This window comes from Melanerpes formicivorus, unplaced genomic scaffold (genome assembly GCF_026170545.1).
Source record: "Melanerpes formicivorus ecotype bairdi unplaced genomic scaffold, bMelFor1.0.p_v2 SCAF_5, whole genome shotgun sequence".
Classification (NCBI taxonomy): domain Eukaryota; kingdom Metazoa; phylum Chordata; class Aves; order Piciformes; family Picidae; genus Melanerpes; species Melanerpes formicivorus.
Genome location: NW_027142357.1, coordinates 9,777,726 through 9,899,621, shown reverse-complemented (window position 1 = coordinate 9,899,621; position 121,896 = coordinate 9,777,726). Strand labels below are relative to the sequence as shown.

The 121,896-nt window shown below is 43.9% G+C and overlaps 3 protein-coding genes across 6 annotated transcripts; all 3 read right to left on the bottom strand.

The window, feature by feature from the left end:
• Window positions 1–1,417: 1,417 nt before the first annotated feature.
• UBE2F (ubiquitin conjugating enzyme E2 F (putative)) lies at window positions 1,418–89,239 on the bottom strand. Of its 4 annotated transcripts, none has more exons than XM_068138020.1 (10): window positions 89,121–89,239; window positions 86,395–86,528; window positions 77,716–77,745; window positions 75,312–75,377; window positions 68,307–68,374; window positions 57,393–57,463; window positions 48,831–48,888; window positions 35,691–35,723; window positions 32,663–32,725; window positions 1,418–1,970 (listed from the first exon to the last, which is right to left on the bottom strand). In XM_068138020.1, exons 2-10 carry the CDS (start codon window positions 86,510–86,512, stop codon window positions 1,920–1,922), a joined length of 558 nt encoding a protein of 185 aa, XP_067994121.1. In that variant the 5' UTR covers window positions 86,513–86,528; window positions 89,121–89,239; the 3' UTR covers window positions 1,418–1,919. The 4 variants fall into 4 exon arrangements, with proteins under 4 accessions (XP_067994121.1, XP_067994120.1, XP_067994123.1 ...); XM_068138019.1 differs by having other exon boundaries at window positions 89,125–89,239; XM_068138022.1 differs by lacking the exon at window positions 77,716–77,745 and having other exon boundaries at window positions 89,125–89,239.
• Window positions 89,240–105,038: 15,799 nt separating this feature from the next.
• On the bottom strand, window positions 105,039–106,963 carry LOC137440987 (interferon lambda-3-like). The gene is made up of 5 exons (XM_068137774.1): window positions 106,536–106,963; window positions 106,186–106,272; window positions 105,868–106,011; window positions 105,676–105,756; window positions 105,039–105,586 (listed from the first exon to the last, which is right to left on the bottom strand). Exons 1-5 carry the CDS (start codon window positions 106,695–106,697, stop codon window positions 105,491–105,493), a joined length of 570 nt encoding a protein of 189 aa, XP_067993875.1. The 5' UTR covers window positions 106,698–106,963; the 3' UTR covers window positions 105,039–105,490.
• Window positions 106,964–113,322: 6,359 nt separating this feature from the next.
• LOC137441127 (putative methyltransferase DDB_G0268948) lies at window positions 113,323–118,511 on the bottom strand. Its single transcript, XM_068138018.1, has 7 exons — window positions 118,404–118,511; window positions 117,474–117,599; window positions 117,026–117,186; window positions 116,326–116,539; window positions 115,181–115,281; window positions 114,302–114,439; window positions 113,323–113,736 (listed from the first exon to the last, which is right to left on the bottom strand). Exons 2-7 carry the CDS (start codon window positions 117,582–117,584, stop codon window positions 113,646–113,648), a joined length of 816 nt encoding a protein of 271 aa, XP_067994119.1. The 5' UTR covers window positions 117,585–117,599; window positions 118,404–118,511; the 3' UTR covers window positions 113,323–113,645.
• Between the last annotated feature and the right edge of the window lie 3,385 nt (window positions 118,512–121,896).

The following is a 121,896-nucleotide window of genomic DNA, read 5'->3' as shown; positions in this document are numbered from 1 at the left end:
GTGGGCATAAAAGAGACATACCTCCCACTGTTCCCATTTTTGTTTTATTCCTCACCTTCTCTGACATTACTGTTTTGGCAGCAGAGACCTGGCACCAGAGTTGCCTGCTTAATACAAGGTGCTCCATTGTCACTGTACATAGGTACAGTGGTGATGCTGCCCAAAGCTGAAGCTTATGACAAGGCTCTCCTGGCTGCATTTGGTCTCCCTGCTTTCCCAGACCTCCAGGACTGTCAACAGGAGTCTATGAAGCTGTCAGGGAAGACTAAAGCTCAGTGCAGCCTTGCTTGTTAAAAATTACAACCCAACCCTGCCCTGCTAATAATGGGGATAATTTTGACTTGCTGCAGTGCCTGCAGAGGAACAGCAGGAAAGAACGAAGCTTAGCCACTTGGCGGGGATGAAAAGCCAAGAGCCCCCGCCGAGCGTTACACATACACTTACTGCGTATGAAACCACACCAACATTTATTTCTATGGTTCATCTATTTATAAAAGCTTGAATCAGTTCCATGACACCTCCTCTGTGTGATCCCACAAGCACAATGTGTTTCGGTCTCCAAGGCTACGCTGATGCCCCGGCTGGGCAGCTCCAGGCATCGCCAGGGTCGGCAGGCGAGCAGCGGAGGGAGCTCTGGAAGGAGCTCTGGAACACGGCAGGCAGCAGACGACTTCTCACGGCATTGACGCTGAAGTGATTCCTGAGGTACATGCTACTCTTTTCTGAGGGATCTCTGCTTGCACAGGCTACGTGTTTGATACACAGCTACTTACAGAAAAGGCAATTACAGCATCATACCCTTCCAAGCTGCCAAAAAAGCCAGGCAGGCCGAGTGGCTAGCAGAGGGTGCCGAACAGCCTTGCTGTTCTCAGCTGCGCTATTAGTCATTCGCTTTCAGTGCAGGAGTTTGAAGAACACAATAAGGGTGGTCTCCAGCTAATGGTGCTTGAATTTACTTCCATCAGATCAAACAGCATCTGATGCTCCCTCACCACATCCAGATCAGAAAGCTAAAGGCAGATTTCTTACCATAAAAAGAAGAAAGAAAAAAAAAATCTCCCTTTCATTAGATCTTCACAGAAATATATAATATTTTTATATATATATATATATAATTTTACTAATACTACACATTTACTTAAGTTACAGATTAGCCTGCAGCTCTTTTACCTACTTCACACAGCGAATAGGAACGGGGCAAAAAGAAAAATACTGCAGCTCAAACAGGAGCTGAAAATAACAAGGTAAAAACTAAAAAAGAAAAAAGAAGTACTTACATCAAATGTTGGCCAGAATGTCAATAGCAGAAGTAGAACTTGACTTAGCAAGGTGCCTCCTGGCAAGCTCTGCACCTTAGCTGATGACTCTTGGGCAAAGCTTGTACTGTCTCTGCTCATCAAAGGCAACAGTTTTGTCATTTGGTTCACAGGAGACCATTTTATTGCCAAACTTGAAGTGCTCCAAAACCACACCACCTCTTCCCTTTGGGGGTTACGTTGTTGGGGTTGTTGTTGGTGGTGGTGTTTTGTTTTTCCTTCCTCCTGTCCACCCCCCCCGCCCCCCACTTCCAAACTAGGCAAGAGTTTAAAAAAAAAATAAAAAATAAATGGTGTAATTACAATTTCACTAGGGATTTGTTTTACCTTCTCAAGCATCTCTCATCAACAGGATATACAGTACAGTTCAGAAGAGTAAACATTTTTAAATGTAAGCAAACAACTTTTCAACCAACATACACAATTTCTTGCTGTATTTATGCTGAACTCTCCTTTTAACATGGACAAGTTATGAAGTTAGTTTTCTTCTTCAGTACAACATGGACACAGGACTAGTACAATCCGGGCTGGTTTTGTTGTTGTTGTTGAAGTTAAGGACAGCTCTAGTGTGGAAGCCATGGTCCTGCCATCCATCTCCCTTCATCATCTCGCATAGCGCTTAATGTAATCTTCAACTTTATTCCGAAAGTCCTCCTAGAAGAAAGCAGAGGCAGAATTACCCTAAGCAGGTCAGAGAGGGGCTCAGGTAGCACTGCAGCAGTGGTGGAACCCCACATGAGCATGGGTAGGGTCAAATTCCCATCAAGCAAAACACCTGGTGCTCTTCCTGAGGTTCCCAAGGTGGCAAGAGCTCGAGTCTGTGCAGGGATGTCTATGCTCTGCTGGGGATCTCCTCTGGGGAGATAACAACTGAACACCTCTGTGTGCCATCACCAGCTACCAGTGCAGCTACAAACAAGACTCTGTATGCTGGGCTGCTGGTAACAGGTGGCCAGGTCTCAGCATGGCAAAGACGCGCCCTTTGGACGAGGAAGGGAAGCTGGCTTTACTGGATAAACAAAAGCAGGCTGTGGCAGGATCTGCTGCAAAAGCTGCAAGCTCTGAGGCAGCTCTGTCCCAAACACTGATCCTGCCGTCGTCGTCCCCTGCACCGGGTAGCTGCATGCCATTGCCGCTAGCACAAAGTTAAGACATCATCAACCACAGAATGGTCGGTGCTGGAAGGGACCCTGGAGATCATCTAAGCCCACCCCCCTTGCTAAAGCAGGGTCACCTAGAGTGGGTTGCACAGCATGGCAAAGTCCAGGCAGGTTTTGTCGTTTATTACAGTCCAGAGGACCAGAAGTTCGTTATCCAGGTCGCTCATTTGTTGAAATGGTTCAGAGGGAACAGGCTTCTACACCTGCAGCATTCCACAGAAAACCTACAGGACTGCTGCCTAACCTCTGCAGCTATGGAAAAAGCACACTTTCCTGCAGTTTATCTTTAGAAAGCACAGAGATGCTGAGTGAGAGAAATTCTGACACACTTTCCTCATTTGATTCTTGTCCAAGCCAGGATGTCAGACAGATGCTACTTTCCTCCAATGTTACTCCAAGTCTGAACCTTGCCTTGTGTGCTTACAGCCTGGTATTAAATATAGAATCATAGAATCATTCAGGCTGGAAAAGACCTTTAACACTGAGACCAACCATTAACCTAATACTGTCAAGTCCACTGCTAAACCATGTCCCTAAGCACTACATCTACACATCTTTTAAATACCTCCAGGGATGGTGATTCAACCAGGCAGCCTGTTCCAGTACTTGACAACCCTTTCAGTGAAGAAATTTTTCTAATGTCCAATCTAAACCTCCTGTGGCACAACTCAAGGCTGTTTCCTCTTGTCCTGTCGCTTGTTACTGGGAAAAACCAACCAAACTCCACTTCGCTACAATCTCCTTTCGGGTAGTTCTAGAGAGAAAGGTCTCCCCTCAGCCTCTGTTTCTCCAGTCTAAATGACCCCAGCTCTCTCAGCTGCTCTTCACAGGACTTTTTCTCTAGACCCGTCACCAGCTTTATTTGCCTTCTCTGGACCTGTTGTACTATGTTCAGCACTAACAGATTAAGTGGCTCATGCTCCAGATTCAAGTAGGGGGGTGACAGTAAAGTGCTTCTTGGTTTCCAGCTCCCAGTCTTCTGCACTGGCTAGAATATAAAAATACCAACACAGACACTCCAGATGAAGAGGTTTTGAAACAGCAGAGCTTCCTGGAGAGCAGGGCCCATGGAAGAACTGAAATCCTCTGCTTACCAAGCCAAGGGTCTGCTTTGATTAGGAAGGGCACAAAGTCAGTCTGCCATGGTCTGGGGGCTGTCAGCAGGGCACACTCAGCTCCAGGTTTGCTGATACATAAAGCAATGCTCTTTAAATGCACACCGAGTGTCTTAGTCCACTCAGCAAAGGGCTAAGTTAAATTAAGATACAGAGCAGCAGGTCCTGCCCCCTGTAAACAATGACTGCTTATTGTTCAAGGACTTCAATACTGGGTCTTTTTGACTTTTTTTGTCAACAGTAGGTAAGAGGTGAGCACTGCAATATTCACCATGCCCATGTGCTAATACTGCTAAGAAGTTCTGAGGGGAAGTGAGGAGTAGCTTTGAACTGTGAAGCTTCTTTTAAAAATGGGGGAAGGGGCAGGGGGAAACTGTCCTCCCTTGCAGGGGCAGGCAAAAACCCACCCTGAAATCTGAAATATATGGCAAGACATTTAAAATGAAAACAGAAATCAAAGCTAAGTCTGTCCCCTCAGTTAAATGTGCCCATTCCTATCTTGTCTACACCAGTTCTGCACTTCCCTTAGTAAAAAACCTTTGGATTTCCCCCCTGTTCTGATCAGTCTTTAGCTACACACTGCCACTAAAAACTTCTGCTAGACATCACAGGAAAAGCAGCAATAGATCCTTTTTGCTATCGCTAGCCTTGCAATACCCCACGTGTCCTTGGCCTCAACAGTATGCTTCAGGCAAACACTTCCTCATCAGCTACCTTTACACATTGGCTTCTTCCAACAGAGAAAATACAAAGGTTATCTCATGGTTAAAGCCTCAAATCAAAGGAAGAAAAAAGAAGCATCAAAGAAGAACTATGAACCCTCAGAAGCACTGTCTTTGCTTTTATTGTCCAGCTCATCAGGTGCATCACAGAGATGTCCCTGAACTATATGTACAGTGCTCTGAATCTCGAAGTTTAAAACACAATTTATGGCCAGGAATAACATAGCTGTGGAAATAAAAATCTAACTGCACTTTAGGGAAAAAAACACCCACCACCAAAGGCTCTTCTTGAAAGAAGTACAGACCTGTGCTTTGGAAGAAATAACAGCAGAGAGCAAAAAATTACAAGCACCCCTTACAGGAAATCATTGCAAGATGCCTGACATCTTGGCATCAGTCAGTAGGAGATCAGGTGCAGAGAGCAGTCCTGCAAAGATGAACAGAAACCAGTTCTTCAGGGCTGCAGAAATCCTTTTCCTCCTTAGAGACAGCCTGCTTGTGGTTCTGAGGAGGAAGGAGCAGCTATTTTGGTACACCATGGCATCTGCTAAACGCAGTATTCTGTGTAGTGACTTTTTAACTCTGCTGCAAGCACACCCATCTCCACACTCACACAGCCATACATGAAATGTGCTAAGAAGCTAGTACTACAGAGCTAATGCCATCTTCATTTTAAATAAGATTTCAGATACCAGGCAGCTTCAATCCACAGATGAAAGTTATGACTGCCGAGTGTCACATTAAAGTGTTAACTGGGAACCACATCTGTCAGAGTAGTTCCCAGATTGCAGGCTGCTTCAGGTAAGAAGAACCTCTAGGTACCCTGAGTCTGTTAAAATACCAGACAGACAAAAGAAAAGTGACCTTTTGAATTTGTTTTCAGCTCTGACACATTGCGGACTAGGTTGATATAAACTGGAATAATTACTCATAATGGCAACCCTACGCTGGAAGCCTCTCACTTAGTGGTTGAGGTGGATGTTCTCAGAGTTAGGGACTGTTGGCTCGCAGCAGCAACACTCACTGTCAGCCTGTTCTGGGACACTACAACATCGGAGCACGTGGGTCACAGCCTTGCACCTGAGAAGTTAAGCCCTTTAGACTCATCATGTTACTGGGTATAGAGGTACATAAGAGGCAGGTAGCTCCACGAAGTCAGGAAGACCCACCTCAGCAATACCGTCCATCTTTTAGAATGACCAAACTGGTGACACTTCCCAGTAGTTTCTTTCTGGATTTGCAACCACTCAAGGTCAACCAAATGACTTAACCAAAGGCTTGACTGTGTGTTATTTCCTACTCTTATTTCTCTGAGGGATGAGTCACTAAAAGAAATTGGGCTCAGAAATACCACTGTACATGCAGTAGGGCTATCTGCATCTTCACTGAGAGCAGCACAGTATGGACAGCTAAGAGCATCCTCCACTTTTTCACCTGTACTTTTACAAGGTTTTCAAATGGGGAGATGGGCTCTCAGCAGTGACTTAACAGAAGCAAGACCTCTGTAAAGAAGGAAAGATCCAGAAACCCCCACTGTCACTTAGGGTGAGGTGCCTGATGAAGGAACTGAGAGCGTTGCCAGGAATTTATTAACGTGGTACTCGCTGCGTGTGAACCTGGCTGCTGAACAGGAGGTTCTCCTCCCATAGCTGAAATGCTCCATCTTCACAGGCCATATGGCTTAACAGCTCCTGATTAACAGGGGGCACTTTTCTATGTGCACATCTGTTTATGTGCAGTACTGGATAATCAGAAGTAAAAACAATTAATCAGAGCAGCACGTATTCTGCATTATAAAGAGGCACATTCAAAACCCTGCTAGGAATGCTAAGGGAAAGAAGAGGAACTCATTTCATGGGGAGTGGAGCTGAGACATGGTCACTGTGTGGAAGCAGCTGTCACCAAGCAGCAGAGGCCTGCCCTACCACTCTCTGTGATGCAAAGTGGTGCATTTTGCCCTCTCTAACTTCCTATCAAGAGAAGATGCTATGAGCCAAGACTACCAGAGAGATGAGCAAGGTGGCATCTTGTGACAAACACCTATAGTTTTTCATGAGACTCAAAGCTACCCACTCAAATGGAGCTTCTTCTCCGAGCCTTTCTGTGGGTGATTCTGAGGAACTGTACCCAGCCCTGAGACTGTATGAGTGTCCTGAGCCCCAGCCATTGCCAAGACAGACATCAATGAGGAAAAGCACACCAACTCCTGTGGCATTGATGCTGAGAAGAGGGAAGGGTAGGGCGGGGTTTGCTGCTGGAAATTCCCCACCAAAGCAGTTCGTGCCAATGACCATTTATGCTCCTACCAGAACACTAATCTAGCTGATGGGTGTTGGCTGTGTTGCCCTGTGGGGTTCCTGTCATGTCTCTCTGGACCTGGATCACAACCTACTGCTGTCTTGACCAGAGGCACAGCTGCCTGTCTCTACTCTGAAGTAATTTCCTATGTCAAGCCCAAGACTGATGAAGGTTGACTGTTACCGTGACGTTTTACTACTGATCATATAACACACGAAAAACTACATCAGGATCAGCTCAGTCACAGCCTTTAAGCCCTGAAAGGCCTAAGTGAGTGCTGGAAATACCACCTGGAAGAGCTTTTCAGAGGGAAAATCCAATCTTAAACTACTATCATTGGCCTGTCACCAATCCCATGGTGCAGTATTTCACAGATTTCAAGACAAAAGACAGGTGGACTAAGAGACTGGTAAAGCTGATCTTGGCTTCTCTGGAGATGTGCTGGGTGGTGGGAAGGCTTGGATTTGGTTTCTATCTGGGAGTGGCATCTGCAATCTTGCTGAGTTAAGGGAGAGATCTGTGCCTGGTGCTAATCCAGGAGAGAGACCTTCTCCATGCACAACAGTGACAAGATTCAGGGACCTCAGTGAGGTACTGGCCTCACAGGCAGTGTGGGAAACCGAAGTTCAGACGGTGCCAGTGTTCCCTTAGCACAAAGGCCACAGTGCTGCACAGCAACAGGACTGACAGTGCAACTCTCAGATCATACCATTCAACAGATGCCTTCCCCACACCTTCTGAAAAATAAAAATTTGAATTATGAACAAATAAAAATGCAAACACAACAAACCATAACTCTAAGCATACACCAGGAAAAGCACAGAAGGTCCTCTCACAGCTCCAGCTGGAGGCTAAGAGGCACAAACAAGCACAGATAGAGCTCCACAGGCACTGAGGGCCTAACCGTCCAGCCCCACATGCCACTCCTATAGCTCCCAGGCACTGGGTTGCACCTGTGCTATCCCAGTCCTCACCCTTAGTAAGTGAGGCTCTTGTGTAACTCCAGCTTTGAAGGTTGTCAGTTCTCAAATCCATGTGTGACAAAAAGCCATCAAACACAGGAGAGTTCTGGAGCAGACCCAGAGCAGCTTTGCCTGGATCTGCCAGGAGGTGAGAGGGAGGGAAGAGCAATACATGAGTAGCCCTGGGGGAAGCATTTGCTGGATGAGAAATGCTGGTCAAATCACTGCTTCATTCAATGAAAATCATAGGGAGACAATCAATTGAAAGGAAATTCAAAATCCACCAGGGGATGAAGAGTATGGAGTACAAGCCATGGAGTATTTCACAACATCATCACCTGAAAACTGAGTCACAGCACACACCATAAAGTTAAACCTACATCCCACTGAACAACTTCTGGGTGTATTTTTGTACTAAAACAAGTAAGTTCAACAAATAACCTTAAAGTAGCTAAATATATATGTAGATAGATATGCTTTCATAAAAAATCTGACCAGAGATACCAAACAACTAATTTCATGCTTTTCATTTGTACTGCATGTTCCTACCAAACAGCATGATGCATGCAATGATTTGCATGAAGAAAATATTACTAAGCAAATCCTTATCTAATTAGCTTTAGATTAAAACAAAACAAAACCTGACTGATATAATATTAAAACAATTCAGTCTCAACTTGTGAGCTGCTTGTCTTAAAAACATGCCACTCTGAAATGAGGTGAAAAAAGTATGGCAAATCATAAGAAGTTGTTACTACAAGATATTTCACAAGGCAGGCATGTGAAACAGCCCCAGCACCTGGCTGAAGTGGGAATTTATCACAAATTCTCTGTCTTCGAGGAGCACTTGGGAGAGGAACTACAGACAATTATGGAAACCAAAGGAAAAGAGCTGCCCCAAAGCTCCAGAAGAGAATCATGGTCTGCAATTTGTTAGAACATACTGAGGCATGCACTCAAGAACTAGGAACCTTGCTGAAAACTGTTTGACCTCATCTGACTTCTGAAAGAGAAGACTCTTTTCCCAACCATTTATACTGTACTGAGCTGTACTAATGAACTGCTTGTTTATTATATTAAGCTTTTAACTTGAAAAAGAAAGGTCAGCTCAGTTATCCAAAGCAAACACCATACTTCTCTATGACAGCTACCAGAAAACTTTGGAAAAGTTGTAATGGAAACTCTACCTCAGGAATCTTTTTTCTTTCTTCATTTAAAACCAATGTACACATAACAGTTGAAAAACAAAACAAAGCAGATTCAGCTCATTGTTGTTAACATAATCACTGATGGTACAACTTCACATACTACAGTATTTGGCAAGATTTTTCTTCTTCCTACTCAAAATACTGGCTTCAGTTTCTGTCCTCAAATACAGTAGAGACCAGAGACTATTCCCCCCATTCTAGGGGGCTGTGCTTACAAGGCTGAAGGCCACACCAGGCAGTCCCTACATGAAAACGCACAGTGTATCTGTCCCTTGATCATGACTACATCTACCTGATACTGTGACCTCTGTGATCCCAAACTGCACATTGTTCAGATTTACAATTCCATAGAATTCAAATGGAGACAAAAAAAGATCACAAAAATACTCACTTGTTCCTCTGCCCTTCCCTTCATGTTAAAGTGAAATAATAGTAGTAGTAGTAATAATAGTAATAATAGCAACAATTTTAAACCCACTATTTTATCAGAACACTATTTGAATCCAAAGTTTATCACCAAGATAAAATTCCAAACAATTTCTGTTAGGCCCTTACTTGCAGTTTTACTTAAAACATGGTTTAATAAAGGGGTCGTCTGAGTTCCAGGAACATGACATCACTCAGCTCCAGCCAAAGCTTCAGGAGAAGGTTGTAATAATCAGGCAGATTTACCCATTAGCCCTAGGAAATGTATGTAAAGCAACCTTTTCTTTCTCTTCCATCTTGCAGGAAATAAACAGCATTCATGCCCATCAACCCCCACATTCCCACTCCCACTTTAGAAGGAGCTGAATGAAACCTTTGAGTAATACAAAAATCTGAAGGATGAGGTGTTTTTCCAAGTCATGTTCCTGCCTTGCTATAATTTCCCAGGCATTGTTTTATTTAGCTTGGCCTCTACATCACCTGAACAACTTTCCAAGCTCTGTAATTAAATTTGAGTTCTATGGAGAGTGGGGGAGATCTCTCTCACAGGTTCCTGTGCCTACGAGGTGCAGTTGAAACTGCGTCGATTTTTGTGGCCTATGTTCCCTACTTCAGATTTTAAACACCGTTTCTAGACATCAAGCAATTCTGATGTTGCAGAATGATGAGAAGATGTCTTTGGTTGCTAAGCCCTAAGGGGAAAAAAATGATGATTTTTACTGCAGGGAAAAAAATAAAACCAGAAAAGAACAGAAAACAAACCAACCTAGAAACACCACTGCTGCTTTTACTATAACCACTTGGGAAAAAAACCCAACATTGTGGGGAAGAGAAACACTACATATTGCACCTCTATTTGAAAACTATCTGTGCATAAAGGTATGGTTACAGATCTGATGTGAAAAGTGACCTGCTGCCAGGACACTGCTCTGGGGAGAAGTTGAAGATGTGTTGCAAAGACAGAACGAAGCATTAGCACACTGAACACGAAGGAGCTCATCCACTAGCTTGAGATTCTCAGATCTTAAGTAGGAACCATTTCCTTCATGCTTCCAAGAACTTTCTGTTGCTTCCCAGTGAAGCAAAGATAAAGGAAAAAACAAAAAGTCTTAAGTTATCAGAAAACGACAGGGCTATGGATCAGGTGACAGGGTATGAAAGCTGTTGGGGTAGCCAGGGATAACTACATCTAAATCCAGAACACCAAGCCAGCTGTAGAGGGCAATGCAGCTTCCTAAAGAAAGTAATTCCCTGGATCAACTGTAATGTGGTCCTGACACTCTTGCCATACCTGTCCGTTGCCTTCTGGAACAGCTTGGCTGGAGGCAGATGATGGAGGCTTTTGCTCATTACCATTTAGGATTTCACCTAGGTGGCTGAAACACAGAAAATCTCCTGGGATTTCACACAAGGAGCACAGAGACTTCTCCCCAGAGACTGCTGGGGTCAGCCTGAGGCTGGCGCCAGGCACATTGGCCCTCTTGTTGATACAGCTGTTGGCAAGGCTCATAGAGACAGCCCTTCAAAAAAAATTACCTGAATCATCCCAATTACAGTGATGTGAACCGCCTCTGTGCTGCAAACACACTTCCACCCATGAGGACAATGCTCATTCCCAAGAGAGGATACATCCTCGAGATCTGAGAGCTTAATGGATAAATTACAAGTGCAGAGGAAATGTGAGGCCAGGGTCTGGCAAGAGGCTTTCTGCCAGCCATACTCAAGTCCAAACAAACCTGGCCGAGCAGGTGAGGCACATAGGAAACTCAGCTCAAAGTGGTCAGATTCCTTCTTTGCATTGAACAACCCTCCAGTGTGTTTCCATTTTAAAGCTGTGCATTTTTCCACAGAATGCAGAGCAAAAGCTCTCTGCTTTCCTTGTAAGCCACTTATTTGCCTAGAGCAAGTAAAACAAAGGCTTTCAAACATCTGCATTTCTTCCACATTTCTCTCATTACCTCAGCAAGTCAAACCATCTGCAAAAGCTTAATCAACTTTGCTGAACCTGAAAGAGGCTCCATCCATAATCAAAGTGTTATGAAAGATGGCTAATGGTTTCTATAAATACTTTTAGGATTAGAAAAGTAATGTTTTCCTTATTTACAGCTGTTAGCACAATTAGCAGCTGTTCTGCTGCTCATTTGCACACACTGCTTAATGCACTTTATGCTCACTGGGGAAAGGCTTCAAAGCCTGTGACACAGAACATGAAATGGGGAGGCTATCCAAGAAAAACCCCAGTGCAGTTCTCTAAATGGCAGAACTACTGCAGAAAAACAACTCCTGTGGCTGCCGCAATTTCAGTGAGAACAACAAAGACCAAAGAGGGTGGTTGGGTGTGCGAAGGAAGCGAAGGATTTACTGCAATAAATACAGAGATAAATAAATGTAATGACTCACAGGGAGAATTCTTATGCAAAGATGTTTTTGGACTAGCACAGTACTGTTGTTCTTAACAGGACAATTAAGATGTAATTAAGGAGTAACAAAAACCCCACAGCAAACATTAAGCAGCTTCCTAAAAAAACACATCAAGACTGAAAGCCTTTTGGGGCTGAATTCTTTTCCAGTATGGTAGAACATTGAAAAGCTAAGGTTAGCCTTGACACAGAGAGGTTCTTTGCTTGAGAAGCTACTTCTGCTGCTTACTGACTGGAAATACGGTCTCCACAGGCACTTGTATTGACTGGAGAGACAGGATCTAAAACAAACAGCTTGAAGGGAATTTCAGGACAGTGAAGATGCACACACTGACTGTAAGCAATTGACCTGCCAGTGTCTTCAGGTGTCACAGTGACACATGCACATCCCCACCATGAGCACGAAATCAGATGGGTGCCTGGAGCAGCTGACGTCTGAGCAGCAGCAGTTATATCAGGAAAGTGAGGGTGCAAGGTCTGGATCAGTTATGAGCACTCTGGATTCATTACAAACATGGGGGAAAAGAGTTTGCTTACACAAGAGATGAAAAGCTTGTCTGGCCAAAGGTGAATATATACTTCAATCCCTTAGCTGCACTCTGCTGATGCATTTAATTAGAACAATTCTTCAGTGCTTTGTAACACCTTTTTGAAGAAATCAGGAAATAGACACTTGATTCAGTATCTAAGAATAAATGCAAGTTTCTTATTTTGAAGAAGGTTAAAAAAAAACCCTCACACTTTCATCATGTCACAGTTCTGTAGTGTAAGATATAACAATCAGTGTTCTTGAAGATGTTCAGAACTAGCTGCTTCCTATTAGGAAGAGAGATTTCAGAATGTCAAGGGCTGGTGCATGGCTATTAATTTAAGCAAGGGAACGAGGTTAAGTAGAAAACTAGACAACAAAGACAGATGTCAGTCCAGAGAAGCTCAAATGCAAATAAAACTCACAGAAAAGGTGAGACTACACTAATTTAGCAACACACAGGCTCAAATATTCTACAATGCAAACAATTTAAAAAATGGAGGGCCTGATAGCTAGGCTTGAAGTGAACAATGACAGCAAGATCTGGGAATGCCTCCCCTTGTCAGCTCTAATGATATCCCTGCCTTGACAAGTACTGCTAAAAAGCCTGAGTTGTTGACCAAGTCCAGCAATGAACAAGTTGAAGATGAACACACTGTACTTTGCATCCCAAATTCTCAGACTCAGAAGACAAATCAAAAGCTTGGGGGAGTTCCTGGAGGCCTAGAACCATCCTGGTAGTGCTGAGTCTCTCTGAAGGAGCAGTGGGAAAAAAAAATGCAGAGCGGGCCAAAGGAATGGAGGGATCTGTCCTGGGTGGAGAAACCTGCTGCTTGTTTGCAGTACAAAAGATAGCACTGAAAAGAAAGGTGAGGTCAGCACTCCAGTTTGCAACACTCTAAAGTCTTAGAGAGACCATTTGTAACAAGGACCTTGCAAAGCAATTACTCTTAGGTATGATGTATCAGTGTTACAAGCTCTGGGGCAATCAGCTGAGATCCCTGGTAAAATAAACAGAAGAAACAAAACAAGAAGAACAGGAGTGAAGAGGTCAAATTAATTTATAGCTTACCCACACCCTTATGCGTTTCTTTCGCAGATTAATTGGATAATCCCATAGAAAGAACTGTCTGGAGAGTTGTCATGAAATTTCCAGACATATCTCAACTGGAGATGAAGCACCAGGATACCCAGCAAAGCCCAAGGGGTTCCCAGAGTACAGTAGCAATCACCACATTTGGCAAGACATTTCTTATACTAAACGGTTTTTAAAACAATACCTTCTTACCCTTTCTATGGGCACAGAAGTAGCTGTATCACCTCAAACTCCCTTTGCCATAGCCCTGGATCCTACAGCAAATACTTGGGAACTTTCTTTTTCATTATAATTTCTTGCCAAGACAGACTGTGACCTCACAAACTTCACATCAGAGTGATTCCAAGATCACGTGGAAGAATGAAAGTAAAGGAGGAGAAATCCAGTTTACAGACAAATTGAAAACAACTAAAACCACTCAGAGGTAATCCAGTAAGATGCTGAGATGTTATGAAAAGGGTGGCAGAATGCATGCAAGCACAACAGGTAGTATGACATGGTACACAATTTTACAAGGGGTTTTACAGTGCCACTCTTTCTGTAAACCCTGAGAATTAATCATGCGAGATGAAGAAGCAGTAGCTTCCAAGTCTTGACCTCAATTTCTTCTTAACCAATCCTAGTAGTATGTATCTTCCCATTGTTGGGGCAAGAGCTATCAGTATGAAAATGAAAAACTAGTTATGCAAAAATCCACCAAAAAGGAATGTTTATGATAATCTGATTACTAATGGCTGCATATATGGCTAGGCACAGGAAAAGCAAAGACAAACATAAGTAAAAATATGCAGACCTCATGATCAGTGTGAAGTAATGGAACGCCCTTCAGCATCTGAATAGCGTGCAGGTAGCTCTTTACCAGAATAAAGCCTCACTTAGCCTGTAACGGTCTATTTGCAGCCCACACGTTTTCACCCCCACAGCTAGGGAATATCTAGCACAATCAAGAAAGGGCTTTAAGAGACACTTTCAGCAAGCAAAGACTGCAAAATCTGCCTGCTTACAGATTTGCAGACTATCATTACAACTCCCCTCCCTCTCCACACTATAGCTCTTTCTTGATCCTCTTTACCACCTCCTCTCTCCCAGCAAGAACAGCAGTTCCCTCACCCTCCTGCAGCCTTTCTGGGTTGTACCAATGTCTCCTCACCATCAGCTGAGGGAGGGAAAAGCACTTGGTGTGATCTGAGCCAGGCCCAACTGCAGTCCATCTGAAGCAGATCCTGGCTGAGTTTGCATGGCAGGCTTGGATCACAGCCACTCTGGATGGTGCTTTGAGCAACCTGATCTAGTAGAAGATGTCCCTGCTCATGGCAGGGCAGTTGGATCTTTAAGGTCCTTCCTAACTTAAACCATTCTATGAGTATATGACTTTCCTGGTGGCTCACCCCTAGAACATCTTCTCTTTGCTGCTGTTGCTGCCAGTTTTTGTGATCATTATGGCAACTGGATGCAAGGATTCTACTGCTCCATTAAAAATTGATGTGTGTGTTTAAAAGCCACAGGGGCTGAAGGGGAGACTGGAGTGAGGAAGGGCGCCTTATGTCTCCATAAAGAAAGAGCAAAGCAATGGCTAAATCATAGAATCATTTTGGTTGGGAGAGATCATCAAGTCCAAGTGTTATCTTAGCACTGCCAAGACATCACTAAACCATGTCCCTCTACCACATCTACACAATTTTTTAAATACCTCTGGGGATGATGACAGTGACAGGGTGAGAGGGCAAGGGAACAAACTGAAACACAGTAAATTTCTTCTGACCATTAGAAATTGGTGTTTTCACTGTAAAGGTGATGGAACATGGGAACAGGTTGCCCAGAGAGCTTGTGGAGTCTCTGTCCTTGGAGATACACAAAAACTTACTGTACAGAGTCCTGGGCAAGCTGCTTCAGCTGACTCTACCCTAAGCACAGAGGCTGAACTTGAAGATGCCCAGAAATCCCTGCCAGCCTGAGCCACTTTGTGATTTTGTGAAGTACCTTCTGAAAAAGTCTCAAGGATGAAGTGCTGGAAATCCTGGTTACAGAACAAACAGCCCTCCTAATGCAATTCAGAATCACTTTACTTGGTTACACTGGGCATAATCAAGAAAGAACAAATAAATATTTCTATCAAGAAATTTGACCTGCAGCAACATTAAAAATGCAAGCTTCTTTTAGTGCAACCTGCCAGCTGCCTAGAAACATCTTCCATTGTGTCCTTACTCAATTTCACCTTTATCCATTATTTTGTATGTCTTCAAATTAGTCTGCTGCTGTTACAAGGATCTTAGACTGACAGACTCCAAAACAATGTCCAACTTTTATCAGAGAAGTGAAAGGATAGAAAACAGAAATCCTTCAAAACCAATAGTGCCACTGAAGTTGACACATCTACCTGTATCAGTGATGCACCAAACATAGCAACATTTTGTTAGAAGTATAAATTCTAGTCTTAAGATGAGAGGAGGAAATGTTGGGCTTACCAGCTCAGCAATTCCTTTACTCTCAGCTCCACAGAAACTCTTTTGTTCTACAACTAATTACTGTTATCTCATATTCCAATATGTTCAAGACCAGATTGTTTAACTTATAACATATGGATGGATTCCCCTCCTCCCACTACCCACTTACAGTTTTACAGTCAATGCAAGTTTAATAAAAAAATTACTTTCAACCTGAAGCACCCTGCAGTTCTGTCTCTCTCCCCACTTACAATCATTTAATCATATTACACTGATTGCGATTAGTGATCAAGACAAATAAAATTCTTTTCCCTTCCACCTGTTTTAGTAGCTATCTGCGCTGTAGCCTTGTCCAGAAAATAATCACCCTGATGGCAGCCTTTATTTTTATTTTTAAAAAGATGGCTGCAGACTTGAATCACAAATTATAGATGGGACTGCGTGTAGACTACAGTAATTACATCACAGATGAGTAAACACTCATCATAAGGATGAGTAAATGCTGTGGAGCCACTGCCAAACCATTAAGAGCAAAGCCCCTCTTGGCAGCAGAAGCAGAATGGTTCAAAAAGCCCAGGTGAAACCTCTTTTGGTCAGTGTTAAGCAGTGCCAAATAGGGTGTCAAGGGAGAATGTCTATCAGAACCAATTCAGACCTGAGAGCTAATTACAGTTAGGGACTCAGTCTTAAGACTTGCTCTGATTTCACTGCCAAATGTTCTTCACTCTGTTTATTACAAACAGGGGCTGATTGTAGGGTTGAAGTTTCAAAGACGTAAGAAAGAAACCCTGTAGGACAAGAGCCTCAGCTGTGATTGCAGTCAGGGCAGCACAGAGCTGATTTAAACCACAGTCCAATTTCAGTTCTGAAAACCAGAAGAAGGATTTATTTTGCCCGCAGATTAAAAAAAAAGTAGAATGTCGAGCTTTGATTACAAAATTGGTTTCTTCTCCCTTTGTGCATTTTAGCTTTTCTGTGTAATGGGAACCTTTGGCATCTACAAGGAAGAAGGGCAGCAGAGCACAGAAAAGTGGTCTGTCTTTATTCCTTCAAACTGAACTTGTCAGAGCAGAGATAAAATAGTTGAGAAAGGTTGTCTGTGTAGGAACATTACAGCAAGACTGAGACACATTCAAGTCAAAATTAAGGAAAGGATAAGAAACAGAATGCAATCTAAATGCCAGGGTATTAATCCAGAACTAAGAGGATCCAAATGAATGTCCAGACTCCCACTGCTTTATCAACCTACACAGGGTGAATCACTTCTGTCTCTTCATCATGATGTTCCCACCAGCAAAACAGCAAAAAAACACGGTGAGCTCTCCATCACCGTGTTCTGTTTCCATTGATGAAATGCCCTAAATAAAGAGCTAGGCAGTAGATCTCAAATTTAACTGAAGAGTTAACTGACTTCAACTGACTTAGTGAGCAGAGAATACCTGAGTACCTATAGCCCTTGCTATTTCAGTAATGACAGGAAATAACTGCATCCTCTTACTATGATTAACATGTCCTCCCCTGCTTCAGCACTCTGGTAATTTGCATAACTAAGTCCCATCCATAAGAAACTTATGCTCAAAATTGCAGTGCTAGATGATCAGACTCGGACATCTGATATCATTCTATTCTCACCAGAATAAGCTATCTATAAATTCTACTGTAAACTGATATTAACCAGCTTCATGAATGTAAAAAAAAAAACCCAACCTATTTTTCTTTAAATCCATTTCTTCATTTTATAATTAAAGGTATGAAACTGAAATCACATACAATCACCACTAATCATTTTAAGAAAAAAAGATTAGGTGAAAAGCTTGACTTGACTGCAGCCAGTGGAGAAAAAGAACTAACCCAATAAACATGTCTGCAGTAGTGAAACAAGCTTCACTACTGATGAAGGAAATCAGAATCTTAAATCAAAGGACCGTCTTTGTTGCTGCCTGTAAAATCTTTCAGGCTTATTCAAGCTTTGCAGACAGACCTCTGTGAATTTTCAGAAAACATGAAATAAACAGAATATTCAAAATATGTCCAAACCTCTTCCTGCTATTAAATGAAACTCCATGTTTCAAGAGGGATTTCAGCTTGCAGGTTCATATGCTCAATGACACTGAAGAATCAAAAGCAGCTGTTGTTTTCTACAACAAGCATTCTAAGTACTTTGGAAGTTCTAAAAGGACTTATTTTTAGTTGAGTGATATGCTAATACCCCAGCAGTGCAAGATCAGTGCTTTACTGCAAGAAGCTTAGCTACCTACAGCAGACATCAGGTACTGCTGCTGCATACGTACTCCAGCAGGTTCTTTAGCCAGCAGCACTATTAGGAGTTGCTTCTGTTGCTGCAGCCAAATAAAATGCACTAAAAGCAATTCCCCAGTCCTCTGGGATAAATATTCATAATCTAAGCACAAAATTAGAGTGTCTGGCCATACACTGAGATTGTAGAAAGTATGACCTAATCAGAGAAGAAGTCATATAATAACCACCATCCTTATGATATCCTCAGATGAGGAAACCCAGTGGGATGCTTGAAAAGGGCTGTGGATAGACATGGCTGTTAAATTGTTCCTATGAAACTCACAAAAAACCTGCTTTTTTCCCCAGTGCTAAAATCAAGTGGAAAATCTGCTGAAATTAATGTCAATACTAATAACTGCTGACTCCAACAGACAGGGCTAGCCACACGTGTGATCAGGAATGGCAGCTATGGTCAATCCATACATTCAACAGAAGGCCATGGGCTCAAAAGTAGTAACCTACTCGTAGCCTCTGCTGAGTAATTAAATATATTGCATGGAAAGGAATTTGCAGGTTACCTGGTGTATGTTTTACTCCTCAAATAAATATCTTCTAGGACAACAGACCAAAAAAATAAAATCTGACTTCAGAGATTTTGTTACTGAATATTCACAATACTGACAAGGTACTCACTATGTGATGACAAGCTGAAGTTTCCAGAATGCTTCCTTCTAAGTCTGCCAACCCAGGGCTCAATTCCACAGAAAAGACCCAGTTCACTGACAACACTTCATCTGGCAGCTGCAACCTACCCACTTCTCTCCATTTATTTTGCCAAAATAAACTATAGGCTAAACAAGGTAACATCTGAAGTTAGTACTGGCATAGTGCTGGAAAGAGATTCCAGAAAAATCTGTTTATTGCAGATCTACCACTATCTTATGCCATGCTCATCAAATGAAATTTCAGGCTATTTTGACAAATGTTCCCTTGACTGACGTATATGCAGATGTAGTTTCATAGATAAGAATACAAACAAGCAAGATGCTGTCAGACATTATCCCTTCGTACTGTGACAAGCATGCCACCAACCACAACACCCAAGAGCGCTGGCAAAGGCTCATACTCTGGATGCAGAAGAGTGTGACTAAGGAATCACTGCCTTGAAACGTGAAACGGCCAGCACCACCAGATACTCTGCACAAGGCAGATGTGCCTTGCTTCCATTTGGACGAATTCATACCAAAATTCTCCTGAGTTGCTTCTGCACAACAGGTGTACCTGCACCTGTTTCTCCTTGAGTCATTTTAGAACTGGAAGCTCCTCTATCTAAAAGAATTACAAAATAAATTGGATGAAGGCAAAAATTCAAGCAGTTAAAACAAAGTTGTCAGACATGAATTTGAGATTACTGACAAGCATGCAGCAGAAAACAGGTCGGTAACATGACATGCCAGATTTCATAACTCTACACAATTAGCAAACTGTCAGTCTACCTACATCACATTGGAGCTGGATATTATATTACATCCTCCCAGTAACAGCAAAGTTACATTCTGGTTTTATCTCCATTCATTTATGCAAGATTGCATCAAGGTATGTTAACCCAGCACATCACTAACAGCTTGTGACCCCTCTCCCTGCTGTCATCAGCCTTTGTTCTTGCATACAGGAGACTGAAGCAAGTGGCAGATAATCTGTATTCACACTTCATTACACCCTTGGGTCTTGCAGGAGTAGTTAATACATTTTCATGTGCTGTGCTGAAATGGAGGAAGGACAGTTAGCTAATGCTCATTTGTGGAGCAGTTGCTACAAGATCGACGCAAACCTAAAGACTCATCCTTAAAAACTCTGAGCCACCTCAATTCTTTTTTAACTGAAAGAGAAACTGAGGGCAGCCAGCACTTTGCAGAGGTTTAGATGCACAGCATGACTTACAGAGTGTTTTCCAAACTACCACTGAGTGTCACACTCCAGTCTGATCCCTCTGCCCCGCCAATAACTGATAAAGATGCTTTCCCAGTATTCTGAAGTGACTGTCAAATAATGCTTTTATCATCTACATTCTCTATACAAGTTGGCTCAACAGATGAAAGCAGGGGGTTTATTGTGAAAACCTCTTGAGCTTTCAGTTTGTTATACCATTATGTTATTGGACAAGGTTTAGGGAATGAACTTTGGCTATTATACAGCAATGTGCCCAGTTTTCACTTCCTTAAAAATAATCTAGCAAAACTTCAAAGCATTTAACAGGTTGTTTTCAGTGAGGAAGTACAGGGCAGAGCCTGGCATTCAACTAAGTGAAAGACAAGAAAGAACCATCTTGAAAGATGGACTCTAAAGCATTGTGACCTGCATAGGTAAAGTTGTAAAGCTGGGGGAAGGGAAAACCACAAAACCGTGATGACCTTTTAAATCTCCACTTATGTTCCACAGGCAGAAAAAAACCTGCACTGTACTAAAAGAGACAGTTTTGAATTCTGAACTCACAGAGCCCTCCACTGTAGTGGTGATTTCTAGACTAGACACAGGATCATTGCAAATGATTTCTTCAGAGTACCTAACTAGATGGTTACACAGCACCTAGTGAATTTTGGTAGGGCCACCTATGCAGGAAATTTTAGTGACTAACCAGTGAGAGCAACACAAAATAGAAGAGCTACCAAGAAACGCGATTGTCTCTTTAGCCAAATTGCAAACTCAAAACTTTCCACTTTAATAAAAAACATTTTCACCCAACAAAGCTGTCAAGGTTATTACAATGAAGTGCAAAAGATAATTTTGTGTGAAGGCTCTTCAGTAAAATCTGGTAGAAGAGACTGAAGAGCCTCCCACATCAAACAGAAAGAAAAGCTGTGATATCTAGTTAGATCCATTGCTTCTCTGTGGCAACTCTTCCAGTTGCTGCAGCGGGAGAATAGTACTTCTGACACTGGGGAAGCTTGGACTCTGAGGAGCAACTCTTCTTCCCATCACTTGAAGCTTCAGGAAAGTGGCAAAGAAAAACCAGCCAGATTTCAGCATGCAATCTTAGAAAGAGGCAAAGCAAAGGTTTTCCCTCTGTAATAATGATAATGCAAGTCACTTTGACATGCTCTATCACTTCCTCCCACTATGTCCCCCTGCAGTTAAACAAGCAGGGCACAGAGGAGAAACTGCTCTGCATCACTTATGAGCATCTGAGCACAACCAACCTCACGCATAGTTGCTCCAACTCAAACACATTATTAATGATACTGTTGTTTTTTTTAAGAAGTCCACTTGAAATGAACTTCCAAGTTCATGTTCTCAAAATGATGTCTCTGTTCGAAGGCTAATTTTCCAGCTCTCTTGAGCCATCACTAAACTTTAGGCATCAGAGCTTAAAAGAAGAAAAAACAGTAATGATCAGAATGCTTCCAATATCATTAGCACTGTTTACATGCAGAATTTCATAGGGTTACATCTGGGAAACTGGGGATAAAAAAAACAACACAGTATGGCTATGATGGAAAACTTCTGGCAATGGTAATGAGTTTGATGAAGATAATTGGGGTAAAAAACAATGCAGTAATTAATTAAATGAGCACTGGTTTAAAAAAAATCCTTAGAGAAGGCATTAGAAAATACAGTTTGCCATTAAAAACCTTTGGAGTATACTGTCTGGATACAAACCAATAGAGAAACAAGTACTCAGGTAGAAGAAACAGGATGTAAACTCAGGTAATACAGAGCTGGTTTTTGACTTCTGATGCCTTTGTCTACTTTGCAAAATAAAACCATTTCAACTCCTTTCAGTTTCTTTGAGGAATACTGCCCCCCATCACAGCCACACAGCTATTTCACGTAATTCATCATCACCTAGAAAATACAATGCTTGTTTAGAGTTATTTCTAGTTCTTTTGACCACAAATAATATCCCCTCTGAAATGTACAGTGACAAGATGCATCTGTGGACCATGAAATTTTATTTAGTGTATTTTAGATACCATAAATGTTTTGTAAAGGGATGTCTTTCACAGAATCCTGGACAATCCTGGTGAGTAGAATCCATGCAAACTATTTTGCACCCAAAGTTAGCAAGTTAGGACAGACCAGTGGATAATATTTCTAATTATCAGATAAATTTACTTCAATTAGTTTTAAGTGTCAACAATTGAATCTAGCAAGCAGAAAACACAGCAAAAAACATCCAAAGAAAAGCTTTTTTCTTCCAGCCACACAAACCAAAGCTGGAAAAAAATGCTCTCAACAAGTCATTTGCTCCTCATTTACAGAGGAGAACCAAGCCAAATTCTTCAAGCAAGAAATGTCAATGCACTAAATGATCCATTCTCTACAACAGTCATGGTACCTCTGTTCTCAAGCTCTGCAGTTTGTCTCAAAGCACTAAGCAATTCTGTCCTTGAGTTTTACATGAAGCCAAAGGTAAAACTCTAAAAAGCAGAGTCTAGGTAGTTCTCAGGTAAGGGGAAAATAAAGAAAAGCCTCCTCCCACAGATGCTTCATTCATTTCCAACACAGATGTCAGCTAGTGTCACAAGTGAAGGGCAACAGTTCTCATTGCTCAGTTGTTTCAATATGCAAAGGTGTTGCTCAGCACTGAAGTCACCAGTTTGTAAAGGAGCCTATGCTGGGTGGCAGCCGCTGCCAGCTGTTCCTTCTATTTCTGCAAAGTTTGGGATGGTGCAGAAGAAGCTGCAAGGGAAAAGAGCTAATCTGTTCTGAACAGGAAGAATCACTGCAGGAGCTATGGGAGCTAATGACCTTGATACTGAAATGATAATCAAAAAAGAGCAGGTATGGCAGAGAAAGAGATAAGTTGGCAGTAAGACCGGTTAAATGAATTACTTCTGCAGGTCTTCTTGTTTAAGACATACGGATAATGAATATTTTTTCCCCTACAGTTTCAAGTTTTAATTTTATTTTGCATTACTATTTGTTTTTAGAGTATTCAACACACCTGTGACATGCCAGCATTTATACCATGCTTTTCATTCACATGCATCACAGCACATTTCAAACAGGCTTTCTGATGTATGAAATTACATTAGTAGAAGAAAACTAACTTCAAAATGCTCAATGAGAAGACATCAAGAAGAATCCCAATTTGAAGACACTATTCAGTTTCAAATGCATTTTGTCAGTTACACAGTAATATGGATTTTTCAAGGCAGACTTCAATCTAAATGTAATTATGCCTTTATTATGCATAAGCACAGAAACAAAACGCCAGGAGGATAAAAGTACAGCTGGCCACAATATTGTTTTGGAAGAATCTTTAGAAGGATCCAATCTGAAATTATACACAAGCAGTGAACTCTGGGACTCTTGAAGTGCCTCAAAGCATTACCGGTCTGAGGACAAAGTTACTCTACAATTCAGCAGAGATGAAAGATCCCAAATCTGCCAACTTCTGTGCTTAGCACCTCACAGGGAGGCTTAGAAAGGAAAGTGCAAGGCTTTGGGTCTGTGTGGCAGACTGGCTTACGGTGTTTGATAAAACCTGAGCTGAGACAGAACTGTAATTCCTTTCCACTTGGAGAGCGGGATTCACAAATTTCTGATGTGAAAGAAGAAAACAAACCACAAGCAAAGAAAAAAGAAAAACTGAAACAACAAAACCGCCCAACCAATCAAAAAAACCCCAAACAACAACAACCACCCCCCCACACACACACAAAACCACCAACCAACCAAAACAACAACCAACCAAAACAATGCTCCTGGTGAAAGAGACATTTTACAGCTTCAAACTGTTGCTGGTTCTTGGTGGTTCCAGAACTAAAGAGGATATGCTGGGCAAAAGATTTTGATGCAGAGGGACAATTTAGGGGGAAATTCAACCTACTATATTTCATAAGAGATGCCTAAGTATCTTGTTACAGACATGTCTGTATTTCTTATTTATGATTGTTAACTTACAGGCAGACATCCTGCAGACAACTTTAGCTTTCAATAACTCCCCTGTTTTCAGAAGATACTTTAATACCCTCTCCAGGATCTGGCCCAGGAATTTTGTCAGGTGCTGCTGGTTCTTGCCCAGCTGCCCAAGGAAGGGTTTGAGAAATTATGATTATCCTATAAAAATCCTAAACTGTTTTCTGTTTAAGGACTTGAAAAACTACATACAATTATGGAAGGTTATAAAAGCTCTTCAGTGAAATATGTAGTCGGCAACTGTTCGCAATTATCAATGGAATTTCTAATGGAATTAGATTAATACTCTCACTTGTAAAGACAAAATGACAGTCCTCAACTAATTCAAGGAAAGTGTTCATCCCAGAAGACTCATTAGAACAACCTCCAAAGACTGGAATGAATTGAGAGGAGAGACTTTTTCTTTTTTTTGAAGCCTAGCTTCCTCAGGAACTGAAGCTATGCAGGGCAATTAAAATTCTAAGAGGAAACTTTAAAGAGGCAGCTTCAGACTCCATTACAGCATTAACATTGTAAATACATCTCCACAGAAACCTGAAATAAAAACCTTATTTTATTACCAAGAAAAGCCTTTAATAATAAAAAGAAAACAGCAAAAAGCCAAGCAGTTATGTGTTTTCTAGAATTTAAAAACAGAAAAAAGATTCAGTAGCTGTCACAGCACCAAGCAAGTGGCACAAGGAGAAGTCTGCCCCAACACCCCTCCTCCCCAACAGCTTCTGGCTTCATATATCACTGGTGCCAACACTGACTGTGTGATTCATCTGAGGACACAGATAAGGAAAATACAGCATTATAACCCAGGTGAAATGAGGCTGGCAAAACTGTTGTTGGTATCTTCTGGAGGGTTTTTGCTAGTGTGCTAGCATTGCTGTGGTGAGGAACCAGAGTGGCATGATTTGAGCAGGACTAGAAATTTCACCTCTAAGGATGATCTATTAAAAACTAAAGACCACAAGAATTACAAAGGCTACACTCATAATCACATCAGGAAAGCTGGGATTTGTATGTAATTAATGAATTTTCTTCTCAGGAATCTTAGAAATGTTCAACCTCCCCTCCCTCACAATAAAAACACATCTACACGTCAAAACAGTGTATAAAGCTGCCTGAAGACTGATGGAATAGAAACACAATTAGTGACAACTAGAGCTGCTGAAGTTCAGCAGCTGTAGTTAAATTCCACACTTTATAAAACCTGGGCCCAGAACCAAACTCCTCCACACAAACCTATGCAAAATAATTAATCACTCAAGTATGAACACAACAGCTACAAGCTTTGCTACTTATTAGCCATGGAAAAGGCATGGAAACAAAACTCCCTTTGCTGACAGCAGTAGGAGATAGCCAGGGGAAAAAAGGCAAAGCCAAGAATCCTTTTACATAGGGATGTTACGCTGCATGTTCTTTAAAAGCTGACAGAAAACTGGAAATACAACAATGCAGGCACAGGTCAGAAGGATCAATTCCTGCAGTGGAAGCATTCTGATCCCTTTGCATCCAAAAGCAACTGGGTGTTTCCAGCAGTAATTACACTGAATCTGACAACATCCCTCATTCCTCCGGCTGAGGCAAGCAGAGAGACCACAGAAATGTGGTATTAATCTTCTTTTCATGTCATCAACAGAGAGGTGACAGCACTCCTGCTCAGTATTGGAAATATACATTGCCGCTTTCCAAAGAAGATGTAAATTGGAATCATAGAATGTTAGAGGTTGGAAGGGATCCCTGGAGATCATCTAGTCCAACCTCACTGCCAAAGCAGGATCACCTAGGGCAGGCCACACAGGAATGCATTCAGGTGGGTTTAGAAAGTCTCCAGAGAAGGAGACTCCACAACCTCTCTGGGCAGCCTGCTGCAGGGCTCTGTCACCTACACTATAAAGAAGTTTCTCCTTACGTTGAGGCAGAATCTCCTGCATTCCAGTTTATACCCGTTGCTCCTTGTCATATTACTGGGCACCACTGAAAAGAGACTGGTGTCTCATCTTGATACACACCCCTGAGATATTTACAGACATGAGTAAGATACTCCCTCTGCCTTCTCTTCTCTAGGCTAAATAGCCCCAGTTCTCTCAGTCCTTCTTCATAGGAGAGATGTTGACCTCCCACAGTCATAGGTTGGACTCGATGATCCTCGAGGTCCTTTCCAACCTAAGTTATACTGTGATACTGTTATCCTTGTAGCTCTCTGTTGGACTCTCATCCCTGCCTCTCTTGAACTGGGGAGCCCCAAACAGGATACAGTACTGTAGGTGTGGTCTCACTAGGGCAGACTAGAGGGGGAGGAGAACCTCCCTAGTCCTCATGGTTGGCATTTAAGATGGATCCTTGGAAAACACTTATTCTGGTAAGATTTCTCAGCTTCAGTACTTCAGAGCCACTGGCAAAAGTCCCATGAAAAAAGACATGCTAGATTTTAATAAGGGGGTAAAACCTCCCTCTCAGAGTGCTGTCTGTCTCACTCTTGCACAACGACACAGCAGGAAGCATTTCCCTACACTGAATACTGACAGATGAGTTTCACTGAGAAGATGGAAAGACTGTGCAGGAAAATAACACAGGGTGATGTTACTCAGCTGCTCCTATTAAAACAGCTCACAACAGCATGGATGAGCAAGTAAATGAGTGTTTGCTAATCTGCAGGATGACAGAAGTTGCTTTTAAACCGCACCAAATACATCAGGCAAATGCAATTAGCATTAGCATTCTCGATATGGCAGGCCTGGGTAAGGAAGAAAGCTAAGAAATATTTGGAAAAGCATTTCTACCTTGAGCCACATGACCAGCGTAAGGAACTTTTCTGTTGTGTATTGCATGCACAGCTTTGGAATGTTCTTTGGCAAAGAACATTTAAGAGCTTCTAAGGGACCCAGCAAATTGCGATGTCCTGAACTACTATCTCAAAGTGACCATGACAGATGAGACATAGGGAGAGAGGCTGAGGGAGCTGGGATTGTTTAGCCTGAAGAACAGGAGGCTCAGGGAGACCTTATTGCTCTCTACAACTACCTAAAGGGAGGTTGTAGCCAGGAGGGCGTTGGTCTCTTCTCCCAAGCAACCAGAACAAGAGGACACAGTCTCAAGCTGCACATGGGGAAGTTTAGGCTGGAGGTGAGGAGAAAGTTTTTCACTGGGAGAGTCATTTGTCATTGGAATGGGCTGCCCAGGGGGGTGGTGGAGTCCCTGGAGGTGTTCAAGGGGGGACTGGACGTGGCACTTGGTGCCATGGTTTAGTCATGAGGTCTGTGGTGATGAGTTGGACTTGATCTTTGAGGTCTCTTCCAACCTTGGTGATTCTGTGACTTTCTAGATTTCAGCTAACAAATAGCAAACAGCACCAATAGTACCTTTGGCTGAGGAACACAGAAGTCCTGAACTACTAAGCTGTTTCAGTGTTGTATCACCAAATTATATCCCTGTTATCTCAGCATTCAGCCTACTTGGCTGCCACAGAGAGCAAATCAATAGAGCTCTATTTGTGCAAATCAGCAAATCCTTCGATTTTTAGCACACAATTTTTAAGTGAGCAGTCATTAAAATGTATGTTTAGGAACCTGTGGAATCAATTTGACTAACAATTAATGGCTCTGGTCATCCACACAATTACTGACAGGTTGACTTTTCCACTAAAGCCAAAGCAGTCCCAGCTAATCAGCTACGACATGGTTCTTTAAATTCAACAAGAAAACTCATGCTACCAAACTGATGAGACTGTATCAGTGTGAGAAGACTGAATGGCTGGAAATACCTTTTGTTTACATAGACACATTTAGATTTATGGAGTGCTGAACCAAGAGAGAATGGTTACTTATCTTCCAGCGATTTGGATCTAACTGCAATGCGATGTAGGCATCAGGAACGTTCCAAAAAGTAACACTACTACAATGAACAAATGAATCTTTCCTTAAGCTGGAAACAATTATGAGCTAAATGAAGGCAAGAAGGATGGGAAAGCACAACTGTATCTGAATGCTTTATTAGATGGTGAAAGCCACAGTCAACACATGTACAAGAAGGTTTGTTTCAATGTAGCAACTAGCAAAGTGTGGAAATTAGCACCAGATTTACAGAAATACAACCACTAAAGATCCAGCAAATATGCTGGAAGGCAACCCACCCTCCAGAGGGACCTGCGTAGGCCTTGGGAGACCCAGCAAAGCCAGTATGAAGCTCAGTTGCTGGGACACACTCAGCCCCTGCACAGGGACAGTCCCAGATGCTGGACTGGGGACAGCACTGATGGGAAAGCTTCAGGGTGAGGAAGGACTGAGGGAATCTTTCCATGGAGAAAGACCTTGGAGTCCCAGTGGACAGCAAGTTATTCATGGGTCAGCAAGGTACTCTTGTGGCCAAGAGGGCTGATGGCATTGCAGGGTACATCAAGGAAAGTGTATCCAGCAGGACTAGGGAGGTTCTACTCTGCCTTAGTGAGACCATGCCTGGAATACTGTGTCCAGTTTAGGGCTCCCCAGTTCAAGAGAGACAGGGATCTGCTGGAAAGAGTCCAACAAAAAGCCACAAGGATGACTGGGGGACTTGAACATCTCTCCTATGAAGAAATACTGAGAGAACTGGGGCTATTTAGCCTTGAACAGGCTGAGAGGGGACCTTATAAACATGTACAAATATCCAACGGGTGAGTGTCAAGATGAAGGTGACAGTCTCTTTTCAGTGGTGCCTAGTGATAGGACAAGGAACAATGGATATAAGCTGGAACACAGGAAGTTCCACCTCAACATGAGAACAAACTTCTTTATGGTGAAGGTGATGGAGCACTGGAGAGGTAGAGTCTCCTTCTCTGGAGTTTGTCTAAATGTGCCTGGATGTATTCCTGTGTGACCTGCCCTAGGTGATCCTGCTCTGGCAGGGAAGTGGGACTGGATGATCTCTAGGGGTCCCTTCCAACCTCTAACATTCTGTGAACAGAGCTTGTCGGTGGAGATGAGGTGGCCTTGGAAGGACCTAAAAGCTGCCCCCCAAATACTGACAAGGAGGTTATTGACTACAGAGGCTTTTTGGAGGTGCACAACAAGAGAACATGAGATTGAGCTCATAAGCTGAAAAGGTGACCACGTGACCATGTATATGATTACCATGTGGATAACTAAGCTTTGGAGCATCCAACATCACTTAACAGTGCTAAGATAAACTCAAAATTGGGAAAACTGAAGTCTTACAAAGCTGACTGCAGTGATGAGGAAATCACTTGAACAGTAACATTTCATGCAGACAAACACAGGAGGTCCTGTCTCTGCAAAATTAGAAGTCGCACAAAGTGGCAGACAGCATCCTCTGTCACTGAAAAGGACTTTTAATGAATATAACCAATTTCAACACAGGCTCTAGAGCACTTGTCAGGTTTTGGTTATGTTAGTAGAGGGCTACCAAGTCTGAACATCGAGATAATTTCTTTTTCTAGCATTTGTGAAAACATGTAGTGACATCTCTGCCCATCTCTGCCCAATCGTTTGCACAGCCTTCCAAAAAGTTGCTGTCATCTCCCAAAGTGCAAAAGCAATCGTATGTGATCTAAAAAAGTCATTCATGTAAAATGATCACTGGCTGAAGGAAAGTGGAAAGGAAGAAAATCAGTAACCAACAGATCCTTCCTGGAGCTGAAGGAGGCCCTTGAGGGCTGAAAGATGAAGATGCATGAACGCAGACCTGAAATAAACCAGCTTTTTAAAAGGAGTCAATTGAACAATGTGAGCTCTGAATTTTGTATCATTTTTACATCTTAGAACAAGGCTGCTCTCCCAATGGCCACACCTACGTGCTCAGGTATAAGTCATAATGCAAAAATGAAGAGGTTTCTTATGCAGGAAGAGATTAGAACTGTCCCTTCCAGCCTGACCTGTAACACAAACATTCACAGCACAACTGTTTTCCAAGAATCAGTAATAAGGATTTGATAACTATAATGTGACCTCTTCCAGCATCTGCAAGGCAGCAGTCATTTCTGATGACTTATTACCAGCCTGTCTAACTGAACAAACTCCAATCTCTCATTTTCAATAACCAGAGGCAGGCTTCAGATAAGCTGTTAACCTCTTGGACAGCCACGCTTAGCCTGGAATGTCAGCAAAGGGGATCCTAGGATTTCAAATCTGAAATGACATCAGTGAAATACTGAGTCATTTTCTGGAGAATCACAGAAGACAGCTGGAGGGACATTTGTTTTGGCTGTTACAAGCTGCATACTCCCACATTGTCAAATGACCAAAGGCATTCTCTTACAGTATCTGTTAGACACAGATGTTTGCATACACAACTGAATATATAGATACATTTGCACATCTGTTTGTATGCAGATTGTGCATATGGGCATAAATATTACAGATAAATTATATTATACACAAAAACATCTCAGGGAAAATTCAATGGCATTTCCATACTAACCATATCATGTACTGCAAGTACTTTCTTAAGAGATGGGGCAGGCCCACAGCAGTTTGACTTTACAGTGAAGTGCTTATATGCTACGTGACATCTGTGTCTGCAAGAAACAAAACCAAACTCACTCTGCCATTGCATCTTTTGAGGCTAACTGTAAAAGCAGCAATTTCTCTCCCTTGAACAATTTATTCTCTCCAGACAGACCTCGTTAGTTTTGTCTTGATGTTGCTGTATGATATGCCACAGAAAGTCCAGCGGTACCTGGAGCTGTCACTATCAATTACTTCTGTAAGCTAAAGTCAGATGAACTCAAAAAATCCTACAGTTATCATGGCAGATTATTAATTTTACAGATGCCTGTGAAGAGACTATGCAGCTTACTACATAAAAAGTTTGTTCCAAAAGTATTTTTCATTTTAGAAGACTGTCAAAAAACCACTCAATTTCCCTTTCACTTCTTCCACAGTTGCTGTAATCTGAAGACACCCAAACCCTTCCATGCTATTAGTGCAGCAGGTTGTATTTTGAATGCTCACCTCTTGATCTTAGAGAGGGGTATGTTTTTAAAAGCAGGTAACATCCTTCCTTCCTGTGGATTCATAGGATTTCCCATTTCTGAACGAGGTAGAGACTTTATCGTTTTTTTGGGAAGAGGACATAACTCTCTGGCTGGTCTGAGGTCTAACAATTTACTTGAAGCACTGGTGAGGTTTGTCTATCACAGTCTCAGCACATCCAACACAAAACTGTAACAGTAAATACTTTGGGAGCACTTCTCCTTACAAAAACCTACCCAGACACACTACTTTTCCTCTGGCAACAAGTGCCAAATTTGACACTCAGCCACAGTTGTGTAATCCCACCATTGCCACAGAGCTACAAATTTCCCTGGCAAGGTATTTGAGAATAATTCAGTCTAACAGTGCAAACAAAGAAAAATATTCAGTCTGCTACCTTCACGACACTGGTTTTGTTCTTGGGCTGTGTTCCCACTATAACAACTTCCAGTGTTTAATGGCTTGGAAGGCTTCCTGGCATTCTTTGTCAAAAAATGTTCCAAAGTAGGTGTCTATTACATTTTTCTCACCTCAGGCTTGAAGTCTTATCCCAGCCATGCAAACACTGACAAAATACTACAATTTGACAAGATCTCATTAAACAAGATAACAGCTGAAAGGATGAACTTGCAATCCTGATGCTTCCTCTTGAAAAAATGAGATAAATTAGGTGCACTGCTTGACTTTGCATTTTCAATGAACTCTTCAAATCAGCACTTACTTGGAAACTTTCTTCAGTCTTTAAGGTTAACACAACAAAAGTATCAAAAGAGCTTAATTAAAACAAGAGATCTTAGGCATATAAAAGTTACACTTGGCCTGTTTGAGATATGCATCTACAAAACAATGTGACACAACTTCTGAGACCCATACTATGGAGAGGTTAGCACTTTTGTTCACCTCTACCTCCATGTTCAATCTCAGTTGAGAAGTACACAGATGTTCCTGAGGCCACTAATCAATACACTGTTTTGCTTTTCCTAGTCCATAATACACAGATCAAATAGGATCAGTAAAATGAAGATAGAGTTTCCACTCCTATCTTTCAAACAGAGAAGGCTCTGAAGAGACCTTATAGCAACATTTCAAAATCTGAAGGGGACCTACAAGAGGGCTGAGAAAGGATTGTTTAGAGGGGCTTATAGCAATAGCACAAGGGGCAGTCGTTTTGAAGTGGAACAAGGTAGATTTAGGCTGGACATAAGGAGGAAGTTCTTTATAATGAGAGTGGTGAACTACTGGAACAGGCTGTCCAGGGATGTGGGTGAAGCCCCATCCCTGGAGACCTTCAAGGTGAGATGTGATGTGGCCCTGATCTAACTTGAGGTGTCGCTGCTGACTGCAGGGAGATTGGACAAGGCGACCTTTGAGGGTCCTTTCCAACCCCATGCAATCTGTGAATCTGTGGCTTAAAAATAACCACGCCAACATGTAAGAGTTGTGAAGAAAAAGTTACATTTTGAAAGAGACAAAGAAGGATAAAATCTTTTTGTGGGGCTTCTAAGGTAAAGGCTACTCCCAGCACTGCACCAAACCAGTTCGCTGTCACACAGAGAACACGTACAACTTCAGGGAAAAATCTCAGAAACGTGAAAGAAAATATCATCTATTTTAGGGTTGTGACTACGTTATGGTCAACAACTCTGGCATATGGTGAATAACACTGCTGTGGCAAGTTTACTTTCCCAGACAAAGTACATTTTGTTTGAAGAACTGGTAGCTGATACAGTGAGTCACTCGACTGCCTGAAGTAGCAGCTTGCACGCTTTAAAAGGACTGCCTGGGAATCGCCAAGGACCCTGCGTGCATCTGTTTGGGAACAGCGTGCTTTAAATAAACTGCTGACTCACCTTGTCACGCAAATGATGCTCTGCAGCCTCAATATTCAAAGGATCGTCAAAATTCAAAAGATCCTGGAAAAGAAACAGACAACATTGTGAGGCTCCCACTCATTGCATCACACCAGGAAGGCAAATAAGGAAACCAAGCAAACAAGACCAGCAAGCGTAGTGCCATTTCCTTACAACCTTCATAGGCATCCCGGCCAAAGGCAGATGCAAATGAGTTTGATGATTGCAAACCAAATCACAAGTCAATTAAAGGCATTCGATCCTATCTAGTGGCGTGCCAGGCACAGCTCTGGCACACATCTCTCTGACAGGGATGCATTTCTATTTGAAATCTAATGCAGTTTTAAATCTAATTTTGAAGGAACACTCAAAGTTTCAGAAGGCACAGTTCCCATTAATTTTTGTTCAAAGGTAAACTCGGCTCTTAAATCCTCCCCCGTACAAACAGCCTGGTGATAAAGCAGGAAGAGTTTCCTTAACATCATCTATGTAGCAAAGCAATTTAATTTCTTCTGTGGAGCAACTATACAACCTGGAGCCTGACAGGAAAGTTTTAGTGCAATGGGGAAAACAGGACTGAGAGGAACAGGAGTGCAAACACCCCATGTGCTAAGGGGCCAGAAAGCAAATATAATCTTGGGTCTGCCAATTCAATCTCAATAAATATTAACTTCAGAAGGAGAAAGGGTTTAGGGTTAAAAACCAAGAAACAATGGAGAACAAGATGCTGGTTGGAAAAGACCTCTAAGATCATTGAGCCCAACCACTGACCCAACAGTACCATGGTCACTAAACCATGTCCCAAAGTGCCACGGCTACATGCTCTTGAACACCTCCATTTTCCAGAGCTGTGGGTTTCCTCACTTGCATGCTATAGTCTGTAGTTCAATATGATGCACCTAAAGAAAGCCTGGTGTGTCTATGCTATCAGCTATCTCCTTGTTCCCTCACAGCTCCCAGTTGTGCAGTCCTCTGTCCTAGCTGACATGACCTTCATGTCAGTCCTGGGAAATGCCCTGACCCAGCAGCATGCATGCTGCACTCTCCCAGTTCCTGCCTTGGGCTGTTTGGCAGTGTTTCAGCATGGCTTCTCCTTCCACGCCTACTCTGTCACCATGGTCATTTGCATGCGTACGCCCATGTGCACCATTTCTCAGCAGCCTTTGCCCCTTGGCACATCAACAGCCAGGCTGGTGCTGTCACAAAGACCTGAGCTAGCCATGGTCAGAACACCTGGAATGACCACAGATGTTAAAAGAGATGAGTGATGGTTGTTGGGCTCACGCTCTCCAGGAGCTGAAGGACTTCTGCATCTTCAGTACATTCTGTGGCATCAGCAGTGCGGTGCTGTGGTCTCCAGCTGGCCATCAGGCCACACACTGAAGAGGAGTGGAACAGCCGGCCCAAGAAAATCATGATACTGCTCCCTAAGAGGTGGGAGGCATCTGCTGCTGCGGACTTCTCAGCTCCAGCAAAGCTGTCCACTGTTTTGCCCAGTGTCTCAGGGGAGCATGAGATTAGCCAGGGTGATCAGCCGCTTCTACAGAAGACCTGGCAGAGGGGACTTTTCTCTCACCTGTGGGGCTGGAAGAAGCACTGGATAGCAAAAGCAGTCCCTGATGGACCCAGTGGCACCAATGGTGAAGAGACCCCAGGTGAAGAAAATATCTCCAGAGAACCTGTTTGCTCCACCTTTGATTTGTTTTGTGTTTCTAGTTTTTGAGTGTTTCAAATTTAGCCTTTCCTTTTAATGAATAGACAAAAGTGCCTTTTAGACACCTGGGGGAAGCCAAAGCGTCTCATATCATGACACAGTGGGTTCCCTCTATTTGGTGACTTAGATGTGAAAGAGACACCAGCACCAGGGTGCTGAGTGGGCATGTCCCAGAGCTATGCACATCTCAGTCGAAAAGGTCCTGGACTGGACAAAGTGCCTTCAATGTGTCAGGACACAGACAGATTTCTCCACTCAGTTTGTTCAGAGGGAGACTACTGAGAGGCAATTTCATGACTAGATGTCACTATCTTCCTCCCGTGCACTTTCTTCAAGAAAAACCCAAAAGAATCTGCCAGGCCAGTACAATTCAGTGCCAGCTGCTCAAAGCCTTACTATTCATAAGAAGCTGGATGTGAAGGAAATACAAGTGGCAAGCTGGGAAGCACAGCTCTGACTGCCCATGACAAATCCCCATGGTCTCCAATGCCTGACCAATGCTCTTTGGCAGCTGCTTGCCCAAAAGATTATTTTTACCTGCAGCTCTGCCTCCAAGAGCACTTTTTTGTACCTCCAGTGGATGTAGCTTTCTTCCACTTACTTAGCATGCAGTGGGAAACTGTGAAATGCAATTACTCCTTGTTGCAAAGGCAAATGCTCTCCAATCTTCTAAATCAATTTACCAAAGAAGCTGTTGAAACAAATCAAGTCTTTGGACGCCAGGAAAGCTTAAGAGACTGTAGGTAGTCAGTGGCTTGGTTTTTGCTAGAGGTTTTACAATCACACCATGATCCTGGTGATGGTGCTGAGAACGAAATCACTGCTCTGCCCTTCCTCCTGCAGATAGCAGCAGAAGGAATTTCTCTCTTCTAAAACAGGCTGGGGCTAGCAAAGCCACAGTCTAAACAATCTAGAAATCCTAACCATCACTTTAAATTCCTAACTATAATTTTTAAAAAGCAACACAATTCCTTCTCAGACCGATAGGAATTTCTGTTTCCTGCAAACCAGCAGAAAGAATTTCATACTATGTGGAAGATCCCAGGTGACTTGTTACCAAAATACCCCATAATGGATTTGTAATCCCAAGTAGGAATAATGTACATAAAAGTTGGCATTTCAGACCACCCATGTGAGTCTTGCAGTCCTACAAACAAAAGCACAAACTGATTTCATACTTGTACAACACCCTCTGAGGCCAAAGGAAATAACCTTAAGTTTAAGAGGTCACAGGTAGGGGACCTATTGGGTGATGCTGAAACCCTAACAAGCACAATAAAGGAAAGTGGATATACAAAATATTCATTTACTTACAGTAAATAAAGAGTTTAACCCCCAGACAACATCCTGCAAAGGAAAAGCACAGTCAGTGAGGTATGAATTTCAGGTGTTTTGAACACATTCACATAGTTTGTTTTTCTACTAATCCATGACATTACTAGAAATTCCATCTAGATTAAGGGTGATATTTTACTAACTTAAATCAAAACATTGACAAATATTTCTCATTCCATGAGTGCTTGATATCTGTAAGTCACCAAAACCCAAATACTGCATATTCAAGCACAAGTTCAGATGTTTCTTTGTATATAGGAGCCATATTCCTGTTTTTCTTCTGCTCAAGAAGATGAATTACTATCTCAGCATATATATGCCACCAACTGAAAACCGCACTGCTTATTTCAAAGGGCAGGTAATAAAACTTAACAGAGCAATCCATTCTTAAAGAATTGAAATGGCGTCAGACAAACATTTGAAGCTGCATCAAAATACCAAAGAGACTGAGGTGTAGTATGAGCATGGAGAAATACTGTTCTTATACAAATATATCTCAAGTAATTTTATAGACTTTTAAGTATCAATTTAAACACAGCTTAATAAAGAGGGTTTGCAATTCCCTCAAACCAGAAGCTTCAAGGGGAATCTGCCAAATGGCATCATCAAACACCGATTATTTTGAGGTGGGTATCTCCAAAAAGGTTCTATCAGCACTGACCTCGGAGTCTACATCCTCCATTTGCAAATTTCAAAGACTAAGATAATAGACAAAATCCAATTATTACAGAAAGAAACCTAGAAGGATCACCTACCACCAATTCCAAGGCTAAGTTCTACCTATAGAAAAGATTCTTTTCTTCAGTAGCAGCATAACTAAGCTACCCTACTTCAAAGTCCCACTGAAAGATGGGCACTGGAGCTCCTACCTGAGCTCAGCTCAGTCCAGCTCCTACCACTGCCCACCTATCAGATAATTAAGACCAGCACTGCATCTCCTGCTCTTACAGTCTGCTAGCACATGACATGAAAATATTATTTCCAGTAGCAGGACTGGAACACTGCACATTAATTGTTTCACAGGTAAAATACACCTTTCACAATAAAGCCTTAAAGTAAAAACTTCCTTTCCACAGCAAAGAACTTCAACAGATGAGCAAATCTGAGCTTGTTTCCTGCTGAGTAGAGGACAACAGAAATCCATATCCCTTAAGAATGCTATCCAATTATGCCCTAATGAAGAAACACTATGTCAGCATTATCTGGACAACAGCCTCTCAGAATCCAATTTTCCTTTGCTCTTGCAGAACGAACCTCCTCAGTTTATCTGCTTTTAATAATGTGACTCCGCCTGGCAAAGCTGATACTGTCAGACAGCCTTTTCAGCTTCAGCATCTTCTGAAATCATTGGGCGTGGCAAAGGCATCAACTCTTTCAACTGTAGCCATCACCTATGATGATCACTGACACAAACTCCAAGAAAGGACACATGCAAGGACACCCAGAAACTACAGTTATGTGAACATTTTAGGATGATAGTGCTGAACAGCCATCCCCACTCCCAGTTTATTGGCAAGTATTAAAAAAGGGACTGTTTCAAATAATGCATGGGAGTCGTTATCTTACCCTGTAAGTGCTGCACTTACTCTGCTGCAACCATTGTCACAGAAACTGGGCACAGCAGAGGTTAGCAAAACTTGGTATTAAAGGAACACGGTATTAAGCAATCGTGGTTAAAAAGTATTTCAGCAGTGTGGAGAGCCTGGAGAGTAGGAACAGGCATGAAGGTCTTGGGCTCCCACTTCACCCTCCTACAGATAGGCATAAGAGGGTATGCAGCACAGCACAGGCTGCCACAGTGCCACTGCTCTCAGGGTCTGTTTCATTTCAGTACCCCTGGCATGGATGCAGCCTGAGGACTGACCGATTCAGAGCAGGTAACCAAGGATGGCTGGGAGTGCCTCTGCCCACAGCCAGCCATTCAGCCCCAGCAGATGCTCTGACCTTCAGGGCTCAGAAGCCCATTCCAATGCTGCCTTCAAAAGCTGTATTGTCCTTCAGGGGGGCAAAGTGAATGTCTTGCAATCAATTTTAACCTGCTCTATGTTGCCCAAAACTGTTGTTAACAGGACCTTACTAAAGCACAGTAATTTATGTTCTTTGACCTGAAGAAGGAGTAAATTAACTTTTTAAAAGGTTGTCTTTCATCTACACCACAATAGCAGACTGCAGCTGGACAATGTGATGCAGAACTACAATACTGCACATCAAAAAACATCCTAAAGAGGTATGAGGAGCTCACAACAGCACACTGGGGAGCAAATGCCAAAACAGCACTCATGGGCTTGCAAACTATGCACAACTGTTCAACCATTTACCAGCACAGCTAAAAACAAACAAACAAAAGAGCAACCAGTCACATTGATTCTGAAATCCTGAAGAGAGATGATGATCTCTACATCTGACAGTGCTGAAGCTCCAAGTCTCCCCACCAGGGCACTTGAGCATCTCCAAACAAAATAGTTTGTGCTCCAACACAAACAGCAGTGAGCCATACCTTACCACAAGAAAACACTGCAACTCAAATCAGAGATGTAAACCGAATCAAATTATTTCCCCATTCTATAAATGTCTGCTTTTGCAGTTTACCTAAATTGCTCCCTAATTCTCATTTGCTGAATCCTGGTTTTAAGAGGGACTTGACTCACTCAGGCTGGCTTTGCATAGAGTTCTATCAAAAAACCAAATCAAACCCAACTCAAAAACTCCAGCAAAAACCTCCGCAAGGCTTTGAGTTTTCAGAGTGCTGTATGTTTTTCAAAGCCATTCTAGAAACCAAAAAGCATAAAAGAATTATTATTACTACCAAATAACTTGTGTGAAATTCTTAATATAGTTTCTGATGTTTCCATCTATTCAAGTTTTATGATTTGCTGGATTCATTTTGTGCCATTGCACGGCACCCTAAAAAAACAATGCCAAATTACTGCCAGAGGTAAACACTTCCTGTAATGAAATGGAGGCTAGCCTCAATTTAAAACAAGGATATTGAGAAAGGGAAGCAGGATGGAACAGATGAGCAAGAGTGATGCAAGCATTTCATGACATGACACTGTTGCATCGCAAAAATAATCACTTTGCATTATTGACTTCAGCAGAGCTGCTTGCTGCATGCAGATAAGCCCTTGGCTGAACACTTGCTTCACATTTTCCTCACAAGCTAAAAAGATTTGCAAGCCACCAAAGATCCTGTCAGATTTAACAGTTCAAAAACTTCCATTTTCTTTTAATGTAACAAAGCAACATCCTTGGCTTCAAACCCTCGCTGAACTTCTGGCTTAAATACTCTGAAAACAGGAAGTTAACCCTCTGTACATTAATTTTTAAAGGTTACCTTCACACACAGGAGCAGGGAAGATGTCACCTTAAAATGTTAATAATGCTTTATGCTGCTCCATTTCAATGGGAGAATCTACTTGCAAAAGGGGATTCAGACACAGGGATGTGCCTGTTCACACAGTGAATACCTGACAAGGCTGTTTCTTCTACAATGCATTTTTTGTCTACTTTCTTCTATATGCTTAACATCAAAATTACAGAGTACAGCTGCAGTCGCTACTCAGGGGCAACCTCTGAACAGAACTGAGGACCTCTTCTGCTTTTCATAACTACGTGGCACAGTCTGCTCACGATAGAGCCTGAAGAATAGACTGCAGAACTCTCTAAAATGTTTTAGCTGGTTTCTGCTCCAGCCATGCCCAGGCAGGCTCCCTCTGCATCCCCTTGGTATCCCAGAGGATTTGCATCAGCACAAACATCACTCAGGAGGTTAAATGCTTTTGTGAGCCAACTACAGGCCTCTGGTGAGTAAGTGTTTTTCATTTGCATCTCTTCTACATTAGTTCAGAGGATTCAAGTATGACAGCTGACCTGAAGAGCCAGTGCTCCCAAGTAGAGCAGTACCATGTTAAATCCACAACAGGTGAGTGGAAGGGGGTATAGTGAAGGAAACACGCTCTACTCCACGGCACTGTCACCATTTTGAGCGAGTGTGGTTAAGTCAAAACAAGCAAGTCAGAATATAAACAGACTTTTATAAATAACCTTTATAAATTTGAGTGAGAAGTTACATTAAGCCCCTACCCAGATTTATTTATGGCATGCCAAATGAGGAAAGAATAAATAAATAAATATCAATCTGCCACAGCAGCAATGTTTAAAGTTCAAGAGCAATTAATCAAAACCCTGAATACAGCTTTTGAAATAGCCTCTCCTGAGACTAGAGAGCCTCAAAGCATTGCATTTGTAGGAGGTCCTAATTCAGAGAGTCACCAAATCTTCCCAAGTGGCAGTTCTCACAACCACTTCACAAAGACTGTGTCAGTGAAGCCCTGTCACAGACAAGTGTTCAGCTGCGCTGGCCGGTGTTTGGAAATGCAGCCACACAGCACTTACAGTAAAGAGATATAAACATGGAAATTGTAAATTAAGGTTTTTTGTTTAATAGGCAAAGCATATTTAATACATTAAGTAGAGAACAAGCCAGACAAAAGCAGCTAATGAACTTCCAATCAAAGAAATTTCTTTAGAGATCCAAGGAGCATTTCTGATCTAATAGAGTGATTAAATTAGAGCTCATTGCTAAACCATTTTTTATACACATAAAAATTAACCCCTTCAGAGCAATGAAAGGAGCAGCAGTCATTTATACAAACAGATGTCTAGTGCAAATTTTTATATTTTTTTTCCTAAACAAACTGAAGCAGTGACTCAAATAAAACAAGTACCAAGCTCTATACACCATGGCTTAGAAGACTGAAATTACACCTGAAAACTCAGCATACTAAAAGCCAGGCCACTGCATGGTTGCCTCCTGGATAGCTCTCTGCTATTGACCACCTCAAGACAGCTTTCCCCTACCATTCACCCTCTTCCACTGCCTTGTACTAACAAGCCCACCTTCTTTCTCTCTTCGTTTCAGGTTAGGAAACCAAGCACCCTTCATCCCACCTAGCCTCACTTTCCCCAGGCTTTGCTGGACTTTTCTTCCTGCTTCTTCCACCAACAGCTCAAATTTACTCTATGGACTAATTACCTGCCTGCAACCACTACAACACAACTGCCTGCACAAAGCTTATCATAGGTCCAATGGGGTAAAAAAAAAGAAATGCTTTCACACCAGAGATGGTAGACACTTTTTAGCTAATGAAAAAACTGCTTCCCTCCTAAAGAGTTCTCTAAAATGTTCTTCTACATTTCTTCTCCTGCCCCTGCTCCTCTCTAACCTTGCATTTAATGCTGCTACAGTATCTTGTAAAGTTCCTGCAGCAAGTAAAACACTGCTTCCACCTGACATAAAGTGATGAAGAGAACATCAGCTTTCTTTAGTCGACCACAAAGGCCATCTCAATTCTCATGTGCCTGCAATCCCAGCTCATGCTTCCCACCCAAACACAACAACAGTAGCTTACTTAGTGGGCTTTGGGTAATTTAAATGGCATGAACTGCTCCAGTTAGCAAACACAAAAAAAGGAGGAAGGCTGGAAAACGATTTCTTCTGTACTCAAACATACTAGAGGGAAGAAAACAGAAACAATTATAGTCTGTTCCTCTCCCAGAGGAAGACAGCTGTGAATTGCCAAGTATGCAGGAGCACTCATCTAAAATCCCTTACTTTTGTTACTGACTCCTTGACATTTGTCCCCAAGGTTACTTCACAGCAAGAATATAATCTTTTATAAATTGTTCCCTAGGGAATTCTGTGATAGTTTCTTAATGAACTACACTACAGTGATTACGAACACCATAGTGATCGCCCTCTGGAGACCGGTCTACTCAACTGATTAAAGTTGACACAAATTGCATATTCAGAAATCAACAATTTGGGGAAAACAACAATGGTTTAATTAAATTTACTAATGTACTGCATTGTTTTACTGGATCACTTTTTAAAAATCTGCTAGTAATAACAGCTACTGTATTTAAAACAAAGATGCATCTTTAGCAGAGCCATTAAAAAGAGGGGAAAAAAAAGTGTTGCAAATCTTGAAGCAAAGATTCCTACCAGACATTCATTTGTCTAAGTATTTTCACTTGCCTGGGCATGGAGAGATGGAAAAAAAATAAATACAATAACTCCTTACAAGACTCATAAAGCTGATTTATAAAATCAGAATACAACACAATGAACCCCTGCAGAAAAAAATCCTGAAGGTTATATTAAGAAAAACAGACTATCAGATCAAGATGGAAGATTGTATTCAGTGGCTCATAGCTTCTCTTTACCAGATACTGGGTCTGAAGTTTTTTGTCTGCTGCTTATTCAGTTTTTAGAGGCAAAGAAGAAAGGCACAAAAATGAAAGCTTGTAACAATGGATATTTAAACACTTTAGAAAGCAAAGGTGTCAAAGTAGTATCAATCTTTTGCCGTGCTCTTTTCTGCCAATGACTGCCTCTCCAGGGGGAGAAGTGAACTATTGAAAGGTACCATGTGATGAAGCTGTGCCGTTTGCAACAGCTACAAATAGTTACCCAAATTGTGATCAACAAGGGCATTCAGAACTGACAACTAAATCTCCCTCAGTTTGGTTTTCACTGAACACAGGTGCAAAGGATGGCCCAGCCCTTGTTGAGAACTGTCCGGAGCTCAGGCGGCTGCACAACAAGCAGGGTGTTGATGAGTGGGTTGCATGATGGTCCAAAGCTTCTCAAGTGTAATAACCAAGTAGTAATGACAGGCAACAGCCAAGAAGGATCAGGAACATCAGAGGACATCATCACAGCAGATGACAGAGGAAGCCCCTGCTCTCAAGTCTCAGGACAACTGTGGGCTGGGGCCAGTCTGACATCTCATTACAGAGGATCTGAAAAAGATCTTTAGTTGGGAGCTCATAATAGAGTATCTAGCTTATGAATTATGCACACCCTAGGATACACAAGGGAATCTAGAGATGATACTTTAAGCATATCCCTCCCTATCCTGCAGAAAATCCTTTCAAGCTAACATCCAGGGACACTCCATCTTGCTCCTCATCCCAGCTAGCAGCAGCAACTCCCTTGCACTTCTCCCACTTCTAACTGCATAAGCATTCTGCTTTTCTGTATGCATCTTAGGGTGGCATGGGAGCAAGGCTTTAGTAGAAGTTATACATTTGTATATAATCTATGTGTGTGTAGATATATATATTTGAGATGGAGAATAGTGTTGCTGTCTTTAGCAGCAGCAGCACTGCAGGTTCTGCTCCTGCTACACTGATGAGAACAGAAGATAGCTTTGAAGGAGTCCCTGTTATTTGCAACATAAAGCAGTCTGCAACAGATCAGTGCCCATACCTTCAGGGACATGAAATGGCTGACATGCTTGCTTTTCCCTCCTCCAGATTCCTTTGATCAAGACCCAAGTGCTCACCTCACACCCTTTCGGCAAGTAAAAAAATAGCTCTTCAGGGAATAAAGGGTAAGACTAAACACTTGCATTAACCTGTTTCTCTTAAAGCTGCAGACAGAGCTCCCTGCTGCTATGGTGGCCTTTCCCTAAAGCTACCCCCTTGCAAACATGTTTTATTTTATTATCCACTTTGTTGAGTGGGGAAAAGAGTAAAGATGTTGGCAGGAGGAGACATTGTGCTAATAGGTCCTAGGAACCTCCATGAGAACAACACACAAGGGATGGACTTCCAAATGCACTATATATGTGAGGGAGGGAGGCAGCTCTGCAAATGAAGTGAGTGAGACACTAGAGAGAGCATGCATAGTCCTCCTCTGAACAGTGTTTCAACCAGGTCACCCTGCATGAAACAGTGCAGCTGAGGAGGTGAGGACCCCCAGGAAGTTACTCTGCATATTCTTGCTCTTCAGAAATAAAGAAAGCTCACATGCCTGAGTGTCACTGCTTCCAGGCGTCCTTCTGGCATAGCTGCTGCAGGCACAGAATTAAATTTACCTCCTTCCTTCCCTCCTAGTGTGCCAAATACTGCTCCAGGTGGGGAGCAGGCTTGGGTGACAGGCACCACCATGTGTCTGGGAAATGACATGGAGGAAAGTGCCCGCTTCAGACGATGCATACAATTTCCCAGCTGAGCAGTTTTGTAACCTTGGTGATCATGACAAAGAAGATCCCAGGAGATGGTTGTAGAATCATGTAAGTTCAAGAATCTCCTTGCTAAGCTATGATTGACATCCTCCTGCACTAGAAGAGCTGGCATTTGTGCTCCTTGCCACTGCCATGAAGACTAGCTTTCTCCGTTTGATGACTTTCTTCTCCTTGCTTCACCATTAGGGGGACAAAAGTACTCCAGATGCACCATTTAGGAAGGCAACTTTTCCAAGTGCATGCTTTGACATTTCTACATACAGTATGAAGACTTATACAAACCAGAACTTGAATAACTTCACAGCAGAACAATCTTAGCAAAATGCTGTCTGAGAAAAATATTAGCAGCAGCAAGAATTAATGAGAACAACACAGAACAGAATTTTTTTTCCTTTCTTCTTGAAGACAGTGACAGTTATTGTCTGTTTAAAATACTCCTCTGTACTAACTACATGTCTTTTTGACAGTGGACCACCTGTTTTTGTTAACATGGTGAATGAAAGCTTTGTGCTTACACTGAAGCTTTTAGAACCACACAGGCTTATGCTTAAACATTGAAGTAAAGGTAACTGAAAAATTGAGTCAAGAACCTCTGATTTATTTCTCCAAGAGATCAGTTTGACATTTGCATGATTTCAAATAAATAATTTCACTGCCTGAAGACAAGAGCTGAACCAACCCAATAAACAGGGCACATTTTCCCATTTAGTATTAAACACTAATTAAATAAGCAAGGCTCCTAAGGAGAAACTCCAAATAGCAATAGTTTATTGTAAATGAGTCGTAATTCCTTTTAGATTAGATAATCTAATAGCACAGACATATTTCTTAACCTAGCATTTGAAGTTATGGGAATGGAATTCCTGGGGGGGGGAACCCACCAAAAAACACACACCCCCCAAAAAAAAAACCCCAACAAACCCCACCACCCCACTGTTTTCCTATAGAATAGAATAAACCAGGTTGGAAGAGACCCTTGAGATCATCATCCAATACCATCTAATCAACCAAACCATGGCACCAAGCACCCCATCAATTCTCCTCCTAAATGCCCCCAGTGACGGCGACTCCACCACCACCCTGAACAGCCCGTTCCAATGGCCAATCACTCTTTCTGTGAAGAATTTCCTCCTAACATCCAGTCTAAACCTCCCCTGGCACAGCTTGAGACTGTGTCCCCTTGTTCTGGTGCTGGTTGCCTGGGAGGAGACACCAACCCTCACCTGTCTACAACCTCCCTTCAGGTAGTTGTAGAGAGCAATAAGGTCTCCCCCGAGCCTCCTCTTCTCCAGGCTAAGCAACCCCAGCTGCCTCAGCCTCTCCTCATAGGGCTTGTGCTCCAAACCCCTCACCAGCTTTGCTGCCCTCCTCTGGACACATTCCAGCAAGTCAGCATCTAGAGGTGCATATAAAAAGCTGTCTGCATATGTATAGATGATGTGATGTTGTCTTCATGTTTCCCATTCCTGTGCATGTCTCTCCTGACCTGACAGCAGTAAGAAAAATGACCCCAAAAAAAGGCACTTAAAAATATCTCCACAAGGAACTGAAATGCATACAATACTTGCCAGTGAACATGAAAATCCTACAGAAAGTAGTTCTCCAATTCTGAGACCAGCTGTGGCTCCATCAGAACAAGGTTACAAAACACAGGATCAAGCATTCCTTGTGAGCATCCATCACAGATTTTGAAACACTGGTTTTAACATTACCATGCTCAGCTCTCCAGAGTTGCACATGTTTGCTTTGATTATTTTTATGGTTCATAAATCAGTCACTGACCAATTTCCAGTTGCAGTTTGTGAGAGATAATTGCAGAACGAACAGCTTGACTTTTAGAACCAATTAGGCAATCACAACACACAGACTGACTCCTTCCTTTATTTTTTAAAAGCCAATCACCCAAGGTAATTTTATAGCAAGGTGAAAACCAGCTTTTGAAAGAAAGCTGATGAACAGTAGGGAGGCCTATCTTAACTAGGCAGATGATAGTTCATGTTGAGGACAAACAGCAAGCAGCAGGGTGTTAGAGCAACAGCAATAGCATTATTTCATGCTAGGCATTTAAAAGCTGGTATCCCAGTGATGTAAAACTGGGAGAACAGAATGGAATTAAAAACATCTATCTGCTTTCTGACAGGAAACCTTCAGTTTTGACCATCAAACTTAAAATCAGGAGAAAAGCAAGTTCACATGGTTTGAGCAGAGGCTCAAAATTAACTTCCACTGTCCTCAAGCTTTAGAAACGTTGGTTTAGAGAGGAAAGACATATCCAACAAAATGATGCAGAATGAAACAGAATGGAGAATGGAAGCTCCTGCTGCTAACTCACAGCTAGCTACAAAGAAGTAAAAGGTTACACAAAGACCAGTTAGAAAGCATTTGCATTAGTTATTAGATAAACCATATTCTGTGGACCAAACTGTTACCAGAAATTGTGTAGGTATTTAGGATTCAGGAGTGTGCATACAGAAAATGTTTACAGTTACATCACCAGTGATTAAGTACATGTAGGCTGTTTTAAAACATTAACCATCCAATGATCTGGTTTAGGGTTCAAGTCCACCTTTCTTCACAACCTGATGTAAAAAAAGTCAAATACCAGAATTCAGAAGTAGCACATTCTCTAGTGCCTTCACTAGTACACTGGGGGCTGTTAACAGTGGTCCATGGAAACATATTCAGTAGCAGGAAGAAGTGGAGAAAGGACAATGCTCCACACTTAGAAACTTAAAGAGTATTCAGTCACCAAGTGCAACAAAACACTAGACAATAAAATTGCCTTTGCTTTTTTGCCCCCTTAAGAATTCTCCACACTGTTAAAAAATGCAATATATCAGATAATTCTTACAGAGTAAAGGAGGCTTTAATTTTTATTTCAGAAAGTTAAAAGGCATCATTTAAATGCCTCTTCAAGTTTCTAACATTTTCTTTAGTATCAAATGGGTAAAAAGGTTACAGCAGACTATTTTGAAGGATTTTTTCCACTTAAGAGCTCTGCTGCCACCACAAGGATTCAAAAGATGAGACAGACTCTAAAGCTTCTAAAAGGTTAAGCACGTAACATGAATGCACAGAGCTGCACACAGCAGAGCTGGTTTCTTCACGTGGCTTTTTGAGGTTTTGTGTTATCTATTTGAATGGTTTTTACCAATGCAAGCAGAATTGCTTTGGTTGGAAAAGACATCTAAGATCATCGAGTCCTACCATCAATCCAAGACCACCATGGCCATTAAACTATGTCACCAAGTGTCATGTCTTCTATTTCTTTTTTAACATCTCCAGGACTCCACCACCTCTCTGGCAACCTATCTCAATGCCTGAGCACTCTTTCAGTAAAAAAGTTTTTTTCCTAAAATCCAATGTAAACCTCCCTTGGACAATTTCAGGCCATTTCCTCTTGCTTTATCACATGTTGCTAGGGAGAAGAGACTGGGGCCTGCCTCACTACAACCTCCTTTCAGGGACTTGTAGAGAGCCTCCTTTTCTCCAGACTGAAAAATTGCAGTTCACTCACCTGCTCCTCTTAAAACTTGTTCTCTAGACCCTTTCACCATCTTTGCTGCCCTTCTCTAGACATGCTCCAGCAACTCCATGTCCTTCTTGTGGTGAGGGGCCCAAAATTGAACACAGTATTCAAGATGTAGCCTCACCAGTGCCAAGTACAGGGGAAAAAAATCACCTCTCTACTCCTGCTAGATGTGCTATTCCTGATCCAGGCCAGGATGCTGTTGGTCTTGACCACCTGAGCATACTTATGGCTCATGTTCACCTGTTGTCAACCAGCACCCCCAGGGCCCTTTCTGCTGGTTAGATTTCCAGCCATTCTTCACCAAACATTACATGGGGCTGTTGTGACCCAAATACTGGACCCAGCACTTGGCCATCCACCCCCATTCTCAAACTAAATATTTTACAAGGACTTCAGAATGTTCCGTTGAACAATTTTGGCTATTTCTCCACCAGTAAACCAGGCTGCTTTCATATTATTAATGCAATATTAAATACTGACTTTCAAGTCCACCATTAGCCAAGACTGGATACCATCCATAGCACTACTGTGCAACTCACACAGAATTCATTTGTGGAGATGGGCAGGTTCTCCAAACCATGGTGTCCAAACATCAGAAACAAAGTATTGATAAAGGCTGCATTAGTGAGTGCAGAAGCCACACTGAGAGCTAAAATTAACCTGGGTCACACCTCCTGGCTCTGGTTTGCAACTGGTCACTCACTGCTCAATGTAATTCTGCCATCTATACTCAACACGTACCGGCCACAATTATTAATACACACTGGTACTACCTCTTTTATTCTTGGTGGATCTTTCATTTCAACACCTACAAAGTTCCTGGTTTTGGGGTGTGGGGTTATTTTGTTTGGGTTTGTGGAGGTTTTTTCCCCCTCTTCAACTTATTGAAGTTAAAAACACCCTAAAACACTTCATAATATTCAACAAAGGACTCTGCTTTATACAATACCCAAGTGTCGATGCACTGCTCTCCACTTTGAACACTAAGGATGTAAAAGAATTCAAGATGGAGCAACACCCTGATTCCATGCCACATGATGTTTCTCCCAAATGCAACTTGTCTTTCACTTTTTCAAGTTCAGGGGAACTTTGGAGGATGGGAGACCGACAATTGACTTGTCAGGAATATAAGTACAATGGAAGTTACAAGGACTATAGATTACTGCCAGTCCTGCTCATGTAATGCTTCTGTATTTGTGGGTTTGGTTTAAGGGAAAAAAAAACACCCCAAACAAAAACAACAGAAAAACCACATGCCAAAAAAAACCCCAAAATACCAACAAAATACACCACCACCACCATAACCAAAACCCCAAAGCAGACAAACAAGCAAAAAATATCAAAGCAGTATTACTGTAGCTATGTTAAAAACAGCAAGCATTTTCTAGTCAGTTAGCATTGTACTTGTTATTTCAGGATTGTCATCAACAACTTGTTGAAAGACAAAATCCTCAGTTGTTTCTAGAGCAAACCACATCATCTGTCTCTTTCCAAGTCCATAGAAATTTTTTAAATGCATCTATTTTGAGATGTGTATCTGAAAGGAAACAGTACCTTTAATGTTCTAGTTGGAGCCCAGCCAGTGCCATCAATTGAATGTTCTCTCAATAAACTGCAAAAAGAGACATACACATCATACAGTGCAACTTCTGGTTAAACAACTTTTGTCAGAAATCTGCTCAGAATACATTAATAACTTATGAAGAACTGCAATATAAGAGTTACAAACCTCTTGCACTGTACCTGGTGCAGGCATTTTAAAGCACAAAAACTGGTATGCCTTCTTCAAATGACAATCTACACAGTGTTATTACAGAGCTCCTGATTGGAGCTTAATCTTTGTCAAAAAAAACTAAACTAAATTATTATTATCAAGCACAATAGGATACCCTTGTGTCAGTCTCAACATTGAGACAGACATGTGCTCTGGTTTAAAGTATGTTCATCTTTAGTGAAGACAAGCTTACAGAATGACAGCTCATCAATTCTGCACATTTCCATCAAAAAGAAAAAGAGAGGAAAAAGAAGGGAGGGGGGACTTCTTAAAAGCAGGGATAGGAAAGTGAAATAGTCTTGGCCTGCCTGCATCTGGAGCCTGCAAGGACACAGTGCAAGGTAGTCTAGTGGCAGAGTCTTAACGGTCCTCTTACAGCAGGTGAGCGATAGCTCACTCAGAACATTTTAAGGCTGCACAAACAAACCCAACACCACACATCCAGCTGGAAATCACAATGAAGACTACTCTGGGCAAGACACACTTCTTACAGGAAGAGAAAGTTCCTTATAAACTGTAATACATGCTGTTGAATTTAAGTATAAATACATCTGGATATCCATACAAATAATAAAGATATAAACTTTCCTATATACACACATACTATGTAGAAATTTAACATGATCTGCATATTCTATTGTATGTTGTTAAGTGCACTTAAGTGCACCCCAAAACTTAAGTGCACTTAAGTGCAGCAAAGCTGCTGGGTTATTTACAAGTAGGAATTACTGAAGCATGTTCAGTTGTTTCAGTGTTCCTGGACCTTTGAGGGCAAAACACCAGCAGTCATGACAAGTGAAAATACTGGAGATTAAAGAGCATAACTGAGAAATGAGCTGATGCCTTGCACACATTCATGAAAGCAAAAGTAATCATTGGAATGAGAAAGTCTAGAAAATTCCTTGAAGCACCATTTCACAATCATGTCTTCTCTGTTAGGAAGTCATCTAAAACTGGAAACTCACAGCACAGCAGCAAAGGAGGAAAAGTCATCGCCACCAGCAGCTTCCTCTACTGAAATGACAGTATTGAAGTGAAATAGTCTCAAACTATTAGGTTTTACCAACCTTCAGGAGAATGTGTATTAAGTCATTTTTAAATTACAATAGATGGCTGAACCATTCTAAGCTATTCATATAGTTATTTATTGAATGAACTGAGTTTCTAATCCAAAGAAATAAACCATAACCAGCATTAGGCCTTGTTCCTAGCCTCTCTACATTGGATGAGATCATCATATTGGACAAAACCTTTCCGTCCCAACTGTGCTGCTATTCTCATTTCTGTGCCTTAGAGATGAAGTATGACTGTATCACTACTGCACCTCAAAATTCCAAGAACATTAAAAATAATTTCTCATGGGTGCAACTTTTTTCATCTTACAAAAGTAAAAAGAGAGACCCTGAACATAGAAGAGCCATGATTTTCAGCATTTGAGCAAGTAAGAGGCTGGGAATGGAGTGGCTGGAAAGCAGCCAGGCAGAGGGGGACCTGAGGGTACTGGTTGACAGCTGGCTGAACATGAGTCAGCAGTGTGCCCAGGTGGCCAAGAAGGGCAAAGGCATCCTGGCCCGTATCAGAAATAGTGTGGCCAGCAGGAGCAGGGAGGTCATTCTGCCCCTGTACTCATCACTGGTTAGGCCACACCTTGAGTATGGTGTCCAGTTCTGGGCCCCTCAGTTTAAGAAGGACATTGAGACACTTGAATGTGTCTAGAGAAGGGCAACGAGGCTGTGGAGGGGTTTGGAGCACAAGCCCTTTGAGGAGAGGCTGAGGGAGCTGGGATTGTTTAGCCTGGAGAAGAGAAGGCTCAGGGGACACCTTATTGCTGTCTGCAACTACCTGAAGGGAGGTTGGTCTCTTCTCCCAGGCAACCTGTGACTGAACAAGAAGACACAGTCTCAAGCTGATCCAGGGGAAGTTTAGGCTAGAGGTGAGGAGAAAGTTCTTCACAGAGAGAGTTGTTGGCCAGTGGAATGTGCTGCCCAGGGAGGTGGTGGAGTCACCATCCCTGGAAGTGTTCAAGAGGGGATTGGATGTGGCACCTGAAGCCATGGTTTAGTTAGTCATGAGGTGTTGGGTGACAGGTTGGACTTGATGATCTCTGACGTCATTCTCAACCTTATTGATTCTATGATTCATAAACCTTTGCTACAGCATTCTCCTTTACCTCTTCACATAGCTCATGGTGAACGTAAGAAGAGAGGAATAAAAGTTAACGCACACAAAAAAAAGCACAAGTGTATCTACTGATATAACTCAAAGTGCCTGAGCATGTAAGCTAAGCCTCCTTAACATTCTTCCAGCTTCCCAAAGCATCAGAGCTCTCTCTGTGTACCTCCGGCTGGGGATATCAGCAACTAGGACTTGAGAGGCCTCATGGCCCTCACAGGAAAGCAATAAAGATACGTAAGTGTACCTTTGCCTAATATTTCTCATTTGCTGACATAATTCATTTTTAGAGCAGTATCCTCTTTATTCCAACAGATTAGGAATGGTCATTAGGCCTTTAATCAAAACCTTTTCCCAGCACAGAGTCTACAAAAATCGCATCTCATGTTCTCCATGGGGATGACCTAGATATAATTGCCAGTTTGGAGGCCTGAATCATGATCTGCTCAGACTATCACACTCAGAGCAGAATGAACACCTAAATGCATATAAATACACCAAACACATCATGAACTACTTCAGTGAACAAGCATCTGCATGGAGCTTCTGTTCAAGGACCTGTCATCCACATGTCCTGTTGCCATAGGGGAGTTGGACTACTATAAAGTACTCAAATGGCAGATCCTGAAGAGTTTTTATCACCTACTTCTTGCTTCTAGAAACTGCTTTTAACAAGTTACCAAGTAGACCACAAAAGCCACCTGTTCTACCAGCTTCAAGATACCTGATGGGCAAGAAAACCTCTTTGCTTGAAGTGACTATTCTGAAATCACCAGTACTTGGCTGTTTCATGCTGGATTGCCAGAAATCTAATCTACTACTTATTTAGATTGAATAAAACATTCAGAAGCTTCCCTTGTGATGCTTGAGAATGAATTTACAAAAGAGGTACAAACCAACTGTGTAATTTCTGCAGCATTTCAGATCGCTAAAGCTAGTGAGTGAGTGTGTGCCCTAGGGAAGAAGCTGCAGGGCTGACAGGAAGGTGAGCACTGTGGCACCAGCAGGAGTTTGTCAAGTGGGGAAGTTACCAGAACAGGGAAGGAACTCTATTTCCACTTGCTTTGTCTTCAGCTGTAGTAATATCTGAGAAAAGCTGAGTGCATCCTTAGTCGTGGGGGAATGGAACTGAGAATTGCACCTTAACATCTGTGTTTATCTGTGGAGACCTCCCAGAATACAATTTAAAATCCTTTCCTCTGAGTTCCCATGGGAAGACTGCAAAAATCACAACTTTTGAAGCTATAGTAACCCAAACAGCCACTGGTGTGACCAGCCAGGCAGACAACTGTCATCTTCAGAGGTATCTTCTCATTCTCCTTCTCATCCTGAACAGAGTAAAACTTTGAGGAATTTTTGCTTTTAAATGCTCAGCATGTGAAAGAGTTCTTGCAAAAGCATATACTGATCTGGGAACTTATGTATCTAGCAAGTTTAAAACGTCCTGAAACTCCAGCTGACAGGATTCACAGCTTAAGTGACTAAACACGACAGTCCTGGAGAAAACCCACTGTGTAAAGCTCTCAGATAAATAAATTTATCAACATAAAATATCAGCTGCAACCAACCTTCTGCCTTCCTTTTGCCAACAGAAAGTATCAAAATACATTTGAATTAAAAAGCTGTAAAAGCACTCCAGAAATCCTCCACTGGCAGGGACACATATAGCTGGGATTGTTTAGCCTGGAGAAGAAGAGGCTCAGGGGTGACCTCATTGCCCTCTACAACTACCTGAAAGGTGGTTGTAGCCAGGAAGGGGTTGCTCTCTTCTCCCAGGCAACCAGCACCAGAACAAGGGGACACAGTCTCAAGCTGCGCCAGGGGAGGTTTAGACTTGAGGTGAGGAGGAAGTTCTTCACTGAGCGAGTCATTCGGTATTGGAACGGGCTGCCCAGGGAGGTGGTTGAGTCGCCATCCCTGGAGACGTTCAAGGGGAGATTGGACGTGGCACTTGGTGCCATGGTCTAGTCATGGGGTCTGTGTTGATAGGTTGGACTCGATGATCCTCGAGGTCCTTTCCAACCTAAGTTATACTGTGATAGGAGTTACCCTCTTGCTCCACCTCCTGTTGCCCACCTCCCTGCTCAGCTCAGCACAGCCAGTATAACTATTCTGGAGACCACACTATAGACTGGAGAAGTGGGACAATCTATATAGAAAGTCTTTCTAAAAAGCTTTTTGCTCCCACATTGACACATTAGGGAAGACTGGGAAAAGCATTAGGGAAAAGACAAGAAACCAGCATAGTTAGATTCTGTAACTGAAGAACTCACAACACTGAGCTATACCAGATAACACAACCAGTCTTCAAACACTTCTCCTTTAATATTGCATCATGAAGTGACCAAACCTTAACTAACAACACATCCAACAGCACTGACCACCTGAGCAGAAAAGCAGTGAAATTTCCGAGTGATTAAAACATTCTAAATGCTTATGCGCTCACGGAGGCCCAAAACTGCCAGCCACAGGCACAGATCACATCAACAGGGAGGAAAAGATAAATAGACATGAATTACATATTTTCCAAAAAAAGTAGTCTCCTGGTGTAGGAAGAGACCAAACATCCTTTCCCAGGTATCTTGATGCTTTCCATCCACATGTGCAGTGCAGGTGAGATCCACACGTACAGTCCAGACCTAATTAATATGGCCCATTATTAATTTGATCCTGAGTAACTGCAATCCATAAAGCACAGACAAACATCATTTTTCCTGCCCAAAATGATTACACTTGACCACAATGTGCACTTACAGCCCAGAAGGCAAATTGCATTCCGGGCCGCATCAAAAGCGGCATGGCCAGCAGCTTGAGATGATTCTGATCTGGTGAGACCTCACCCAGAGTACCATGCCCAGCTCTGGGGCCCCCAAAACATGAGAGACACGGATCTGATGGAGCAGGTCCAGAAGAGGGCCACAAAGATGATCAAAGGGCCAGAGCAACTTTCCTATGAAGGCAGGCTGAAACAATTGGGGCTACTCCATCTGAAGAAGAGAAGGCTCTAGGGAGACCTTATAGCTACATTTAGTATCTGAAAGGGACCCACAAGAAGGCTGAGGCAGGACTGTTTAGAAGGGCTTGTAGTGACAGGGCAAGGGTTTTGAAGTGGAGCGGGGTAGATTTAGGTTGGACATAAAGACGAAGTTCTTTGCAATGAGAGTGGTAAAATACTGGAATAGGTTGCCCAAGGATGTGGTTGAGGCCCCGTCCCTGGAGACATTCAAGATCAGACTTGCAGCAGGGCCGGACAAGATGACCTTTGCAGGTCCCTTCCAACCCAATGCAATTTGTGAAAGCTTAATTATTTAGTGTGTTTAAATTCAGGGATGGTTATCAAACCAATATATACCATAGCAAAAGATTCGTTTACTAATATATAGCTGGGGAAAATACTTACAGGGGTATTTTTTTCTGTTTTTAAAAACAACTGAAGCTATTTTAATGTAGAGAATCTTGTATAAGCTGATTGCAAGTACTATATATAGAGCGCATTCTCCATTATAACAGGCACAAAGCAATCCAACTTATTTTAGCTTCTTCATCTAAATGGTAAGATGTTTCAAAGGTTTGATACGTTACAGTACCTGACAATTAAATACAGCTGACGTGTCAGTGCAGATGCTAAATTAGAATTATGATGTTCCAACACCACATTCCTCTTTCATAATCAAAACTAAAGACAAGAAACAGTGAAATATCCTCAAGAATGTGGGGGTTTATTTAGCCTCTGAAGATGTTGCACTGTAGTCACGAGCTCAAGCTTGATTGTTTGATGTTTTCTATTTCTTGTTTCCCGATTCCAAACAGCTGACTTATAAATTCCTCTCCTTGTGCTATTTGACTCAAAGTGTGTAGGCTTTTGTCCACTGACTGGACCACATGGACTCTACTGGAATTTAAACTGTAAAAGCCAAATCCCCAAATCAGTCTCACCACAGACCAGTGACAAATTGAGCTATGTAAAATACTACAGGCCTGGGGGGGATAGGGGCACTGAGAAACAACAGATGTGGTACATTTGCCAAAAGCAGCAATCCACTTTGGCAAAACAGCCTTCCTGCATCAGCAACATACAGCTCCATACAATGGACAACCAGACTTCTAGGTAGTCTCAGTGGTTTTAGCATGTTTTTCCAATGCTTTTAAATCCTCCAAACCCCAAGTGAGGTTAATGCTTAGAGGCCAGCCCTTGTGGTCTGTTTTCCTGCTGCTGTTTGGCAGGACCAAGCACCAGGAACATACTACAGCCTCCTCAGGATGGTTTTTAGCATCTTTTGACAATATGAGCTTCTCAGAAGTGTGGAGCAGACTATTGTGGCTAAAAGCTCTCATAGCAGCACTTCAGTTATCAGCTGATGAGCTTGACCTGCCTATGAATGTGACAATTAGTTAAAACTTCATTTTCACCAGGACTTTGCACACAGCATGTAAATGATTTTTTAAATCTAGAGGAAAGAAAATACTTTTTTCTTTTTTTAGTTTGCTACACATGATGGCAATGACTTTGGATTTAAGTAAGATTGAACAGCTTTCAATCTTACTTAGATTCATTGCTTCTGCTTCATCTACTTTTTCTTTTATGCCCCATTAACTCGAAAAACAATAGTTATGCTTCTCACTTCTGTTTACATTTGGTTTCTGGCCAATTTCACCATCAGGTACTCATTATGACACACTGAAATTATAAAGTTTCAAGACACTGATTTTAAAGAGGAAACATTTACTACCAAGCAAAACCACCAGCAACCTAAGCCACTTTGGTACAGTAAACCTTTTGGGCTTTGTATAGAATCATAGAATTGTTAGGGTTGGAAGGGACCTCAAGGATCATCTAGCTCCAACCCCCCTTGACTTATACTCTCCCAATTCTTGGGACATGGCACATGTCTTGGAGTCAATATTAAAGGTTAAAATAAGCAAATGGCAAATATAGAATAGCTAGTGTCAAAGTTTAAGGAGCATGCTTTCCTTTCTTTTTGAAATATAAATGGCTTTCAAGCACTTAACATATTAAGGAATTACAGTATCACAGTATAACTAAGGTTGGGAGAGACCTTGAGGATCATTGAGTCCAACCTATCAACACAGACCTCAGGACTAAACCATGGCACCAAGTGCCACATCCAATTTCCTCTTGAACGCCTCCAGGGACAGTGACTCAACCACCTCCCTGGGCAACCCGTTCCAATGACGAATTACTTGCTCGGTGAAGAACTTTCTCCTCACCTCGAGTCTAAACCTCCCCTGGTGTAGCTTGAGACTGTGTCCCCTTGTTCTGGTGCTGATTGCCTGGGAGAAGAGACCAACCCCTTCCTGGCTACAACCACCCCTCAGGTAGTTGTAGAGGGCATAGAGGGCAATGAGGTCACCCCCGAGCCTCCTCTTCTCCAGGCTAAACAATCCCAGCTCCCTCAGCCTCTCCTCATAGGGCTTGTGCTCAAGGCCTCTCCCCAGCCTTGTTGCCCTTCTCTGGACACATTCAAGTGTTTTGATGTCTTTCTTAAACTGAGGGGCCCAGAACTGGACACAGTACTCAAGGTGTGGCCTAACCAATGCAGAGTACAGGGGCACAATGACTTCCCTGCTCCTGCTGGCCACACTATTCCTAATACAGGCCAGGATGCCATTGGCCTTCTTGGCCACCTGGGCACACTGCTGGCTCATGTTCAGCCAGCTGTCAATCAGCACCCCCAGGTCCCTCTCTGTTTGGGAGCTCTCCAGCCACTCCGACCCCAGCCTGTAGCTCTGCATGGGGTTGCCGTGGCCAAAGTGCAGCACCCGGCACTTGGACTTGTTAAATGCCATCCTATTGGATTCTGCCCATCTGTCCAGTTGGTTGAGGTCCCTCTGCAGCTGGAAGCTCTCTGAGAGCCTTGCATTTATGGAGGGAGAAAACAGAAAACATCTAACGAGGTTGTTTCAGAATGGAATTTACATTTTTACCCCAAGCAGAACAAAGCATTAAGTATGAATTTGAAAAGCCAGGCTCTACATAGAAATCTACTGAAAGTATTGTTCTTGCCATGTGTAAGAGACTAAGTTCCTAAGGGTCATATGTCACTGATCTGTAGAACCTATTAAAAAAAAAAAACCTAGCATAAAAATCATATACAATGTTTAACCACAGAAAAACCTTACAGATCAAATTAACAGAACATTGTTACTACCTTAGGCAGATTTCTCCCGTCTCTGTAATGTTTGGGTGCCAGATTCTTGTCAAGCATTTTACCTTTGGAGGCTGCCAGGAGACAAGAAAATAAATTATGATGTTATCCTTTAAAATAAAATCACATAGCTGTTGCAAGTCACAAAACTGGAAAAGGCAAATAGATTTGATATTTACAGCCTAGGTTTGTGTATTAAAGACACTGATAATACAACCCACAGGAGTTACACCAGCTTTCTCTGCCCTCTTAGTTTCTCTCAGCTTTTTACAAAGGCTGGGCTGGTGTTTGTCTTTTCCCTAGAAAAACAGTTGTAAAGACAGTCATGAAAATCAGGAATAGAAGAGGTTAGAAAAGACCTTTGAGATCATTGAGTCCAACCTATCATCCAACACTATCTAATCAATTAAAACATGGCACCAAGCACCCCATCCAGTCTCCTCCTAAACATCACCTCCCTGGGCAGCCCATTCCAATGGCCAATCACTCTTTCTGTGAAGAACTTCTTCCTAGCACCCAGTCTAAACCTCCCCTGGTGTAGCTTGAGACTGTGTCCTCTTGTTCTGTCACAGGTTGCCTGGGAGAAGAGACCAACCCCCACAGGGCTACAACCTCCCTTCAGGTAGTTGTAGGCAGCAATAAGGTGTCCCCTGAGCCTCCTCTTCTCCAGGCTAAGCAACCCCAGCTCCCTCAGCCTCTTCTCATAGAGTTTGTGCTCCAAAACCCTCACCAGCTTTGTTGCCCTTCTCTGGACACATTCCAGAAACTCAACATCTTTCCTACACTGAGGGGCCCAGAACTGGACACAGTACTTCTCCTGTCTCCTTAAGGGGAAAGAAAATATTCCAAGTCAGTTGCTTTCTTACCACTTAACCAGTAAGACAGTAATTTAAACTGGAAAACTACCAAGTGTTTTTCCCCAAGGCTTATGCAAGTCAAGCGTTTGAAAACCAGCAGAGGATGCAAACGATAATAATGAAATCAAAAGAACAGCATCTTTTAAACACTGACCTTCCTGTTCACAATTGAGTAAGTATTACAAAAAGCATCAAGAAGGCACCCAAACTGAAGACACTAAAGTAAAACCCCACAAAACTTCTTTTCAGGCAAGATCCCCAGATTTCTGAATGCCATAGCGGGTTTTGAAATACAAGATCTTCAAGCAGTCTCGTTTGCTCTAGTTTCGTGAAGTAAATAAAAAGAGTGGGTCATAAAAATGGTGGTAGCTTAGCAACAGCACGTTGTTGCTCCATCCAAGCTCTCCAAATTATAATTTGCAGCTATCAATCAAGCAGATGATTTCTTATTGTAAGTGTACTGGAATACATCAGCAGCGACCAGTACCTTTCGTAACTTCAATTAAATCACACATTATAGATGTAGAGCTATTTGTCTCCACTACTTTCCAGAAAGTCTTCAGTCAAGAGACAAAATACCTCGAATAGCTGTGCTTGTGTGGTGGCATGATGTGTTTTATGCAACGGCTTTGTTCTCAACTGCCCAATTGCCTTTTTAGTAAAATATTAGTTTAAACAAGACTTCATGGAAAAGAAGCAAGAGATATGCAGTGTACTGAGCTACCAATAACGTGTCCAGCATTAAAAGAAGACCACGCTAGGTGATCCTGTTCTGGCAGCAGGGTTGGACTGGATGACTGTGGCAGTTTAGGCTGGGTGCCTCCTGTTACTGCCACATAAATTACACCTCTGGTGTCCCAAGTGTCCAACCCAGTAATGTGGACACAGGAAATAGCATATTTCTACCCATAAATCCTGCACCCTATAAATTCATCTGCAAAGTCATTCTCTTTCTTCCCCATCTGCTCCCATGGGAGATGCTCCCTATCAGGTAATAGAGGGGGAGTATCTCAAGGCTTCTTAGGCCTGTCTAGGCCTAATGCCAGGAGGAAAAGGGGTGGGGGGGGGGTGGGGGTGGGGTGTGAGTCTCAGACCCAGCCAGCCTGAGACTAGCCTAGCAGTGGGGAGGGGGAGAGAGGGGGAGGGGGAAGAGCACTGGGGGTTTTGGGTATACCCTCAGGTATACCCAGGGGAGAAGGGAAGTGTTGGGGGCCTTTGGGTATGGTGTAAGGGACTCTCTATGCTTTGGGTATCTTGCCACTATGCTTGCAATTTCTGTAAAATTGCATTTCCATTTAAACTTTGCATCACTTTCCACTCCATTTGTGCGAGAGTCATTCTTATATCCCTCTTAGGGCAACATAGGATTTGTCCAGCCTTAAACCAGGACAGAAAGACTTAAAGGCAAAGAGGCAAGAGATACACAACATACTGAGCTACCAATAAACTATCCAGCACTAAAAGGCAACCATTCTAGGTGATCCTGTTCTGGCAGCGGGGTTGGACTGGATGACCTTTCAAGGTCTCTTGCAACCCCTAACATTGTGTGATTCTATGATGATACCTCTCACAACACATCCATAATTCACAATGGAAACAAGAATTTTCCTCCATTCTTACTCAAGGGGTAAGGGCTGCCTCAGTGCTAGATCACAGCATTATTGAAATTTAAGTGGCATACAGAAAACAGCCACAATTTCTTTTCCCCCCTCAGAAGAAATGCTGTTCTTCAGTTTTCAAACAGCACATCTTTCCATTAGCTACACCTAGCTTCCCATAGTTTTCAAAGGCTAGTTCTCAAAGGGAGAGCAGCAGTGTTTGCTGTGTTTATGCCAGTTTATGCCATGCTGGGAGGTCAATATTGAAGAGTACATTTCTACCATATGTACCTTCAAACACAAAATATATAGATGAGTAGGAAAAAAGTCAAAAACTCTATGCAAACTGAATCTTGTGTGTTTTTTTAAATATCATTTCCAAATCCTCAGAGTCAGAGTGAATTAACTGGTATCTCATCTTTTTTTGCATCATGGAAACAAAAGAATTCCTTTATCCTTTCAAAGCCTTCTTCATAGCTAAAAATTAGAAAAACCCACTCGTGACAGTAAGACAAAGGTTTTCTCTTTTCTTTCTCTGTTAGACAGGACAATTGCAGCAGAATCAATAGAATTTATCTTCAGACAAAACTTCTTTGAGCGTGTTCCAAGTTATATTTGTCTCATTTCATCGCTTAAACTCTTTTCACCTCAAATATTGAAAGCTGCACAGGTAGATCCCACCTTAGCAGGGGGTCACAACAGTGAGTCCCTCCAGTTTTTGTATTAATTTGAGTAGTCATTCATATTTTGGGATCTCTCATTAGTTTTGACTACAGAAACTAACTCCAGCATTCTCAGTCCTCTTAAACATACCAGTGAATACATACAGACAGTACAAAGAAAGTGTTGCATGTGAGAACTCCACATATACTGACTTTAGAATAGAATACAATACAATAGAATTAACCACGTTGGAAGAGACCTTTGAGATCGAGTCCAACCTATCATCCAACACTATCTAACCAATTAAACCATGGCAACAAGCACCCCATCAAGTCTCTTCCTAAACACCTCCAGTGATGGTGACTCCACCACCTCCCCAGGCAGCCCATTCCAATCTCCAATCACTCTTTCTGTGAAGAGCTTTTTTCTCATCAAGTTTCTCTAACTTCTTTAAAAATGCAGTTAATAAATAATCTCTCCCCTCCATTATATTCTCTCATTTGGTGATAAAGTGCTAATCAATACATGAACTTAATTAACAGTTTCAGATCTTGGTCAATTAATTTCCTAACCTTTTCCCTAGAGAGATGGGAGTTCCTAGCAGAAATTTGGAATTATTTTAAATGTTTTCTCTAGGCACCAAAGAATTCATCCCAAAGCATTCATATGAACTGTCCTGCAACTATGACTCCCATTTTTTTTCCTCCTCAAAAGAGGCATTAACAGGAATACAGGTTCCAGAGACCAAGCTACCTCCAAGGTATTTCTTGCCACTCTCCTGTATCAGGTCCTGAAATCTTATTGAGTTTGGCTGAAACTGACCACCAAACATTGCTAAGCACATAGTACAGAGAAATGAGTTGAGAATTAAGCCACATTGCCCTGTGCTTTTGATGGACTGGATTACCCAAGATATCTTACAGGAGAGTGGTTGCAACACAAGAAGTCATGCAATTGGAATCCCTGCGCTTCCTTGTGCTGCCTCCAAATTTCCAGAGGCATTATTAACTTGAACTCAACTCCCACTCCATCAATTCCAAAACAAGAAGTGTACAAATAGGGTCAAAGAAGTAGATGGAAGCCCCTTAAGTGTGTGACATCTGATCCTTCAGGGGGCAAATCCCCTTCAATTGTTTGCTGTTTCCATAACTAACTTATTGGCCAGGAAAAGGGCCAAGATTAACAGTCACACTGTTAAATTTCCAATTTCTGACCACTGCTTAAGGCACCAAATGTCATAAAAAATACCAGTAAACTGGGGACTCCCTAAGATTGTCTAAGATGTAAGAAACACAGCAGTGGCAAAACAGACCTGGCTTCCAGTTAAGTTTGTGAATGTTGAGCCAGATCAGTATTATCGATCAGGCCCCATTCCTTAAAGGACCAGCTCCCTAGTCTTGTAGCACCTATTACTTCATCAGTTGTACTTCAAGGCAGAAAAGAAGGGAGTATGTTTATTTGTTTTTGGTTGTTTTTTTTTTTTTTTTTTTTTAATAAATTAATCCCTTGGTCACTGGGCTGGTTTTCATTTTATTACTAAACATTTGCTTCCATCCTCCACTGCCCTCTATTTCTGGGCAGCCAGTCAACTGAAAAAAAACAAACCTGTGCTTGAGGAACAGCAGCTAAGAACACAGAGGTCAGGCAGCAGTACTTGGTGCTAAAGACATTTGCTGTACACACCATTAAGTGCTTTGCTTGCCATTTTGCAGCTTCCTCTAATGTCTGTTCGGACAGCAACATTCCCAGCAGGTTTTGTAAGCACAAACACTTAAACTTCTGTTTGCTTTACACAAAAGCTCAGGAATGTGCAGCCTGTTTCCTAACAAGTATAATTCTCTCAAATGGCAAGTGAGAGGTTTACCAAAAGACTTTAATATTTCTAATGGCACGGTAGTTTGAGGAGACCTGAATTACCTAACTGCTCCAGGTTTCTTCTCGCCATCTCTCTGCAACATCTGTCTCAGTACCAAATGCTTTGTTGTGACACACTATCCCACCATGAGAGTCCACAGGCCCTCTGGTAAATGATATATTACATTGTTAAAGAAGCCCTTCCTTCACTCTGCACACCTAAGATTATAAACAGTACATCTGGAACACATGAAACATACTAAGGGCAGATTCATGCACAAATGGATAGAGAAGCAGGATCAGCCATTTTTCCTCCCAAATATGATGAAATATGAAGTACTTTGAACTGTGGCACAGGTACATCCAACAGACCCTGCCTGGGACAGGAGGGACCACTCTCAAAATCACAGAATGTTAAGGGTAGGCAGCAACCACTAGAGATGATCCAGTCTAATACTACTGCTGAAGAAGAATCACCTAGGGTAGTCCACACAGGAATGCATCCAGGCAGGTTTTGAAAGTCTCCAGAGAAAGAGACTCCACAACTTCCCTGGGCAGGGTGTTCCAGTGCTCTGTCACCTTCACCATAAAGAAGTTTCTTCTCATACTGAGGTGGAACTTCCTGTGTTCCAGCTTATATCCACTGTTCCTTGTCCTATTACTGGGCACTACCAAAGAGAGACTGTCACCTTCATCTTGACACCCACCCCCCACATATTTGTAGACATGAACAAGACCCACCCCCCCCACCTTAGCCTTCTCTTCTCATATACTAGTGGCAGCTGGCATTTCTTTTGGAAGAACTGAGAAAGAAAAGATAAATGTGAAACTCAAAGCCATTCAGAACAGATTTTTTTTTTTATTTTCCAAAGGCTTTTAACACCCTAAGATAATTTAAAAGTGAATATCAATAGTCTTACTCTTCTCACTGTAGGAAGGCAGCCTCTCAGGATGATTACTTTTTCTTTTTGTACTCAGAGTATGGACAGTTCTTACAGAAAGGAAAACACTGAAAACATCAAAAGGTCAAGCCCACTGATTCCATCTCTGGCATGCCCCTAAAACAGTGCTAGAAAAAAAATAAAAATAAATAAAATCAAGGTAGTCTTGGGTGTGAAAGAGATTGGATCCAAGCAGAGGATTCTGCAGATGCAATACCAGGTTTTCCCAAGGCTCCAAAAAGCAGCCAGCCTGACCCAGTTGCCTACACAAAGAACAGATCCAAGATGCTCAAATTTCTTTTGGAAAATATTTTGGGGGCATGTCTGAGATTAAGCACTCCTCTCAGGATGTTTTTCACTTGGACTGCCCTGGAGAGTAGAAGCATTTCCATTCAGGACCATGTTTATATGCTTGTGTCCTTGAAAGCATCACCAGCTACTTCCTTCATTAGGGCTGCAGGGAGCATCACCTGACTGCTCGCTCTAATGCCACAGAAAGGATGAAGATAATTCCTCATTCTGACCCCATTTCCCATAGGGCAGTTTAAAAGGTGAGCAATAACTTTTAATATTAAGGGTTTCTTGTAGTATTTTCAACTAGCACTTAATAAGAAAAAGAAGAAACAAAGCAAAACAAACAAACTCAACGATCCCTGAGTCTGCTTTATTAAGGCACAAAGAAATTTAACCAAGAGCACTGGAGAGAGTACACATTAAAACAGCAATCCAAGAGCAGCAAGTGCTCATTAGTGTATTAACTGAACCAACTCAAAAATGCTACTGAGGCATGTGACTTCTTGGGCGCTGCCTTCACAGAGCAGCAGTGTAGAAAGACCACTTACAGAATACAGGTGCCGTCAGGTCCACAGCATTTGATTACTGCTTGGTTCAGCATAACCAACACCAATACTTGCTCAGTTTCAGTACTAAATCAGCAATAATGAAAATACATGGACTAGGCAACATGGCAATGCACAAGTGCAGCATTTAGGAGAACTCTTCCATTTGGGCAACACACCACTGCAGGAAAAGCCTATGGCAAAGTCTCTTAGCTCTCATCAGCCTTGCTGGAAAGCATGCAGTCAAATGCAGGAATAGAGTGACAATCTACTGCTAGCGCCGTAGCACAGATCTGTCTGAACCATCTGTATGCCTCCAATACCTAATTGAAAAAAGGAACCCTTGCCAGTTCTTAAACTCAGCTGCTTGTTAAATTATCCACCACTCCCACAGTTTTCATATGTTAATTATGGCTACAGAGGAAGAACTCTTACAATATTGTACTGCATTACAGACCATAACAAATATTTCTAATATTCCTCACAGCTGTTCACTGGTAGAAAAGTCTTTCAGCCCTACCCTGCTGTGTGCTCTGTCCCACAAGCAAGAGGCAGCAGTTCACAACAGTGCTTGCTCCAAAGCATCCCTGCCACGTTTTAAGATCTTGAATCTTTGCACCAAGGAAATTCATAGCCAAGGTACCAAACACAACCATACATCCTAGTCAGTTACACCTGTGGCAGTTTTAGGCTATGCCTTTAAGAAATTTTCACAGATCTTGAACAGAAAGTAGTAAAATGTAAATAAGTCACTATTGGGTGTAAGCAGGAAAGTAATGATAGTTCTAAACAATCCCATTGGAAGAGATAAGGGACTTAAACTAGTTGCACCAAAACAATCTCTCTCACTTCTTCGGGCTGGAAGATACTAACTGGCTTTACTGACCTTGGCTGCATCGCTTTTGTTGTGACTGGTATTAACTTCTCTGCTCTGTCTCTTGTCCCTTTTATGCACAGGGGGATAGGAGAAGCTATAAGCTTCACCTGGTCTTTGACCAGAGGGGTCCCCGTGGTGTTTATTAGTTGCAAATACCTGTAAATACTGTGTACTTTGTACATATTCATTGCACTCAATTGTAGATCATAGTTTTGCTTGTAAATACAGATTTTATTTGCTTCCAACTGAGCTGGTCTGGCAAATTTAATGTTGGGGGGTGGATTTTCAACCCACCACAACACCTAAGCACAAAGATAAGTTACTTCTCTGTATTCACAGACCCACTATTTTCTGAACAACCTCCAATGCTTTAATCCCTGTCAGAGTAGTATGCCACACCTGCAAGACACAATAAAATCTTTCAAGCTTTTCCTCTATGATTATATATTGCCATACTCTTCCACTGCACCACCAGTCCAAACATTCACTTTTCCCAGTGCAGAAGTTGAATGCTGAAATTGGACTGAAGGGAAGGGGAAAAAAAGAATAAAAAATTTCCCCAGGGCAGAAGCAAACCTGCAGGACTTTAGCAACACAATACTACAGAAATTAAAGGATAGCATTACAGAAACTGTAACTTACACATCTTGTAGTTGTGGAACTACGAACTAGTTAACTAGGAAATGGATGTAGGCTCTGAAGCAAGGCCATTATGACTTGCCAGTCTTGTCTGTCCAGTGTTTTTACTCCTGACACGTTCAGCAGTCCTGCAAGGAGCTTGACACGTGCAATATCCTAACCTTGGTTGTGGGCTGAAAAGAGCACTGGCAGGTCTGAGGAGCTCCACTAAAAACACGGTCATCAGACATTTCAGTCTTATTCTGGCTGGCAGAAAACAAACCGTGGCCTCGGAGTCATTATCTCCATCAATGTGAAGATACACATTTTCATTAATAACCTGAGTATAATCCAACATTCAACCTACTGCAATTTTTTTTTTGGACTTGCATAAAGGCAAACTTTTTACTTTTGTATTGTATGAGAGGTGTTCAGAATCAAAATGCAATTACAAAATGTCTAATTAACATTTGCTGTAGATTTGCTGCCAGTGCTGAGCAGGGAAGCATAACAAACCAGATTTTTTAATTATAGCAATTGGGATTAAAAAAAAAAAACCAAACAAAAACCAACCACCTCCCAGATCAAAATTAACATTCAGCTCTCCTGTTACCACACAGTAAATATTTTCCAGCAGGGGTGACCATCTAAACACAAGAGTTTGAGAAATTAAAATGAGTATACATTGTGTATGTTCCCACGTGTGGCTTTGCCTCAGTGGCTAAATTGCTGTGACTGAGATGACTAAAAATTAGACCAGCAGAGAACATGACAGGGTTGCCCCTTTTATAGTGAAAGCCGTATTTCTCAGGTATGTGATGGCACAACTTTCTCATATGGGAACAAAGAAGTAGTCAACATTAAAACACACACAAGCTAGCAAAAGTGATCTGTATTGCCATAGGCAATTCTTTGGTGAAGAGAAACTTAATAAAACCACATAACCAAAACCATCCAACTGCAAGCATGATTAGCACATGTAGGTGCTTTACACTGAAGTAGATCAATGAAGACAGGCAGGATCTTAAACACTTCTAATAAACACCACCAGCTTGAGCATACTCCTTGACCTCACTCTACAAGGAGAGAACAACTATCAGAAAAAAGGAGGGGGGAATTGAAGGCCAACTCAGAAATGCTACAGTCCTCAGCTAGCCTGAACTTTTACAAGATGCCAGCTCCATGCATTCATACACTGTAAATAAAGGAATATTAGGAAGCTTATGAAGGCATCTCCTGCAACACAAAGCTAACTCTGCTTTCAGAAACAACCTTTCTACTCTACTAGCAGTGTTAATGCACTGTTCTCCAAGCTCTGTCTGGGAATTCAATATATTACATTACAGAACAATGCACTTCCTTTTTACATGCATGCAAACAACGCTGTGACCACAACCACTACCTGTATATAATGCTGAATTTAGGCTTGGTGCATTTGCACGAGCCAAAGGTCTGCCTGGAAACACTTGTCTGGTATCCTCCACTACATGTTCTTCAGCTTCTCTGAAAAAAGAACTCCGAACTATCAGCACCAAAAGTAAGAAAAAGAGAGAAAGTAGAAGGATTGGAAAAAAGTTAAAGGAAGCAAAATTATCAAAACCATTCAAAAGAAAAGAAAACTAAACTCTCATAACTAATTGCAAATACTGCAGCTCAAATGAATCTTGTTTCCTTACACACCAAACTACTGTGAAACAGAGTGGCAAGTGTAATTCCTGAGAACCAGATGTATGCCCCAATTGTTTCCCATCTCTGGAGTCAATCTTTGCTGTTTCAACAGCTAAACTCTGAAAACAATACCTCAGTTATTTTTACTACACTTGCAAGGTTCTGCAGTTTCATTAATATACAATAATGAAATACCAACTTCTTCTTGAACAGGCCAAACTGTCTGGAGCTTTCCATGTATCTACAATAAGATATCACAATCATTTGTACGTCCTCTGAAAAGCTGTTTACCTAACCACTGAAACTGGTAACCCAGTTGTCTCAGTATCACTGAAGGCTGTTGGGCTGTAACCACTGGATTGCAAAACCACAGCCAGGGAAATTATTATTCCCATGCCCCTGGACTCGTGCAACACTGCACCCAGAATTGCTTCCCATTTTTAATTCCCCATTACCAGACACACTGACAAACTGGAGTGAGCCCAGAAGACAGCCACGATGGTGATCAGACCAGAGCACACACAACAGAAGCACAGCTGAGAGTACTGGATTTATTTGGTCTGGAAGAAGGCTGAAGGTGGGGACTCTATTGCTGTCTACAACTACCCAGTGGAAAGGTATAGAGGAGACAGAGTCAGGCTTTTCTTAGGGGTGCACAGTGATAAAGCAAGAGGCCACAGACAAGCTGCAGAAGGGCAATTTTGACCCATTATATGAAAAAAATTCAGAAGGGTAACTAAATGTTGGAACATAGGTCCAGAGAGGTAGTGGAATCTCCATCCCAAGAGATTGTTAAATACCAACTGGCTCAATGCCTTGAGCAACCAAACACTACCCCAACTTCTAGCAGGAGTTCAGATGACCTCCAAAAACTCCAGGCAATCAAGATTTTTCTACAAACTCATGATATTTTAGTAATAGACAGAAGGTCCTTTCTTAGTCTGAATGCCACATTCCCTCTAAAGTCCTGTTGCCTAGAGATGTGAAATGACAGATACTCACCACCATATTGTAGGCATCAGGAACTTCAATTTCAAACTGAAACTTTCCACCTTGGTAATATCCCTCATCTAGAAAAGAAAACCAACAAAATTAAACAGGAGACTCAACAGAATATGAAATGAAATAACAGCATAAGACTATCATCAAATATCTAATACAGTTATATCATAGCATTAGCTGCTGCTAGTCCAAAGGCAGTGTGCATACAGTGTCTCACTCTCCCTCCAAAACCTTTACAGTGGAAATTGTAAATCAGAGTGACCCAGGAAAACCCACCTTCCTGCTCGGAACACAAGGCAATACCAAGCTCAAGGAATCTTTAAGCTTCTCACGTCTGTATGAACAATATCCAGCCACGTATCAGCCCTACGGCATGCCGTACCACACCACCAGCCCTTGGAATGAGATGGATACATACTTCACTTTGCAAAAGCGTGCCAAATCCTGCTCCTGGATTTAGCAGATCTTCCCAGACGCATGCTAGTAATCACATAATCATAAGCAGTATGAATAATGGTATGCAAGAGCATGCTTCAGAGTGTACTACAATAAAAGAGACAAGTTGCTCTTTTGTTGTAATTATCCTAGGATGATATATCAGGTAGGAAAATCTGCCTGCCTCTCTGTCAGCCCCTGACTCTATACTGAATTATTAAAATAGCTACATTTTAAAATACGAAATCTGAAAATATCTAGTTGCATTTAACCAGAGATAATATAACAGGGTAACAGCCAGTCTGCAGCTCTTGAGATGGTTGTGCTTGGAAGCTGAAATGCTTGTAAGTGATCTAAAGTGTGTCTGCCTAGCATTGCCATTATGGAGAGGTTTTGTTTTTTTTTCCATTAAGAAAGAGAAACAGACAGATAGCCAGACTGGGACACCTCAGGAATTCTCTGGGTCAAACCACCTTCAGTAGTCTCTGTATCACACAGTCCAGCCACAGTGAAGGCCTGAAAATCAGGAAGGCTGGTCATCATTGTATGACATATTTTAACTATTTAAACCCACACTGCAAAGGAAAGTTCTGTGAAGCAATCCACAGAGTTTACAGAAAGATTAAAAACAGTTTTCTTACTATGTAGCTTATTCTAAACCACACCAAAAAAATACACCTATCTCCTCTACTATAGGCCATCAAAATCTTCATTCAGAATGGTGTCATTTGGACATACATAGATTTAGCACAACGTTAATTTCCTCCTACCAACTAACACACCACATCCACTTGCTCAAGTTTCACTCCATGCTACAATCTCACCACTGTCACCACAAGCCTGTAGCTTCCGCAAGGTAATGGTGACAGGCACAAGACAGCGGCCAGCTTCTACTCTCCTCCTCTTTGTTGTAGCTCATTATCTGACTTACTGAAAAGGAGAGGATATCACCCTGTGAAATATCAGACTCTCCGTTGTAGGGGGAAGAGAGCCAGCAGCTGCTGCAGCTGCCTCCACACTGAACTGCACAGTGCAAAGCTGCAACCTGTCCAGAGCACAAGCTTTTCAAAGGCATTCCCCAATTCCACTCCAATTCAGTTCTGAACTATGTTTGATTTATTAAGCAGCCTTTTCAGACACACAATGCTTCACCAGAAGGTAAATCCAAATGCACCAATTTTTATGGGAAAAGCAAGATAAAAGCATTTGTCTTTTGCTTCCAAATACTCTACTGATTTTTATCTCAGTGTAAGGCATTTCTAAAGAATGAGATGTAAAAGGTGAGTTATACCAACATCCTTTTGATGAAACTGCTCCCTGCCAAATGTGTGGAACACTGAAAGTGATACACTGTTTCAGGAAGGAATGATTAAGGAAATAGATAAGATTTTACTGCCTCAGTGGACAATGCTGCTCGCTTTCTCTGCTGTCTGAAGCTTCTTCGTTTTGTCACCTGAAACAAACTTCCTGCCATTGAAAAACATCATTATACCACTACTTGCCTCTGTTCTTATTATCTATGCCAGTACCTTACTGGATCAAAAGCTAGGAAAAATAAGGAGAAAAATGATTAGAACATAGTCAGAGTCCTGCCTGCTGCACTAACATTTGGAGCACAAAACTGGAAGCTGAGGCTAAAATATGGCAATGATCTGGGGGAAAAACAATCAAATAAATAAAACCATGAGTTGAAGTAGCAGGCACATGAAGAAAACTAGAAGAATATGTAGAGCCAATGCAATTTTCTTGCAATCCCCAGACAGCTGGGGTAGTTTGGGGGTAGCATGATTATTTGAGAGTCCTGTTCTTCAGGGAATTAATCAAGGGTCTGTTTTCCGGTTTACATTCCCTCAAATGGCACATGTTGGTGAGCACAGCTGAGCATCTAAACACTGCCGACTCAAGGAGCTGCTATTAAAAGTACATCCTTTGTGGCCTGTGTTAATTATCTTGCATTTTCTTTTAAAGCAAAAAAAAAAAACCCAAGCAAACAATTTGAGTTTCGTAGTTTCACAGCATTCTTAGCCAAAGCACCTTAAAAATGCAAACTACAATACTGAGTCAGGCTGTTGATAATGAAACTTGAAACCAGAGTGGGAGAGATGGTTGCTCTATTAATAGGGCTTGAAGACATAAATTTAAGCAGTAGAAGGAAAACTAGATCTCAGACATAGTCCCTTTTGGCAAAAGTCTCATCTGTGGCCAACTTCCTAAGTTATGTGCTAAAGCTATTTTCCTTGACTCTTATTTGCAGTACTTTCCTCACTATGAGCTTTGCCAGAACTTCAGTTTTTCCCACCACTGCTACACGCCTCAAAAATGGAGGGTCTTTGTCCCCATCTGTATTCATGTGGTTGGATACAGGGAAAGAAACTACCATGTAGGAGAAGGTCTTTATTGGCTCAAGATGCTGTAAGATGACTTCAGCGTGAAGGCTTATCTTGTTAATGCGTTGCAAGGTTTCTGGCTGGGAGCTGCGGCTCTCCAGAGAGAGGAATTTTTAATATACATTTGAGTGATTAATGATGAGCAGCACACTTTATTGCATTGTTCAGTGAAAAGATTTACAAACATACAAGGAGAACTGTGAGGGTGAAAAATAGCAAATAACAAAATCAGTAGGGTACCCAGTATATTTTTTTGATTAGTGGTAGCATGGAATGATGCCAAGATAAACCTGAAACAAAAGGAGTAGCTGTAGTGCAAGACAACAATGAGTTGTCTGAGGGAAACTCAGTCATGTAAACATGTGGAAGTGACCTGCAGTGTGAAGTGTGATGTCCAAAGTGCTCCAAGTCTTCCAGAGAATTTTCAGTCTTATACAGAATAAGTAATTCTATAATTAATACATAATGAACCTCTAATGGCCTCTAGAGCTGTTAATACACGGTTAGAAAGTGCCTAAGCTAATCTAAAACTTTTTTGCAGAGAAGAAGAGGTATTCTTTCACCATCTGATCCTGCTGCCTTCTGCTGACACTGGTGATGATTTAACCCTTCTGAAGACCATTGCATCTCAGTAATCCTGCAGGAAACTCTGCACTCATTGTGTGAGAAAGGGCTTGTACTCTTCAGCTGAGCTCACCTTGTCTGATTTCATCCTGCACATGGACACAGGGAGTTTCTGCTGTGCCCAGAAGGAAGTGGATCTATCCTGAGCTACGTCTAAAGGGCAAGAAAGAGCAGAGAAAGCAAAGAACAACTGTTCAGCTTTCCCCCGCCACCTTGTGCCTCTCTTAAGCAATGTCAAAGCGATTTTGCTGTCTGTGCTCGGAGTTAAGGGTCTACCTTAATGCTCCTGCACACCACAGACTCTGTGGACATGGTGTTTTCAGCACGCAAAGAGATGTGGAAAGTGGGTTTTCTCTTGCTGCGTGAATGGCAGGAATCTGACAGTCTTTTGGCAAGCTCTCCTCCCTTGGCGCTGCTCTTGGATATTTCTTTTGGACAACTGTATTCCAGGGAGCATTCTTTAAATCTGAGGATTTTTTTGGACACATCCATCAACAGGCATCTATTTCACATTAGTGGGGTGGAATACAAAAAGCTGCTGCACACTTTGCTCTGAGTCCAGAAAAATCAAGGAACTATTGAAATTAAGCCAAGGAAAATAATCCTCTGCTGTGGGACTCCCTGAACACCCTTAACAAGAGTTGGTGTTTCCTCTTTACCAGGCTGAATCAGCAGTACACTTCTCCCTGTGCAAGCTGGTGTTCTGTGTGACTGCTTATGTTGGGAAGTGATCCTTGGAAACAGTGAGGAGTTCTGATAGTTGGTTAAAAAGCCATTATAGTGGGTTGCATAGTGGAGGATAAAGTGCAGTTAGCGGTGTACTGTGGGGTAACCTGGTGATGCTCAATCCGTTTGAACTCTCAGGAAATACGGGACCATTTCCCTAATTTTCTAGATTGTGCTACTAGATATCCACCCATGGTGCACTGCAGAAAGCTTTCATGGAAAGGAATCAGAATTTCTCAGGACAAGCAGCATTTTATGCTAAATAAGCAATCACTCTTGCTAAGACTTTCTACAATTTGAAGTGAAATTTAAAACTCAGTGTCACCAGAATAATTCTGTAACATTAAATACTAAGAAAAGGTTACTAGGAGAAGTGGAGAGTAAGAGAGCTGAGAGTATTTGATGGTAAAGCTTATTTTTGTATTCAAATTAATCCTTTTTCTGAGAACACTAAAGAAACTTCCTTCACTGTCCTTTCAAGATCAGCCACATTTGAAGTGACTGCATAAAACAATGCACCCAAGAACAGAGTTTCTCAGTAACAAGGCTAGAACACTGACTGCAAAAAGTATTTCTAGAGTTAAATACCTTCAGTCAGCACCTCATGGTACCCTGACAGCTGACTACTTTCAGAAATTGCCTTGGTGTAGGGTTCCTTATAAAATATGGTTACAGAATTCCAGCTCTAATGTTAAATCAGAATATAAAAACAACGTGAACATAAAATAATTAGCACTCCTCTACCCAATCTGTCACAGAAAGGTACAGTCTCTGTAACTGCAGATAAGCAAACTGATCACCTTAAGAAGTGAGCCAGCAAGAGCCTCTGCTGTGCAGACTACCAACCTGCACTTAGTACAGAAGCCCTAGCAGTGAGAACTGCAGGGCAGCACAGACATGCCTTGGCAGCCATACCTACACTGAGCCCAGTTCTTGTTACACAATTGGAAAGCAGCAGAGGTATTTGCAAAGTACTCCCTTAAGAACCAGATTTACGACCAGGATTTCTAGAAGTAACTCAGGTCCTCAATACAAGAGTGTTCCAGGCAGGAGGAGGAAAACTGGCACTTCCTCTGGACTGTCAAGATTCATGGTTTAGACACTACAAAAATAGTTGCCTCAAGCAAAGACTTTGGCCTATTTGTGCAAGGAAAATTCTTTAACAACTACTTAACTGTCTCTCTGCTATCTTACAGAAAACTAAGATTTAGCATACTCTGAAAAAAATCCCCAATAACAAAGGGAATCAGAGTTAGAAAGATTTTCTTGGTACGGGTTGCATTCTGCCTTTAGAGAGTTGTGCTAAGATGCAGCTGATCACAGGATTCTGTACCTGAATTACACACAGCTGAAAATAGATGTTTACTTCCATCAAACTGCAACTGCAGAGACTTCAGCTGTGCTGCTATATTTAGCTTAACAAAATGTTAATTAAGATCATCTCATTCCCAAGACCATTTCAGCAATGAAGCTAAACCCATGCTCTGCACTCAATGACTGTCTTCTGACTGCAACACAAACTAAAAAATGACTATATTTGGACCTTAGAATTAGTATGAGGAAGCTACGACTGCTTCAATTCAAGACATCCCTCACCCACACAATGTAAAGTCAATTCTCTCCCAAAATATAAGGCAGCATCATATAAACTGAAGGATATCTGGTGCAAGCAGACTTACATTGGTCAAGTGAATGTGAGTATCTCTCATGCACAGAATGAGAGGTTAAAAGTTCTGTAACAGCACTCGCATTTATTTTTGATTACACTGACTAGGGCAGCCTTACTCAGTTTTCCATCACAAAAAGGAGTCGCATGAATGGCCACGTTAACAAAGACCACCCAAGATTCCTACTGCCGAGGAAGTACTAATTGATTTTGGGTAATAAGCAGCAACAGTGACATCTAGTGCCCATTTGACTTCAAGATCCTGAATTCTATCACCATGCTCAGTGTAAACCATTATTTCTCTAGGTAAGACATCAGGATGTCTGCCATATTCCATCTGAATTCCGTCATCAATAAGCATCTACAGAAACTGCATCTAGAAGAATTAGTTGGCAGGGAGACACTGATCCAAACACATCTATCTAACTCAGTGTACTTCACACATCAATCCTCCAAGTAGCTGCAGAGTCTCAAAAGGTAACACACAGCAAAAATAAGTGCATGTGAACTTTAAATAATCTTCCGTGCAAATGCCTCTGTAAAACACAAATACAACTTGCTATTCTAAAATGGACATCTAGGCAACCAAACTCTAACTTCAGATAGCTATTAAGAACCTTAGGTGGAAATGGTACATTCCAAAAATCATTTTATTGCTTAGGATGCCAGCAGAAGCTTCACGGTGTAGTTAAGCTGTATTAATAATAAGATCCAATTTCCACATAATTAAATATTCAAAGACTTCAGACATGCCTACACTTGAAGTTTTCCAGCAGTGTTATATATCATCTGTCTCTTCACCTCTGAATAATCAAGCAATCAGCAGGAAAGAAAAATCTGCACCACACAGGGCTGCAGTACAGTAATTTCTCTAGAAGTACTCCAAGATTTTTCTCAGCAATTAAAACAAGGTGATTTGCATTTGGCTGAGAAAAAGTTTGAAGTGAGCAAATGAGCTGAGTATTTCCTAAACATACTCCATTTTGGTGGCCTTTTTATTGGAATCAAGATCTCAAATCCAGCCAGTTTCTCCATTGCTCTTGTAAAACAATCCCTGTATTACAGCCAATCTTTCTTTGACTGGAAAGCTTATTCTGTTCTTGAGCAAACTCTTGGAATTACACTTCCTGAGCACCAGCACACACAGAAACAAAAGGCAAAAATTACCTGGGATTACAGTTAGCTGAAAGTAATGAAGCTTGTTTGGATCAGGAAAATTCACTTTACATGTACCTGTGAAGCAAAGGAACAATTTACATCAGACAACTGTTTTTTTACTGTTAGGAAAACAATTATATTACCTTTCACAATGTCCAAATTCACTCCTCTACCTTTCAGCCAGGTGATTCCCTCCTACACTTTGTCCCTAACCATTTCCCTACACAGCTACAGATCACCTGCAGTGATGCCACTGCACCACTTTGAGCTTTGAAGAAGCTTATTTCCATTGAGTAACGGTCTCAAAGACCTTGCAATACCAAAGGACTTGCTCTTCCTCATAGGTTGCAACTACATGTTAAGACAACAGCATGTAGAATGAGCATCTCTTCCTTACACATTTGCACACAAATAGAAATGATCACAGACTGCAGTCTGCAAGTCAGGCCACCATGGCCCTGGGCTAACAAAGGATTATTGATACCTGCAAAGTATAATGAGAGACAAGCTTTACTGAAAGCCTCACCCAAAAGCCCATGAAATGTCTATCCAGCTGTCATGATGAACAAGTTTCTTCTGAGTAATCAACTACATGCATTAAAAGCAAAAGTTATGGAACAGCATTACAAAGCAAACACTGTTTTTATTCTCAGACTAGATGAATTTAAGAATAGAAAGGAGAACACAAGTGGGGGGAAAAATTAAACATCAATCTGATGAAACTAGACAGTGGTTTCAGTTCAACAGCTGCAAGCTCACAGCATAACAGCCTTTTGTTTGCATTTGATGACAAAAACCAAGTTGCACAAAACTGGCCTTTCTTGACTATGACAGAGACAAGCTGTCAAGCTGGCACTAGAGGATGTGTATATCCATGGATACATTAGAATCTATGTCATGCAGCCTTTAGCTTCTTAACCCATTGAGCTGTCTGTTTTTTTCCGTAGTCCAAGAGCTACATTTCTGAGACATAGAGCCTATTTGCCTGTAAAAATAACTAGAGCTGTCCACAAACCCTGGTAATGCATTCACATTGCAGTAATGACAAACCCTGATGTGTCCCACTATCAAAGAATCTAAATGAAAAAGTTTAACAGAAGTTAAAAATCACTGAGTAAAGTCTCTAGAACTGCCTCAAAGAAAGATGTGGATACAGAAAGGAAGTGTTAAATAATGACTCTTACTGCCCTCCCTTTTTGCTGCTTCTGTTCTGTACTTTTCCCTTTGGTATTCCTTCCATCAGTCTGGACACTGAAAGACCTGACTTTTAAGATCTGAGCATTGATCTGGATTTAGAATCATTAGCAAGTAGAAGAGGCTCATCAGAAGCAGTACACAGAAATATAATCTGGGGGGGTGGGGGGGTGGAGGGGAAATGGTAAAAGCTTTCATTAAATGAGGAAAGACTAGAAACATCCCAAGCTACCTGCCAGCATAATCAGAGAGAATAGTCACTGCTTTGCCTTGCAGGATAAGCAGACGGACAAGACAGCGTGACTGCACAGCACGGTAACAGCCTGCACATACGCTCTGCCTGCTGCAAGCAGCTCTGCCTCTCTCCCTGCAGGGAAAACATCTTAGATTGCTCTGAAACAGGAACGTGCACCATGGGAAGTTATGTAGAGCAAGCAATAGTCTCTGAATGCACCCCTGAGCGTACCAGGCAATCACTTGTGCTTGCTTGTATTCCAAGAATTCATGGCAGAAGGATGCTGCTCTGGTCAGTGTTTGAAGGGAAAGAAAATTCAGCAACAGCTCAGCTTCACTGTCAACAATGACCCTTAGCAACATAAGCAGATAGGTAAGAACTTTACTCCCCTTTGTAAAACAGCTTTATGTTCTTCTGTCCATGACAGGACTAGGCTTTCTTATGCTGAGGAACAGAAAACCTAACTATCTCTTCTCAGCTTAACAGCAATGAGCAATTTCACAATTAACACACATATCAGGTTACAGTTTGCAAGTGAAGTGAGAAAAGCACTAGGTTGGCTTAGTATGTTTCCTGAGAACGGAGCTATTTTCTCTGCCTCTAAATCAGAATATGTTTTGAAACAGACAGAATGAAGAAAGTAAAACAAACACACACACCCCCCACACACAAAAAAACCCCAAACAAACCAGGAGCTAGGCAATAAAGGTACTCGTCAGTTTCAGGTTTTTGGGGGTTTCATGAGAGGGAGGCTACCACTCCATCAGTGCTCAAATTCAGGACCCAAAGGATCTATAATACTTCCCAAAGGACACTAAGGTCCACCTCTCTACAATCTTTTATCAGGGAGGAACAAAGCAAATCCTGAACAGCAGGGTTTTGCACAACTTCCCCTAAAGTTAACAAATATCATTAGCATTCACACTTCAATCCAAACACCTAGTTTGATGATCCCTTACCCTTTATAATGCATGCTATACTTACAAGGTAAATTAGCTTCAAGTTCTGCAACCTCTGTTGAAAGAAGGAAAAAAAAAAAGAGAGAGATAAATACTGTTACTTATGCAAGCATAAAGCCATTCTTGAAGACCAAATTGGCAGATCTAATTTAAGCCACCCTGTAAATCACATTTTACTTAAAAATATAACTAAGCTGCAAGGGAGTTTTACCTTGAAATTTCTCCTTAAGCCATGCAATTCATTACTAGAAATGCTCATTTGCCCTGCAGAGAAGGCAAACGTATCCTGCTGTGATTAGGAGGTTCAGCTCTGCCAAGACTGAAGCATCAAAGCTTCTAATACACAGAGCATTGGCATTTCAAAAGGCATATCCAAACTTGCCTACAGAAGGCACTAAAACACATAGAGACAGAATGTCAGAGCCTGCAAAATACAAGGGCAGAAACCCCTCAAGGATCCAGGTGAGAGTCCTGTGATGAAAACAAGCACAGGAGGTTCACAGCCTGCATAAGCATCACTACTCTCCAGCACCTACTGCCAGTGTACTTCTGCCATCAGCTACACAGGGCCAAGGTTATGAGCAGCTTTTGTAGGGAAGCCTCCAAACATGATGAAGTGTCCTGCCCACTCAAACAGCTACTGAAATCCTAATTCAAGGGCACCGTCATACTAGCTGTGGTCCTGCCTGCAGAAACCAGCATAAGGAACACCAAAGGAACAGTGAAAGACAAACTTCCATTTCAGGCACCTGGCGCTGCAACGTGCACTAGTTAGTGAGAAAAACTACATCCACTGAGCAACTTCCCCCAAACCACTGCACTGCTGAACAAACTCAGCAGCATTAAGAGTACTTTGCTCCTGTGCCTGCTGGATATTCCCCCTGGGGGCACAGCTTGCTACAGACAGGCACTTTTGTTCAATTGTAATTGCTTTTTATTGTATTTCCCATGCATAAAACTTAGAAGCTACTCAGAAAAGAAATACCCTGATACAGTTGCATAGCTGCTAGGAAGAGAAGTGTATTCATGAGCTCTTTCTCTGCCACGCTGCTTTCTCTTGAAGACTCCCTGCCTTCTCCCTTTTTTGTGTACATTTTTGAAGTCTTACTTTCAACTACCTGTATTTCACAGAAGTGTGAATGAGATACATTGATATACTTCCTTCTTCTAAAGTTCCAGGGAACTTGATATTTTTGCATTTCCTGTAGTCTTCTTTCCCCCATTTGATTTCTAACTTTACTTTCTGGTCTGCACAGACCTAGCTCTTTCCTAGCTTTGTTTTTTGGAGGGGAGCTAACAACACGTAAACAGATTTCAACACTAACTCTCAAAAACATACACCTAAAGAAAACTGCAATTCAATTTAGGATACAGGGGGTGGTTTCTTGGCACAGAATTCAAACTGATCTGATTACAGTTAAGAGCTCACTAGTTCCCCAGAACTTTTCTTGTATCGTTGCCTACCAGACCTGGCTGGTCTCTGCAGTGTTTATGTGACTCACACTTATCTAAAAAGTTCACAACTGCACTCTTTACCATCCCTTACTCTGCACCACTACAGCAGGCACAGGTGATTTAACCAAAAGAGTGAAGAACACAGTATACTGTGGCCCTACTTTTGCTGAAGTTTTCCAAGAGCACTGTCTTTATAACATACCAAAAATGTAATTTCATTTATAGTAAGAGAAGATATGACCAACTTCTGAAGGCTGCAGCTATACAAACCCATCATAAAAGTATTCTTTCACCCCTTTCCCTCTGAGCTCACCAGCCTTTCATATTGGAAGATATAACTAATCTTCTCCAGAGGGTACAGTTTAGGACATGGCTCTTATTTTAAGGTGTTGACTGCTTTCCTTATTGCTTGTGCATTGCTCAGCTTTACGAACCCTGCCTGCATCTTGCTTCAGTTCTGAGAAAAGGGCAGTGGAGAAGAGAAGCACCAAAGGACACAACACATTCAAACCCAGCAATGGCATGGCTGCAGCAGCTCTGCTGAGCTGGGGCCTCACTTCTGCATCCTGCAAGGTTCAGTAGAGAATTTACTGATCACCACAATTGCCTTGAAGTATGAAAAATGTCCTGTGATGCATTCACACTTGTGTTTCCTTGTCTTGGCACAAGAATGAGTGGGTTTTCTTGTGAAAACATGAAAATGAAAGTGCTCACACCCACGAGCAGGGGACAGCGCTGTACTCTTTCTTTGAAGGTGTGCAAACATGGCAAGGCCACCGTAACTAACACACATGAAAGTTTTGTGACCTAAAACAAGGTCCCTAAAATTAAGGATTCTATCAACTCCACCAAGAAATCACTGAAACTAAGAACAAAGGAACTTTCTAAAGAGAAAAAAAGGTAGAGACATACTTCGACCTACATTTTTAAAGCAACATCAAGTAAGGCAAGAGATGTTACTATTAACTGTGCCATATAAATACTGGTAATTAACAAGAGCTAGCACATTTAATGGGCCAAAGCTGCAGTGTCTATGAGTTTTACAAATTCCAAGACCCTTTGGCAGTAGCAGTCATGACACTGAAATCACCTGTGCATTTTCTATCTGTCAGGACGCTAACATTTTAACCACATTATCCAAGCTCCATTAAGATTCTGATGTTTTAAGTTATGTAACTTCTACTAAAATAATACCACTGACAGGACTATTCTCCATAAGAAAATACCCTTTCTACAGACTGCCAACTTATTGGCTTGTTTTAATCTCTAAGGCACTGAACTTCAAGACCTCCAAAATCCTCACTAAATTAAAAGGCAAACTTCATTTCACATATTTCACTTCATTTCATCTTTCTGGCCTTCTCTATCAAAAAAATACAGTAACTACAGCTGAGCAGTAAAGAAAATCTTTTCATAGTGCTTTGTAGACAATCAGTATGTGTGTCACAATCCACAGTCAGGATCCTCACTGTTTCTTAGCATGCAGAGACAAAACAAACAGATAACTCAAGTCTCTGAAATAGCGTGTGAAAGCACTTCAGCACTGCCACAGGAAAATGGGTGCTCATCAGTGCCCACTCAGCCCCAGCTTAGAAACACCATGAGCATCTGAACCTCCCTCGTAGTCAAGAAGCCTTATTGCCAAGAAGTGGCAAAACGCAGAGTACTGCAAGGCCCTGCACCCACTCTGATAAGCCATCTGGGGTAGGTCTGAAAGGTCCAAAGTGCAGACACATGCCAGAGCTTCTGCAGGATTATAGAAAGACAACAGACCCTCAGGTGCAGTCAGCCCAGGCCAGCTCCCTACCAGCCAGGCTGGTGTTCCTGAAACCTTATGTGATCTGTTACAGAGCACACCCAAGTGGCAGATATATTTGCAGAGTCCTGCTTTTGATACTGGACTGCTTTAGCAGTTACAGATGATCCTTTAAACCATAAAAACAGTAAAAAGGCTGTTGAATTTAAACCTACCACAGACTTGTGAATGAAGAGCTGAATGCAAACTGATTATATCTCAGAAGCAGCTTAGGATCTTTTATAAAAAAGGAGAAAGCCAAGCCTAACACAAGCAACCAGAGCTATTTTATGACTGATTTCACAAAAATAACTCTACCTACCCATGACAATTCTCAGGATGTATATGGAACACAGACTCCTGATATGTGAAGGTTTATGAGACACCCACATAAATGTTATATTCAATAATATACAGACTACAATCACATTGTTCTGCTCCTTCCTCTACCCCGTATCAACAAGTCAGAATACAGAAGTGCTTTGTTTATTAGCCATGCCACATCAAGTCAAGCCATATGCTTCCCACTGGGGTTTGTTTTTAAGTACACAAAATGGAAGTATTATTGCCTCAACTGAAATGAACATTTTCATCCACAGCAATACTAGTTTCTGTGGTTTTATCAAAAGATTTCTTCCTGTTTAGGTGGATCTTTAATGTACATCTTTAACTGCCAGATATTAAATACCTTGACATACTGACAAAATCTCCATTTTCTAAGTATTAATTCTAGCTGTATAATTCTGTTTGCTTCCTAATCCATATCCATCTATCTTTATAGCTTTCCCTGCTTAGCTCCAAGCTGTACAACAATACTGTTCTGTATTAGAGGTCAAACAAGCCCCCAGTACTTCCAGTATTTCAATAAAGAGATGTATATATTTTCTTTCCACTTTCTAACATTCTGATTTTGAATTTTTGGGGTGGGTTGTTTATTGTTTTAAACAAGGCACCATCAATGCACATGCTCCAGCTTCTATACACTGTTATAAAACTTAGAATGCTGACATCAAGCCACTGTGGTTGCAAATCTGTAATTCTGCAATGTATCACTTCATACTTCAGGTACACTGAATAAATAAATAAATAACCCAGAGGAGCATGATCACTTCCCTTCTCCTGCTGACCACACTGTTCCTGATCCAGGCCAGAATGCTGTTGGCCCTCTTGGCCACCTGGGCACATTGCTGGCTCATGTTCAGCCTCATCAACCAGCACCCCCAGGTCCTTTTCTGCCATGCAACTTTTCAGACACTCTGCCCTATGCTTTGCATGGGGTTGATGTGACCCAAGTGCAGCACCCAGCACTGGGGGTCCTGTTAAGCCTCATACCATTAACCTCAGCCCATTGATCCAATGTGTCCAGATCCCGCTGCAGAGCCTTCCTACCTTCAAGCAGTTCAACACTCCCATCCAATTTGTTGATGCCTACAAACTTACTGAGGAAGCACACAATCCCCTCATCCAGATCATTGATAAAGATATTAAACAAAAACCACCCCAAAACTGAGTCCTGGGGAACATCACTTGTGATAGACCACCAATTATATTTAGCTCCATTCACCACAACTCTCTAGGCTCCAGCCAGGTTTTCAACCAGCGAAGAATACACCAATCTAAGCCAGGAACCAACAGCTTCTCTAGGAGAAGTTTTGCCTGGAAGAGACCTTTAAGATCAAATCCAACCATTAATCCCACATTGCTAGGTCACCACTGAACCATGTCCCTGAGCACCACATCTGCATGCATTTTTAATTCCTCCAGGGGTGTTGACTCAACTACTTCCCTAGGCAGCTTGCTCCCTTGCACAACCCTTTCTGTGAAGAAGTTTATCCTAATACTCATTCTAAATTTCCCCTGACACAACTTGAGGCCATTCCTTCTCATCCTATCACCTGTTATTTGGGAAAGATCAACCCCCCACCTCACTACAACCTCTTCTCAGGGAGTTGTAGAGTAAGAAAAGTCCTTTTATGCCTCCTTTTCTCCAGACTAAACAACCTCAGTTCCCTCAGCCATTCCTCTTAAGATTTGTGCTCTAGACCCTTCACAAGCTTCAAATTCCTACTTTGTACTGTAAAACAACACTAGACACGTAAGCAAAGTAACTACTCAGAAAAACTAACAAAGGGCATAGTGGGGAAAAAGGAAACTTGTGACCATCACTAAAGACAAGGACAGCACCTGATGACACTCAGCTGATAGCTCACATACTTCCAGTTTTAATGAAAGTATTTCAGATACTGACTTGGAATTTTCTTCCCATTCATATAGTACAGACAGCTAACATAGTATCTAAATTATCAGTTATTTTTCCTCCTTCAAGGCAGCAGTTTGCAGATACATAGCAGGTTTATGCTAAACCTCTAGAAGTCTGTATGCACTGTCTACACTTATCAGTGGCTGAGGTCACAAAATGTCATGGATGCATTTACTAGTCAGTGTACACAGTACATCTGAGGACTTCAGGGTTATCAGCATAGCAACACATTCTTCAAAGAGATCCTGTAATGCCTCCCTGGACAGGACTCTCAACACAAACAAGGCTGTTTTTAATTTACCTCCAGATAACAACCAGACACTCTCTTCACCTGGGCAGTGTCTCTAGTAAAACTGGCTGACATCTGTCTGCAGACTTTAATAGACTAGCACCAGTTTACTGTGGGTCCGGAATAAAATCAGGAATAGGCAAGTATCTCTACAGCACAGCAGCACTTGAGCTGGACATCAGCTATTCTGACCTTGGTTCATACAGTAGCACCAGCTCTCAAGGCTGGAGGGATTTAGGATACTGTGCCAATAATCACTCTGAGCTAAGCTTCCAGGACAGCACACCACATGTGGAGGACCACTCACAGATCTGCCACCTGCTGTTCTCCTATTGAGTCAGGAAACGACTTACCTGCAGCCAAGATGGATCCATGTGTGTGCTACAGAAAGCACACAGCTATCACTGAGCTTTCCTAATGTATATGACTGCAGTTCCTTGTTCTTTCAACTCAGAGGCTTTATACAGTACAATAAAACCATCTCTACTAACACTGTTAAGAGGTAGAATTCAAGCATCATAACCTCAGCACAGCTGCTGGGACAAACAAAGATCGAACATGCCAAGCCTTTTCTCATCTCCTCCCCTTCCTTCCTTACTGATGACCAGCATTTCTTTATTTTGTAGAACAGATAATCTTGTAATTCACAACTGCTGGGAGACTGACCTGAGCCTTTCACTAACTGTGCAACTGTCACCTGTTAAGTCCATCAGTACAACCACTCTTACACCTCCCTCCTACATCCAGTAGAACAGTCTAATAGAGTTTCATACAATCAGGCAGTAAAAGGCACCCTCATTGTATGCACCCCTTTAGCAAGCAGCTGTTCTCTTCCCACCAAACTTATTCCTGCAGATCTATACATGACCTACAAATGCTATCAACATCAGAAGTCCATTTTGACTCAAGCTCTCAACACCATAGATGCTGCTGGACCAAGTTCTATAAACTTTCATAACTGGATGGTCTGCATTGAGCTTAAGTAGTAACTCAAAAGAGAATATCCCAAATAAATCTTTTTCATACTCTCACTTTCAGACTAATTATGCTGAACTGCTCTGTTTCTACTGTCAGGTCCTACTTTGGTTCAGAATCCATCGTAAGCAGACTGACAGCTCCTCCTACAACTCTTTTGGGAAAGCCATATGATGCAACTTTCACACATGATCAGATCACAATCTAGCACACACAGTCATCAGAAGAATGCCAGCAGTGACCTGCTTTTAACATGTATCAGTTTGGGACTCAATCCATTCAATACTTAGCCTGCACTGCTTTGCTAATGGTAGCTATAGCAATCACAATGCCAATACTAATTTTCTATAGCTTGCATTCTTTCCTTCCCCTGCAAACTAAAACCCAGTAAGGTTTTAGTCATAAAAGCAAAAAACCCAATTGCTCTAAAGGTAGTGTAAAATTTATTATGACACCATGCACTGTACCAGGTATTGTAATTGAAGTGTATTTCTATTACGCTGCTATTCTGCCCTCAAATCTACATCTGAAGGTTAGTTTAAATCTCAGATTATATATATATATATATATATTTAGTCATTTGGCTTTGTAGTTTAGCCTGGCTAAAGAGCTTATTACTCCTGCCTGAAATCTTTTCCCCTCAGAACTGGAGTTAAATGAGGATTTCCAAACTGGAAGTCTAACTTAAGCCCTTTGCAAGAGTTACCACATAAGGGTTTAAACTGATTAAAACTCCCTGTCCTTTCAACACCACAAGTTTTCACAGAAAATTGTGAGTAACATTCCTACAGTCTAGTTGATGCACTTCTCAGTGCACTGAGGCAGGAGCATTTGCAGTGAAACCTCACTTCAGCATGCAGTTACATGGCAGAATCTACCCTAACTCAGAAAAGCTGTATGTCGTGCCAGAGTTTGGGCCCTGTCATTCAGGCAAACATACCAGTGTCTGTCTCAAGTTGCTCTGACCCAAGAGTAGGAAACGTGAGTTTCCTTGGGTTGGCATGAATCCTAATAGTGACAGCTCACACATTTGCAGCTGTCTGTTCACTATTGATCATTTTCAGCAGAAACATCAACCTAAACAATATCTTCCTTGCTACTAGATTGAGCATTAAAACTACCAACCAGAGGGTGTAAACCTGAGTTTAAGATCATAGTAACTGCAAAGTGTCATCACTTAGATTTTTTTAATGTAAGATTACCTATGCTGCAGGGAAAAAAAAAGGCATCAAGAAAGACCTGTCCCAAATTTTACTATAAAATAGTTTAATTGTTGTCTCACAAACAACCTTATTTACCCAGAATGTAAAAAGTTTGTTGTGGGTTTTTTTTCCTCCCACCAATGACAAGCCAGTTAGTAACAACCTACAGTAACCTTCCTAGAACAGACCATATCATACTACAAAAGTGAGTATTGGCTTTTTATCCACAGCTTCATATTCAACTTCTAAAGATTCCAGGAGTACAAAAAAAATACCTCTTTGCATTGTTTTTTAAAGCTTTTTAAAGTCCATTGCCTCTGATTTATACCATTGAAGATCACAGATCATTGATGTTACTTTTGGGACTTACTTTCCTGTCACAGAGAGCTACAGTTTTGATTTAAGAAAAAACCCAAACTGCCTATCTATTAAGTGATTTTTTTTTTAAATCACTTTTTAATTGATGACACATGCTAGTGATGGAATAATTTTTCAGCAGAGTAAGGAGGAGACTTTTTTTTAACATTTTGCAGTATTCAATAAGCGTTCCTCAGGCAATGAGCTGTTGGAGATTTGACATATGCCAATATACACCCTACAATATAAATTCTGTGTTAAGTCACGAGCAATACTTCTGGAAATCATTTTATGTGCAATTTCGTATTGTTTACTGGCAGCACACCTGCAAACATAGCCCCCCAGGATATTTAAATGGAAGTCCCTTTCACCTTTAACAAGTAACTTGTCTCGAACAGACACCCTCCGTGTTGAGTCAGAAGCTGGATTGGATGCACGGGGTCTTCTGACACCATCATCCCGCTTCAACTTGCTTGCCAGAGTTAGCATTACTGCTGTCTTCAATCTAGAACACAAATATTTACAACAAAGTCAACTGTCAAAACTAAAGCACTAAAGGGAGGGGAAGTACAAAATCAGGTTACAGTTAGTTCCTTATTCCACAATTACCATCACATACTTAGCAATGCAGTCAATATGACAAAAATAAAGGCAAGGATGGCCTAGAGTACTTGAAGAATAAGAGTTTCAGATGCGAATACTGAGGGAACTAGAGTATCTTAGGACAAGAGCAAGTTCAGTTTTGCTGGAGAAAGGTCAGACTTTCATCACTGTTTACAAATCCATTTCAGTGCACCATCTCCTGCAATACATCACTGCTTGACATCGCTCCTTCAACAGAGTTTCAGTGAAAACACTCCTGCCAGATCTCTGGACAGACAACCTGCTACAACCATTCTCATCCATACTGTTAAAAGAAAAACCTTTTGAGATGATTAAGAAAAAAAAAAATACACAAAGAGAGAGAAGGGGGAGGTACTCTTGGAACAATTGTCTAGCACTAGGAAGTGATCTTTGAGTGAGCTACCAGGACAGAGGAAAGGAAATTAATTTAAACAGCAAATAGGGCCATTATTTCTGCAGCTGCCCAGCAGTAGATCTTCACAGTTAAAGAAACAGTGAAGGATGTTAAACACAGACATTTGTTAACTGAAGAGGGTATTTTGCTGTGCCAGTCCACCCTCATAGAGGATAACTGCACTGATGAATTACAATAAAATGTGGACAGAATGCCAAAGGCAATGTCATGGCTTAATACATTTCAGCACAACTCCTAGTTGAAGGTAACCTGTTCTTCTCAATATTTTGGCCAAAACCAACATAATGCTAACAAGATCCATACCCTTTAGGCACCATCATAACTGATGGTAGGAGAAAGGTTTATCCTTCAGTCATGCTGAGTTAATTAAAACAAACAAACCAACCAATCAACCACCAATTTGTTGAAAGTCAGCATAAAGCCTTCACAGGAACCAGTTTGCAGAGATGACCAGACAGGTATGATGCAGCAGTTAGGAAGACATGAAACATGCTCAGGTAACATCAGCCCTCAGAGTATCAAAAGGAGAATCAGCTGAGATATTCACAATGCAGAAGGCAAAGTCCAGTAAAGCACCAAGATGAAGACAATCACACTATAAAAACGACAAGATGTGATTAAAAAAAAAAATGTATCTTGGTCAGCTTCAGTTCTGTATGTCTGGATGTTTCTTTCCTTCACCGCAAACAAGCCCTGAAGTGACATTTACCAGGTCCACAGCCACAGCAGTTACTTCGCTTGTTCATTTCATAAACCAGGAGATAAGCTTCTGGCCTGCCAATCTACCCACTACATTTGTACAAGTCAGCTCCACTGCTTTCCCAAGGTTTGAGAGAGCTGACAGATTTATCCCAAACACCTAGCTAACACCACAACACCAGTGAAGGAGCAAGAATGAGAAATTAAACCACTTACATGACACTCAGATATGGAGAAGAACATAATAGATAAGTGAGTTGCAAAAAACACCTAATAGTATGAAACTCTGGTAAGACCTACAAGCAAGTCAAATTCTCTGAAGCTGACATGGATGCGTGTTAGCTTCAAGACACCTATTTAAAAAACCCCAAACCACACAAAACACCACCAACAAAAAAACAACAATAGAAAAACCCCACCACACACACAAATCAAACCCTAAAATTCAGTAAAATTCCAGTTTGCTCAGCTGAAGCATACAGTAGGCTTTTTCCTATCACTACCCCAGAGAAAGGGAGACAAAACACCCCTTTTTTTTCCCCCCTGGAAAAGCAAGAGCTTTTTAAAGAGGACAGATACTGGATACTAGGGAAGTAGTGACACATGCTCCTAAAAGGAAACAAGGAAAAAAAAAAACAAAAACCAAAACCACAAACATCCCCTCGACCCTTCCCCCCCAAAATAAAAAGCAATAAACTGCAGACAACACCCTCCTCTCCCACTCTTTCAGGTGTCACATGAAATCAACTTCAATGTGAATTAAATATCTAAATGTCTTTATAGGTCTGTTTCCTCAGTCTTTATCCTAGAAACGAAACAGGAGTGTGACCAGTGTGGAAATGCTATGATTCTATTGATTCTGTGATGTATCAATGGAGCAGAGCGAGGAAGCACCCAAAACTTGCTAACCGCAGGGGGAAAGTAAGGCTTTGCCCCTGCACGGCACCGGGAAAACAGGAGACAGAAGAGTGCTGTGCTTATCTATAGGGAAAGGCAAGAGAACCCCGGAATTGCTCCAGCTGCCTTGCGAGCGGAGGAAGGAGGGGGGAGGAGGGAAGGAAGGGGCAAAGGGCCGCCCTGCCCCACTCCGCCGTCGTTACCAGGAAGCCCTTCTTCAGGGGGACTCGCTGTGCTCCTGCGATGGAGCAGGATCAGCTGGAGGCAGGGAGTGGTCCCGAGGGCCCAGCGGAGTTGGTCCCCTCCGGCGTCGCCGGGGTCCTGAGGCCTGGCGTGCCAGGGCCGCCCCGGGAGATGTTGGAGGGGCAGCAGGTCGGGGTGTGGAGGCCCAGGAGCTGGGAAAGGCCCAGGCCTGAGCTGACGGGGTTAGCCATGGCCCAGAGAGATTAGGGACGGCCTTACCTACCTGAGCGCGGCGTCAGGGCCCGGCTCCCGCGGCCAACACCATCCCCGGGGCTGGCCCGGGGCACGGGGAGGCGGCGCAGCTCCTCCCTCTGCCCGCCCTCCCTTCTTGTCCTCAACGGCGGAGCCGGAAGTGGGCGGGGCAGGGGGCGGAGCAGCATTACCGGTAGCGCGATTGATCTCGCGAGATTACAGCGGGGGCGGCATTTACACAGTTCTCGCGAGAGTTGGGCTGACAGCCGGGCAGGTTATGGGACGCCGGCGGGTCGGGTGTGTTTTTCGTGCAGCGGAGGAGTTCTAGCCTCGGGGGTGGCTGGTGGGTCCTGGTACCTCATGGCGAAGGGGACCTGCTGTGCCTGAGGAAAATCATCCCCCTGCCAGCGGGAAGGGCCAAGTTGCAGTAGTTAGAGACCTCACTTGCTTTAGTCTACACATTAGTGCCTGCTTAGTTTCATTAATTTACTTTGTACCTGCCAGCACCATTTTAGTGTAAGCAGATTAAATGTATGTGAAGGACTGATTGTAAGTGCATTTAACGTTGGAGAGAAATGGCTTGGATTGCATGACTCTGACTTGACCATTGGAATCTTTAGACTCATAAAATTGTCAGGGTTGGAAGGAACCTCAAGGATCATCTAGTTCCAGCCCCCCCTGCCATGGGCAGGGACACCTCACACTAGATCAGATTGCTCAGAGCCACATCCAGCCTAGCCTTGAAAACTTCCAGGGATGAGGCTTCTGCCACCTCCCTGGGCAACCTGTTGCAGTGTCTCACCACCCTCATGGTGAAGAACTTCTTCCTAACATCCAATCTGAATCTACCTATTTCTATTTTTTGTTCCATTCCCCCTAGTCCTATCATTACCTGACACCCTAAAAAGTCCCTCCCTAGCTTTCCTGTAGGGCCCCTTCAGATACTGGAAGGCCACAATAAGGTCTCAGAGCCTTCTCCTCCAGTCTGAATAGCCCAAACTCTCTCAGTCTGTTGTCACAGGAGAAATGCTCCAACCCTCTAATCAGCCTCATGGCCCTCCTCTGGACACATGAAACTCATGATCAGATCATACCAAGCTGTAAAACTTAACTTTTTTGAAAAGTGTTCTACTATTTGTTAGTTTCAGGTGCATAAGGGAACTGTAATTAAGGTATTAGAGAAGCAACTGGGTTAAAAGACCAGACACAGGAAAGTTTAGCAGACACCAATTAAAACACTCACTGCAACCTAAGCATCCATTGCAACAATACAGCTTCACTAAAAAATAAAAATTAAAGAAATAAATGGAATTTACCTTGGTCAAATCCAGTCAAAAGAGTGCAGAACTGCAACTTGAAGGCTTTAAATGTCCTTCACCACTTACAGTTGCTCATGCCTTGATCTGCAGCTGGAAAAAAAAGGTAACCAAAAGACGGGAGAACAAGTACGCATTTAGAAAAACCTGCTCTCTACTCTGGCTTCAACAGCACAGGAGGCAAGAAGGAAACTAAAGGGAAAAAAAACACCCAGTGTATGTATATGTGCTGATGATGGCTATAAACAGTGAACATGGCAGTCCTTTTCCTGCCCTAGCTTCATGGCTATGCCACAGACACAGCAGCCAAGACATCCAAACATTGCCAACTTTAAGAGGAAAAAAAAATCTCTACAATTATCTGAACCTCTAAATCCTAGGGGTGTTTTCTGATTGCTGATTACTCCAAGTGCATAGTGATCCAGAATGAGTCTATCAGCTAGCTGCAGAGATTCAGGAGACAGCTACGACCCTGGTGTTGCACCTTGCACCAGAGGTTGTCTGTTCAGATCTTGCCACCTGCCTCCTTCCTGGCATTGCCACAGCAATGGGTCTCTGGGCCTTGACAATCTCCCTTCTCCTCTGCCAACTAGATGGGTACTATGTTTGTGAGCAACTCAGACACTAAATGTCTTAAAAAAGCTTCTGTGTGATTCTGCATCCAGATTCCCATGCCAGTGCAGCTAGGAACCAGGGAGATGGCCTGAGGATAGTTATACTTTCAACAGCAAACAGCTGCTGTGAATCCTACAACATAGCTTTGTGTCCCCATCCATGGGGATACAGGGTCAAAAAAAGGTTGCAAAGTCAATCTCAGCCCCAGTATTTCTTGGCTTATTTGCCTTTTAATAGTGGCATCCTGAAAATACAAACTTGAATATTCAAGATATTGATGAGTTTTTGGCTGGTATTTTTTCCTCTTCTGAAGCACACTGCCAAAGTCCTAAATTGCCTTGCCCTAACAACAGCTAAGCTGCTCTTCAGAGAAGCCAAGGAATGTTCTTCTGTTTTATCTTCAGTTATCACCAACTGTTCTTCCTTTGTCTGTGGTACAGCAGTTGAGTGAATATCTGGTCACTGTGACCTGTGCAGGGATTAATAAAATATATTTACAGGACAATTCATAATGGTGCTGTCAAGAAACTGCTTTCTCCTCTGAAGACTAATTAAAGCTGACCAATAGTGTCCAGAACAGTTTCCTTGCACCCTCTGCCAATTCCTTTTATTAGTGATGAGCAAAATTCAGCATCTGATGTTCGGGGACCTTCTGAATTACTCAGAAAACTCCATTTTCCAACAGCATGATGTCTTTGAAAATCAGGTCAGTCTAATCCCATGGCCTGGCTGTTCTTTTTCTTCAGACACTGTTCTTGTAAGTCTAGACAGAGAGACAGCAGTGCCATTTGCTGGAAGCGAGAGTCTCCTCTTTCTAGTGTGCTCCCTCTCTACCCACACATCATCTCGGCTGGGAAAAACTAAGTGAAGGTGGTTTATAGGCACAAAATGTGTATCATAAGTGATACATGGTGCATCACACACTTCCCACTGCCACATTTTCTCAACTCACATTTATCTATTTATTTGTTTTGTGTTTGGCAAGATGGGTTTTTTTTCATAGTCTCACCCCCTTTTACCTTATAGACTTGAGGAGCATAGTGCAGTCTACTCCTGAAGCTCATCTCTCAGTTCCCCAGGCATGAGGCCGCAAGGATCTTGAGAAATACTGTTTGCTTGAAGAGGATCTTGATTTTTCACAACTACCAATTGTTCTAGGGCAAATTCAAATTCCTTCAGTGAAAACTTCCCTGGGGGGGAGAAAGTTCTTCACAGAGAGATTTGTTAGCCATTGGAATGGGCTGCCCAGGGAGGTGGTTGAGTCACTGTCCCTGGAGGTGTTCAAGAGGGGATTGGACGTGGCACTTGGTGCCGTGGTTTAGCAGTCATGAGGTCTTGGGTGACAGATTGGACTTGATGATCCTCGAGGTCTTTTCCAACCTTATTGATTCTATGATTTTAAACCAGGCACTGCATCGTGTGTGTGAGTCATCAAAAGAAGGTATTTCAGAAGGTGGTGCTGAAGAAGCACAAGTCTCAAAGGTTCTGCACCTAAGGAAATAACCTAAGGAAATAACCACTGGCCAGAGGACACTATAAAACAATTTCATCATGTTACATCTACACCTGTGTATCACTTAGTACTTAAAAGCACTAACAACTGGGTGAAAATTGCTAATAGTTAAAGCCCACTCTCTGCTGATGCAGATGTGATGGACTATTTTCTTTTCCCATCACTGTGCCTGTGACTTGGCAAGCATTTCATCTTTCACACAGCAAGAATTTGAGCAGTTGCAGACATCACCTGGTGTGGCAAACAAACCCAAGGTTTATCCTCTGTTGGATTCCAGGCAATTACCCAGCCACTTTCCATGACCCAGCTGTGACTGTTTTTAAAACTAGAGAAGATTAAACAAGCATCTTGCATTTAAACTGTCCCATCATTTAATGATTATTTATGGCTTCTCCCTTTTGTTCTTTTTCTCATACTTTTATTTAACACATACATCCTTTTGCTGGAGATGAAGCAGAGGAAGTCTGCTTTTTGTTAAAGTCTCAGCTTCTGCCTTAATGAGCAATTATGGAATTTCTCATATTGTGAGCAAAGAGAGATAGCTATTATCCCAGCTCCCTTATGGGTTCTCCAAACACAGCTTTTCTATGCTCTCACTTTAAGAACACTATTTCTGTATCCAGACACACTCCATCTGCTGGAAGATGAAGTCCTGGCTGCTCATGTTTTGGTCCCAGCATTTGCAGCCTCCAAAGAGATGCTCATTCTGTGTTTGTACCCGCATGCTCAAGCAAGCCAGGACAGCTAGGATCACACATTTTGCCTACAGAAAATGAAGAGGCCTTAATGGAGAAGGGTAAATGATCTTACAGCTTAATACAAGGAATGGTTAAGCTTGGGTTTAAGGCTTTTTGGATAAGAGATCTGATTTTAAGTACAAAGATAAACACAATAGGATAACACACCATTTGCAGTGTTTAAACAGTGAAGAACTGGAAGAAAATGTCCTCACTAATACTCTTTACTTTTTCACCACCTTTGTTCCTTCTTTGATTTTAACTTCTGCTGGCTTTTTCCACTCCCTCTCTTAAATATGGACATCTGCTTTTAGGATGAAATCATTGTAGACTCACCTGTCACACCAGACATGAAACTGTCTTTGGAGTATCAGAAAGAAAAGGCTGCTGGGCAGCAGTAACTATGGCAATGGTGGAGTATCATAGCTGCTAGTTTGTAGTTTCATCTCCCAAGGAACAAGTAATGGGACAGGAGGAGGTGGCCTCTGGTTGTGCTGGGAGGTAAAGGGGGTGGGGAGAGAGTGTGTTAGGTTGGACAGTAGGAAAGATTTTTTATCCCAAAAGGGTTGTCAAGCCCTGGAACAGACTGTCCAGGGCAGTGGTGGAGTCTCCATCCCTAAAGGGTTTTAAAAAGCCATGTAGATGTGGTGCTGGAGGACGTGGTTTAGTGGTGACCTGGTTAAAGGTTGGAGTCAATGATCTTCAAGGTCTCTTCCAACCAAAACAATTCTGCCATTCTGTGATATGCCAAGACAAAGTGAATATGACTGATGTGAACCACATGAGATCATTGCCACGTTTTGCCTTCTGCACACTTCAGCTTGCATCTGCTGCAAGCCATTTGGAAGAGCAGCAGACTGCTGTAGTTTCATTGTGGTCATGGTAGCAATATCAAAGCTTTTTCTCCACACTGCTTTATTAAGGTCATATGAAAAGGGGATCTCAAGAGGTCTTGCAGCAACAACTGCCTTCTTATTAGTCAATAAAATTGGGCATTACTGTGGACAGCAGAACACTGAAGGAGAAACATGCCAGGAGAAGACTAAAACCAGCCCCATGGGCTGTGTCTTGTGATGATTACCAAGGGGCTGAGATTTGAGGCATACTTCATAACAATCACACAACCCTCTGATTAAAATCAATGTACATGTCTGGATGCTGATATCTATCAGAGAACTGCATTGACCTGGAATTTAGTTGCTGCTTCCCTTGGGCTCTGTTAAAAGCAGAGAAAAAAAACACCAGAGCAAGGTACAAAATCAGATTAGAAAGTAAAGTTCCACCTGCAAGGCTAGGGAAAAACAGACAAACAAACAAATAAAAAAAACCCACACTGATTTTATTTGGTTTTTGAAGGCGTGGGTTTCTTGCCTAGAAAATTCTAATCCTGGTGTTTGAGTATTCTTCTCCTTCCATCTCCTAAAGTGTAGTCTGCCCCATGGGGTTACACATCCATGGTGATCGCAGCCCCCAGTGACAGCCTGTACTTTGGAGATGGGGTTAATCTTAAGTTCCAGTGATCCCCCACCCTCAACAAAAAGATGTTACTCCTCATGTTTATATGGAACCTCCTATGTTGAAGCTTGTGACTATTACCTCTTAGGGGGGTGGTGGATTGTGGCACTTGGTGGCATGGTTTAGCTGATGTTGTGGTATTAGGTCATAGGCTGGACTTGCTGATCTCAGAGGTCTTTTCCAGCCTCAATAATTCTGTGGTTTTGTGATTGTGTCCTGATGCTGGGCACCACTGAAAAAAGACTGGCACCATCCTCCTGACACCCACTCTAAGTGTCCATAAGCACTGACAAGATCCCCCCTGTCCCCTCTTCTCTAGGCTGAAAAGCCCCAAGTTCCTCAGCCTTTCTTCATGAAACAGATATTCTAGTCCTCTAACCATTTTTGCAGCCTTTTGCTGAACCCCTGAACCCCCTCAAGCAGTTTCCTGTCTTTCTTGAACTGGGGAGCCCAGAACCAGACACTGTACTCCAGGTGAGGCCTCACCAGGGTGGAGTAGAGTGGGGGGGAAACCTCCATCAGCCTGCTTGCCACACTCTTCTTTATGCATCCCAGGATATCATTGGCCTTCTTGGCCACAAGGGCACACTGCTGGCTCTTGTTTAATTTGTTGTCCACCAGGACTCCCAGGTCCTTTTCACAGAGCTCCTTTCAGTAGGAAAGGAACAGACCTTAAGGTTTTCAGCTCTGCCTCTATTCTGTTGTCCACAAACATCCTAACATCTCATCTCTACATGCTGATGTAGTAGAACACGTTGCCTACAGCTGTGATTCAGTTGGGATGGTCAAAACAGGTGACTGACACCACAGTCTATGGAGATGACAGTAGCCAAGGCAAGTTCTAGGCAGCATTGTGCAGAGATGAAAAGCCAAGCAGTTTGAGACTATCAGGCAAACCCAGTAGCTCTGTTGTGCAAACAGGGTGCTTGGGATTAACCTCTACTCTTTCTTGCACCCACAAGACAACACTACAACAGACAACAGCCAGGGAAGTCTCCAGCTCTTAGGCTTTCAGAAAGAGAAACAACCTTCAGAGTTGTAAGGAGCAATGGACAGCACAGGAACTGAGAACTCCTTTGCGCCAGTTCATTGTATAGCTCCTTTTTTGCTACATAAGATGATTCTCTGTAGAAGTAGCACTTGATGTAGCATCAAGAAAGCACAGTCATGGTCCTCTACCCCCACCTAGATGCATCCTCCTGGACAAGAGACCATGAGGCAGACTAAGAATGACTAAGAGAAATATTTATGAAGTGTATCTGTATTTTTCTCCTTTCTCCCCCCCCCCCCCCCGCATTTGGGGATGGAACCATTCTCTTGGGCCTGTGAAGCCTTTTCTCAGAGCTTTCCCATAAAACATCTGGACTTTTCTTATTACCTTGACAACTCACAGTCATACTCTAGCAGAGGCAAGAGGCAATTCCTTTAAATATTTACACTCTTTAAACCTTTTAATGCCTTCACAAAAGTTACTTCCATTACTACATTTTCCTGATATGCCTTTTCCTGACAGGTTTGGCACAAATCACAGCCTTCCATTTTGTAAAGCTTTTGTTTTGTTTTGGTTTTTTCCCCTTCTCAAAGATTCTTTCTGTCAAGTCTTACTAGTACAGGTCCAAAAGATTTCAGGCTTGCACCAGAAGCAATTGGAGATGGAGGGGTTTGTCCACTGGAAGGAATGGTCAGGCACAGAGACAGGACTGCAGTCTCAGGACATTAAATTCTCCTTTCTGAGAACATAGAAATAAGATTTCTTTTGTGATGTGAAGAGTTAGGGCTGTTCAACATCTTTGTGGGTGACATGGATAGTGGCATTGAGTGCACCCTCAGCAAGTTTGCTGATGACACCAAGCTGTGTGGTGCAGCAGACACGCTGGAGGGAAGGGAGGCCATCCAGAGGGACCTGGACAGGCTGGAGAGGTGGGCACAAACCAACCTCATGAGGTATAACAAGAGCAAGTGCAGGGTCCTGCATCTGGGTCGAGGCAATCCCAAGCACAAATCCAGGCTGGGCAGTAACTGGCTGGAAAGGAGCCCTGAGGAGAGAGACTTGGGGGTGCTGGTGGACAAGAAGCTCAACATGAGCTCTCAGTGTGCACTTGCAGCCTGCAAAGCCAATCAGATCCTGGGCTGCATCAGGAGATGTGTGGCCAGGAGGTCAAGGGAGGTGATTCTCCCCCTCTACTCAGCTCTGGTGAGACCCCACCTGGAGTACTGTGTCCAGTTCTGGAGCCCCTATTACAAGAGGGATGTGGAGGTGCTGGAACGTGTCCAGAGAAGGGCCACAAGGATGATCAGAGGGCTGGAGCACCTCTCCTACGAGGACAGACTGAAGGAGTTGGGGCTGTTCAGTCTGCAGAAGAGAAGGCTCCAAGGTGACCTAATTTTGGTCTTTCAGTATCTGAAGGGGGCCTACAGGAAGGCTGGGGAGGGACTTCTCAGGATCTCAGGTAGTGATAGGACTAGGGGGAATGGAATGAAGCTGGAGGTGGGAAATTCAGGTTGGATGTTAGGAGGAGGTTCTTCACCATGAGAGTGGTGAAGCCCTGGAATGGGTTGTCCAGGGAGGTGGTTAAGGCCCTGTCCCTGGAGGTGTTTAAGAGCAGGCTGGATGAGGCTCTGGCCAGCCTGAACTAGTGTGGAGTGTCCCTGCCCATGGCAGGGAGATTGGAGCTAGATGATCCTTGTGGTCCCTTCCAACCCTGACTGATACTATGATACTATTGGACTCAGTGGCAGAAGGCAAACTGGATTCAGGAACTCATGGATCAGGATTGAAGGCAGAATAGTGCCCTCCCCTGGACGCCAGCTGGTGAAGAAGAGACCTTACCCCTTGTGGTCCATCAGCTTTATACCAAATATGATGATGGGATTCCTCCTTTGTCACTTAAGAGTCACCTGTCTTGCCTGTCTGCTCTCCCTGCAGGTGCAGCCTTTTACTCTGCATCTGTAACATGGCACACAAGATTTAGCAGTGACCTCGGCCTGTACACCAGTCCTTGGTGCTAACTATGAACACTGAGTGTTGTCACAGCCAGAAGCATCCACTGTCTGGGAAAACATGCCCTTAGCTGCAGAAAGTGCAGGCACTGAGAAGAGACTGAGCTGAAACCTAAAAATCACTGAACAGAATTAGTCCTGTTCTGACTCAAACTAAGACAAATGAAACAGAAAATTAAGAACACTCTGGGACTGGAGCATCTTCCCTGGAACCAGAAAGCTTTCCCAGCCCCATTTGCAAGCACTTCTGTGGGAACCTGAGTGCAGGGGGAGAATCCGGGGACGTGAGTTGCTGGAGGAAGTTCACCAGAGACAGAGGAAGCGGTTCAGTCGTGGCTAGAGGGGTGACAGCCAAAATGAGACTTCTGAAGTGCAGAGGAAGTTCATCATTACTAATTCAGGCAGCGGTTTGGAGTCCTGAGAGCCTTCAGCAGCTGCCTTTTGGCCTGTTCCTCCAGTCCAAAGTGCTGGATTTTGCATGAAAATGAGTAACCCATCACAGCTACTTATACATGTGCAGCTGAAGTCACCTCCAGTTCAAAGTGAAACTTCACTTCGAAGTTACTTTGCTTCAAAATTCTCTTCACTTCAAAGGTTATTTGAAAAATAACCTTTTTTGTCAAGGCGAATTAAGAGCAGCCTGATCTCACTGAATAGTCTCCCCAGATGGCAACATGGGAACATAACAAAATGATTCCCAGTATTGCTGATGGACAAGAATTCTTATTTTCAGTTATAAACAGCACCAGAAGGAGAAATTGCAACATCAAGAGCACCAGTATCAAGCATATTAAAAGCCAGTACATGCCTGTAACACCACCAGCAGCTTATTTTTCTCTTCCTCAAGGTGCCAAACCTGACACAAAACTCCCCTCACCCACTCAAAGGGAAGCGGGGCAGGAGGTCTCCCAGGCTGGCACAGGCAAGGACTACTGAGGTTTAATGCAAGCAAGATCTTGCCAACTTCTGCCTGTTGGTCACCAAAGAGGAGCCAGAATCACCACTGCCACAAAACATTTTGCTCTCTTTAGCCACAGAGCTGTATCACAGTATCACCAAGGTCTTCTCACTATTGTCTTTGTGTCACCCTCCAATAGTTCAATTATTTCCATGACACAGTACTTTCTCCATGATGTTACAAATCACAAATGAGCAGCTGGCTCAGGGCAGTCTTTACAGGAGTCACAGCCTCGCCCCCATCCTTCTTCTCTGGCCACTTGGTCTACCTTTACTTTTCCCCCCATCACTTTCCAGCAGAACTTTTCAAAGAAAGCTCCCCTTGACGACAGATTAAACATGCATCCATCTACTTACCCCTTTGGGTTTCTTTCCTGTAAATTTTGCGTTTGGGGCTGGAAATCATAGTTTGCATGGGAACGAGAGAAGGCACCTCAAAAGCACCAGGGCTGTAGGGAGACAGAGCAAAGCTGAGATGTATAATACAAGGAAGGGCACATCCTTCTCCTTTTCCCTGCAGAGGCTGGAGAATAGCCTTTATTATCCTTCTACATCAACCAAGCAAGAGCTCAGTGACGCTCAGAAAATCTCTGGCTGCCCACCACCTCACAGGATCATGGGATGTTAGGGGTTGGAAGAAACCTCTGGACATCGAGTCCAACTGCCTCTGCCAGAGCGGGAGCACAGAATGTAGCATAGATCACACAAGAATGCATCCAGATGGGTCTGGAAAGTCTCCAGAGAAGGAGACTTCACAACCTCTCTGGGGAGCCTGTTCTAGTGCTCTGTGACCCTCACAGTAATGAAGTTCCTCCTCATGCTGAGGTGGAACCTCCTGTGCTGTAGTTTATATCCATTGCTCTTTGTCATATCACAGGGTGCATCTAAGAGTCTGTCCCCTCCCTCTTGACATCCAGCCCTCAGATATTTATAAACATTTATTAAATCCGCTTCAGTCTTCTCTTCTCCAGACTAGAAAGCCCCATGTCTCTCAACCTCTCCTCAAAGGGCAGTGCTCCAGTCCCTTAACTATCATTGTAGCCCACCCTCCCTGAGCCTGCAGAAAAAGCTAAAGCACTTCTTGCCTGCCTACCTGCCAGCACCCTCCAGAAGAAGCAGAAGGGCTCATACTGAGCTACAAAAAGCTGTCAGGGGCGTTGAGCTAATGCTGGCCAGCTGCAACTCTTGCAGCTCCACCCCATCAACCCTCATTCCTGCACTCTGAGGGGCCTGACTGCCCTGTTGGTGAGGCCTGGCCCATCTGGCAAATCATCACCCCAACCGAAATTTGCAGCAAACTTGTTTTGCATGGGAGATGCTGAAAGGTTACTCTGCCAAAGGCAGCTGTGCAGGGGATTGGGGAAGGTAGCAGCACATCTTTTATTTCCTGTCCTTGCAGGACATGCAAGGTGAGGATCACTGTGATGGAAATGATGCCTCAGGAACCCAGTGGAAAGATAAAAAAAGACTGCAGTTCCCTCCTCAAGAGTACTTTCTGCCCTCACCTTCTCAGGGGAGCTGTGCTGCAACTCTGCTGCTGCTTCAGGAACAGAGCTAAATTCCTTTCCTGGAGAGGGCTGTGCAGGCAACCTTGAGCCTTCCTCCCAGGTGCAGCAGCATCACATGCCTTTTGGCAGCAGCTGCATTTCACAATGACTTGGTTGATACCTTAATGAGAGCAGGAAAATCTAAATACATCTGGTTTAGGGAATGAATAAACACCTTCTGCCCTCAACAGGCTTTCCTCTCCAGATCCATGTATTGTTTGGATATTACAGCTTAGCACTTTGGACCAGAAATATTTTTAAAACAGCCTCCCCCACAGACGTTGGCTGCACAAAGACCCTGGAGAGAGGGATTTCTCACAAGGCTTCAGAACTGAGGGGTGAAGCTGTGAGCAGGGCCAGGAGGAGGGGACACTGAGACAAACCCCTCCAAAGCAGGCACCAACAGCATCTGTGTTTCCTGGGAGTGTGTGGCCAGACAAGTATTGCTGCAGCCTGTTTTTTGTTTGGTTGGGTTTTTTTTTGAGAGATGAGCTGTGCCTCATTTTAAGCAGAACTGGGAGCTAACACGCAGTACCAGACACACAGCTGGGGCTTTGCTTGCCTCTCCAACTTGTTGACCCTATGGCATTTCCCTCTGGATGGCTTTTCATTGCCCTGGAGTGTTACTCCTGACAGGATCATAGAATAGTAGAGGTTGGAAGGAACCTCTGAAGATCATCAAGTTCACCTCCCCTGCCAAGGCAGGTTCACCTAGAGAAGATCACACAAGGGCACGTTCAGGCAGGTTTTGAATGTCTCCAGCCACAGAGACTCCACCGCTTTAGTTGGCAGCAGATGGATAATGTCTGGGGCACTGACAGATGATTAAAGGGCCTGGCATTCTGCCTCTGGTTTCTCCCTGTCTTGGTGAAGCCACTTGATGTAGCATGGAAATGCCTCTTGCCTGAGGTTTCTGGTTTTGGGGTGTCATGCTTTTGTGTGCATGCAGCAAAGCATCTGCACACCTTCTTCCCTTGGGGTATGCTTTCTTCCCACCTTGATGCAGACACAGTGCAACTATGCAGGCAAATTCTTGAAGCTGTGTGCTTGGATTTGTCTTGAGGAGCCAGGGCCATCAATCCAACAGAAGGAGGCCGAGGCCAACTGCAAAAGATAAGCAGCATTTACCTGCTTTACTGCCTGTCTACTTTAGTATAAGGCATAATTTAGGAACAAAAGAGAAAAAAACCTTTTCCCCTCCCTGTCAGCATTGAGGTTTCTTTTGGACAGCATCCTTTTAAAGCCTGAGCAGGACAAGTGAGTGGCACCTGGGACACACTTGGTGACAAGTGTCTGTCTCTTTGCATGCTGTGGCTCAGCTGCAGGCAGCTCAGTCACCAACCCTGCAACCTAAAGGCAGCAACCATAAAATTACCCCAGCCTCAAGCACCCTCTCCTTTCTGACTCTGAAATCTGCACCTTTTGGGACCCCAGGCCTTGGGTGATCCCCTGGTTCAGGTGATCACTCACATCAGATGTGGCCATCACGTGTATGTGTGGCCACTGTTGCTGACTGCCACCCCCTGGTGACCTGTCACCAAAGAACCATCACCCTGACCTGAGGAAATAGAGATTGAATGAAGTTTGGACCTGATCATGGGTCCTTCTTCTCCTCTCCTTGCTGGGTGCCCACATTTCCTAGCTTTTATCTCATCCTGACCTCCAGTTTGGTGGTTAAATCATTCAGAGACCTTCTGAGAGCTCCTGGGAGGGGCAAACCTCCTACACCAGGATGTGAGCATCTGTTGGCAGCACAAATATTGGAAATAAGAAAACATAACTTGTTGATAAGAATCCACATTTAAACTAAGAATCCACTGCAACTGGGTGAAGGCCCAGCTGTCCCAGTTTGTGATGGAAGCCAAGAGGAATGACTGGGGCCAGGTGTGGGCTCAGGAGTTCCTTTTGTGGCAGTTAACTATTCCAAGCCAAAAGCAACTTCTCCCAGCAGAATTTGATTTTTCACAGCAGAAGATGACTTTTCCTGGCAGAAAACACCAAGTCTGAAAGGTCCATCATGAAAATCTTGTGCAGCTGCAAAGCCTACTTAGTGATGCAGCTGTAGCTCCACCCCCACACTTCACACAACAGCAAACGGAGGTGTGAATACCAGCCCTTTTGGAAACCAACAAGAATTCAACAACAAAGCCCTAGGGACACGTTGATGGATTTTGTCTTCCTTGCTGTGAGGGACTAATAAGTTTGTCTCTCTTGGTGTACTCAACAAAGATAAAATCACTTGCTGTTTGCCTAGACAATATGTATTGGGCAGAGCCACTAAGGACTCTTGGAAGGTGCAGAGATAACATTGCTCACTGGGCCACAGCTGGCCTACAACAATGACCCAGCCATTCACGCCTTCAGGGCAAGACAATCTCCACTCATCAAGTACCCTGGGCAGGGTGACACAATGGTTTTTACCACCTGTTTCCTGATGTGTAAGGAATGTGGGGGGATTGTCTGGATGGAGACAGGGGAGACAGAGATTTCCCCCCCCCCCCCCCCCAATCCAAAATCTTGCCCAAACACACAGCAATACACAGAAAGATTTCCGGGGAAACGACCTAAGGATTATTTCCTGCCCCTGGAATTCCTGAGGGACAATATTTGAATACATACCTAAGGACTAAAAACTGTATAAAAGACTTGAGCAACTACTGGTTTGGAGAGAGAAACAGAGGAGAAAAAAGGGGAGAAAAACGGCGATGAAGGAAAACACAGGAGACGGGCCAGGCTGCTGAGAAGGGAAAGCCGGGACAATGCTGCTCCGGAGAAAAGAAGCTGCCCGGAGGATTACAGCTCCAGCCAACGCCTCAGCACCCTTTCTCTACAGACCCAGGCTGCCCAGAGCAGCCTCAGCACCGTTCCTGTACCAACCCAACATCTCCCCAGAGGACCACAGCACTTCTCCAGCAAAAGCCTCAGCACCGTTTCTCCACAGACCCAACATCTCCTGCAGCACCTTTCCTCCACAGACTTTAACTGTCTGGGGGGGATGAGGGGTGTGGTAATATAATTCCTTTCCTCTTCTCTCTCTCTTCTCCCTCTCCCTCTCTCTTTTCTCCCTCTCCCCTTCTTATGTCCACTTTATTTATGTAATAAATAGTCTAGCTGTTGATACTTTGGCCTCGTTTGTGCCTCTAATTTCACAACACGGGAATACTTAAAAGAACTGGGTTTCCGGACTGAGACATTTAATGTCTCCAGACCTTGACACTTGCCCTCCCCAGAAGGGATGCCTTTTAGTGAGCTGCACCTGGGCTATGATATACCTTAGTGTACTTTGTCCCGGGTAGTTACACAAGTATATGTGATTTGAACTTGTTTTGCCTGAAAAACTTTAAATAGAATAGAATAGAATTAACCAGGTTGGAAGAGACCTTTGAGATCATCAAGTCCAACCTATCATCCATCTAATCAACTAACCCATGGCACCAAGCACCCCATCAAGTCTCTTCCTAAACACCTACAGTAAGGATGACTCCACCACCTCCCTGGGCAGCCCATTCCAATGGCTAATAACTCTTTCTATGAAGAACTTCTTCCTAAACATCCAGCCTAAACCTCTTCTGGTGCGGCTTGAGACTGTGTCCTCTTGTTCTGGTGCTGGGTGCCTGGGAGAAGGGACCAACCCCCTCCTGGGTACAACCTCCCTTCAGGTAGTTGTAGACAGCAAGAAGGTCTGCCCTGAGCCTCCTCTTCTCCAGGCTAAGCAACCCCAGCTCCCTCAGCCTCTCCTCATAGGGCTTATGCTCCAAACCCCTTCCCAGCTTTGTTGCCCTCCTCCGGACACATTCCAGCAGCTCAACATCTTTCCTAAACTAAGGGGCCCAGAACTGGACACAGGACTCAAGGTGTGGCCTAACCAGTGCTGAGTACAGTGGCAGAATGACCTCCTTGCTCCTGCTGGCCACACTGTTCCTGATCCAGGCCAGGATACCATTGGCCTCCTTGGCCACCTGGGCACACTGCTGGCTTATGTTCAGCCTACTATTGACCAGTAAAATAAAAGGAACAACAGGAGCAGTAAAGATAGTTACAAGTGTATTTTCTGCAGGCTGTAGAGCAATTTCTGCAGTTAAGTCCCTATCACTGGCAATGGAAATCCTGTAGGAGTGTCAAAAAAAGAAGTGTTATTGGTGTGTTTGGTTGCTGAAATGCAAGCAGACCTGCAGCTAACTGGGCTGCTTGTGCATCTAGTGACTGACAACCACAGGAAATTGTGATGTTGTCTGTGCATCCCACTACTCCCTTTGGAGGCAAGCAGACCTACAGCAAACCAGGCTGTTAGTGTGTCTAGTACTGGCCCCACAGCAACCCATCCTAATTGGGATCCCTATGAAGAAATAAGTCCAGCCACCCCTAACCCCTCTGATCACTGAGGACTTGGCTAGAACACCATGGGGTTCATCTCTTATTAAGTTTACCCCCCCAGTTTCACACAAAAGCATTGTGTTAGGCTGTGGGCTCCTCCAGGCTTCATTCCCTGGTTTGCACCACCTAAGACAGATGGCCAGCGGGCTCCTTTCCCTGATCAGGCAGGGACAGCCCTAGCCCTGACAGCATCCCTCTGTCCTTGGGAGGGTGGTCATGGTGCACCCCTAAACAGCTGGAGATGAGCATGAGTGCCTAAGTTCTTCATTTTCAGATCCTCAGAATTCGTCCCCCTCACCCCCACAATGCCTCACTTTTCCAAAGGGACAATGTTTCAGCAAAGAGTAGTGAAGACATACGATGGCAGCTGGTCACTTTATGGCATCCCGTTTATTTTTCATATTATACAGCATGTAAAAAAATAGTGCACACAGGCAAATGTACATAACAAAATCTGTAATAAATAACAGGATAAAAAATAGATTTCATTTTAAAAAAGAGTGGTTCAAAACCCAGCAAACCAAAGACTTTCCATAAATATAAATAAATAAATAAGAATATAAATATACTCCAGGGTGGGCTTTTCTGTACCTCCCCCTAAGCCATACACCATAAAGCCCAATAATTTAAAAGACTGTGAAGGAGAAACTGCTCCCTGAGCTAAAAAAACCCCAAACCAACCAACCAAAACCAAAACAAAACCCCAGGCTTAAATAGGAAATACAGCCTAGGGGTGCAATAAAAGTAATTCTTCCTGGTCCTCAGGGCACCCCTTGGGTTGGTGAGTGGCCCATGAAGTTCTGGCCATGCTGTGGGCAGGGGCTTAAGTGCACTGGTCCCGGAGAGCTGCACACTGCAAGTCCTTCAGGATGTGGAAGATGTGGAGGATGGCAGAGGCCTCCAGGCAGCCCGTGGTCTCCTGTGGTGAGGAGAAGGGACAGGTTAGCAGCTGGAATGGGGTGCAGCGGCTGATACCCCAAACCCCCTCGCCCCACTGGCCTGACTTACTGTTTTCCTGGCTGTCTCCAGCTTTTGCAGCTGGTGCCTCAGTTTCCTGGAGGGCTGATGTGAAGGTGCCTCTGTGGCCATCTGCAAGGAAGACAGCCACATGAGTACTGGCGATGCTCTACAGCGCTGCTGCTGCCAGCACTGGGGCTGCTGAGCCGGCATGGGGCCAGAGGATTTTGCAGGGGCACTCACGCAGTCTCGCAGGTCCTGCCGGGCCTGGGTGAGGAAGGCCAAGGGGCGCTGGCGCGTCCCAGTGAATCTGGTGGGGGCAGGGAGCTCCAGCATGGTGACGGCAAAGTCCAGCTCAGTTTCTACCAGCATCAGTCGGTCAGGTACCTGCAGGCGGGACCATCCTGGTTAGGGACCCAAAGTGCTAAGGCTGCCTGTGGGCTGGAGAAAGGGGCTTTGAAGCCCTGCCCAGGAGTGCAGATGGAGGTAGGACTAGCTGATGGGAGGTGCCAGACAGAAAGGGGGCTGTACCCCTATGTTACAGCATTGCCTCGCTCTTACCGACAGCTCTGCTGCCACTAGTGTCTTTTTCCGATGGAAGAGGTTGGTGTGGCATCTGCGGTCTGACAGCAGCAAGAGGTCATCCTCCTGCAGGCAGAAACCAAAAGGGATTGAAGTGCTGTCATCTTGACTTTTGGGGATGATCTACAACCCCCAGCAGCCTTGAGGGGTTTGAAACCAGGACAATATTTAGCCCAGCATCCTTGTCCCCAAAATCCCTTGGAAAAAATCCTCCTCATTCCCAAACTGCTGCAGAAAATATCTACTTTGTCACTTGGGGTCTTGAGTGTGGCATCCCATCTGCCTTGCCTCCCACCAGCCCACGGACCCTCATTGCCAGTGGTACTCACAAACTCTTGTTTCATCTTCTGCACAGCCTCCAGCTCGTGGGGCACGGGGGACTGGTACTTGGACAGACTGCAGGTCTTCTTCAGGGCGTCTGAGGGGAAGGCATCCCCGAGACTGGCCCCAAGTAACAGAACAATTAGCAGGATGAAGTTGAGGCACAGCATTTTGCCAATGACAGCTCAGCAGTGAGCAGGTTATGATATGGCAAGAATCCAGAGGATGAATCAGAGCCAAGTCTTCCAATTCCCTGCTTTGGAGATGCTGGGCGCTGTTGACACAGGTGGCTCTCTCGGTTGCGGGGCTGGTCTTGGACTTCTGCTTCGCTTCCCTTGGTGTGACTGCCTTGCTTCCCCATCTCCCTAGCTTTTTATTCTGCCTGTACCAATTGCACTTTCAGGTTGGCAGGAAAATCCAGAGCCTGGCAGCTCTGGCAACTCTGGAAAGGGGAAAGTGAAAGCGTGTGAGCGAGGGAGGCGCCTCCTGCTGCCTGCCCTGCTGCCGGCCTCGACGGCACGAATGCACCCAGCACCGTGGGAATGCAGGGAGTGCTTGAGCTGCACACACCGCTCCAAAGGAGCTGAACAAGGGCCACTGCTGCCACACTGAATGTCACAGAGGTGGTGGGAAGTACAGGGAAACCTGGGCACGACCCAGCCTAGCACCATATGAAATCTGTGAGAGTCCCCAAGGCATGCAGCCCCATGGGGTCACCAGGCTTGGGACAGCCAGGAGAGTTTTAAAGCATCCCAGGTGGCAGCACGAGTTTGTGTCACAACTTCACTGCAGGAAGTGTAGCACAACAGCCATGGCAGGGAAGAGACAAAAGCAGCATCCAGGAGTGGCTACTGCTCAAAGTAAGCTGTGGGCATGGGTTTTACAGGTGTGTGACCCTGCGGGACCAAGTTCACTACAAAAGCAGGAGAAAGGCCGAAAGCAGAAGCACTTCCACAGTATGTTTTTCAGGTGGGACAACAGAGTTGTGCGGCAATGCAGCTGGAGACAAGTGGGGCTGCCACCCCCACAAGCTGCTGAAGTTTTCTTCCTGTTTAGCCTGGAAGTGCAAATATTGTGTACTGACATGTCTTTGCTGGAACTGTGTCCTCATTCAGCAAAATCCATCCTTTCCTTGAGGTAACCTCCTGCAACCTGAAGCCATCATCACTCTACTTGTAGCTTCATGCATTCATCAAGTATTAATTGGAAATTAGAGCAATAACCTGTATCTAAAAAGCAAATACACAACACCACAGCAACAGGCATAAATGCACTGTGTGGTGCCTCAAGTGGAGGAGTGCTGCTCCAGAAGGACCCAGTTATTAACGTTCACATTTGGAAATAGACTGCTGGCTTCAAGGAGTCTGTGCAAACAAGAAAAAGTTCCACAAGGCTGAGGAAAGATAGACCTAGAGGCAGGCAGACCAACATGGACACACTGTGCCAAGTCATGGAGATGGGCTGGGACCACTGAGTGTTTCCCACCCCAACCCCTATTATAGCAAGATCAGCTGGAGTAGGTTGCCCAGGATATCATCTAGTTTTGAATATCTCCAAGAGTGGAGGCTCCACAGTCTCCCTATGCAATCTGTGCTGGTGTTTGACCACTCTCATGGTAAAAAAGTGTTTTCTTCTGTTCATGTGGATCATGCATTTAGGGTTGTGCCCATTGCCTCCTGTCCCATCAATAGGCACCACTGAGAGCTTCTGAGCCTTCTCTTCTCCAGCCTGAACAATCCCAGATCTTTCAGCCTTTCTTCATATGCTTGATGGTCCAATCCTTTCACCTTCATGGTCCTTTGTTGAACTCTCCAGTATGTCCATCTATCCTTCACACTGGGAAGCCCAGAACTGTATGCAGCACTCCAAGCATGGCCGCATCAGTGCTGAGCAGAGAGAGGGATCACCTCCTTCAAATGCTGGAAATACTCCTACCAATGCAGGAAAGGCATCACAGGATAACAGAGTTGTTTCAGTTCAAAATGACTTCTAAGATCTCAAGTCTAACCACCAGCCTAAGACCACCACAGCCATTAAACCATGTCCCAAAGTGCTATGTCCACAAATCTCAAACCTTCCTGGGCTACCTGTTCCAATGTCTGACCACTCTTTCAGTAAAGAAATTTTCCCCAATATCCAATCTAAATCTCCCCTGGCACAATTTCAGGCCACAGGAGGGGAGGGAGCAGTATGGCTCAGGCAGTGGCTATCTTGGCTTTGACCAAGTCAGATGGACACAGAACCTGGAGAGACCCATGGCAGAAAATGTGGCACTAAAACATAGCGGGAGTAGAGTTTTCCTTCATGGCAAGTCACGGAGCATATTGCTGGCCCAAGTCCCATTCAGGCTGCTGTGCCTGAGCCCCAGCCAGGGCTCAAGTCCCTTGTCTGCACTCTGAGTGAACAGAACCACAGCAGTGTCATTCCTTCCTCTCCTATTAAAGAAACATATAGCTTTAGAAACATCATTTTTTCATGCAGTGGAACTCATTCATGATCAGTAACAGCTACAAAAATAAAGCCCAAGGCAGCATAACTTCACCTACGATGCCTGAGCTCAGCTGGAAAGGATGTCACCTTAGCGAAAAAGCCTGATGGGTGTAAAAATAGACATGGTTCTCATGAGGGAGAGGAGAGAGTGGGGGTCCTGGCCCTGCCTGGAGCTCTTCAGGTCACAGTGAAGGGGCTGATGGTAGCTCAAGATCCCAGGTGGTGGAACCACTGCAGTGGATTTCCTCCTCCAGACCCAGGTACAAGGAAGGTTGGAGTTTGCTGCTGGAGATCCCATTCCAGGTGGCAAAAATCAGTGGGGTTGGAGCAAGGTTCTCAGCATCCAGACTGTGATGTCCAGCACCTCCTGTCTGTGATGGCTTTGCCTGCAGAGACAGGGAAGGGTTGGAAGATTGCCTTCGCATGCTGACAGACCCACCATGAGCTGCTGCTTCATGCCCTGGACCCCAGCTGGGGACAGCACTGTGGTTACTCTTGGGTCATGTCAGGTCCCAGAGCAGCGTCATATCTTTGAGGTACCCAGCTTCCCTTTGGCTCCTTTCCCCCGTCACTGTGGCTTTTGTCTCACGGGTATCATTTCTGGTTGGAGAAGGAAAGTGAAACATCATCTCTTCATTCAGGCAGAAGAGTTCTGGAATCACCAAAGGAAAAGCAAAAGCCAAGTGGGGAAGTCAGGGCTGTGAGCACAGCTCACAAACGGCAGCTGTGATGAAGGGCTAAAGATATCCAGGAGGCCTTGCTCAGATATCTGTGCCTTACTCACCACCACCCACAGCCAAGCCCACAGGTGCCTGGCCAAGCAGCAGTTGGGGCTCTTCCCTGAAGGCTCATGGTCTTTCGATCCTGGGCATCAGCACACCAGCAACCTTCTCACATGGTGACACCACTCTTCACCATACTCTAGTCACCAGGCTGGCAGGCAAATCCTGTCTGTATTTGGCACAGCTCCACCAAACTGCACTAGTGCTGGCTCCTGCCATGACAGCAGAAGGTCTCCCAAAGCTGGCATGGGCTGGAGATGCCATGTCATGCCCCATGGGGTCTGCAGGGTGCTGGGAACCCACTTCAGTCAATTCTTCAGCCCCAGCAAGTCCCAGTTCTGACTGCAAACAATGGTCATGCTGGTAAAGCTGTGCAGATGGCACAGTGGAGTCCCCTCCTCAGATTCACATGGCTCAAGAGGCTAGATCAACTCAAACCTGCTCAGAGCAAGAAATTCCAGGCATGCGGGAGATCCCAGGTGCGAGAAGGAAAGTGAAAACAGGCAGGGCTGTGGGCACGTTTGGTGCCAGTGCAGGTGAGGTAATGGCTCTGTGACTCATCGGTGCGGTGTGGCACGAGCATGGAAATGCCTCGGCCACAAGACACGCCGCTGGTGCGGGGAAGAACGAGCCTGCATCACTCCTTCCCGATCCGCTCTGGAGCTGGTGGGCTTATCTGGGAGGAACTGGCACCTACTAAAGTCACTGGTCTTGAAAAAGAAGTTAGAGCCACAAAAGTCAGCTTTAAAAAAAGATAAAAGATCCCTGGGTGATGTGTGGGAGCCCTGTTCACAGCTGGACACTGCTGGGGCACAGGGCATCAGGTGGCTTCTGCTTGGCAGCCATCACCGGGCCTGTCCCCACCAGCCCAGGGTGTCAGTGCCACCAAAGTGCTGCTGGTGCCACTGTGCGCCCCAGAGCTCTTCATCACCTCTTGGCACGCTGCAGCAGCCACCACGCTGTCAGGCTGGTTTGTGCCACCCCAGGCTGCTGACATCATGCCCGAGGCAGTGCTGATGCAATCCATGGTAGCACGACAGCCAGGCACCCACTGTACTCTCCCGGGGGAATGCCCTGAGTGTCCTGCTGATGCTGGGGAGGGAAGGACTGCTAATTGCAACGTTATCTAGTGAGTGGATTTAAAGGGCTTTACATTTAAAAGCGAGGAAAAGAAGCACTTCTTCCCCATAGCGTTTGTGCCAGTGCGGTAGGGGCACCTACCTGGGAGGGACACCTCCCTGCCCAGGCATGGCTGTGGGGATGCACCTCAGCAGGACAAGCCCTGCCGGCCGAGCAAGGGTTTCCCCGGCCAGGGAAGCCGTATGGGCTTCCCGGGAGTCTATCATCTGGTGCAGTCCCGGGCGGGGAGAGACCTCTAGTGCTCCTTCAGGAGGTGGCAAGCCATCAGCTCCATGCTCACCCAGCAAGGTAGGTCTTTTTGGCCACTGCTTGCCCAAATACAACCTGTTCCTGCTGCAGCTTCTGCACCGAGAGCAGGGCTTGATCCAGCATCACTGCTCAATTAAATCTTCTCCAAAACATGACCACTGACACAAGGCCCAGCCTTGCATCAGCAATGGGTGTTCCTCCCTGTAGCTGTCATCATGGGACCACACCACCTTCCTAGAAGGCAGCAAGCCAAGTCAAAGCCTTTGCTCTGTGTCACAGTACAGGTAAGATCTTGCTCTCTGCCTGTCTCAGTCAGGGCTTTTTCTGGAACTATCTGGCAACATTTATATTTGTCTCCCTTTTTCCAGCTCCCTCCAGGTGCTCTCGAGGGCTGGGGCAGAGGTATCACTTTTGCCTTCCTTCATAATGCACTGATGTGAGACAGAGTGAGGCTGCACCTCTCACCATGGCATCAGGGTTGACTTCTTACCCAGAGCTGGAATTACAGGTAAAGGAGGCTGTGCCTGGTCTTAAAAGCATCCAGAAAGCAAACAGGAGGGAACCTGTACTGGGCTGTGCCCAGCCTTGAACCCCTTGCCTCCATCTGCCCCTCCCAGAAGGTGCAGCCTCTAATCTCCCCTTGGCAGTGCCAGGGAGTGATAGCAGGCTGGAAGCCAGAGGAGCACAAAACTGGCCCCTGCAGCTGCAGGTGCAGAAAGGCTCCCAAGCTGTGCTGAAGACAGTTCACCTTGTGAGGGCCAGAGCTGCAGTGCTAGCACAGCACTGAGCAACCCTGAGGCACAGATCATAGAATCAGTAAGGTTGGAAAAGACCTCAAAGATCATCAAGTCCAACCTGTCACCCAAGACCTCATGACTACTAGACCACGGCATCAAGTGCCATGCCCAATCCCCTCTTGAACACCTTGAGGGATGGTGACTCCACCACCTCCCTGGGCAGCCCATTCCAATGGCTAACAACTCTCTCTGTGAAGAACTTTCTCCTCACCTCGAATCTAAACTTCCCCGGTGCAGCTTGAGACTGTGTCCTCTTGTTCTGGTGCTGGCTGCGTGGGAGAAGAGACCAACCCCCTCCTGGCTACAACCTCCCTTCAGGTAGTTATAGACAGCAAGAAGGTCTCCCCTGAGCCTCCTCTTCTCCAGGCTAAACAATCCCAGCTCCCTCAGCCTCTCCTCATAGGGCTTGTGCTCAAGGCCTCTCCCCAGCCTCGTTGCCCTTCTCTGGACACGTTCAAGTGTCTCGATGTCCTTCTTAAACTGAGGGGCCCAGAACTGGACACAGTACTCAAGGTGCAGCCTAACCAGTGCTGAGTACAAGGGCACAATGACTTCCCTGCTCCTGCTGGCCACACTATTCCTGATGCAGGCCAGGATGCCATTGGCCTTCTTGGCCACCTGGGCACACTGCTGGCTCATGTTCAGCCAGCTGTCAATCAGTACCCCCAGGTCCCTTTCTGTTTGGCAGCTCTCCAGCCACTCTCATCCCAGCCTGTAGTGCTGCATGGGGTTGTTGTGACCAAAGTGCAGCACCCGGCACTTGGACTTGCTGAATGTCATCATGTTGGACTCTGCCCATCTGTCCAGCTGGTCAAGGTCCCTCCGCAGAGCCCTTCTACTCTCTAACAGATCAACATCTGTTCCCAACTTGGTGTCCTCTGCAAATTTACTGATGACTGGCTCAACCCCCTCATCCAGATCATCAATGAAGGTATTAAACAGGATAGGGCCCAGCACTGATCCCTGGGGGACACCACTAGTGACTGGCTGCCAGCTGGATGTGGCACCACTCACCACCACTCTCTGGGCTCAGCCCTCCAGCCAGTTCCTAACCCAGCACAGAGTGCTGCTGTCCAAGCCACAGGCTGACAGATACTGCACATCCACCCGACTCAGGCAGGAATGGAGGCACAGAGTAGGTGAGAAGAGCCTCTTTCCAGCTCAGGACTCCAAAGCAGCTCCCAGCTTAGCTGGGCAAACAGCTCTTTCTACCCAAAACCACCTAACACATGAAACAGAAGGCCACTCAGGGCCTAGGTAAGCCCCAAGTGTGAAGCACAGTCATTCCCACAACAGGTGCTCTACAGACTCTCTGAAAAAGAGGGACCACAAGCAACTTTTCTTGCAGCTTTTGTTATTATTATTATGTAAGAAATGCATTGAGTTTCATAGCTATTACTGTGATTCTTCTTGCCACAGCCAGTCTGTCCACCTGTATGAAACTGGACCCTTCCAGACACAGAAGGACACACCACTCGGCAGACTGGAGCACCAAAGTGGACAAGAACCAAGAGCAGGCATAAGCTTCTGGGTTCCACAGAAAATCAGGCTTCTGATCATCCAAATCATCATCAATCTTCCCAAGGAATATGAGTGATTAAGAGTGGGACAACCCACTTTCTCCTTCCACCCAGCACCAGACCAGCAGAAGTGTTTGTGCTCATTTTCCTTTGTACCCCAGCACACAGACGTGCCTCACACGAAACTCCACTGGGGTTTCAGGAGAATTAACTCCCATTGTTTCCAGCATCCTGAAACAAGAAACAGAGGAAGAGTTTTGCTCTGCCCAGGCAGAACTATCCACAGCCAGAGATGGGGCTCTTCCACCCAAGCACAGACATCTTGATGGCAGAGGCTTCCAACCCGTGCACAAAGGTTGTTCTGGTCAGTGAAGAAATTAGCAGGCACAGAGGCATGTCCCCTTCCCAGCTTTGCAGCAGGCCAGTCTTAGGGGCTAATCCAGACTGGTTAGGATGCAACTGTCAATATTTCTCTTGCTCTCTGCTAATCAAGAGCAAGGCAAAGAAACTCAAGATATCTCTGACATCAGCCTTACATGGATACATCACTGCAAGACCACCACACAGCCATAGGGACTTGAAGTCAACTGACTCAAACTGATGTCAGTCCAGCTTCAGTGCAGTTGAGGATATGGTGTTGAACCTCTAAGTATTTGCTTGTACCTGAGGGGCAGAGGGAGCCCGTCATGGCACAGCTCACATTGAGCTTTGAGAGGTTCTCCACAACCTCACACTTTGTGCATGGTATAAGGCAGGTACTCCGTACCCTGCTTGATTTCCCAAGTAGTTTTCTCACCTCTTTTCAGTCTCCTGGAGGAGGGATTTTGCAGCTTCAGGGTCATTCTTCAGAAAAACTTGAAACGAAGAGGCAGACTCCATGTAACCAATCACACCAGCAACTGTCATGGGAATGTTGTCAAAGATATCAGTGATTCTAGGGAAGAAAGGAGCAAGTTAAATCTCCAAGGCAATGGAACAAGGGTAACAGTTTGAGGGAGTGACCAATAAAATGCCTGACACCATCAAAGGACCTCAAAGGACCAACAGAAGGGAGCAACATCTGATTGAGGCACTTTGTGGGTCAGGAGCTTTAATTTATTCACCACTGGAGAAGCACAGACTGCTAGGTTGTCCCTGGGACCATCTGTGACTCAACCAGCCTTTTTGACACAGGCCTACCTGCTGAGTCCATCCCCTTCTGCAGCTGGGACACCAACAACTCTGCAACACCACCAGCACATCCCTATTGACTGCAGTGTCAGTGTCTTGGTCTGTGTCTTGCTGGGGAACCAGGCACTTGCTCCCTGGAGTTCTGAGGCAGGTCTCTTCTCTTATTCTATGTTGTCCCTTCATGCATTAAGTGAGCTGCCCAGAAGCTTCAACAGACCATAAACTACCAGCTGAAAAAAAAAACTAACCTAATTCTGCCTTGAGCAGGAAGGCTCCATGCAGCCCTTATGACCACACCTGCTGGCCCAGGATGAAGCAGCATCAAGTCCATCAGGACATGACTCTGCCACAATGCAAAGGAATCTGCTGAAACCCAGCAGCTACCGGCTCTGCCAATCCCATGTCCCTTGAGTCCTCACTATGCCAGTGGCAGAGAAACTCTATGGAGGAACCAAGACACCACCTCTGTCCTCTCCCAGTGCTACACCAAAGGGTTTCTGCTCACCTCTTCTTGTCTGGAAATGGCAAGGCCTCAAAGATCGTTTTGTAGTCTTCTAAGACGTATTTTACCCTACTGTGTGAGTATTTTAAAAGTTTGTCCCAGCACTGTAAAAGACAGCAGGTTAGAAAACCAGCACAAAACCAGGTTAAGCTCTCAGGTTCCACTTCACTAAGGTCTACTTGACCCTTGATCTGATGCAGTCAAAAGTACACTTTTAAAAATACTCCTTTCATGAAAACACCAAAATCTTCTCAGCATTAGGAATTTAAGGTCCCTATTATCTTATAAAGGGTTCTGTCCTCCTCCCTATTGTGTTCTTACTCATCTAATGGAAAGTCTCCTTTTACTGAGCTGTTAAAGCACTCAGTAAAATTATTGAATGGTTTAGGTTGGGAAGGACATCAGAGATCATCTACTCCAACCCCATTGCCATGGGCAGGGATGCCTCCCTAATAGACTTGGCTGCTCGAGGCCTCATCTGTTCTGGCCTTAAACACCTCCAGGGAGAGGACATGCACAACCACTCTGGGCAACCTATTCCAGAGTCTCCATCATCCTCATTCTGAAGAGTTTCTTCCTAAGGTCTAGTCTAAATCTACTCTCCCTAAGATTAAAACCACTCCCCCTGTTGCTAGACACCCTTATGAAAAGTCCCTCTCCAGCTATTCTGTAGGCTCCCTTCAGGTACTGCAAGGCAGCTATAAGGTGCCACTGGAGTCTTCTCCAGGCAGAAAAACCCCAGCTCCCATAGCCTATCCTCATAGCAGAGATGCTCCAGCCTTTGGTCATCTTTGTAGTCCTCCTCTGGACTCCAGCATTAAAACCTCTCTTTCCAGTTTCTACTTCCCATTCATTTCACTGTAATCAAGAGAAGTCTCTCCGATGCTTCCAGCCAATGTGCTCTGCAGCCCTTCTCAACACACAAGAGCCTGTCCTATTGTCCTACCCCTCCCTTCATCCATCCATCCATCCATCCCTAGCACTACATGGGAGCCACTAAACCCTATCTCAGCCATGTCCCACCCTGCAACAGAGGTCCTCTAGTTGTGGCCCTAAGTGCATTCTTATTTTTTCTGCATGCAAGTACATTTTACCCTGCCCAGACAAGTAAGGGAAACCCTGTGGTTTAGGTTTCATCATCACCTCACCTCCCTGAAGATCTTGGTCAGCTTTTCGGAGTAGTTCCCATAACAAACACTCATATCCACAGTATAGGTGCTGATGGCCACACAACCACCTGGCTTAAGCACTCGGTTTGCTTCTTTCATGAACTTCTCGATATCAAACCAATGTGCAGCTGTAAATGAAGTCAGGATGTCCACCGAAGCATCCTCAAACGGCAGCTCCTCTGCAGGGCACACCCTGGACCAGATCACAGGATGTTAGGGGTTGGAAGGGACCTCAGGAGATCATTGAGTCCAACCCCCCTGCCAGAGCAGGACCATAGAATCTAGTGCAGGTCACACAAGAATGCATCCAGATAGGTCTTGAAAGTCTCCAGAGAAGGAGACTCCACAACCTCTCTGGGGAGTCTGTTCCAGTGCTCTGTGATCCTCACAGTAAAAAAGTTCCTCCTCATGCTGAGGTGGAACCTTCTGTGCTGGAGATTTGGAGCAGGACACAAAATCAGTAGGCATGTCTTTGGAGTCAGTGATGACCATTTAGGATGCAAGACCATGGCTACTGCAAGTCTAGGATAAAGCTTATTTATACCAGGAACCCTATCAAATGGGTTTTACTTTGGCGCCCACTGGCTTTGACAGGATTTACACTCACAAAACACCACCTCTGCACGAGGACCCAAAAGCTTGCTGACACAAGGACCCAAAAGATTACCCTGACACTCACAGGTAGGAGATGTTTGGCACAGAGGGTGCATCCTTGGCCTCCTGGATCTGTGCTTCACTGATGTCTGTTCCCACCACTTTCTTGAAGTGCTCCGCAAGGAACTGGGTGCCTTGTCCAGACCCACAGCCAACGTCCACCACCAGCTCAGCAGGGCTTGCTCTCTGCAGGGAGGAGTGGATGCATCTCAGTGGGCAGCCACCCAATTTCTGCGCTTTTACCCCATTCTTTCCTTCACTGCCCACAAACAGTTTCCCCCCAGTGTCCACAGAAGAACAGTGTCGGCATGACACAACCTGCCAAAACGCTCTTCTCTGCCCGTATCTTAAGTGCTACCAACTTCTTCTACCCCATGGCACCAGCCAAGGTAACACTCCCAGCAGGACAAATGCTATTGCCCACAATTACTACTACCTCCTTTGCCCCTACATCCTGGCCATACCCCACTCACCTTCTCCTGCACATAGGTGAGGATGGTTTCCTGCAGCTCTTTGCCCGGTGCAAAACGGTATTTCTGGTAGACAGCTGCATGCCCTCTCCCCTCGAACATCTGAGTTGACATGCTTGCGTGCGTGACCTGGAACCAGGGAGGAGGACACAGGAAGCCAGGTTTGTCTCAAAGGCATCGAACTCCTCCTTTGTGTGTGACCACAGGCACTAAATTCTCCAGTTCCTGGCAGTGGCCCAGGGAGGACTTTGACCATGAGGCTCCAGCAAGGGAGCATGAACCTGCTCTCCAAGCATCTCTCCCACGGTCATGAGCTCATTGCAGAGGCAAACCAGCAGCGTCTGACACGGAAAAGATTTCTAGGTTTTTAAGCCCTTCGCACCACTCCTTTGCTTTCCCCACCCACCTGGGTGGCACAGATCACTGTTGCAGCTGCAACATCTGTGGCTCGGGGGGCAACCAGCAGTGCATCAGGCAAACTAACTGCAGAAATGTTCTGGTTTGGGTTTTTAAAGGAAATCTGTGCTTCAGCATGAGCAGCACAACCACACCAACTCCATCTTGATTTCCGAACCATTCCGTATTTTTATTGTCCTTTCCTGCCCCAGGAACGCTCCGAGTCTCTCAGGCCCAGAGCCCAGCTGAGCCCTTCATCCCCGAACTGCAGCGAGCGCGGCCCCACCGCTGGCTCCCTCCGGCAGCCCAGCGCCGTGGCCGCCCGCTCTCCCCTCTCGCACCAACACCCGGCTGCCATGAACCCCCGGGTCCCGCACAAGACGAGGCCAAATCCTTCCCGGAAGGCTCCGGCCACACATTGTGTCTGGAGTGCCCGAGCAGGCGCTGTCTTTGGCAGCCACCGGGTGCTCCGAGGAGCTCCTCCCAGCAGCGAGCCCTAGTCCGCCGCTCGCGAGTACCTTCGGCCCCGCCTCTTACCGCCTGCACCGCCCGCTCCGAGAGGCTGCGAAACACCACCGACTCCCGGAACCTCCCCGCTCGGATCTGCAGCCGCTGCCGGCCCCCGGGCAAGGAGAAAGGAGCACCGCCCCTGGCACCGCCCGCCCCGGCAGCGGGGCTGGCCTGGGCGGAGCGGGCGGCCGGAGGGGAAGTGTCGCGTAACGTTGGGTGGCCGGGGAAAGGTGCGAAGTGCCAGGCGGGTTCCAGAGCCTCTACCCCACTGAGGTCCTGGAGCCCGAGAGCCGAGCCTGTGCCTTTGCACAGTTTCCGTGGTTGTTAATTACGGGGAGGTCTCAAAATGCCCACGAAACAGGGGTGGGTTGTGTGCTCAGCAGCCCTGCACGCCTCGGGAACGGGGAGTGACGGACGGCCAGCAGACGCTGCAACGTTTACCTGAACGCGGTTTACCTGCTGAAGGTATCGAAAGCCATACTTAAGAAGTCTGCCTGACCTAGAAGCCCCCTCCTGTTGTCTATCAGAATGAGAGCCTATATAACCCCCGAGGTATAAGACCACAGAGCATTGGTATTTCAGGACTATGCAAAGTCCTTGCCCTGATTTAGGGCAGGATTTTACCCCTTGGCACACTAGGAGTGATGCCAACTACAGCCAGATGAAGCCAGCAGACCCACGTTTCCTTTGAAGCACATTTACTTCAGTCTAGACTTTAGACTGTAGTTGTGAACCTTTGCCCAGCCTTTAGCCCCCTCCTAATTTGAAGATAAATCAGTGGAACTTCTCTAGGGGCTGGACATAGAGACCACCTTGAAGCTGTTTGCTGAATTGGGGCCTGAATTGAAATTACCAGGCTTGTGTCCTAAATATCTCATTTGAGTCACCTGCTGCTGAGCTGTATCAGGTGCACACCTGCACCAAGAGGAAAAAGAGCACAAGCACCAAAGGCCCCCATAATTTCATAACTCACAGTGTCATGCAGTATCTGGCAGGAGTCCAGCCTCCTGGAGGTTTAGGTATCCTAATTTGGTCCATGCTTTGGTGAGAGCATGACTGCAGGCAGGAAGGGATGATGTCCTGAGGTGCCCATTCTTTTTCTCAGTGTAATTACCTGACATGCAAGGGAAACTGCACTGCCTGATGAAAACAAAACATCTGACATCACCTTAGCCAGGTGTTTTGATATTTCTGAAGATTTCCTCCCCCTTCCCACCCTGTTCTGGTGTCCATGGGAAGAGCTGCTGTGGTTTCTCCAGACAACAAGTATCACCCTTGGCCTCTCTCTGTAGTGTTCACACTGTCCCCAGCGACAACTTGTGGCAGAGAAATCTTTCCTAATTTCACTTTGTAGAACTTCTTTCTCTGCAGCTATACAACATGTTACAAAACTCATAAACACCTTCTAACTAATGGTATCTATTTCTTAAATGAAAAGCAAATTCTCATTTATTTTCTCCATGCCTGTATTTTAAGTGCAGCCACTCTGGGCCCTGTGTTTTTTTACCTAGGCAGATTTATAGATCATAAAGAGTTTCCTCTTTTCTCTAACGATGTGTCATTCACCCTCCTTCCACATTCCTTCTCTGCAATGAAGTCAGTGTCTCCCTCACCTTCAGCTTACCCCACTCCCGTGCCAGTCTGTCCCCATAGGATTCTGCCGTTAGGGCTCAGATACTGTCAGACAAACTGAGCGGCACCTTTCAGAGCATCTACCACTGTCTAAGGCTCCAAGTACTGAAGCACTTCCAAAATGCCTTGCTCAGAGGGTTCAGTTCTCCACCTTTTCTGTGGATAATCCCATATGTGGAAAACACTCCAGGTCACTTTCCACACCTACCTAGAGGAATTTGAGGAAAACCTCCATGTCTGGCCCACTGCATCCTCACTAGAGAATGTTATTGTGGTTGCTACTAGGTGTGCATGGAAAGGGACACCACTGAACCACATTTTGCTAAACTCAAGGTGCCAAGAAGATGTGTGGTACCTGAGCAAGTTTGGGACACTCACAGTTTACTCATTCCCCTCCTGGACAGCTCTTACAAGCAGTTGCATAGGGGTAATGCTGCAGGACTTGACCTCTCATAGATGAAGTGACTCCTGAATCCAGTACCCAGTACCAGTACCAGGGAAAGGGACCGTCCTCTATTGGCCCTGTATTTAAACAGAGACCTTAAAATTGCAGCGGTTCTGTAGCCTACAGCCATGGACTTGCTGCTTGTCCTTCGGCAGCACCACTGCATCCTGCCCCTGTGAGGAAGACAAAGAGCCTTCACATCTGGACAAAGCAGTGATGTGACATGCAGCCCTCTTTGTAGAGATTTTGAATGCTGGGCAATTCCCAAGAGGAACTGGGACGTGTAGGGTCCCAGCTCACACATTGGCACCATCCTTACTGCTTGTAATGAGCTCCAAGGCATTATCCTGGGAGAATAAATCCAGACCCAGTATGTTTATCAAGGAATGTGCTGTGCCCACAATACAGTGAGCTTTGATGATGTCTGAAGCTCTGTTGCACCTGACATTGCTCTGACTCCTCAACACAACCTGTGGATGTCTCAGCTGATTGCAAGGCTCTGTGTGCTCTAACTGTACCTTGAGGTCTCCACTGGGGTTGGGGCTGTCCTTGCCCCTGGAATCTGCAACCCATCCAAAATCAGCATTCATGTAGAAAGAAGGCACTGATGAGAGAGGGACACAGTGGATCAACCACTGAAGGAGAGGGGAGGGAGAGGGGAATCTCTGCAGCAGTATTTATTTTGGGGAGCATGCATCCATGCCCATAAGTGTCATGGTCAATTGCTGGATCCTTTCAATAGCAGCTGGCACGTTGCCTGTCTGTTCTCGTGCTCAAGCACACAAAAGGCTGGAGAAAAATAGCTTGCAGGGGCAAGCTAAAGGCCAGAAGAGGAAATCTGCGGAAGAGAGCGCCCTTGACTTTGAAATCCTGCCTCCACCCTTAGCTCATCCTGCCATAAATCCTTGTGAATGACTGAAGCAGTCCACCTCTGCAGTCTTCCATGCCAAGTGGGTTCCCAGAGCAGCCCATGAGAAGGTACCAGATGGTGATTTTGGTGTTTGCAGGTGGAGCTGTTTCTCAGCAGGATCTCAACAGGCCCATCAGCTTTGTGGTGCTGTTGGCTTTTGCTTTCAAAATTTGCCACCATATGCAGCTCCTAATGCAGCAGCTTTGAGATGGGACTGGAGCTGGGCAGGAGAAGCCCACCCATGTTTTGACTGTAGAGTTTCTCTTCTCCTTACCAGAAATGATTATTTTTAGACACTTGGGAGCAAATAAGATCTCAGAGAGACACAGAAGACTCTTGGTCTCCAGGTTTTGGGTTTGGTTATTTTGAGAGTGTCAAACGTGAAGACCAGGATTAGACATTTTAGACAGTCCTGCAATAGCTGGGAAGCACCATGCACCTCTACCTCCAGCTTCAGCCCCTACGTTTCAGGTGCCCAGAGGTTTTCTGCTTCCAGTCACTTCAGGTAGACACAGAAATGGAGAAGGGAGGTG

Bases quoted from the DNA above. Each gene is read 5' to 3' on its own strand.
- LOC137440987 (XM_068137774.1), bottom strand. From the start codon at position 106,697: ATGCTGTGCCTCAACTTCATCCTGCTAATTGTTCTGTTACTTGGGGCC. The intron at 106,012-106,185 runs GTAAGAGCGAGG...TCCCGCCTGCAG, and splicing joins TAGTGGCAGCAGAGCTGTCG to GTACCTGACCGACTGATGCT. The intron at 105,587-105,675 runs GTAAGTCAGGCC...TCCTCACCACAG, and splicing joins TGGAGACAGCCAGGAAAACA to GAGACCACGGGCTGCCTGGA.
- LOC137441127 (XM_068138018.1), bottom strand. From the start codon at position 117,584: ATGTCAACTCAGATGTTCGAGGGGAGAGGGCATGCAGCTGTCTACCAG. The intron at 117,187-117,473 runs GTGAGTGGGGTA...TCCTCCCTGCAG, and splicing joins TCACCTATGTGCAGGAGAAG to AGAGCAAGCCCTGCTGAGCT. The intron at 114,440-115,180 runs GTGAGCAGAAAC...TTTCTTCCCTAG, and splicing joins CCATTTCCAGACAAGAAGAG to AATCACTGATATCTTTGACA.
- UBE2F (XM_068138020.1), bottom strand. From the start codon at position 86,512: ATGCTAACTCTGGCAAGCAAGTTGAAGCGGGATGATGGTGTCAGAAGA. The intron at 77,746-86,394 runs GTGAAAGGGACT...TTCTTTCAACAG, and splicing joins AGACAAGTTACTTGTTAAAG to AGGTTGCAGAACTTGAAGCT. The intron at 75,378-77,715 runs GTAAGTATAGCA...TTTGCTTCACAG, and splicing joins ACTTGAAGCTAATTTACCTT to GTACATGTAAAGTGAATTTT.